This window comes from Gigantopelta aegis, chromosome 8, assembly GCF_016097555.1.
Source record: "Gigantopelta aegis isolate Gae_Host chromosome 8, Gae_host_genome, whole genome shotgun sequence".
Taxonomy (NCBI): Eukaryota; Metazoa; Mollusca; class Gastropoda; order Neomphalida; family Peltospiridae; genus Gigantopelta; species Gigantopelta aegis.
In genome coordinates, this window is record NC_054706.1 from 68,692,572 (window position 1) to 68,836,750 (window position 144,179).

At 37.9% G+C, this 144,179-nt stretch overlaps 6 protein-coding genes and 1 pseudogene across 9 annotated transcripts; 4 read left to right on the top strand and 3 right to left on the bottom strand.

The window, feature by feature from the left end:
* Positions 1-11,942: 11,942 nt before the first annotated feature.
* Positions 11,943-29,175, top strand: LOC121379793. Its single transcript, XM_041508445.1, has 8 exons — positions 11,943-12,146; positions 12,391-12,611; positions 15,527-15,697; positions 23,596-23,790; positions 24,826-24,921; positions 25,595-25,943; positions 27,004-27,329; positions 28,869-29,175. Exons 2-8 carry the CDS (start codon positions 12,500-12,502, stop codon positions 29,090-29,092), a joined length of 1,473 nt encoding a protein of 490 aa, XP_041364379.1. The 5' UTR covers positions 11,943-12,146; positions 12,391-12,499; the 3' UTR covers positions 29,093-29,175.
* An 11-nt stretch (positions 29,176-29,186) lies between these two features.
* Positions 29,187-93,426, top strand: LOC121379794. Its single transcript, XM_041508447.1, has 35 exons — positions 29,187-29,271; positions 30,265-30,693; positions 31,643-31,810; positions 32,782-32,926; positions 33,922-34,076; positions 36,041-36,703; positions 37,505-37,696; positions 38,945-39,166; positions 41,258-41,893; positions 43,314-43,934; positions 44,757-45,413; positions 46,354-46,602; positions 47,216-50,177; positions 52,195-52,373; positions 53,496-53,531; positions 55,919-56,074; positions 57,737-58,038; positions 58,881-59,009; positions 61,083-61,112; positions 62,644-62,775; positions 64,111-64,207; positions 71,073-71,161; positions 72,764-73,015; positions 73,307-74,150; positions 75,321-75,418; positions 77,332-77,562; positions 79,004-79,174; positions 80,624-80,784; positions 81,986-82,802; positions 84,418-84,574; positions 84,980-85,224; positions 85,707-85,881; positions 88,708-89,385; positions 90,019-90,549; positions 92,027-93,426. The coding sequence occupies exons 1-35, from the start codon at positions 29,187-29,189 to the stop codon at positions 92,275-92,277; spliced, it is 12,945 nt and encodes a 4,314-aa protein (XP_041364381.1). The 3' UTR covers positions 92,278-93,426.
* LOC121379795 (zinc finger MYM-type protein 1-like) lies at positions 92,949-100,066 on the bottom strand. The gene is made up of 4 exons (XM_041508448.1): positions 99,825-100,066; positions 99,457-99,620; positions 98,945-99,287; positions 92,949-92,970 (listed from the first exon to the last, which is right to left on the bottom strand). Exons 1-4 carry the CDS (start codon positions 100,064-100,066, stop codon positions 92,949-92,951), a joined length of 771 nt encoding a protein of 256 aa, XP_041364382.1.
* Positions 100,067-101,752: 1,686 nt separating this feature from the next.
* On the top strand, positions 101,753-105,388 carry LOC121379796 (annotated as a pseudogene).
* Positions 105,389-110,957: 5,569 nt separating this feature from the next.
* LOC121378985 (transcription elongation factor, mitochondrial-like) lies at positions 110,958-117,429 on the bottom strand. The gene is made up of 4 exons (XM_041507413.1): positions 117,044-117,429; positions 114,497-114,862; positions 112,453-112,602; positions 110,958-111,471 (listed from the first exon to the last, which is right to left on the bottom strand). The coding sequence occupies exons 1-4, from the start codon at positions 117,092-117,094 to the stop codon at positions 111,025-111,027; spliced, it is 1,014 nt and encodes a 337-aa protein (XP_041363347.1). The 5' UTR covers positions 117,095-117,429; the 3' UTR covers positions 110,958-111,024.
* Positions 117,430-123,110: 5,681 nt separating this feature from the next.
* Positions 123,111-126,824, bottom strand: LOC121378594 (cytochrome c oxidase assembly protein COX19-like). The gene is made up of 3 exons (XM_041506846.1): positions 126,672-126,824; positions 125,231-125,342; positions 123,111-124,641 (listed from the first exon to the last, which is right to left on the bottom strand). Exons 1-3 carry the CDS (start codon positions 126,748-126,750, stop codon positions 124,554-124,556), a joined length of 279 nt encoding a protein of 92 aa, XP_041362780.1. The 5' UTR covers positions 126,751-126,824; the 3' UTR covers positions 123,111-124,553.
* Positions 126,825-126,848: 24 nt separating this feature from the next.
* Positions 126,849-135,776, top strand: LOC121378595. Of its 4 annotated transcripts, none has more exons than XM_041506848.1 (6): positions 126,849-126,958; positions 127,877-128,073; positions 129,076-129,288; positions 129,854-130,497; positions 132,788-132,855; positions 134,504-135,776. In XM_041506848.1, exons 2-6 carry the CDS (start codon positions 127,885-127,887, stop codon positions 134,542-134,544), a joined length of 1,155 nt encoding a protein of 384 aa, XP_041362782.1. In that variant the 5' UTR covers positions 126,849-126,958; positions 127,877-127,884; the 3' UTR covers positions 134,545-135,776. The 4 variants fall into 4 exon arrangements, with proteins under 4 accessions (XP_041362782.1, XP_041362785.1, XP_041362783.1 ...); XM_041506851.1 differs by having other exon boundaries at positions 126,863-126,908; XM_041506849.1 differs by having other exon boundaries at positions 126,868-127,030.
* The last annotated feature ends 8,403 nt before the right edge of the window (positions 135,777-144,179 follow it).

The window sequence follows — 144,179 nt, forward strand, 5'->3', positions numbered from 1 at the left end:
TATTATGTAATTTTAAGCATACAATTATTGTACTTTGAGACATTTTAAAAAGCTACTTTAAGGAGTATTTATTAAACCGACATCATATTGAGTTAATTGTGGACCATATTGTTGTTTGTAGATGATTACTTCCCTTGCTCGCCCACGATGCCTACGTACCCTGGGGAGCCGAACACGTGTTACACTATGGGAGTGAAACGCTTGAAGTGGGACGAAGCACAATACGAGTGTGCTATTCAGGGTGGAGACCTTGCATTGATCAGTGATGGCTATAAACAAAAATTCATCTACAAACAGTTGCTCTTAGGTGGCTAGTAAGTATTTCATACAAGAACTTTTCTTGCCAATGTGTAGGCTATTATTTTATTTTTTTTAATTTCCTTCACTTCAATTCTTCCACAAGATGAATGGCCACAGTATTTGTTGAGTGATGAATGCAACATTAGAAAAGGTTACCTCTGTATTGCAAAGTACAATAAATAACATGCATTATAAAAAATGCAGTCTTCAGAAACACTTAGCCGACCAAAGATACAATGTAGTACACCTCCCCCATTGAAAAGAATGAATTTTTCACAGTCCCTTTTTAAATATCAGTACCGAACATAAACTCTCTAAACCAGATGCCCTTTAAAATCAGCCTTTTTACTTGGACCCACGAGTGTCCAGTTTAGAGAGGTTAAATTATTTGATATTTGAGGCACTTTGGAGTTCAGTGGAGGGTGTGTGTACTCCCAGTACCTTTCACCCTGAATCTATAACTGTTCAAAACAGTGTTTTTATTCTCCATGCAATACATGGATTAACTGATATCTTTTATAATTGTTTTGGGTAGGTTTGTGTTAAATAGTTTTGTGTATACTGACATTGGAAGCTGGGGGCATATGGGGCATTACTCCCCCAACTGAAGATAATACATTCCCTCCATCCACACCTTACTCACATTTGACAACAAATTATTAAAATACTGGCCCCTCAAGTTGATGGCATCTTCTAATGCCTATGGTTTATTAACACCATTGACTTAAATATTATAGCCATTATTTTGTCATTGTGATATGTATGCTTATATTTTAGTCCAGTGAGTATTATTAACACCATCGACTTAAATAAATATAGCCATTATTTGTCATTGTCATTTGTTTGCTTGTATTTCAGTCCATTGAATACCGCAACCCGTGATACGTCTGCCTTCATTGGCTACAAGAGAGAAGATTCAGAAATCTTGGGTGTTGACGACGCTGGATTAAAATGGCAAAACTTCTTCTCATCTATCAGTACAACAGTGAGTGGAGTCATATTAAAAAAATTAAACCCCACCCTTGTAGTTTTAGAATGCACTTTTTGTAGGTTGAGGGGAAAATAATCCCCCAAAAGCCTATAATGTGTCATGATTTGTTTGTGTTCTGCTCTGAGAGTACCTGTACGCAGTATACTTTACGACACAAACACACCCAACAGATCATTCTTAGTAAATGTAATAGCTTTCTTAGTGGATATTTTAGTAAAACAAAAGGTTTTAAAAAATGTAAGTAAAAGGTTGTTTTTTAAAATTAATGTTTCACAACACTCCAGTACCAAAATGTCATATAGATATATTATAGATAAGTTTAAATATTTTATATACTCAGATCCTTTTGGGGGTGTTTAAATATTTTTTTTTCCTTTTAAATGTTTTTTCTTTCTATTTCATTAGTTTTTTTGTTGTTTTTGTTTTTTATTCATGCCATCTTGGTTAACACCAAGTAGATACAAAATATATATATAAAAACCCTAGAGCTCAATATCAGTTTTAAACCTCACTAGCTCTGGCAACTACGTGTAGACACCTTTCTGGCTGCAGTACAATTAATGTGTTGAGTGCGTTGTTAAATAAAACATTCTTTCCTTCTGCAATACAATTAGGTGATGCTTAATTAACTTCCAGGTGTGTATATACATACAGTAAGCACTGCATTTCTGTTTGAAATCTGGGAGAGGGATACACCTTTCCCTCTGATCCATGCCTGAAGTTGTCATAAAGATGTAGCTAGAAAACATTTCTGTTTGAAATCTGGGAGAGGGATACACCTTTCCCTCTGATCCATGCCTGAAGTTGTCATAAAGATGTAGCTAGAAAACATTTCTGTTTGAAATCTGGGAGAGGGATACACCTTTCCCTCTGATCCATGCCTGAAGTTGTCATAAAGATGTAGCTAGAAAACATTTCTGTTTGAAATCTGGGAGAGGGATACACCTTTCCCTCTGATCCATGCCTGAAGTTGTCATAAAGATGTAGCTAGAAAACATTTCTGTTTGAAATCTGGGAGAGGGATACACCTTTCCCTCTGATCCATGCCTGAAGTTGTCATAAAGATGTAGCTAGAAAACATTTCTGTTCCATTTTTTTTAAAGATTTAGTTTCAAGAATACTGCAATTGATTTTGTGACATTTGTAAAAAATATAATGAATGTTGCTGATGCAAATGTTTACTAATGTATATTTTTCAGCTTGGGTCGCAGTCATCTTTTTGTGTGTCAATGTCAAGCACCTTGTACGGAGAGTGGGAGATGGATACCTGTAACACTTACATATCAAGCTACATCTGTGAATTTCATGACAAAAATTTAACAATGACAGGTATTAATTACTCTTGAATGTACCTGCTTCAAAAAGCAGAACAGTCTTAACACTTTGGTTTGTCCAAAAAAAATCAAAACAATAAAACAAAACAAAGATACAAACAAACTCATACAATAGTTGCACAGCAACCGATAAAATCATAATTTTAACTTATCACAATTGGCTATTACATTGTGTATATATACAGTGTATATAGGAGAGAACTTAGGAAGCTGGCAAACTTGTGCCCAAGCAAACCTTTTTTGTTGTTTATGCAATAAAATATGTTTTCAATCAATTAGCTATTTTCGTGGCTATTCATGATTTACCTATATTGTGACGCATCACCTTAACACTAAGACTAAATTTGTTTTTAATTTTTAGCACGTGATGTTAACATGATAAAACATGAAATGATGTACCTGAAATATTATGTGAATGAAGATGGTATTTATTTAAACTTAGCATAAAAGGAATAGGTGTAAACTATAAACTATTAGCTAATGGTTCGACTACTTGAAATCAATCAATAAATTGTTGTTTTTGGGGGTTTTTTTTAATTATTTATTTATTTTGTTTTTGCTAGATGAACATCTACGACTGAAGTTTGAGGGTGGCATTGCAACAGACAATGAGGAAACTGCACCTTTCACTGCAAGTTTCTTGTCGGGTCAGGAATCCTACAACCCCAGTCCTGCTTACTTTTCTCCCAACACCAAGGTTCTCGCTCCAGACTTCGACCTGCACTGCATCAACAACCATCATCTGTGTCCACGCGGCTTCACTCTGTCCTTCTGGATCTTTGTTGACGCGAACGTCACTTCAGACTTGGAAATTCTGTCTCTCGGAGACTGTGCTACATCACAGCTCTACGGTGGTGGGTTCTGTGTAGTCTTCGAACACAGCACCGACACCCTGGTCTTTGTGGACGTCACAAACGGCACGGTCAAGGTCGCACATTGTGATATCACCAGAGCTGAGTGGACCTACACGGCTTTCGTTTTTGATCAGACTGTAGGGGGAAACATTTATATTTATGGAAGCATTGCTGCTGATTTTGTTACCATAGCAACGACATTACAGCCTATGGAGATGATTTATTCAGACGTCCTGATGGGAAATTGGCATTCAGTGATGTTAGAAGGATCCCGCTTTAAACTGAATGATGTCAGGTTTCAGAGTCGAACCCCGATGTGGTACGAGTTGAATCATTTGAGTGGTGAGTTGAATATTTTCTGTGAATATACTTACTTAATCCTCTTCGTGTGTGGTCACACATAAGGCTGACACCAAAGAACACCAATGTTGTCTGTCCGTTGCAAGCTTCGTCACCTGGCCCCAACTCCACACACGAGCCTTCATCTCCCGCTCCACCAATCTTCTCCTGGTCTCCTTGGGTCTCCTCCTTGCTCTTTTGCCACTAGGGGTCCAGCACATGGCCACTCTTGGGATGGATGTCAGTGGCATTCTGCAGACGTGTCCAATCCATTTCCATCTGCGGCGTTTAACCTCGAGAGAGAGATGGGCTGCATGCATGCCTGTCTTTTCTTGGGGTTCCTTGTTGGTGAATATAAGCAACCAAAATATTTCACTTGAAACTTCTTTTTAACATAATAGATTTACAGAACTAAAGCTTATTTAGTCAATTACCTTTATTGTCCAGAAATTAAAATATCAGCAGTGAGACCACAGTGTTCCCAAAGACTGATTAATAAACAAATTGTATGTAAGATCATTCATACAATACCGGCCTCGGTGGTGTTTTGGTTAAGCCATCAGACATAAGGCTGGAAGGTACAGGGTTCGCAGCCCGGTTCTGGCTCCCACCCAGAGTGAGTTTTCATGACACAATGGGTGTAAGGCCACTATACCCTCTTCTCTCTCACTAATCACTAACAACTAACACCACTGTCCTGGACAGACAACCCAGATAGCTGGTGTGTGCCCAGGATAGCGTGCTTGAACCTTAGTTGGTTATAAGTACGAAAATAAGTTGAAATGAAAAATTCATACATTTATTGAGAGAAATAAATAAATTAAAGTTTAGGTGCAAAACACGATATATCCATTTTTCATTTTCAGGAAAAGTGATTTTTTTTAATTGGCGTATATCGCGTTTTGATAAGAAAAAACAGGATTTACCCAATACAATTTCATAAGGTGTCACTAAGCAAACAGTCCTTAGATTGCAAAAATACTGAGGTGTCACTAAGCAAACAGTCCTTAGATTGCAAAAATACTGAGGTGTCGCTAAGCAAACAGTCCTTAGACTGCAAAAATACTAAGGTGTTGCTAAGCAAACAGTCCTTAGACTGCAAAAATACTAAGGTGTTGCTAAGCAAACAGCCCTTAGATTGCAAAAGTACTAAGGTGTCGCTAAGCAAACAGTCCTTAGATTGCAAAAGTACTAAGGTGTCACTAAGCAAACAGTCCTTAGATTTCAAAAGTACTAAGGTGTCACTAAGCAAACAGTCCTTAGATTACAAAAATACTAAGGTGTCACTAAGCAAACAGTCCTTAGATTACAAAAATATTAAGGTGTCACTAAGCAAACAGTCCTTAGATTACAAAAGTATTAAGGTGTCACTAAGCAAACAGTCCTTAGATTACAAAAATACTAAGGTGTCACTAAGCAAACAGGTCTAAGGAGTCTCTAAGTCTTGTTCTTCATGTCTTGTAGATAATGACTATTTTGAACTGGGGAGCTCAACAAACAGTTGGTTGAATGCTGACTTGAGCACAGCCACTCTGTCCGGAGTGACACTAGGACCTGGAGTGGGAGATACGAGCCTACACTTCCATAACCCGGGATCCATTGCAGCTCTGTCGAACACGAGACAGACGTGTGCCACTGACTTAGAGTCTTGTTCTGAGGGATTCACATTCATGCTGTGGCTGAGAGTCATAGAAGTAGTGTCTCCAACCCGGGTTCTTCAGAACGGAGGCTTGATGATTCAGATCGGTGATCACAGCATCTCTGTGGAGTACAACCGAAACAACAACCTCTATTCTATGTCTGCTCTGATGGACAGCAGTGAAACATGGACTCACATCGCCGTTACGTTTGATTCCACGGCTACTCCCATCCTGTCGTTGTACCTAGACGGAACGTTGGTGGCCTCTGCCACTGTTTCTACACAGACAACAGTCAGTCCACTAACACTTACTGGACAAGTCATTTTGGGAAATGGTAATCTTGTTATTGTTTTATTCACAGGTTTTTATTCCAGTTACACCTTTTGTTCTTTATAAACAGATTCAGAATCTAGCTGTTAAATGTGTCTATTAGTGATTCAATAAAATCTGAGGGAAGGATGTAGCCCAGTGTTAAAGTGCTCACTTGATGCACAGTTGGTTTAGGATCAATTCGCATTGGTGGGCCCATTGGGCTATTTCTCAATATAGTCAGTGCACCACGACTGGTATATATACATAAGACCAGGGGTGGGGTAAAGCCCTTTTTTCCCGGTCTGGGACTGATTCTCGATCTCTGAGACCGAAATTATTTTTTTTAAACGTGCATTTGCCAGTCACTTTTGTCATTCTTGTCGGTCCGAAGCACCTGTCCATTTCTATTATTGGAACAAATTTCTATCCGTCACGTGGACCAGCCAGCCTAGACATAGGTATCTCGTGCATGATTTAAAATAATAAATAGATAGTGGTCAATATGGCTGGTGTTTCAGACGTTTGTGATTTTAAAGTCTGCCTAAGTATATCCATAATATCGCCAGTCAATGAAGTCGGACCTACAGTATTCACTGTAGTGTCAATTGACTGCCACTAGGCTAGACATTTGTCAAAGTCGCTGAGCCGGTCAAGAGATTATACAGACGTTAACAATAGCACCATTCTTGGTTTAGAGAGCCATCAAGGTATTACACTCCAATTAAAACAAAGGACCCAGAATTTGCAACTGGTTACAATCAACACCTGTCAACACCTATGTAGCCTACGGAGCTCTGTCGGGTCGAGTGTCCTAGTCCGAAGCAAGAAGTTTTTGTGCAATACAAACTGCTTGAAATACAGCACCCTCAATAGTTTAAGAAGTAGCAGGCTACAACAGTGATGATAGCAGGGGGCAAAGCGGGGGGTCTGGGGGCCCTCCCCTAGAAACATTTGAAAAATCGAAGAAATTAAAGAAGAGAAAGCACTTTTTTTTTACCATCAACGAAAAGTAGGCGGCGGCAAAAGCTGTTTCAGGCGGCGATTTGCCGCCGGAGACCGGGTACTTTTGAGGGCTCTGGAAATAGCATAAAATATACTGAAATAATCTATAAATGTATTTATTGTTGAATGTTTAATGTAGTGTATCCAATAATTATAAAGGATTTTAAAATTAACAAAAGGTTTCCACCTTTTTTGTTAACAAGTGGGAGTAAGCAGAACAGCTACATGTACTGTTATATCTAGAGCCAGCAGAGGTCAAATTTCATCCAATCAGTGATGACGTTATTACTCTCTTTGTCTAAACATGTGCTAGCTCAGGCTGTCAAACGCTTTAACGGTGCCATCTTTTATTAATTTTCAGGACACAGTACTGAATACTCGTACTTTTTATACATATATAGGAATTAAAATTCATAACTTTTATTCATTTTTTATATTATTTATTCCATTATGTAAAATATATACAATTTGTGGGGGTTTTTCCACTGATGTGGTTATTTTTTTTTTTAAATTCAAGTTTTCATGTTTATCGTTTCGCGTTCATGATTCAAAATAAAACTATACAAATGTCACTATGATTTTTTTAAAAACTATTTGGCAAATATCGTATTTTAAAAGTTTATTTTTTTTTTTTTATTCCTCCTCCTCCCTCCCCCCCCCCCCCCCCCCCCGGTAGTGACAACATCAAGTGGGACCGATTGACAATTTTATTTTTCCCCACCCCTGCATAAGACAGTGGTATGTGCTGTCATGTCTGTGAGCTTGTGTGTTTAAAAGATCCCTTGCTACTAATGGGGAAAATGTTTCCTCTCTAAGACTATGTCAAAATTACCAAATGGTTGACATCCAATAGCTGATGATTAATAAATCAATGTGCTCTAGTGCTGTTGTTAAATAAAACAAACTTTTAACAATAAAGTCTGAGCATCAGCAGCCATTTGATTCAGTTCTATCACCACCAAATATGTGACCACATCTGTAAAAAACCCAGTACAGATTCGGCATGACAGCATTCATGGAGAAAAACCAAACAATTCTAGTGCTGAAGAATCTGTTCACTTTCTTCTCCATTGATAATGGTTTTAAATTATAATATTGTCATATATTTGTCTTCTCATCTCTGTCTTTCTCAATCTCTATGTATCTTTCCTGTCTGCCTGTTGCAAGGTTCAAAATAGTGACTTGCTGTTGTGTTGTTGACTCTCTATTTATCTGGGACGGGACGTAACCCAGTGGTAAAGCGCTCGCTTGATGAGCAGTCAGTTTAGGATCGATCCCCGTCAGTGGGGCTATTTCTTGTTCCAGCCAGTGCACCATGACTGGTACATCAAAGGCCGTGGTATGTGCTAACCTGTATGGGATGGTGCATATAAAAGTTCCCTTGCTGCTAATTAACAAGAGTAACCCATGAAGTGGCGACAGCGGGTTTCCTCTCTCTATATCTGTGTGGTCCGTAACCATATATCTGATGCCATAACCATAAATAAAATGTGTTGAGTGCATCGTTAAATAAAACATTTCCTTCCTCTATTTATCTGTCCATCTTCTTTCCATCTGTATGTCCATCAGCTAGAGGTGGGTGGTATTAACACTTCAAGTTTGGTATCGGTATTTTGGGGGTCAGTTACCTCAGTATCAGTGTGGTATTCAGTATTACCTATACCAATATCGAACAGGTTTTGGGTGGAGTTTTTTGTATACTTGCGTCTAAAGACATGCTTGCATTATGTTCACATTATTGCATAATCCAATATCACCACATTGTTCATGTAAAAATTTGATATTCTGGATTTTCTGTGTTTAATTTCCTCCAACTTTTGTTGGGAATATGATGCCCATATGCTTTTCTTGACAGTCAGTGTGGGTTAGAGTGATATCATCGGATATATATTTTTAGTGTTTTACTTAATTTCGAGAAAAATTTTCAATACCGAAATTTCTGTATTTTGAGGTTTGCTCGTTTTGGTAAATCAGTATTGACACTGAACAATATCGGTGGCGTCGTGGTTAGGCCATCGGTCTACAGGCTGGTAGGTACTGGGTTCGGATCCCAGTCGAGGCATGGGATTTTTAATCCAGATACCGACTCCAAACCCTGAGTGAGTGCTCCGCAAGGCTCAATGGGTAGGTGTAAACCACTTGCACGACCAGTGATCCATAACTGGTTCAACAAAGGCCATGGTTTGTGCTATCCTGCCTGTGGGAAGCGCAAATAAAAGATCCCTTGCTGCCTGTCATAAAAGAGTAGCCTATGTGCCAACAGCGGGTTTCCTCTAAAAACAGTGTCAGAATGACCATATGTTTGACGTCCAATAGCCAATGATAAGTTAAAAAATCAATGTGCTCTAGTGGCGTCGTTAAATAAAACAAACTTTACTTTTTTTTCTGAACAATATTTAGGGTATAATGCCCAGCTCTACCATCGGCTGTCTCATCTGTCTATCTCTGTGTGCCCTGTCCTGTGTAGAAGTAACCCAGCAAAGTAAAAGTAAAGATAAGAACCTCCATATTTTAAAAGTTCATTGAATATTTTGTCTGGGCCACAAGACTTTTTATTTTGTAGCTTAGAGCAGATTTTGTTGACAAGAATAAAGTAACGAAACTACTAGAACACAGTGATTTATTAATCATTGGCTATTGGATGTCAAACATTTGGTAACTTTGACATATAGTCTTAGAGAGGAAACAGGGTGCTTGTGTCGCAGGATCGAACCACCTCGCTGGATCCATGCATTCAGCTAATTCGTTTTTTTCTCATTTGAACCAATGCACGACAACTGGTCAAAGGCCGTGGTATGTGCTTTCCTGTCTGTGGCAAAGTGCATATAAAAGATCCCTTTCTGCATTAGGAAAAAATGAAGCAGATCTCCTCTAATGACTACTTGTCCGAATTACCATATTTTGTGACATCCACTAGCCGATGATTAATTAATCAGTGTGCTCTAGTGGTGTCATTAAACAAAACAAATTTTAACTTTAGAGAGGAGACCTGTGTCCTGTGTAAGTGCTAAAATAGTAACTTGTATTTCTCATTCTGTAATGCAGGAGTGTGTCCTCCAGAGTTTATCAAGTCCGGCATCTCATGCTACTACATAGACAATGGTTTTAACACCTACTGGACTCACGTGGACAGGAGCCGAAAAAATCACCATCACCTTGCACACATCAACTCGCTACACGAATTGAAATTGTTTCAGCAATATTTGGGTGTCAGGTTAAACTTTTATGAATAATAATAATTATAATACAGTGAAACCACTAAAAACCGGTCTCTGTGTAAGTTTTGCTGTTGAGTGCGTCATTAAATTTCCTTCTGTGTAAGTTGGACTTATCGCAGAACTACACGTAGACGTATTTCACGGATGCTTTTTAAGTATGGGTACATAGTGTCCAATTTAGAGGGGTAGTAATAATAACAATTATTACTATAATCTGTTAATGATGATGAAGATGTTGATGATGATGGTAACAGTTAGTAACAATGTATTTTAACTAATCTGCAGTCCATCATGATTTTTTGGTTTTAAGTTTCAACCCTGGATTAGCCATATACAGGTAGTCTCTCTTGATAGTACTTGAACGATAAACAATTTGTTTTTATTTTATCCATTTAATTAAGCTGCAAGAGAATTGTTATTAGCAAACCTCATCTATGTCTACCTTGAAACAAAGTAAGTAAGTTGAGAATAGGATTTCTTTTCTTTTTTTTTTCTTCTTTTTTTTCTTCTTTTTTTCTTTTTTTTGTGCACCATCAATCAAACATATACATATATTGCTTACATTAGGTTTAATAGACAATTGTATATACCAGTATCATGGGCATCAATCGGTGGGGGACGGGGGATGTGTCCCCCTCACTTTTCAATGCCAGGGGACAATCTATATAAATGTCCCCCCCCCCCTTTTTCGTTTCGCACACACACTAACACGTCCCCCCCCCCACACACTAACACGTCCCCCCCACACACACACACGCACACTTTTAAAGCCGGATTGACGCCCATGACCAGTATACAGGTCTGATTGCAGACATTTTGGCATTGACTATGTTCCTTGGACCTACTTCTACTTGGTTTCTACTTTTGATTTCAGCAATAACAAGTATTTCCTCGGGATGTATGATGATCCTGGCACTCCCGGTCGTGACTGGTTTTACTCTCCCGGGATGAAGATTGACCAGCCAGTGTTTGACGACAGTAGCTTCATGCCTGGCAGACATTACCTGCAGCTGATCTGTGGCCCATCAAGTTGTCATCTCGACACGGCCGATGAACAGGATTCACGGAACGCCATCTTGGAGCTCGACCTTGCTGATGAGGGTATTTATCTGTTAGAGACAAATCTGTTTGTTTTGGGGGGTGTTAACATATATTTCATGAATTGCCACATATACAGATAAGGCTATATATTCATGGGGTGGGACGTAGCCCAATGGTAAAGCACTTGCTTGATGCGCGGTCTGTTTGGATCGATTCCCGTCAATGGTCGCATTGGGCTATTTCTTGTCCCAGCCAGTGCACCACGATTGGTATATCAAAGGCCATGGCATGTGCTATCTTGTCTGTGGGATGGTACATATAAAAGATCCCTTGCTACTAATTTATAGAAAAATGTAGCAGGTTTTCTCCCAAAGACTATATGTCAAAATTACCCAAGTTGTTTACATCCCGTAGCCGATGATTGATAAATCAATGTGCTCTAGTGGTGTCATTAAACAAAACAAACTTTAATTTATATATTCATGTGGCTTAGGTATACAGTCCAGTAGGTTATTAATTACTTGGAAATATAATTTAAACATGTGGAAACAAAAACATATACATACACATGCATGTATATTTATTTCTACACATTACACACACCAACAATGCTTGGACAGTCTCAAATGTCTCATGGAGGAACGTGGATCCCGTAAAGGGCAAGATATATTATTTTTCCTATGACTGCTGCAGTGGTGTCAACTTTTGTGTTAAAGTTTAACATAAAAGTTCACTTTTAGATCAGTTTCTCACAAACTGTATAAGTCCTAGTTCATTGAAACTTGGTTTATAGTTGCACCTATGGATGTTCACCACAGTGCATTAAAAGAGATTTTGGTAGGTGAGACATTTAATTCCAAGGAATTGTTGTTTTCAGTAGCGTGCCCCATTGAAAAAGACGTTATCTAATTGTTTGTTAATGCTTTAGATTTGCAGGAGACATTTCGCTGCCCTAGGAATTGGTTTTTCTGGAATGAGTCATGTTACTACACAAAACCCGGGAGCTTTGGCTACTTTGCTGCACAAGAAATATGTGCGGACAATCTTGCGAGTCTTGTGGAGGTGAAGTCGTCAGAAGAACATCAGTTTGTCTCCAACATTCTGCGCAAATCAGGGTGAGCAAAAACCCATAATATAACATGATATCAGAGCTCAAAATCATAGGGATACGGGTTCAGGTTTATATGGGGTTGCAAACAAATCACTACGCATTTTTACATGGATTACAATTAATATTGTGGGTAGAATGATGGCAAAACATATACAACTAAATTTCTGTCTTACTATAATAATATGACTCATAGTAATCCAGTAATTCAACCTTCCTTTTTTTTTTAATTTGTGTAATGTTTGTTTCAGAATATCTCAAGCGTTTGTTGGCGTGACGACCGAGACCTTGCCTGATGGTAGTGTACAATCGTCCTACTCCAACTTCAGACCTGTGGAGTATGCACGCTGGCAGCCGGACATGTCTACCAGTACCAACCCCTGTACTGCGATGTCATGCCATGCGAAGGAGTGCACATATATAGATGTCTCGTGTCATTATCCCCAGGGTTATATCTGTGAAAAACCGGCAGGTGGGCAGCATCTCATTGTGCATGGTTTACAACCCATCTTGTTACAATTCTCAGTATTAAGCTTTATCAACTAGTTTGCTAAACGCCTTAGTATAGAGGTTTACCACCTGTCTTGCTAGACTCCTTAATATAGAGGTTTACCACCCATCTTACTTGACTGCCTAGTATTTGGTTTTACCACCAAGCATGCTAGTCTTCTTAATATAGGTTTACCACCCATCTTACTTGACTGCCTAATATTTGGTTTTACCACCCAGCATGCTAGACTCTTTAATATATAGGTTTACCACCCATCTTACTTGACTGCCTAGTATTTGGTTTTACCACCCAGCATGCTACACTCCTTAATATAGAGGTTTACCACCCATCTTACTTGACTGCCTAGTATTTGGTTTTATCACCCAGCATGCTAGACTCTTTAATATCGAGGTTTACTACCCATCTTACTTGATTGCCTAGTATTTGGTTTTACTACCCAGCATGTTAAACTCCATAATATATAGGTTTACCACCCAGCTTACTTGACTGCCTAGTATTTGGTTTTACCACCAAGCATGCTAGTCTTCTTAATATAGGTTTACCACCCATCTTACTTGACTGCCTAATATTTGGTTTTACCACCCAGCATGCTAGACTCTTTAATATATAGGTTTACCACCCATCTTACTTGACTGCCTAGTATTTGGTTTTACCACCCAGCATGCTACACTCCTTAATATAGAGGTTTACCACCCATCTTACTTGACTGCCTAGTATTTGGTTTTATCACCCAGCATGCTAGACTCTTTAATATCGAGGTTTACTACCCATCTTACTTGATTGCCTAGTATTTGGTTTTACTACCCAGCATGTTAAACTCCATAATATATAGGTTTACCACCCATCTTACTTGACTGCCTAGTATTTGGTTTTACCACCCAGCATGCTACACTCCTTAATATAGAGGTTTACCACCCATCTTACTTGACTGCCTAGTATTTGGTTTTATCACCCAGCATGCTAGACTCTTTAATATCGAGGTTTACTACCCATCTTACTTGATTGCCTAGTATTTGGTTTTACTACCCAGCATGTTAAACTCCATAATATATAGGTTTACCACCCAGCTTACTTGACTGCCTAGTATTTGGTTTTATCACTCAGCATGCTAGACTCCTTAATATAGAGGTTTACCACCCATCTTACTTGATTGCCTAGTATTTGGTTTTATTACCCAGCATGTTAAACTCCATAATATATAGGTTTACCACCCAGCTTACTTGACTGCCTAGTATTTGGTTTTATCACTCAGCATGCTAGACTCCTTAATATTGAGGTTTACCACCCATCTTGCTTGACTGCCTAGTATTTGGTTTTACCACCCAGCATGCTAGACTTCTTAATATAGAGGTTTACCACCCATCTTAATTGACTGCCTAGTATTTGGTTTTACCACTCAGCATGCTAGACTCCTTTGTATAGTTTTACCACCCATCATGTTAGACTCCTTTGTATAGAGTTTTACCACCCATCTTACTTGACTGCCTAATATTTGGTTTTACCACCCAGCATGCTAGACTCCTTTATATAGTTTTACCACCCATCTTGTTAGACTCCTTTGTATAGAGTTTTACCACTCATCTTACTTGACTGCCTAATATTTGGTTTTACCACCCAGCATGTTACTTCAGTATTGTGTAATGTGTGAAAGCGTCTTGTATTTCCCCAAAGTATTGTATCTTAGAAGGAAAAAGCAGACGGACGGCATCTCACTGTTGTATATAATGCATCTTGTTAGACTCCTTAATATCTAGTTTTACCACTCATCCAGCAAGAGTCTTTTAATTAGTATAATGTTTTATAATCTTGTTAAGATCCAAAGTTTTACTATCTTTAGAAAAGTCGTTAGTGTAGATTTTTACCATCTTTGATAGTCTCTTTAGTATAAAGTTGTACCATCTTGCTAGCCTCCTTGGTATAAAGTTTTACCATTTTGCAAAAGTCCTCAGTATAAAGTTTTACCATCTTGCAAAAGTCCTCTATAAAGTGTTACCATCTTGCTAGCCTCCTTAATATAAAGTTTTACCATTTTCCAAAAGTCCTCAGTATAAAGTTTTAACATTTTCCAAAAGTCCTCAGTATAAAGTTTTATTATCTTGCTTGCCTCCTTAGTATAACATTTTACCATTTTGCAAAAATCCTCAGTACAAAGTTTTACCACCCATCTTGATAGACTCTTTAGTATAGTTATACCACCCATCATGTTAGACTCCTTATAACAGGGTTTCACCACTGTTATCCTTATTTTATGCTGTGGAATTGAAAGAAAAGTTCAGTATAATTGTATATGAAATCATGAATTTATCTTTTATAAAACCATTTCCATGAATGATAATTTCATTGATGAAACTTGTCTACTGGTAGGGGTGGGATGTAGCCCAGTGATAAAGCGCTCGCTTCGAAGCGCAGTCAGTCTGGGATCGATCCCCGTCGGTGGGCCCATTGGGCTATTTCTCATTCCAGCCAGTGCACCACAACTGGTATATCAAAGGTTGTGGTATGTACTACCCTGTATGTGGGATGGTGCATATAAAAGATATCCCTTGCTGCTAATTGGAAAGAGTAGCCCATGAAGTGGCGACAGCGGGTTTCCTCTCTCAATATCTGTGTGGTCCTTAACCATATGTCTGACGCCATATAACCGTAAATAAAATGTATTGAGTGCGTCGTTAAATAAAACATTTCCTTCCTTCCTTGTATCAGATTTTCACCACCGTTATCCTTATTTTATGCTGTGGAATTGAAAGGAAAGTTCAGTATAATTGTATATGAAACCATGAATTTATCTTTTATAAAATCATTTCCATGAATGATAATTTCATTGATGAAATTGGTCTACTGGCCCGAATTATAATCTAGCATGTCTGTCATTGTAGCTGCTGCCTGTTCGCCGGGTTGGAGGAGAGTTGGTGATGTTTGCTACTACAAGTACGTACAGCCAAGTCTGTCATACATAACGAGCCAGTACTGTCGAGATGCAGGTTTCCAGCCAGTCGTTCTCAGCAGTGACGCACATGCAGCAGAACTTGTCGTCATGCTCGGAATCGGTATTGTAAAGCTTTATTATTATTATTTTAATAATTATTAACGATATTATGTACCGTATTATTATTATTAATTTTCCAGTAAACATTTATTTTAAATCAAATAATAAAACTGTTTCTTACACATCCGTGTAGGAAATCACTGGTGTGTATCAAAATCGTATAAAATGTATGTTGGAGATCGTTTCTGAGAGGTCATGACCCAGTTTAGTGTTATTGTAAGGAGATGTAAAATAACATCATTGGAATACTGACGTCATTCAAATTCAGAATTAGCTGTATTGTTACAATGCTTCGCCACATTAAAATGCTCGCTTTTCATCGATTTCATTTTCCGAGTGGTTGGCAAATGTTTTAAGGAAAACTGATCTGTTAGTACAGTAGTTATTTGTTTATGACGTGGTATGTATGCTTAAAGCCAAGTATCTATACACCATAACCCAGTTAGGCTACGTTCTGTAACAACATAATTTAATTCATTATATTGTTACATTTTCATTGTTTTGAGGTATGTAAGAAATAGAATACTACTTTTGTGTCCATTTGATATTATTTATCTTACAACTCGATGTTTAAAAACGTATCCAATGAGCGAAACTTGTTGTAAGATAAATGTTATCAAACGGAAACTCATGTATTATTCTCTATATACATTGTAAACCAGACCCTGGAAAAACCAGAATCCGTTCAAAACCGGCCAATTAAGTTTCATTGTTCCAAATTTTCTACATTCCAAAAGACCAGATCCTGTCTAAATCGGATAAATATTAGGTCCCTGACTTGATCCGATTTAGACAAGTTTAGATGTATATGTAACTGTTAAAGTGCTAATATTTTAATAATTTATTGAACCTTTTTTTTTAAAAACCTGTGAAATAAGTATACTCAAAGCAATCTGAATGCACTTTTGTTCACAGCAATTTGATGTCAAGAAGTCAAAGATCAAAATGGTGGTCTAACCACAACTTGAGTTTTGTAATTAATAATATGCAAGTCATTAATTCAGTTACTGGCTGTTTACATCCATACAAAAGTAGAGTTTAATGTCATACATGTCATCAACTCAATCTGTGGCTGTTTAATGTCTCCATACAAAAACATCATCTTTGTGTTATATAGAGGATAATGAACTTGATACTAGTTATTATCAAGGTTACGCCCCAAGTGAAGTTATTTTCAGTTGTCACTTGCTAATTGAAATCCTGTGACAAAAGAAAATTATTTCACGCACCCACATGCACTACTGAAGTGTGAAGCAACATTTTTGATGCCTATATTTCTTTCTTCTTTTTTATTGACAATTTTCAATAGTTTGCACCGAGTATTCTTCCAACTTTCATTCAGTGTTTCTCCATTGCAAGTATTCCATTTACTAGAATCAATTTTTGTTTATTTGTTTAAAGGAGCTCAATCACGGATGTAGTGGGCCTTGTTTCTCTAAATATGCATTATAAATGGAAATTACATTCATTTGGAATACCAAACCTAGTTACTGTATGATCCAAAACATTTTAATTGAACTACGATCAAGGGAATTCCACGACACGCTTCATTTTTTAAAATTTGGAAGTCTTCTTGTAAAAAGTCATAAAAATACGGAAAAACAGACTCGTAGTGATGAGGCTATATATACGACAACCGTATAATGTATTTGTGGATTTTATATAAACGATCGCCATGTATAGAGACTTGGCAAATGAGGGCCGGCTATATACATGGCAAATAATTTTTAAAAATATTATTTCATGACAAAAATAACCGCGAATACGCTGAAATAAAATAATAAACAGTCGGAACATGAACTCACCATTTATTATTATTATTAGGCATGTGTGCAAATTATTTTGACTGGTTTGGAAAGTGGTATTTCGGTTTTAATGTATAGCATAAAAAAACAGTGTACTGTTGCATGTTTTGTCGTCCAAAGGTTGGCTAATTATTACTTAACCCAGTTGAATCCAGTTCTACGTGCAGGGACAAGTTCAGCCTGCCGTTTGTGCATGTGTGCACACACGTTAATCTTGCATTTTTATAGCCAAAACTCCAGAAAAAACACCGCCCCTCCACCCCAAAAAGGTAGTAGTAGGCTAATAATAATAGTAGTAGTAGTAGTACAGGGTACCCACGGGACAGGGAAAACAGGGAAAATGGTTTTAAAAAATTCCCTGCAGGGAAAATTCAGGGAATTTGAAATTTTGGTCTGATTCAGGGAAAATACAGGGAATTTTATTTGGGTGTAATGGAATCTGGAAAAATATCAGTGAATTTTGTTGAGTCCTATATTGTATAGATATGGATATGTATACCACATCAGGTACAAATGTAATAAACCTAAGATAGTGGTGTTTTGGATTCCTTTGTCTTTTTCATGATGGTATTGAATGATAGCTACTGGTGATTTCTAGTGTATGTTTCAAAAACTATCATAGATTTATTTTTATTGAGAAATCATCTGGTCACTACGTATAGCACCCAAAACACTAGAAGTCAAAATGGAAATAAGCGACCATTGCTCCAGAGCTTATTCTATGTATATCAGAAATGTTGAGTCATTAAATTTGGTTATGCCATACTAATGTATCATTAACAGTGACATAGTGTAGTCTTAGATCTGCTTTTCTGACATTTCTGCTATACATAATAATCTTCAGTGTGAACACTTATCTTTGTGATAATTAAATCTAAAACAAAAAACCTGGAAGAAAAAAAGATTTTTACCAAAATATTTTTAATGAAAGTTGTGCACATATTTGGAAAAATACATTCTGATCCAAAGCCATTATTATACATTTATAAGGCAAGATAAGTCTCCACAGCTATCAATGACACAGGGACATTTTAATCTTAGTTTAAAATGCCCACGTATGTGTTTGCTTAAGCATGCTATCATTTCAGGTGGAAGTTTCTATCAAGCTCATGTAGACTGCCTGTAGTAATTAGACTTAGTTTTAGTTCATCATGACAACCTTCAATCCTGTATGGCTAACTGACCCTCAATTCATAGACTGGCTTTCAGCTGCTCCTGATAACCCTCATACTTGCTTCTGCAAAAAATGTCACAAGATAATATCTCTGAGTAACATGGGTAGACGGGCTCTGTCTAGTCATGTGACCTCAAAGAAACACCAGCAATGTACAAACAAAACGAATGTTGTGGGCATAGCAGCGTTCTTTAACAAGAACACAGGTTCAAATACAACTACTGGATCTTCTGCTGCCGTACCTCCAGTTAATGTACCAGGGGTGAAGGATAGTGAAGATATCAATAGACAGGAAGATAGTGAAGGTAGAGGTGAAGTTATCCCTGTGCCATCTGCACCAAATGTAGCAAAATACCTTCAGACGAAGGAAACAAGAAAAGCTGAAATTCTGTGGGCCCTGAAGTGTGTAATGAATCATTTCTCATTTTCATCAAATGAAGATATGTCAGAGCTTTTCAGGACAATGTTCTATGATAGCAATATAGCTAAAAACTACAGTTGTAGCCGCACCAAAATGGTATCGCTCCAGCTTTCAAGGACAATCTTTTGAAGACTGTGAGGGAACGTGATGTGTACACCATCATGTTTCATGAGGCCTTTAATACAGTTCTTCAGTTGGACCAAATGGACTTTGTTGTGCGATTTTGGCACACAGATGTGGTTGAAAGCAGGTACCTAGGGAGCCAGTTCATCAACCACACAAGGGCAGAGGACTTAGTGGAAGCCTTTAAGAAAGGGGTGGCAGAGCTCGATATAGCCAAGCTAGTCCAAGTAGGGATGGATGGCCCAAATGTCAATCTAAAAATGGGGCAGCTACTAACTGAGGATAGGAAAGGAATTGACCCAGAGATTCCTGAGTTGCTAGAAGTTGGGGTTTGCAACCTCCATGTTCCTCATGGTGCTTTGAAAACAGGATTCAAGACAACAGGATGGGAGTTAGAGAAGCTGTTAAGATCATTGTACTGGCTGTTTCACGATTCCTTTGGGAGAAGAAGGCAGTACACAGAAATCACAAAGTCAACTGTCTTTCCAATGAACTTTTGCGCAACCCATTGGACAGAGGATGAACCAGTTGCACAAAGGGCTATCGAGATGCTGCCAAACACCAAGAAGTACGTAGAAGAAACCCTGAAGAAAAAGAAATCCGAAATCCCTACTTGTGCATCATTCATGACTGTGAAAGAAGCTGTGTTGAACGACAAGCTTTTAGTTGCAAAGCTAGAGTTCTTCGTATTTGTTGCAAGACTATTAAAGGAGTTCTTGACCAAGTACCAAAAGGAAGAGCCACTGATCGTATATCTTGCAAAGGACATAGCTTTGCTACTGAATGATGTGCTGGGACTGTTCATCAAGCCGACAGTATTAGAGGCAAACAACAGTGGCTACAAGCTAGCAACACTAGACGTTACAAAGGCAGAGAATCATTTACCAGCTAAACAACTGAAACTTGGGAATGGCACCAGAGAAGCCCTGGAATCTGCTAGGGTATCACCGCTGCAGGTACTCGAATTCAGAAATCAATGTCTTGGTGTGCTTCGTGCCTTAGTGACAAAAATCCAGGAAAGGTGCCCTCTAAAGTATTCGTTTGTTCGGTCCTTGGAAGCACTTGACCCCAAGGCAATCATCGCAGAACCGGATTCTGTCCAAAGGAGCTTTTCGACCATTGCCAAGAAGATGTCATCAGCGAAGATCAGGAGTGCTGCACAGTGTGATCGGGCAGAGATTGAATATAGGAGGATGTTGAAGGAGAAGGCAGAAGATATCCGGCAGTTCGAATTCAAACAGCACCACCGTGATCAGTTCTATTACAACCTTCTCAGTGGCAAGGAAGAGTACACGGAGCTTTGGAGCATTGTGAAGAAGGTACTTGTAATCTCCCATGGGCAGGCTAAAGTCGAACGACGTTTCTCAGTCAATGAGGACATGCTACAGCCAAACATAAAACAGGAAACTGTAGTTTCATTGAGATTGATATATGACACCATGAAGTCGCTGGACATCAAAATCCACAACTTCGTCATATCCGATGAGTTGTTGCAGTCCTGCAATCATGGGAGAGCCAAATATGAACTATACCTCATGGACCAACAGAAAGCTAAACTCCAGGAAGAAAAAAAGAGAAAAGCTAGTGAAATTGAAGAGACCTACATTAAAGAATAGAAGAGATTGAAGAGTTTAGAGCAACAAGCTGATAGCTGTGTGACAGAATCAGACAAAAAGGCAAAGGAAGCTTTGAAGAAACAAGACTTCAAACTCCTAGCCCAGTCTGTTGCTCTCAAAGAGAAGGCCGATAAAATGAGAAAGAAAGAGATAGCAGATCAGATGAAATTGGTGGAAGATTTAAAGTCAAAACTTGGATAAAGGTGAAAGTAACACTAACAAACATTTTGAAAGTAAAAGGACACACGAAGACTTATTTTGACTATTTCACTGAAGCTTTGTGTTCTGTTAATATGTCAATGTACATGCACAGACAAGTTGTTTCAAAATATAAAGACAGTTCAGATGTTTGAAATATTATTTGCTGAACTTTGAACAAATAATGTTTGTAAAGTCTATTAATATGTTAACCATCTTTTTGATTGCTGTACTAGTACAAATATAAACACAGATGGGAGTAGAAGGCTATACCAGAATCTATATACAAGTATTGTTATATTTGTAAACCATAATCTTTATATTCAGCATGTAGCTTTTATATGTATTTATAATACAGCATAATGCCTAATGTTTTCCCCAAGAACCACAATGAAACTTAATTTTGTAGTTTGTATGGCTAGACAATATTAACAGTACGTAACTGGAACACTGGAAAAATAAAAAATAAAAATTAATGAGTTGAAATGTACACACACACACACACATACATATATATATATATATATATATATATATATATATATATATTGTCACAATATGTTGATTATGGTATTTGGAGGTGAAGGCACAGCTATTGGGGGTGGCAGGAGGCCGTTGTATACAATAAAGAATCATGGATATCAGACAGGGAAACACCTTTTACAACGGAAAATTCAGGGAAAATACAGGGAATTTTAATTTGAAAATTCTGTGGGTACCCTGTAGTAGTAGTAGTAGTAGTAGTAATAATTGTGTATTATTATTATTATTATTATTATTATTATTATTACATGTATTATAATGTTGGTAAAATCACGTCGCGGTGGGGTGGGGTGGTTGGGGGCGGTTGTTACATAAATTTAGAGGGGGACCCAGGAGTGGTCTAAGCTTTACTAGTAGCCTATAAAAAAATGTATTTTGAGTTTTATTGGCTCTTACAATTTTGAGCATTTGAAATTTGACTAAATACAGCAAAATAACCTTTTAGTCATATTTATTTACGGTAAAATTAACTTTTTTACAAAATTTACGTAAGCAGCCTCAAAATTGCAATCAGTGAAAAATTATTAAGTTCAAGCCCTGTTGTTAGTTTGTGTACTGTCCGTAGTTAGTTTCTCTTTCAATTAATCTACCTCAGCCGCTGATAATTTGTAATTGTTATTTTTATTTATTTATTTATTTATTTATTTATTCATCATCATCATCATCATCATCATCATCATTTTTATTATTATTATTATTATTTATTTATCATTTATTTATGACAATATGACACTATTCATATATCTATGGAAAACATACACAAAAGGGTCCTCTAAATTCATATACTCCCCCACCCCCTCCCCTGTTCAGAAAATGCACTGTTCGTACAGTACTTAGTATGTATACCTCCTGTTCCAGATTGTTCGGTAATATGGATCAATGAATGAATGAATGAATGTTTAACGACATCCCAGCACGAAATATACATCGGCTATTGGGTGTCAAACTATGGTAATGCAAACAAATAAGGTGATGATCAACATCAATAAAAAAAAGTCAAGATTTAAATAAAAACAGTGTAAAGAACTGTGCAAAAATACAAATATCACAGATAGATATTGACTTTTACTCAAATTTCAATTTGTGCTGTATTGGCCATTCTCAAAGAGAATGTTACACCCCTGCACCATGGTGAGGTTACAGCATGCACAGGGTGGATCAATCAAATACATGTACTTATTTACTGCCTATATACATTTTTACTGTGAATATAGCCAGCCCTCATTAGTGGAGGCTCTATAGACACGGCCTTCGTATATATATAGTCACATCATATATAAACACCGTCTAGTTCAGAGTATTTTTTTTAAATGTACCAATTCCTATCCCAAGTCAGCTGTTATGGCATATTTTGCATCATAATGAATTTGACAAGGTGGAAAATGACGGTGTTTGTGATCCAGATGTTTAGACTTTTTCGCGTACGACTAATGATAAATTTACCTATAGATGCAAAGGCCTAACTAGTCGGGATTGTCGACATTTAACATGCTTCTGTTACTAAAATAAATTAATGTATAAGCTTAATATCATTCAGTACATGTTTTTATTAATTTTTAATAACTTATTTTCATTGGGTTTTTTTTTCTATTTACCCTACGTCGCAGAGGACAATCAAGCGTTCTTGTTACACGAGCTTGGTAAATCGTTTTGACACTGCAGCTATTCGGGGAATGCCCGTCATGTGACTCAAAATAATACGTCACACCTCTGCTCTCCAAATAGCCGTTATTTTTCTCAGAATTATGGACCGTACCCATAATTCAGTTATTTTGTATAAAATATCAATAATAAGTGTGATATGGTGGTTATGTAGATGGTTCAATAAAGTACTTTTAGGTACAAATCAAATGTATATATTGTCATATAATACTTTGTTGGGTCAATAATTAGGTCAACCATCCGTGACAGAGCGCGTTTAATATGTTATTAAAGAAATAATTACTTTTGTATGAACGATTTTGTCATGTCAAAGAAACCTTTGGCGTGGAGTTTATAAATATGTTTTTTACTTACCAGGCACTCTTGAATACTGTCTGACTGACGCAATACTTGTTAATGATTCGTACATATGGGAGAGTACTGGAAATGCCACTTACTTTAACAAGACATGGACAGGAAGTCGAAGCAAACAGTGCATATCACTGACCGGTTCTACCAGCATCAACGGACCATATGAGAAGTGTAACACACCCTGCATCATATGTCAGTATGGTGAGAGAACAACATTGTAGTTTAGTGTTTTCAGTTATAAAATACTAAATTAAAGCAACAGATCCAAGCTTTTTATAGTGTCTTCAGTTATAAAATACGAAGTTAAAGCAACAGATCCAAGCTTTTTTTTAGTGTTTTCAGTTATAAAATACTAAATTAAAGCAATAGATCCAAGCATTTTTTTAGTGTTTTCAGTTATAAATTAAAGCAACAGATTCAAGCTTTTTTTAGTGTCTTCAGTTATAAAATACTAAATTAAAGCAACAGATTCAAGCTTTTTTATTGTTTTAAGTTATAAAATACTAAATTAAAGCGACGGACCCTAGTTTTTTAAGACGTACCAAGACATATTTTTCACTATTAGAGCTGGGGTGTTTTTATATTTGAAATTAAACATTACTTACATTTTATTGTTTAGACTATCCATTTCCATACATCCGAAGTGTTTCTGGTCATCCAGGTGTTTAAAATGTCATGAAATGCGTTTTTAAAAATATTTCTAAAAATGCATGTACCTCTGAAAAGTAATGGCTATGGAGACGAGATGTAGTCTATTTTTAAGAGTATTTCTCAGTTTTATCATCACAGAGTTTTGTTTCACTCTGTTGTATCTTTATCCAGATATGTTCCAGTGTTGTAGATTAACCACACTTGGTGTCTATGTTCACGGGTTCAAGCTAGGGTCTATTTACCTAGGACATCCTTTTTTCTATGGAACTATGTACGTTACAGACAGTTCTAAACTGGACTTCTGTATATAGGATATAGTGAGGTTTCTTGTATTTGACAGATAATGCCTGGTGCTTATAAAACTTTTAGAGTCTAGACTCAAGACTCTAATAGAGTCAGAGACACTAACATCATGACAGTGTCATATTAAATACTCAACTTTAGAAAAAAAATTTTAGTTGTAATAATTTATTGCATTCTTTTAAAGATTTGAGCAAGAAAATGGCAAAATGTTATATTCGAAACAAAAATGTTTACGAAACAAAAATATTAAATTATATTTCATTTGAAATTATTTTATTTCAGACGTGAACATGGATTTTTATGTAGATGGAATACAGTTTTACCTCAGTGCTCAAACCCAGACTGAAATACAAAATGACATCACTAACTCACAAGAATGTAAGTCAGTTGTTTAATATGAGTTGTAGGACCATCGCCCGGGGTAAATGGATTTTTATGTACCAACTGTGCTCTGTGTGTGTGTGTGTGTGTGTGTGTGTGTGTGTGTGTGTGTGTGTGTGCACATGTGCGTGCATGCTTGCACACCAACTAACCCACTCACAATTAAGATGGTAGGGTAAAGCTACATGTATATAGTAAATCCAACTGTTTTAATTGTTACTGACATTTTAATAACAAGAAAAGAAAGTGATAAAAACATTTGTCTTCTGTATAGCCCAGTGGTAGCTCAGTGGTACAGTGTTTGCCTGAGGAGTGTTGGGTCATAGGATCAATCACCCATGGTGGACTAAGTTTTTTTCCCATTCCAACCTGAGCTGTATTATTGTTTAATCACATAAATGATTGGTATGTGCTGTCCTTTTCATTGCTGATTTTCAGTAGCAGAAACCTATGTGTTGGCAGCAGGGTTTTTTCACACTTGCACCTCAAATAGCAGTGAGGTGTCATTATACAAAGATTCATTCCTTTTATCTTACCTTGTCAATAAAGTTTCCTTACTCTCATTCTCTATGCCAAGTGTCAAAATAACCATGTTAAAAACCAAATAGCTATAGAGCTTAAAATGTGCTGTATCATTCAACAAACATTCCTTTCTTTCTTTATCATATAGCCCTCTCAGTGAACAAGATGAACTGTAGTTTTTCTGTCTCATCTCTGGTTGGAAACGCTGTTGTGTGTAATCTGACGGACCCGAGATCGAAGCTCACTGAAGTGATGAACTTGTCCGTCAACGGAACGGCCATTGAAGTGAAACATCACCTGGGTAAAACTATCCTAGGAGTGGACGGTGCTTTCTTTATCAAACCCAGTGACATCGACAACTGTCTCATGGATATCACGTTTTGTGCTAATGGCTTCACAGTGGCATTGTGGGTGTTTATACAGCAACAGGCAGAATATGTGTTATTTAGAACCCACGAAATGGCAAATAATGGCATCATAATCAGATATAACAACAGGTTTGTTCAGCTTGTAAATGTATACAAAAGTATAGTGTGAATGCAACCATTCTTACATTATATAATATTTCCGTCTAAGGTTGAAGTTCCATTAATAAGTAGTTGAAAAAATATGTTGTATATTTTCCATTGCATTGGCATGGCATACAAGTTGACACGATAAGAAGATATTTTCATCAGAGACCAGTTTTCCTCAGTAGGACTACTACCTTTGATGGGTAGAGACTATGAGTCTATCTATCTATACAGTTTTTGCTGAAAAATTGTATCCACATTTGTTTTACAATTTTCCTTTTTAATTATTTGTTTCATTCATTCATTCATTTGTTCGTATTTGTTTTGTTCGTTCGTTCTTTCTTTCAATTCATTCATTATTTCATTATTTCATTCATTCTTTTTTTGTTCAACTAATTTTGTTTCAGTTCACTGAACCCCACGTTTATTAATACTATACTATATTTATGTTTTAGTGTATTTTGTCAGTGTGTGTGTAGGAACTACATCAGACTTTTAAATATTTATATTATTATTTATTTAATTTTTAACATTTATTTTTAATTCACATAACCTGTGTTTAAGTTACTACTGCTATACTGTGTTTATGTTTCAGCGTTTTTTCATTGGTCAGAGTGTGTATGAACAACATCATACTTTTAAAGATTATTATTATTATTTATTTCATTATAATTAACCCACTATTATACAATTTACTCTATTCTGATTTGACAACGTCACTTAAAACCGAATGTTATCCTTTGATAAACCTCAGAGGATAACATTATTACGTCAAATGGGACGTCATAACATCATTATATAAAAAAAGTCATGGAAAGCATTTTAGAAACTGATTTTTGTGTATTTTTAACTAAATAGAAGTATTGTTTGTTATTATAATAAAAATTGTTTGGCATTTTTTGTGAATTTATGCGATTATATACAATTTGTGACTGTTATACATCAATAAATTCACAAAAAACGACAAACAATTGTTATTTAAAAATTTATATTTAATTGACATAACTTGTATTTACTAATAATATACTGTGTGTTTATGTTTCAGTGTTTTGTCAGTGACTGTGTATGAACCACTCTACGTGTGGCAGGCGTGGAGCTACCTGGCGACCACCGACTGGCTCTATGTCACCGCGACCTGGCACGAGACGTTAGGCTTGTCTCTGTACATCAACTCTCACCTCGTTTCCACGGACACGAAACCACGACAACACCAGAGAGAAGTCAGCTCTACAGCGCTGATTCTGTTCGGTGTCAGAGAAGAAGGAAACGAGACGTCGACGACTTCTCGCAATGACAGCGGCGTATTCTTGAAAGATTTCTTGTTTCAGGAAAACACGGTCTGGACTGAAAGAGAAATCAAGAAAACTTATGGTAATGTTTGGCAACCATTATGTAGATCTTCTGCTGGAACTAGAACTTTTTTAAGGGGGTGGGGTGGGGGGATGTAGATGGGTTAAGGGAATACTAGCTAAAACTGAGATTTGACAGGTTTAATGTTTAGTATTTTGTTCGAATACACTGATTCTAGTTACTGGGAAGTGTAGAACTTCTGCAGGAACTAGAAGGTTTTTAAGGGGTGGGGGTGCAGAAGGGTTAAGGGGATAGCCAAGCTAAAACTGTAAGATTTGGCAGGTTTAATGTTTAGTCATTTGTTCAAATCCAATTATGAGAGATTATTATTTTTTTCAGCTGTTTTTAACTGTTTTATTATTAAATTGCATATCATAGTTTTTCTCATAGCTCATAACTAAAAAATGCACTTAATGTGGAAAAGGCACATCTATGGGGAAAAGGCACATCTATGGGAAAGGCACATCTATGGGGAAAAGGCACATCTATGGGGAAAAAGTAAAAAGTATGGTCTTAAGGGGTACCCAATTTAGATTAGATACGTTTTTTGTTCTGTATTGATGTTTAACAGGTTTTTGTGAAAAATATCCAGTTTTGAGGAAATTACAGTTCACTGAGGGTCTGAATGGTTCTGAGGTGTTTTACTGCATGGATAATGGTCCATTAAGATCTTTGGTGGACTGTTTGGGGTATTTCCTGTGACTGGTGCATCAAAGGAAATTGTATTTGATGTCCTATCTGTGAGAAAATACGCATGAAAGGTCTTTTGCTGTTAAACGTGATGAGCCTTTATATTCCTCATGTTTCTTTTCTTATATAAATATTAGATTTACCGTAACGTCTTTAACAACTTGCAGAACAGGGCGTCTGTTCCATGAAGAGATCTTAGATCATAAGGTAGTTGTGCACGTAAGGTGATTCTAGCTCAAAGATTGTTTCATGGAAAGGAGCCCTGGTGTATATATAGTGATACCTGCGATAGTGACCACCTTTCCTGTCCTAGACAGAGGAGCTTGTTCTGAATGTGCACATAAAACCCTATGATCTGACCTGATAGTGACCACCTGTGTTAAGAGGCCACATTTTTATTCTCTCAAATCATCAAATATAGTACAAACTGACCTGTATTAAATAAGCAGCCATCTGTATTAAAGGGCCACTTTTTGATACTCCCTTTGGGTTTTTGCTCAACATAGGTTTGACTGTTGCTCACTGGCGTAGCCAGGATTTTATGTTGGGGATGAGGGGAAGACCCACATTATGTATGTTTGTATGTATGTTTGTGTGTGTGTGTTGTGTGTGTGTGTCTGTGTGTGTTGTTTGTGTGTGTGTTGTTTGTGTGTGTGTGTGTGTGTTTGTGTGTGTGTGTTGTTCATGTGTGTTGTTTGTGTGTGTGTGTGTGTGTGTGGTGTGTGTGTGTTGTGTGTTGTGTGTGTGTGTGTGTATGATTTTAGAAAATTTAATACTGTTTTATGGCCATGGCCCCTGTGCCCCCACCTCTGCTTACGTCACTGTTGTTGCTTAATATATAGGTTTGCCTGTATTTTTAATTTTCTCCAGGTGACTGGCATCATTATTACCACCTGTCGTTTGACGAGCAGTACGCCCCGGGCTGGGACAACATGCAGCCCGTTCTGGACGACACACTGACGAGCTACACGTGGAGGAACGCATTCTTCAGGAACGCTCTCTTTGTCAACAACAGTGGTGGAGTCGCCACGGCGGGACGTCTTGATGACCACATGCTAAACTGCTTTACCAAACCAGGTGACGGTTACCTGTGATTTGTTATAGTGCTTTTCATCTCATATAGGTACATCCACTCACCTCCGCCCCTGCCCCCACCTGCTTTACCAAACTAGGCAACGGTTACCTGTGATGTGTTATTTCTTTTCATATATTAATCTGAACTCTCACCTAGGTGCATCCACCCGACCCCACCCCACCCACTTTACTAAAGCAGGTAACAGTTACCAGTGATTTGTTATACTGCCATCTCACCTATGTGCATATTTCTCCAATTCAGTGTTTGTTAATGATTGATCAATTTATACCTCCTTCATGAACCAATATTGAAGGTAACATGCTGGCAATACATGTTAGTTACAAAAATTGTCTTTAAATTAGCAATATGTTCTACAGATTTTCAAATAACAATTTTAATAATGATGAGCACTTCTTTAACACCATTCAGTACTCCAAGGCCATGGTATTGTGCATTCCTTTCAGATGGACCGGCATCGGTGGCGTCGTGGTTAGGCCATCGTTCTACAGGCTGGTAGGTACTGGGTTCGGATCCCAGTCGAGGCATGGGATTTTTAACCCTGAGTGAGTGCTCTGCAAGGCTCAATGGGTAGGTGTAAACCACTTGCACCGACCAGTGATCCATAACTGGTTCAACAAAGGCCATGGTTTGTGCTATCCTGCCTGTGGGAAGCGCAAATAAAAGATCCCTTGCTGCTAATCGGAAAGAGTAGCCCATGTAGTGACGACAGCGGGTTTCCTCTCAAAATCTGTGTGGTCCTTAACCATATGTCTGATGCCATATAACCGTAAATAAAATGTGTTGAGTGCGTCGTTAAATAAAACATTTCTTTCTTTTTTCCTTTCAGATGGACATAGCCCAGTAGTTAGTTAAGTGGTCACTAGATGTATACGTGATCTAGGATCGATCCCAATTGGTGGGCTTATTGGGCTATTTCTCTTTCCATCCATTACTCCACAACATGTCTAACAGACAAACAGAAAGTTTATTTGGAATATTAAAGGCCACAGGCCTATAATACAATCAGAAGTTGGTTAAACATTCAGAGTATACAAAAGTCATGTATTTAACATTTACACCATATATATGAATATTTAAACATTTATATATTTCCGTCAGGGGTTTTCTACATTGTGTCAACATAACCATGTGTTAGACAACTAATAAAGTGTCCTTTCCTTTTTGTAACAGAGTCTTGTTCATCTGAATTTACCTTGTCGTTCTGGCTGAGGCCAATTGAATTCACGTCTGATCAGATCTACCTATCTGCCAGCACCAAGTTTCCACAGTCTCGACATGTGCCTTCCTGGCAGTTTTGGTATGAGGCGAGATTCGACCTGTTCCGCTTTGAGCTCTACTACCAGAAAGTGAACATGACAGTGGGCTTCAGAATGGACTTCCGCAGGTGGACTCACATTGTCGTTAAGGCAACGCCATCCCAGTACAAACTGAAGCTGTTTGTCAATGGACAAGAAGAAACATATTTTGATACCAGACGAAATTCGTCTCGTCTCCATGCACCTTTCCCATTCTCTTATTTGTTACTTGGAGAAAAAGGTGTTTTTGAAATCGATGATGTCAGGTTCTACTTAAAAGATATGGATATCACCAAGCTCTATGGTAAGTACACTTAGTTTTAGGTTATCTATTGTTATTCATCATAATATGCCATTCAGTAAAATCTCAAAATATGCCGAGACAAATAGCAATTAATTAGAAGAGGTTAATATTTTACATTCTATTTATCCTATAACACTTCCAAAATAATATATTAACTTAATATTTAGTAAATGACAGTCCATTGGTAATAAACAAATCACCCATTGAGAGCAAAACATTAACCAAATTAATAATGGTAAATATCAAATTGGGTTTATTATGGGTAAGTTTTGGGATAAAACGTTTTTATTACTGCTTTTGAAATCTACGTATTAAGTGAATGCTCAGCATTTGACAGTTTCTTTGCTTTAAATTACACATTTTATTATTTTTCGTGTTTACTTAATACAATTATTGCTGCTATTAAAATAACTTTTCAGGATTTTCCAGTTGTCATGAATACAGACTTGCAGGTTTCCATGGTAACCAACGTTTACAGATCAAACGAGATAATGGAGAGTCTTTCACTGTGAATTGTGATTTTCAAACAGATATTTTGGGTTTGTAGTCCGTTTTACTAATAAGTCTGTTTACATCTATGGTTTTGTTGAAGTATGTAATAGTAATGAAAAATAAGCTATAGTTAAATTATATTTATAGTCTTCATACATTTGTAGCATTGTTGGGGTTTTGGGGATGTTTTTTGTTTTGTTTTTTAATTTATAGTTTTAAAATACAGCTTCCAAATGTTTTATGTTTTGTTTAATTATTGTCCAACATGATATATAAGTTTCACTGCTTCATTCAGTTAAAATTAATATAGTCATTATTCAGACAAGTTAATTATTTCTTATAAAAGCACCCAATGCTTATAAACAAAATTATGTATAGACTTTTTTTTCTTAATTTATAATTGTATTTTGATCAGTAGTTTTGTGAATTAACTAAAATAAAATCCATCTTATTTCAGAGGGAATGTCTGTAGTTGGTCATAATATGATTGACAGTATAAACCTGACATCACCAGGGCAATGGACCTACAATCTGTCCTACACAATATTAACAGATAACATCAACTATATCAAAACCTATGCTCAGTACTGCTACCAGACTGCCAGTTATAAGTGTCTGAATGCAGGTAATACAATATTTAATAAAAAATTTATATAGAAATCCTGACTGGAGCATTACATAATTGTTGAATGGCCCCCTATGAACCTTGCAAGCTCTCTCACCTAGTTTTGTATTTCACTGTTTTCTAGCTCTCTTTAACAAGCAAAGTGTCACATACAATGTAGTTTTGTATTTGACTGTTTTGAAGCTCTCTTACACAGTTTTGTATTTGACTGTTTTCAAGCTCTCTTACACAGTTTTGTATTGGACTGTTTTCAAGCTCTCTTACACAGTTTTGTATTGGACTGTTTTCAAGCTCTCTTACACAGTTTTGTATTGGACTGTTTTCAAGCTCTCTTACACAGTTTTGTATTGGACTGTTTTCAAGCTCTCTTACACAGTTTTGTATTGGACTGTTTTCAAGCTCACTTACACAGTTTTGTATTGGACTGTTTTCAAGCTCTCTTACACAGTTTTGTATTGGACTGTTTTCAAGCTCTCTTACACAGTTTTGTATTGGACTGTTTTCAAGCTCTCTTACACAGTTTTTTATTTGACTATTTTGAAGCTCTCTTACACAGTTTTGTATTGGACTGTTTTCAAGCTCTCTTACACAGTTTTGTATTGGACTGTTTTCAAGCTCTCTTACACAGTTTTGTATTGGACTGTTTTCAAGCTCACTTACACAGTTTTGTATTGGACTGTTTTCAAGCTCTCTTACACAGTTTTGTATTGGACTGTTTTGAAGCTCTCTTACACAGTTTTTTATTGGACTGTTTTGAAGCTCTCTTACACAGTTTTGTATTGGACTGTTTTGAAGCTGTCTTACACAGTTTTGTATTTGACTGTTTTGAAGCTCTTTTACACAGTTTTGAATTCGACCGTTTTGAAGCTCTCTTACATATTTTTTTATATATGATTTTATATTTGACTGTTTGACTAGCTCTGTTTGGACAAGCAAAGGGTCACACAGTTTTGTATTTGACAATATTTCAGCTCTGTTTGGACAAGCTGGAGATGGTTTTGTGTGGAAAGACATCACCGGTCTGGACCACACTCACTGGGCTGGGGGAAACGATTCGGTGCCAGCGTCGTGTTCCTGCTATGTGACTGGCAGCTGTGCTACTGGAAATAAGTGCAAGTACGTTTTTACTGGCATGTTGTTTTAAGCACATTCTTCATATCAGCGGGATTTAAGTTGGACCTCAGAAATGTGTAGTAATTGGGCGAATTTGGTTAGAAAATTGTTAGCCAAATTAAAATTACAATTAGCCAAACAAAATTATTCTCATGCCTTTATACCAAGTGCTATGTTCAGAAATGGTTAAAATTGGAAAGAAATAATGACATCAACATAATTGTGAAAAATCATTTGATAATGTGGGGTTTTTTTTAGAAGAAATTAGATTTTTTATTTGTTGCTGTTGATCATATACATTGTGCAATAAATACACAGGAACTGTTTTGTCATGAGTATAATATATAATAAAATGAAAGCTCTTTAAAGAAATATTTTTATTTGAGAGACTATGATTCATCCCAACCAGAGTCTCATGACTGGTACATATTAAACATATGTGGTATGTATTGTATTGTTTGTTATATGAGGTGTGGGACGTAGCCCAGTGGTAAACTGCTTGTGCAATACACGGTCGGTCTGATATCGATTTCCATCGGTGGGCTCTTTGGGCAATTTCTCATTCCAACCAGTGCACCATGAATGGTATATCAAAGGTTGTAGTGTGTATAACCCTGTCTGTGTGATGGTGCATATAAAAAGATCCCTTGCTGCTAATCGAAAAGAGTAGCCCATGAAGTGGCAACAGCGGGTTTCTTCTCTCAATATCTGTGTGGTCCTTAATCATATTTTTGATGCCATATATATAACCGTAAATAAAATGTGTTGAGCATGTCGTTAAATAAAACATTTCTTTCCTTCTTGTTTGTCACATGTACTGCCTTGTCTATGAAAAGTGCTGCTTTTCTGTGGGACTAAGCTAAGTGACAGCAGCAGGCTTTATCTATCTATCTCTCAAGCATGTGTTGAGATGACAAAGTGAGATACCAGATAGTCCTAGTTCAACATGTACTGGGGTAATGTTAAACAATCATTCCTTTCTTTTCTGTCCCTCCCAGCTGTGACTCTTCCCAGTCTGATGGTGTTCTGAGGGAGGATTCAGGGGAGTTCACCGACCGCGCTGCTCTTCCAGTGATGGAGCTGACTGGAACACTGAGTACAGCATCGAGTTACGCAGCCATTGACGTGGGACCTCTAGCTTGTACTTCAATAGGTATGAGAAACACTTACAGCTTAATATGGCACTTCTAGCTTGTACTTCAATAGGTACGTAGAAATGTCAGCTTAATATGGGACCTCTAGCTTGTACTTCAATAGGTACATAGAAATGTCAGCTTAATATGGGACCTCTAGCTTGTACTTCAATAGGTACGTAGGAATTTCAGCTTAATATGGGACCTCAAGCTTGTACTTCAATAGGTACGTAGGAATTTCAGCTTAATATGGGACCTCTAGCTTGTACTTCAATAGGTATGAGAAACACTTACAGCTTAATATGGGACAAAAGATTTTTTCATCAAAAGGCAACTTAATATGGACAGGGCTTCTAGATTATGGTAGCCCCACTAGTGGTATTCAGTGTTGGGCTAGTAAATAACTACTACTGCCATGCCCGATGGCTAGTGAATTTTGCTCAGATGTTGCAGTTTTGTCTATTTTGTAAATATAAATATCCTGCTCCCACTCCAACCCCCAATGTTAGTGTTTAAGCTCTATCTCCCTCTGTAGGTGACATATCTGATTATTACTAACATGTATTTAACAAAATTATATTAACTTAAGTAAAATAAAGTTAAGTATTGTAATAAAATTGTATTAATTTAAGTAAAGTAAAGTTAAGTAAAGTAGGGCTAGTGAATGTTTAATCATGGCTAGTAAATGTTTTAAATCACTGATCCCATGGCGAGTGTATTTGATAAACATTTTAGAAGCCCTGTATGGAACATCTAACATATATAAATAGGTTAATTAAAATTACAGGTTAATGTGGGACCTCTGACATGTATCTATAGGCAAGTTAAAAATTACAGCTTAAATTATCAAAACGTAAGTGGAAGTTACAACATAATATGGTATCTTCAACTTGTGTATAAATAGTTCTTAAAATTACAATATGGGTCTTCTGGCTTGTGCATCAATAGGTTAGTCAAAAGTACTATGTAATGTGGGATCTTTGTCAGTGTTGAAGTTAAAACATAACATACATGTATGTCATCCCTAAGTTCTATTTCAATAGGTAAGTTACAACTTTTGCAATCCTCAATAAGGGGTTTTTGAGTTGAGATTATAATATGTGAGGTTAACAGTAAGTTAAGATCACGTATTATAAAATATGAAGCTCTGTACATCTTACGAATAGCTGCACCCACCATTACATTTTACATAAATCAATGCATCTAGATACATGAATGAATTCATACACACATACACACAAGAAACAAGCAAACAAACAAATAATCAAACAAGCAAGCTATTAAAAGCATTCACCTATTCATTCGGGCAGGACATAGCTCAGTGATAAAGCAGTCACTTGACGTGCTGTCAGTCTAGGATCAATCCCCATCGGTGGGTCTATTGGGCTATTTCTCATTCCAGCCAGTGCACCATGACTGGTATATTAAAGGCTGTGGTATGTGCTATCCTGTATGGGATGGTGCATATAAAAGATGCCGTGATACTACTGGAAAAATGTAGTCGGCTTCCTCTAAGACTATATGTCAAAATTACCAAATGTTTGACATCCAATAGCAGATGATTAATAAATCAGTGTGCTCTTGTGGTATCCTTAAATAAAACAAACTTTTCACCCATTTGTTTGTTTGTTTGTTTGTTCGATCGTTTGTTTGTTCATTCATTCATTCATTCATTCATTCATTCATTCATTCGTCTATGTATCCATGGATGGTATCTAACCATCCATCCATCCATCCAGCTAGCCAAGTAACCAAACAACCAACTATATTACTTAAGAGAAACAAAATCATAATTTTACTATGTAAACAGTTCAGGAGCCTAATTCACTAAACTCTCGCAACTTTGCAATCTCGCAGTGCAATGCTGAAAGACTTACAACAAGGATGCTTTGTTGTCTAGCAGAGCCTAAGAGACCTTTGTGAATTAGGCCCCAGGTATGTAGTGTGTATTGTAATACAGTAATAGTCTTCTTCTTTCCTGTAGGTTATGATGGTATCGTTTTCACAATGGAGGAGGGTGACCCCCCATCAGAGCATGACGGTGTGTCTTTTATCATGCAGTCCCTCCAGTTTGCTGCTTACACCAGAGGACTGAATGGCAGGGCTCTGCAGCTGAATGGCACTGGATTTGACATTACCGGTTTGAACTCTCCCTGCCTCTCCAACATAACACTGTGTCAGTTTGGACTCACCATGGCCATGTGGCTGAACATTGACAAACTGTCTTCATCGGGAAATATTGAACTCTTTGATTTTGGTGATGCTGAAGTTAATGGGAATGGCTTGTTTGTGGTTTGTAGCAATATAAACGTTGAGCACGGTGTCGAAAAGGTGGTTTGTCACACCGTCCTGATCACCACGACAGCCAAGTGGGAGTTTGACTTTTCTCTACAGCTGAAACGGTGGATTCACTTGGCTGTCACGTGGAACAGATACAGAGGAATGACGGTGTACGTCAATGGATACAGTATCAGTGACACCAACAAGCCAGTCATGACAGACGAATTGCCGAAAAATCCAGTTGTGATGTATAAGATCAAAGTTGGTTGTAGCAGTAACTGGGTTGGTGGGACTTCCTGGTGGATGGTTGATGACCTCAGACTGGTTGAAAGAGATGCTTCTGTTACCGAGATCCGCAAGTTCTTTGGTATGTATCCATGCTTAAACTCCTTCAATTGCCCACGGCAGTCGGCAATGCCGTTCTCTGTGGCATTTCTTTTTGCCGTTGACTATATTGGATTTTTTTTTTCAAGATGTATTTTTTTCCTTATTGTTACAATTAAAATATACTTTGTCAACTGAAAACAGATTAAAAGTAAATATTAAAACAATAACTGCACCATTATTACTAAGTATCTGAATCTCAGGGTCATCGGGCATGACCATAAATACATGCAAATTGCCAGCATTAAGCGAGTATCAACTAGGTCATTGAACTCCATTGACTGTTCATCGCATGTACATTGCAGGGACCACTAGATTGCAGGGGGATGACGACTTATACATCGTTGAACCATGGCTATGGTGCATTACGGGTGTTTTATTTTCAGTAAAATGTTTAACATACACTCTTACAAGTCATATGAAGTGTTATGGTCAGGCTGATGATGAGATATTTGTAGATATACATATTGAGAGAGATCATTCCTATAGTTTAAGCAAAATTTCTGCATCACTTATATTAGCAAAATAGGCTACCCTTTTCTGGTGCCAAATGGCCTAATCCTTAAAAACAAAACAAACTTTACCGATTTACTTGGGCTTGAAAGGGGGGAATTTGATCATGGTAATAGATTTCCTAACAGAAATATATTTCTAGTTTCTAGAATTACTTTCTAGTGGGACGTAACACTTTGATATGAAGCAAGATATTTTTAACCATATGGGTAATACTTAGTGTTTTATTGTATGTCAGGTTTTATTAGGACTATTTAATATTTTGTGTCAGGTTACCAAGAAGCGTGTGCCAATGGCTGGGTGTACTATAATGACACACAACTGTGCTACCACTTGACGTCGATGTTTTCACTTTTGAGTCATACCAAGGCAGAGGATCACTGTGGGGATCAGGGTGGACGGCTCGTGGTGGAGAAAGATCCAGACCATCATGACTGGCTGATCACCAACATCCTGGAGCCAGGTGAGACATTTCATTGTTAACTAGATGTGTAACCCATGAACACACATTCCCCTAAAACATGACCACCATGTAGATAGTCAGTTTTCATTAGCTGAGGCTATATGAGTCGTTATATGGAAAAACTTACAACTTTTGGGGGGGGGGGGGGGGGGGGGGGGGTAAATAGCAGGCAATAACCTTAAAATATTAAATCTCAGGTATTTGGGCTGTATCTTAATTATAAATGTGTATCAAAGTACAGATGATATCGCTAACGATCACGACCAATGTACTCAGGTTTTTATTTCTAAAAAATACAAAATAGTAATCAAAAAATATTGTACATAAAGATGTATGCTTACTTCAAACCGATCTTTATGTGAAGAAGAAGATGCCATCTTCTCAGATTCTTCAAAACAAACAGCATAAACAGCATGTCACTTTTCCTTCGATGTTTATATGTAATGTCAAACTTTGAGCCGTGATTACTTGGTTTCTGACGTCATGCTAAGTTGTAGGTTTTCTCATGTGATGGCTCATATATACAACACTGCTGTGTATATAAACTTTGTTTTGTTTAACGACACCACTAGAGCACATTGATTTATTAATCATGAGCTATTGGATGTCTAACATTTAGTAATTTAGACATATAGTCTTAGACAGGAAACCCGCTACATTCTTTTTATTAATAGCAAGGGATCTTTTTTATGCACCATCCCACAGACAGGATAGCACATATCATGGCCTTTGATATACCAGTCTTAGTGCACTGGCTGGAATGAGAAATAGTTCAATGGGCCCACCGATGGGGATTGATCCTAGACCGACTGTGCATCAAGTGAATGCTTTACCACTGGGCTTCATCCTGCCCCTGCACAGACCAAGCATTGCTGTTATCATATGTTAATGACACACCTAACAGTCACTGGGGATGTGTCATTCATTTATACTTATATTCGTGCTTATATCTAATTAAGGCACACTGTTCCGGGCACACACCTCAGCTATCTGGGCTGTCTGTCCAGGAGTACAGTGGATTACAGTGGGTAACCGTTGCTAGTGAGAAAGAGGTCAGTGTAATGGTCTTAACCCTATCCATTAAGTCATTAAAACTTGCTTTGGGTGGGAGCCGGCTACTGGTCTGCGATCCCAGTAGCTACTAACCTGATGTCCAATGGCTTAACCACAACACCACCTTCCGTCGCTGATCAAACAGTGTGCTGGGGTGATGTGTTATTAAACAAACCTTCCTTTCCTTTGTTCCAGCTCCTCAAGACTCGTACGTCCATCTTGGACTCGAACAGACAGCCGTCAGAGGTCCATTCCGCTGGTCAGATGGTTCCCTAGCTACCCACCTTCCTGCCAACATTGTGAAGCCACCGTATCCCAGTTACACCCTATGTGTTGTCCTGGAGCAACAAACGTGGAAATATGTTGCAGTGAATTGTGGCTATGCAGTTGGGGCACTGTGTGAGAGACCTCCACTGTGTAAGTAGCTATGTTCTAACTATGTTGGAGTGTCTTCTGGCTATGCAGTTGGAGCACTGTGTGAGAGACCTACACTGTGTAAGTAGCTATGTTCTAATGTTCTAACTATGTTGGAGTGTCTTGTGGCTATGCAGTTTGTGCACTGTGTGAGAGACCTCCACTGTATAAGTAGCTATGTTCTATGTTGGAGTGTCTTGTGGCTATGCAGTTGGTGCACTGTGTGAGAGACCTCCACTGTGTAAGTAGCTATGTTCTATGTTGGAGTGTCTTGTGGCTATGCAGTTGGAGCACTGTGTGAGAGACCTCCACAGTGTAAGTAGCTATGTTCTAATGTTCTAACTATGTTGGAGTGTCTTGTGGCTATGCAGTTGGTACACTGTGTGAGAGACCTAAGTAGCTATGTTATATGTTGAAGTGTCTTGCGGCTTTAAAGTTGGAGCACTGTGTGAGAGACCTCCACTGTGTAAGTAGCTATGTTCTATGTTGGAGTGTCTTGTGGCTATGCAGTTGGTGCACTGTGTGAGAGACCTCCACTGTGTAAGTAGCTATGTTCTATGTTGGAGTGTCTTGTGGCTATGCAGTTGGTACACTGTGTGAGAGACCTCCACTGTGTACGTAGCTATGTTCTAACTATGTTGGAGTGTCTTGTGGCTATGCAGTTGGGACACTGTGTGAGAGACCTACACTGTGTAAGTAGCTATGTTCTGTTGGAGTGTCTTGTGGCTATGCAGTTGGTGCACTGTGTGAGAGACCTACACTGTGTAAGTAGCTATGTTCTATGTTGGAGTGTCTTGTGACTATGCAGTTGGTGCACTGTGTGAGAGACCTCCACTGTGTAAGTAGCTATGTTCTATGTTGGAGTGTCTTGTGGCTATGCAGTTGGTGCACTGTGTGAGAGACCTCCACTGTGTAAGTAGCTATGTTCTATGTTGGAGTGTCTTGTGGCTATGCAGTTGGTACACTGTGTGAGAGACCTCCACTGTGTACGTAGCTATGTTCTAACTATGTTGGAGTGTCTTGTGGCTATGCAGTTGGGACACTGTGTGAGAGACCTACACTGTGTAAGTAGCTATGTTCTGTTGGAGTGTCTTGTGGCTATGCAGTTGGTGCACTGTGTGAGAGACCTACACTGTGTAAGTAGCTATGTTCTATGTTGGAGTGTCTTGTGACTATGCAGTTGGTGCACTGTGTGAGAGACCTCCACTGTGTAAGTAGCTATGTTCTATGTTGGAGTGTCTTGTGGCTATGCAGTTGGTGCACTGTGTGAGAGACCTCCACTGTGTAAGTAGCTGTGTTCTATGTTGGAGTGTCTTGTGGCTATGCAGTTTGTGCACTGTGTGAGAGACCTAAGTAGCTATGTTATATGTTGAAGTGTCTTGCAGCTTTAAAGTTGGAGCACTGTGTGAGAGACCTCCACTGTGTAAGTAGCTATGTTCTAACTATGTTGGAGTGTCTTGTGGCTATGCAATTGGGACACTGTGTGAGAGACCTCCACTGTGTAAGTAGCTATGTTCTAACTATGTTGGAGTGTCTTGTGGCTATGCAGTTGAGCACTGTGTGAGAGACCTCCACTGTGTAAGTAGCTATGTTCTATGTTGGAGTGTCTTGTGGCTATGCAGTTGGTGCACTGTGTGAGAGACCTCCACTGTGTAAGTAGCTATGTTCTAACTATGTTGGAGTGTCTTGTGGCTATGCAGATGCGACACTATGTGAGAGACCTCCACTGTATAAGTAGCTATGTTTAATGTTTTATGTTGGAGTGTCTTGTGACAACAATTTATATTCAATTTTGGTACTTTGGATTATTGGGCATTATCAAAATAAAATATAACCTTGTTTGTGAGCATTTTATTCATAAGTGTGTTTCAAATTTAATTTTTATGATTATCTGTAATTTTTCATTTAAGTTTATCTGAGTATGAATAATAGCAAACGTTTTGTGTGAACATCTTCGCTGATTCAGTTTGCACATGCTTGTTTTGTTGTTTATCCATCAATAAACCTATAAAAAAAGAAAGAAAGACAATCCTTAATTGTCCTTAAATACATACACCTGAAAATAATCTGTATGAATATTTTTTACATTTTCAGTTGTTCCATCCAAAGAACTCAACATAGGCACTGAGGCCCCAGCATACAACTACACAATCCTTAACACCACAAATCAAGACACCGACCCTAATGGCATCATTGGATCCATGGTAAATTTCACGCTTGATTACGCTGCTGCCTGGTTGACGGATGAATGCTTCTCTAACCTTGTCTTCTGTCACAACGGCTGGTCTGTGAACCTGTGGCTGTTGATCCAGACTCCCGTTACCAGTCTGATCCGGGAGATCCTCATCAGCTCTCAGATCGATGATACGCAGTACGGACTGATGATATACGGACAACACACGGCCGGATCCTTCCACTCCCTGAACGTTGTACTGAATAACTGCAGCACAGAGACCAGAATCACGTTCCAGACCACCACCTTCTCCTGGACTCACGTGTACGTAGGTGTGGATGGAAGTCAGCGGGTGGAGGTCTATCTGAATGGGAAGAACAACACGTACCTGACATGGACTGTGGTGAACGCGTCGTGTGCTGAACCAGCTCCTGGCAGCACTCTTCCCATCAGCATCGGGGCACGGGCAGACGGGCAGGAACAGATCTCGGCTTTCATCGATGAATTGGAAATCTTTGAGTTCGCCATTCCAGATCCTGATGAGGACTTTAAAAACAGTAAGTCTACTGGAATCACTTGGTGGTTTAGCTAAAGTTAAATGATGTAGCCATCATTGCTTATGTATTTTTATGATTTAATAATCTAAGCGTTCATTGATAAAGTGAAAATCTTTGAGTTCGCCATTCAAGATCCTGATGATGAATTCAGAAACAGTAAACATAAATTGTCTTGATAATTTAATTAAAACTTAATGTTGTAGCCATCATTGTTTACATATTTTTATGATTTAATAATCTAAGTTTTCACTGATGAATTGGAAATCATCATGTTCACTATTGCAGATCCTGCTGATGACTTAAGAAAAAGTAAGCACCTATGTATTGGAATGTCTTGGTGGTTCCATATCACTAATTTAACAGCTTAATGTTGTAGCCATTTTTGCTTATATATTTTTATAATTTAATAATCTAAGCATTGATGAATTTGAAATCTTTAAGTTCACCATTCTGGATCCTGCTAATGATTTCAAAAACAGTAAGCAGTTTTGAGTCTTTTTAAACCAGTAATTTTTGCATCAAATAATTACACGAAATTAAAGACCAAAAATTACCCCTTCAACCAATGGCATTAATCAGCAGCAAAAAATTCCCTATCAGTAACACTCATGACCTATGTCAATCCATATCACAACTATATTGCAATCTGATTAAAATTAGCTCTACTGGTCTGCCAGTAGATCTAACAGCATTGCGTGGACTCCCATGTCCAGGTGACATTTCATCTATAAATAACAGTTTAAATATCGACCAATTACACTTCACCTTTTATAGTGTTATTCGGGAGCATACAAATTCTAAAAATATCGGGCGACACTATTTATGCAATAGGTGAACTTGTTGGTCTATTTCAACATTTAAAAAACAGGGGTAAAAGTGCAATAATAAACTCAGGATTGTATACTAGTATAAACAGATTTTATGGCTCTACCATCACAGGGTTTTTTTTTTCATCTTGAAACGAATTTTATATAAAATGTTATATTGCCATTAGTTTCTGGCATACTTCGTAATTCACCCGAATCATTTCGTATACCCTCGGCATAATCCTGAATGTTTTCAAATTCTTTTCAAATCACTCACATGATTTTGCAAGTAAGGTTTTGATTGGTCGAATGAAAGGTCAACTGGACATATTAGCTCCAACGGGGTGCTGTTAGATCCACAGGTAATAGTAATTAACCAGTGGAACTATATTGCTGATCAATACTTATTGACTCTGACAGCCATTGATTAGATAATGTTTTGAGACATTGAATAATGTTCCTTTCTTCTGACAGTTGTATAAATTAATTTTTGCATTCTTTTTGCATTAATTACCATACATGTAGTTTGACACCCAATAGCCGATGGATTTTTCGTGCTGGGGTGTCGTTAAACATTCATTCATTCATTCATTCATTCAAATTCATTTTTGCAGAATCCCAGTTATTGTCTAAGGTTGTTGAACAGAACTTTGATTGGACAGAAGACTTGAACATTCAGCAGACCGTGAACCGCCTCCCTGGTCGCTTTGGTTACGCTTTGTACACAGATGGCAGCAGCAGCAGTTTCGCCACTCTTACTGGACAGTTTGCGTTTGACTGTTTCGGCTCTGTTGATTTCTGTGACAGTGGATTCACTATGACGATGTGGCTGCAGCCGAAACTAAACAGATCATCATCGGCAGATTTTGGGGTGTTTTCTGCCTCCAACAGCCACCGCGGCATCCACATTGTGTACATCGCAACGGATGCAGCATACTGGTTAGTCGTCAGAAACAACATCACGGAATACCGCACCAGGTTTAATCTGGTGGACAATTTCTGGTCACAGCTGTTGGTGACTTGGGATAAAAGTGCCGTGCTACTGTATGTGAATGGAGTCCCAGTAACAGTGACTCAGCTGATACCTCTCTCTGGATCATCCTATCCTGTTGTGCAGGTGCATTTTGGGAAGGCATCTGATGGAAGTTTGTCAATGGAAGGGTTTTCTGGAGGAACTGATAACTTGTTCTTCTGGCAGGAGTCTGTGGGAGATTCTGAGGCATTTCAGATGTATTGTAAGTTATGTGATGTTATTTTTAATCTGTGTTTTCTTATATGTAATGAGAAGCAAGTTGATGTAACAGGTGTGTTTGCTAAAATGAGAACTGTGTAGTTTACCTGAGGTGGTGGAAATTTTGACCCCGGACGAGGCTTGCCGAAGATGTACGTTTTCTGTCCCACATGACTGCATAATGATGGAGTCTTTTTCTCCCATCCATTCAAATAAATAAACCATTATTTTACACAAACAATCAAAGATGGTTCAAACTTCTTTATCTGACCATTTTATCATAAATAAACTACTCTATCATATTGATCACGCCTGTTTCATGTGTTAAATGTAATCACTACAAATTAACATGATAGCTTTTATAATGAATGTTTTAATAACAAAATATTGATCTAAAACTAACCAACTTGCATCAATATGATGTCATATATTATCAACGACATAATACACACAATAACGTGATATCCTATACAAGACAGATTTATTCCATATGGGCTGATGTCATGGAATGGGTCTGTTTTGCAAAGCTATGTATAGGAGAAAATAAAATAAAATACTGATGTTAAATTCAGTGTTGGAATGTGCCTCTAATGATCAGTTGTTATAAATGACAAAGGGTGATTATAATATCAGTTATCTTCATCACATTGTTTTGTGTACAACAGTAAACATTTCCATTCATTAAAATATGAACTCAGTTTTTGTTAAACTTTATGTAAGAATACATTTGTACATTAATTTTTATTTTGTATTTTGGTAAAAAAAATTGTATATGGAACTTCAATTTATTTAAATATTTGCTTCATTTTATATTTTTATATTTCAGGGAAGTCTGTTTATGTTGAACATCCCCGACACTGGAAGCTGGACTCTGCTCCGTCTGTCTCACTACAGAGGTTCAATCAAGTTCCTGGTCTTGTCCCTGGAGCTGTAGACAAAGCCTGGAATTTTTTCAGTCACTCGCAGTGTATCAACCTGACTTCAGAACTCAGTGATTCTGACTGCTACCTCTTCAGAGATTCCTGCGTCCACGGGTTTACTGTCAGCCTTATGATCAAGTTGATCAGCCTCAATGATACAGACCAAACAATTCTCACATTTGGGGGAGACAAGGCTGACGGTTATGGTTTGTACATAGAGGTAGCTCCAAACAACCTGACGATGGAATTCCGGCGTTACTTCCACGTGGGCTACAGAACAGTTGACAAGGAGTACTCGGTGTGGTTTAATGTCCAGTACCAGGTGTGGACTCAGATTATCGTGACCTATTACACAAGGTTTGGTCTCAATGTTCTGGTTGATGGGTCACATGCTGGTCACTCTTCCGGATCACCAAGAACTGTTAGTCCTTCCCCCACGTTTAAACCAAGCTTTCTGATTGGCTGCAACATCGATGATGACATCACCTATCCCAACTTTCTGCTGGATGAATTAAATTTGTGGGATAAAGCTTGGGTTGGTACTGATGTGAACTCCACTCACGGTAATTATACTGCAATCGTACATTAAGGTTGACAACAGTCACTTTTCACACCCTTCTTTTGGCTCCGTACACAAAAAATATATCTTACCGTAATTTCACTTGGAATCCATATTTCATAAAAGGTATAATATTTTAATCACAAGATTTTCTTTAAACACATTCAGATGCATTAGTAATGTTCAAACAAAAAGAATTCATTGGCAATTTTGCATTGGAAATTTTCCTGCATTCTTAAAACGGAAATGTCATGTACCCAGTTTATGCAAAGTGACGTCATTGGAATTAGCTGTATTATTACAGTGCTTCGCTACATTAAAATAACAACTGGTCTACTAACCTTTAACCCTGTCAAAATTCTATAACAAGCAGAAAACGCTGTTTACAGGTCGATATTTATTTTTTTCATAATTCTGGACAAAATATTAATTATAAATTTTAAAAGATGAAAGAAATAAAAAGTATCTTTTGTCAAATATATCATATCAAAATATTACCATTGGATATGTTTTATTTATTGTGTATTAAGCCAAAACAAGGGTCCGAAAAGTGACTGTCGTCGACCTTAGTTAATTGTCTCTGATAGGAAGAAAACTAATTGAACAGATTTGTATAACTTCATTCATTTGTAGTGAAAATGGTTCCTTTGTTTATGTGGGGGGGTGCTTATGGGAAAACAATTGGGGGGGGGGGGGAAGGTGTCATGAAATATTAATTTCTTCAGAAATACATTTTTATATTAGTGTCATTTAAACATATTTTTTAAATTGAATTATGAAGATAGTTGATCAAAATGTCGCCATGTACTGCACTATTTTGTGTTACAATTAATCAGTAAACCAGTAATATTGGCCAACTCTGTTAACCACAAGTTGATTATAATACTCATCTCTACTTGAAACAACCCTAATGTTTATAATCCTCTGTATGTGTGTTATTACAGTTGAAGAATGGAAGCATTACATCCACAAGTCCATCAGTTCGCCTGTGTTGGAAACGATCCCAATGGTCTACCTGTCTGACTGCCACGATTCCTGCACCTACAGCAACCAGTCTTGTAAGAGCTACGCCTACTGTTCACATCGAAAACAAGGACAGTGCCACTTGCATCCCCTCGCTGTGAACTCCACCGCTCAACTCACGGACACTACCCTGTGTGACAGCTTCATCAGAATTCCTCTTCAACCACTTGGTGAGTCATTGTCCTATACACAGCAAGATCAGAACTCAAGCCAAGGATGAAGTTTATTGTGCTAACACTTCAACCTTTTGCTGAGTTATGGTTCTGTACACATAAAGGTCACAGATTGAGCAAAGGGTGGACTTCAATGTGTTAACACTTCAACCTCTCGGTGAGTTATTGTCCTCGCCAAGGTCAGAGCTCAAGGGTGTACTTTATTGTCCTAATTGGCCAATAAAAGTCGGCAAAAACTACAACAGTCCAACTATGTATTCTCAAAATGGTTCTTTTTAAATGCAACTATTAATAATAAAATGCAATAAAATAATAATTGTATACCCTGTATAAACTTGTGCATTATTTTATAATCATAACATTTTTCATATACAGTAAAACTCTGCAAAACCAGACCTCGGTAAAGCGGAATCCCAGCAAAACCAGACTCTGTACATAACAGAGCCTCCTAAATGGATACTCCTTAAAAACAGATTTTTTACCCTGGTTTAGAGGGGTTTCCCTGTATGTTCTTATCAGTGTGATAATTGTCATAATTAAAGGTACATATATGAAAAAATTACTATAAAAACTGATTGAAACTACTAACCAATGAATATTCTTCTTTCAGATTATTTTGTGAATTGTTTTGATCATGGATTCAACATGCCGAACATTTCTCTATCTGCCGAGGTGAACAACGCTGAAGAATGTCGAGTGTTGTGCAGTAACATGTCACACCGATACGCTGGAGTGTACAACAGAACATCATGTCTGTGTACAGACGACCCATGGACAGCAACCGTTCCCATGGTGAACTGTGACATCACCTGTGACGGCGTGAGGATGGACTCGTGTGGTGGGAGTGGAGCGGTGTCTGTGTACATCTCCAACAATTTGGTTCCATTTGTTAATCCATATGTTCGTATCACTTCACTCGATGTCACCATTCTTCCTGGAATTGTAATGGACGTGAATGATACTGTTACATTACAAATGCTCGTTTCAAATGGCACCGAGGCTGGTTTTAAAATCTCTACCGGTGTTGAGATATTCTTCACGGCATTCTTAACAAAAAGTTTCTCCTACAGCCAGCCTGGCAGATATCTGCTCAGTGTCCGGGCCCTCAATGAAATCAGTTTCTATGACTACCAGACCTTCATGTACGTGTTCCGTCCACTGGAAGACATATTCGTGTCAAGCCTACAGCCACATAACACAAGCAGCATAGTAAACGTAGCTGTCAATGTTACTGGAGGAACAAACATCACATGCGACATTGATTTTGGAGACGGTAGAACTGACAGTATGTTTAAGTTAAATGACTTGGACTTGTTTAGTTTCACTGAGGTGTATGGCACACCTAACGTGTATGTTATTAGCATCAGCTGCTACAACAACATATCGTCTGTCTCACATGTTACCTCTGTCATCGTTCAAGATCCAATTGTAATTAGCACGTTTGTAGTCGCTTCACTACAGATCTATCCCTTGGATGTCCTCGTGAATTGGCTACTATCCCAGGGAACAAACGTGACGTTTTCAGTGAATTTTGATGGAGCTGCTACTGGTCTTGAAGTTTACACTTTTGGAAGTTACAGTGGATCGGCAGCAATTCCAGTCAGTGTGTACAGCACACCTGAGTTACACAACGTCACCTTGTCATCAGCCAACCTTGTGTCATCAGCCAACTCCTCACAGGTGATTAACATTCAGCAACCTATAAACGCTGTTTTCCTGACGGCCAATGCCACACACCACCCTGTCAGTAGTACAGTAGGCTTTGAGATCACAGTCCCTGAGGGATCCAACATCACCATGACCTTGACTGTGGTGTCTTCATTGATCTTGTCCAGACATGTCCGAGGTCTGACAAGTAATGGACATTTCCTCTTTGATCACTACTACACAGTTCCTGGTGTGTATGTCATCTCGGCCTCGGCCTTCAACGTTCACGGCAGTGTAACTAATACAACTACAATCTTTGTGGAAGTCCCAGTGTCAGCTGTAACCTGCTCTGTGCAAGATTCTCCTAATCCTGATGTCACTGTCAGCCTGGTCTGTTCAGTTCCATCTCAGTCGGAGATTCCTTCCAGTGCCATAGCAACGGTTACATTCGGTGATGGAAACGCAGTCAATAATGTACCTCTAATATTACCGTCTTTACAACAAACCTTTTCTAATAAATACGCAACTCATGGCATTTATAGTGTGTTTGTGCTTTACCAAAATAATGTTAGCAACATCTCATTGACACATTCTGTTCAAGTTGGTGGTCCTGTGACAAATTTCACTGCTAAAGTAAACAGACTCTATATTCCTTTGGGGTGGCCTCTGGTTGTCACTTCTAACATAACGTTTGGTTCACTTGTCACCTATAAGTATGACTTTGGTGATGGAACGCAAGTGACACGACCATTGACCTACTCGTACCCGGCTGGCGTGGATGTCATAGAGCATATGTACACTGAGGCAAAGGACTTCCAGGTCGTGGTCAGTGCCGAAAACAATTTCATCACCTTCCAAAAAGAATCGCAGAATTTTACAATTAAAGTCCAAGAGAAAATGAGTGGACTTACTCTTACAGGCACTTCCCCAGTGCTAACAAACACAAGTATGTATTTTGTGTTAAACATTAATACAGTTGGCACAACTTCGTGTTACTTGTGGAACTTTGGAGACGGTAGCTTTAAAGTGTTTGGTGTGGCATCCTGCCAGCAAAGACCTGAATATGATTCTATGGACTTTGAAGAGAGGACAACATTCCCCATGGTTGTGTACCACACATTCTTCACCGATGGGGAGTTCAATGTGACTGTCAACAGCTCAAACGCAGTATCGTGGGATTTCACTTTCTGGTCAGTCAGTGCTCAGGAGTTCATCTGCATAGAACCAAGAGTTGAGATCCTTGGATTCACAAAGTCTCTGTCGGTCATCGTTCCCGTGAAGCGATCACACAGATTTCTGATGTCGGCCAACATCGAGACGTCCTGCATTCCGCCAATAGACACGGTTTATGAATGGAAAATACACAGACCTGACAACACTGTGGTAAACCTTCCAATGAACGGCTTGCCATCGCTGATTGTTCCTTCGAACTACCTTGACTACGGGACATACACAGTGAGCCTGACAGTGTCCTATGCATACGGATCTACTCTGAACGAAACCGACTCCGTGTATTTGGAGATTCAGCCATCACAGCTCGTGTGTGAGGTATCGGAAGGTTATCTACGTCATGTCTTCTATAAGGATGATCTGGTTGTTGATGGAAGCAGGTCGCATGATCCAGATAAGTTAAATGGAACTTCTCAAGGACTCAATCACAAGTGGTACTGTCAACTGAAAAACGAGATACTCCCAATGGTTGGAAACCTTCCTTCAGATGTGCCTTCGGGTAACAGTGGTGGTTGTTTTGGTAACGGTGTTGGCTTTCTTAGCCAAGGCACAAGCAGTCTGTCCATTTTGAACACTGATCTTCGGCCAAACGAGGAGTACATCTTTACACTTGTGATCACAAAGGATAGTCGCTATGACCTGAAGGAACATCATGTGATCACCACAGTTAGCCAAGTGCCACATGTCCGTATAAGGTAGGTGTTTGTGTACAGCTTATTTAACAGTTTTAGAGTGAATGTGTAACTTTGACTAGTCATGAGATGAATAATTCTGCAATTTGTATATTAGAAGATTTTGCTTTTATTTTTTGTTGTTGTTTCACCTTTATGAAGAAAAAAAAGTTAGTTTATTGTTTAATGACACCACTGGAGCACATTGATTAATTAATCATCGGCTATTGGATGTCAAACATTTGGTAATTCTGACATGCAGTCATAAGAGCAAACCCGCTACATTTTTCCTAATGCAGCAAGGAATCTTTTATATGGACAACCCCAAACACAGGATAGCACATACCACGGCCTTTGATATACCAGTCGTGGTGCACTGGCTGGAACAAGAAATAGCCCAAATGGGCCCACCAACAGGGATTGATTCCAAACCCACTGCGCATCAAATAGCGCTTTACCACTGGGCTACAACCCACCCCATCTATATGAAGTAAAAAGGTGAGATATAGGTATTAAGTAACGATGGCATCAACTTCTTAACATTAAAGTTTGGTGTTTAGGTCAGTGTTTCACAAACTATACGGAAAATTGGTTTATAGTTGCACCTATTATTGGATGTTCATCACAGTGCACCAAAAAACGTTTACGGAAGGCAAGACATTTAATTGTGCAGAATTGATTTTTATATTAAAGGTCAGACCCGAGTTTCATTTCATGAAAATTAACATGACGTTTAGTTAATCTACAAACCTGTAACACATTTGGATAAAGTTACAATTGAGTGAAACATGAGCCTGTGACTTTGTAATGGTGAAATACCCTCTAAAATAGACTAAAACTTGACTCCATAATTGTTACTTCTCAGACACACGTGCGTTTTTAAAAATATGAGACATGCATTTTGTGATATTAAAAACACCAGAATGACCAAAAACACTTCAAATGTATGGAAATTGATTATTTAAACCATAAAATCTTAAGTAATGTATGATTTCAGTTATCAAAAACGGCTATAATAGTCAAAAATAGTTTAAAAACTAGGGTATATCCCTTTAAATGTTTAATGTTTAGAAAAATACTTAATGCCTTAATAATGAATACGTTCCTCCCTTCTGTCAATTTGTTAATTCTGGTTTCTGAAAGTTTCAAGAATGACAGTAAATGATACAGATCTTGCACAAATCTAATTCTACGTAACCCATTTTTCGTCACATAAAATTGAGCCCATCATTTACAAGGTTGTGTAAAAAGAAGTGGGTTACCTGAATTTGTTTTTGTGTAAACCTAAAACAGTTTATACCAGTTTTCAGTTTTGAAAAACCTGTAATTTCACATTACTTTGTGATAATATATATTTTCAACACTTGATACTTAAGGTACATGCATTGCTCTGTATCAGATAATATATTTCATGTTGATATTTTCATTGTGGCTTGTAAATGTTAAACATTCAAAATTGATTGTAAAACAAAATTGATTGAAAACCAGTTTATTGCACCAAGAACAAAACAGTTGAGCATAACTTACAAGATACTCTCCTATATATATATGACTATGCATACAAGCAGTGGCAACAATAATATTACATAAATGGTATATTTAGAACTTCATTTCTGTAGCCAAAGTTGTATTTTAATGATTACTGTGTTGTTGTAGATGCGTTGATAACTGTGGTATGAAGATGTTACACATGTTGTTGTTGTTGTTATTGTAGGTGTGTTGATAACTGTGGTAATAAGATGTTACACATGTTTTTGTTGTTGTAGGTGTGTTGATAACTGTGGTTTGAAGACATCACACATGTTGTTGTTGTTGTTGTAGGTGTGTAGATAACTGTGGCTTTGAAGATGTCACACATGTTGTTGTTGTTGTTGTAGGTGTGTAGATAACTGTGGTTTGAAGACATCACACATGTTGTTGTTGTTGTTGTAGGTGTGTAGATAACTGTGGCTTTGAAGACGTCACACATGTTGTTGTTGTTGTTGTAGGTGTGTAGATAACTGTGGCTTTGAAGATGTCACACATGTTGTTGTTGTTGTAGGTGTGTTGACAATTGTGGTTTGAAGACGTCACACATGCGGCCGGTGCGTTTCCAGAGTGAGTGTGTAAACTGCACCATCAGTCAGCGGAACGCCATCTCGTATCTCTGGAGGTTGTTTGAAGTCGATAAACTCAGAAACTACATTGAAGTGACTGCACTACCATCTTCCAGTGCCACTGGTACATTCTTTTGTTTTGTTAATTGTCACATTCAAATTATATACAAGAAATATTTTGTTCAGTATTTAGCATCGCAATTCACTGTGCACGTTTCAGAGATCGCTACACAATTAAACAGTAGTTGCTAATCAATTTTCAACTGACTACAAATATTGCTAATCAAGATTTTGAAAACAAAATTTTCCTTGATATAAAATATTTAGTGTGCTCTTTATGTCACACATTTTTATTTTGATCAAAAACTTTTAAATTAGTAAAATAAAATTATCATATTTTGTCACAATTGTTTCACTAGTACAATGTATTTATGTTCAATTTGATGAAAATAATATGCGGTAAACAAACTTGCTTGTCACAACTTATAGCATAGAGTCTTGTTCCTTTTTTTATAATTATTTATTAATTATTATTATATAACATTTAGTGAAATATTTTAAAATATCAGTAAAATAAAAGTGTTATCAGTCACTCAGTGACGATAACACAGTTTAGAGTGAACATTTCACTATTTTACTCTAAAATGTGTTATCGTCACTGTAGAAAGTGTTATCAGTCACTCAGTGACGATAACACAGTTTAGAGTGAACATTTCATTATTTTACTCTAAAATGTGTTACCGTCACTGTAGAAAGTGTTATCGTCACTGTTAGAAAGCCGGTACTACTTTGCTGCTGGCATTTTAAAAATAAAGGTAAATTGCCAAAAGTTATATAATAAATAGAAAATTTCATGTTTTTTGTCATATGTGATTTATATCTCATCTCCTGAAGTTTGCAATCATATCACACTCGTTGTGCAAATGTGACTCGTAAGATATGATTGCAAACTTCACTAGATGAGATACAAATAATATTTGACAAAAAGCATGAAATTTCCTCTATTGCTACATGTAAATGCATTTACACAATAAACTGCCTACAATGCTAATTAGCTTGTACAACAAACCAAATACATGTATATATGGTCCTAAATATTTTATTGCAATGTTATTCTTGTGACACAAAACTAAAGATAAAGCGATAGCTTCACGTAATTGCCCATTGATATTTATGTAACCTGTTATTAGTATGTGGATAATACAAATAGGTGTGCTTGTGTATGTATATTCAAAATTTTCAACAGATGACTTACAGAATGTATCACAGAGTTCAGCAGGAGGTAAAGAGTGTTTTGAGTTTGTTACCCCTCATATATTCCTGCATTTTTGTTTTTACTTTATCTGGGCAGATTGATATCCATTTTGCAAGCATGTGTTTATTTTCAAGATTGTTTTCAATCTTATTACGGGTAGGTTGTTAGCCCTCATATCTCTGCATGTGTTTTAGCATATTTTCTTCCATTACTGCATGGTATATACTTAGTGTATATGTTATTACTTTTAAAATGATATTGTAATATCACAAACCTGTTTCTCTTGGGGGTTTTTTAGTGTGAGGATGTTACATTCTTAGTTTTCCTTGTTTGACTGGCCATTGCTCCATCCCCTACCAAATCACACCTCTTTTTTAGTGTGAGGATGTTACATTCTTAGTTTTCCTTCTTTGACTGGCCATTGCCCCATCCCCTACCAAATCACACCTCTTTTTTAGTGTGAGGATGTTACATTCTTAGTTTTCCTTGTTTGACTGGCCATTGCCCCATCCCCTACCAAATCACACCTCTTTTTTAGTGTGAGGATGTTACATTCTTAGTTTTCCTTGTTTGACTGGCCATTGCCCCATCCCCTACCAAATCACACCTCTTTTTTAGTGTGAGGATGTTACATTCTTAGTTTTCCTTGTTTGACTGGCCATTGCTCCATCCCCTACCAAATCACACCTCTTTTTTAGTGTGAGGATGTTACATTCTTAGTTTTCCTTCTTTGACTGGCCATTGCCCCATCCCCTACCAAATCACACCTCTTTTTTAGTGTGAGGATGTTACATTCTTAGTTTTCCTTGTTTGACTGGCCATTGCCCCATCCCCTACCAAATCACACCTCTTTTTTAGTGTGAGGATGTTACATTCTTAGTTTTCCTTCTTTGACTGGCCATTGCCCCATCCCCTACCAAATCACACCTCTTTTTTAGTGTGAGGATGTTACATTCTTAGTTTTCCTTGTTTGACTGGCCATTGCCCCATCCCCTACCAAATCACACCTCTTTTTTAGTGTGAGGATGTTACATTCTTAGTTTTCCTTGTTTGACTGGCCATTACCCCATCCCCTACCAAATCACACCTCTTTTTTAGTGTGAGGATGTTACATTCTTAGTTTTCCTTGTTTGACTGGCCATTGCCCCATCCCCTACCAAATCACACCTCTTTTTTTTCTCACAACCTTTTATATATTTTTATTATCCCATAACACGAATCAAAGACTGTGTGGTTGCTAACCCCTCCCACCACTCCCACCTCCCAATAATACATCCTGGCTACACCAATAATTGGTTTTAAATGCAGTTTTCTTCTATCTTTCTACCATGTTCTTAATTAAACTCCATTTTATTTTAGCATGTACTTTTATAAATAGATAATGAAGTCTTGCATCTGATTAACATAATGATTAGTAATAACTGCCTCACCTTATTTTTCATAAATCTTGAGAAGATAGTTAATCTGCTGTATTGTCATGATAGGAATGATAATGATGATGATTATAACTCTTTTTTCTCTCATCCATTCTGTAAATAAAGTATTATTTTTCATGAACAGACATAGATGGCTGAAAAAGTAACTTCTTTATTTGACGATTTTATCATAAATAAACAGCACTATCATAAACTTTAACACTACAAGTTAAAAAGGTAACTTTTATAATGAAGGTTTTAATAAAATATCAATCTAAAACTGTTGTCTCATGATCTCGCTTCTCGCATTAACATCAGCGAAGATGATCATGATTATGATGATGATGATGCCATTTTAGTTTTGTTATTTTATATGTTGTATCTATATTCATTTTTGTTTACAATGTATACAAAATGTATTTGAATTGTAGTCTGTTATAAAAAGCTTGCATCTTGCTATAGATGATGTTTGATTATTAAAACAGACATGTATCTGTTTGACTTGTAGGTGTAACAAGCCCATATCTTGCTATAGATGATGTTTGATTATAAAAACAGACATGTATCTATTTGACTTGTAGGTGTAACAAGCCCGTATCTTGTTATAGATGATGTTTGATTATAAAAACAGACATGTATCTGTTTGACTTGTAGGTGTAACAAGCCCATATCTCGCTATAGATGATGTTTGATTATAATGACATGTATTTATTTGACCTGTAGGTTTAAATAGCCCATATCTGACTATAGATGATGTTTGATTATAATGACATGTATCTATTTGACTTGTAGGTGTAACAAGCCCATATCTCGCTATAGATGATGTTTGATTATAATGACATGTATTTATTTGACTTGTAGGTTTAAATAGCCCATATCTGACTATAGATGATGTTTGATTATAATAACATGTATTTATTTGACTTGTAGGTTTAAATAGCCCATATCTGACTATAGATGATGTTTGATTATAATGACATGTATCTATTTGACTTGTAGGTGTAACAAGCCCGTATCTCGCTATTGATGAGGATGTAATGGGTCCAGGAAAACACTACCGCCTCCGTCTACTTGCTAACACTGGGATTACAGAAAAGGATATTTTTACCAACTTCCCACCGTATGGTGGTCAGTGCACTGCAGATCAGGAACTAGGTGTGTATATTTATACATGTATATATTAGTACAAGAGGTCAGGACTAGCTATTGATCAGAGCAGAACATTTTGACAAATTATCTATTATAAACTTCAAAAAGATCCATTATTACAGAAAATTATGCCGCCAAATTTGATAAAATTTGCTACTTTTTTTTTATTTGCCATCGGCAGTTTTGGTGAGTGTCAAAGTCAGCCCTGATAGTTCAATGGATGTCTTTGTAATCATTTAAGAATCATTTGTTACTATAAATATTCTACAGGGTTTAAACTGTCGCTCGCCAAATGCAAATGAAAGTTGAATTTGGCAAATATAATTCATTATTAATTCTAAAAAAACTAATTCAAAAACCGTCTGCCATTCATAGATGTACCGCCATTTTTGCTGTTTAGCTAACTGAAACTTGGAATTGGTTACAGATTTTCTGAACAAATTCTCTAAATTGTTCATATTTTATGGACTTCACCCAATACCCTGTTCTATATTGACCATTATTCTGTTTTTCCCCAGGTGTCTTTGTAATAAGAATCAATATTATCTTATTATTAGTCCCCTACCAGTCCAAACCGGAGGAGATTATAGGTTTCATCTTTGTCTGACTGTCTGTCTGTCTGTCTGTCCATTTGTCTGTCCCACATATAGTTTTCCAGATGTTTTTTCCCCCACAATTAATGCCTCAAGATATTGAGCTGACATTTTTGTATAACTTTATCATGTACTATTACAGATCAAGTTTGACTCATGGTGATTTATTCATTTTTGACAGTTATGGCCCTTGAACTTAGGAGATATGAAAATGTGTTTTAGTTTATTTTTCACAGTGCTTCAAGATATTGAGCTGACATTTTTGTATAACTTTATCATGTACTATTACAGATCAAGTTTGACTCATGGTGATTTATTCATTTTTGACAGTTATGGCCCTTGAACTTAGGAGATATGAAAATGTGTTTTAGTTTATTTTTCACAGTGCTTCAAGATATTGAGCTGAAATTTTTTATAAAACTTTATCATGTACTGTTACAGATCAAGTTTAACATTCATATCGATTTACCGATTATTCACAGTTATGGCCCTTGAAGTTAGGAGACATGAAAATGTGTATGTCCCGGTAGGAGATGTGTATTACTTTAGGAGTACTCTCAGAATGCTTGTTATAAATATATATTGACCATTCTTAATTGTTTTTCCCAGGTATTTTTTAATATTAGGAATCAGTATTATGTTATTATTTTCCTCAGATATTTTTGTAATAGGTATTACAATGACTATTCTTATTTTCTCCAAGTATTTATGCAATAGGTATTACAATGACTATTCTTATTTTCTCCAAGTATTTATGCAATAGGTATTACAATGACTATTCTTATTTTCTCCAGGTATTTTTGTAATAGGTATTACAATGACTATTCTTATTTTCTCCAGGTATTTTTGTAATAGGTATTACAATGACTATTATTATTTTCTTCAGGTATTTTGTAATAGATATTACAATAACTATTATTATTTCCTCCAGGTATTTTTGTAATAGGTATTACAATGATTATTCTTAATTTATCCAGGTATTTTTGTAACAGGTATTACAGTGACTATTATTATTTCCTCCAGGTATTTTTGTAATACATGTAGGTATTACAGTGACTATTATTATTTCCTCTAGGTATGGCATTCTCCACCATGTTCCGGTTCTCCTGTGCTGGCTGGCTGGACGAAGGTGATCGACTGACACGTAATGCTACGTATGATACTCAGTTCATCGTCCCGTTAACCTACACCTTCTCGTACCAAGTCCGGGGATCCAACAGCTCACAGCACGTGTTTTACGAGGTCACGGGCGGAAACATCAGCACCCCAGAAGTCATCTTGAGATCGGGCTACGACAGCCACGACAATGCTATTGATATCTTTGTCACCATCAGGGACAAACTCGGGTCATCCACTATAGCCAGCCTCTTTGTCAGGGTATGCTTACGTTACTAATATGTATAAAGAATCAAACTAGCTCAGTGGAAGCTGTTCTCTGATTGGGTTTTTCTCCCATCCCAATCAGTGTTCCATAACTGGTATATCAAAGGTCATGGCATGTCCTGTCCTGTTTATGGGGAAGTGCATGTGAAAGATCTCTTGCTGCTAATGGAAAAACAGCGGGTTTCTTCTTGGACTACGTGTCAAAATTAACAAATGTTTGGCATCCAATAGCCGATAATTAATAAATCATTTAGCTCTAGTGGTAGCACTAAACAAAACAAGCAAATAGTGTACACACCCACACATTTACTGCTGTAACTCTTGGAATGGATGAGGTATGTAACTGTGTGTGTGTAGGGATGTGTGTAAATGAATGTCAGTGTGTGTGTTTGTGTGTGTGTGCACGCGCATGCAGGGGAGTACACTATACATATGTCAGTGTGTGTGTTTCTGAATGTGTGTGTTTGTGTAACTTATTACCCATATTGGCAGTGAGATGCGGATGAATATATTTTCTATCTTTCTCTAGTTTGGTGACGTCATTGGTTTCCTCGACTGTCAAGTCTTGTTGCTTTTCATTCGTGACGTCATCAGTTTCCTCAGATTTTCATGTCTTGTATATTGTATAGTTTGTGTCATGTAAGAAGTTCAAAGTTTAAGTTTCTAAACTATTTACACTATGGGTAATAAATACAATAACCCACTCGATACTCGGAATTACGGATTATCTGTAATTCCTCGTAACTTGTAAGTTATTGTCTATATAATGCACAGTTGTTATGCAATGCCTGTAATGTATTGATATATATGGCTATATATATATTATTGTGTTTTAGGTTGTTTCAGACCCTGAAGGAAATTTCCTCAAAATATACTCACTGGATCAGTATACGAGATTTGAAACGGAGAAAGACATCACAGCCTTGTTAATCATCAACATGGGTCTAGCTGAACAACTGAACGAGGTATGCTGACTCAGCATTCAATACATATAACATTCTATTATCCATATTACCCATATGGGCAGTGAGTTGGAAGTATCAGCTAATTTATCCATAGTTAAAGAGTTGAAGTTAGAAATGAAATTAGGATCATTCGGTTAGATCACGGGTCCAGACCTACTAGGTGAATATCTTTCCCCGCTGACTTCATGATGTTAGTTTGGTGATGTCATCGGTTTCCTCGACTGTCAAGTCTCTCGTTGATGAGATTTTATTTTAATATTCTGATGTCTCTGTTTGGACTCTATTACAACACTGTTACGGTTATGGTACTTTCAAAAACAGCAGTTATGAATACACTTGTTTTGTAAACAGCTCAGTACGTGATATAGACAAAACATTTAGCTCCACCAGTGTTCAGGTTTTGTTGAAATCGTTTAAGCAATTTGTTCTTGTTAACAATTAAACATGCTCTAAACTAATTTCTGTGTAGTCCATTCACTTCACTCTCTTGCTTACATTTGATTTGTGTACCTAAAGAAAGCTTTTGACATCATTTGACTCCTGAACCCCCTGCACCTGTTTTTAAAGATTGGTGAATGCATCAGAAGTCTAAAGCTGGCTTCTAAAAGACAAGTAGCCATTAATGTGGTAATGCAGGTGTTGATAAATTTTTCTAAAAATTTATTCTTTTGGAGGAAGGGTGTCAGTTTGGGGGTTTTCTTTTCTTTTTTTTGTTGTTGTTCCAACTTTACAAAGTTAAAATGTGAGATATACATGTAGGTATTAAATTTGTGATGGTGGCACTGGCTACTGTGTCAACTTTTGCATTAAAGTATAATGTTAAAGTTCCACAAGTAGATCAGAAACTTGGTTTATAGTCAGTGCTTTAGATTGCACCAAAGCTGAGGCAATAAAAGGGTGTGCACAAAATAAGTATGTCCCTTAATTGGATATAACCACGAAAATAAGTTGAAATGAAAGTATGTCCAAAATGAGTAGCACCAAATTAAGTACAGACATGCTAACCTCAAAACGTTTCACCTCAGAATCAGTGTGACACCCAATCTACTTTGTGCTGGGATGTCATTCAACATCCATTAATTCATTCCATTCCTCAAAATCAATGGAATGTTAAGCTGTAATTAGATCAAAATAACTTGAAATGCATTTCTGAATACGTACAACTCTTTATCAGCTATTATTAAACATTACTGCACTAAAAATACCTTGGTGTGCTCAGAATAGTCAAAAAACCTGTTGTGTCCAAATTATTGAGATCTAAAGCCCTGAGCCCAATTTCACAAAACATCGTAAGCCTAGTTTTGTACGTAAACGTAAATTTACGACTAAACCACAATTCCAATTACTATTATAGTTCAACAAATATAGTTTGAAGAACACATATTTCATTTTCTTTTGTCCTTAAAATACTCCAGCTTCCATAATGATATAATTTTCTGCGTGAAATAGATGCCAAACACGTGTAAATGCACAACCGGTATAACAGAGTAGCAGACGTAAAGTTACGATGTTTAGTGAAATGGACACCTGATAGTTACACCTTTGGATGTTCTTCACATGAAGCTAGTGGACCAAAATATTTTATGGTAGACAAGACATTTAATTCCACTAAATTCTTGTTATTAATTTTTTATTTATTTTTTAATTATTTTTATTTTTATATATATATATAATTATAGTATCATTTGTTCTGTTCTGTTTGATGTTTTTCATTATTGCTGGTTCTCTTGTTACAGATAACAAACAAGCCTGTAATAAATACAGTTCAGGTATGTGTATGTTGAATATACACAATGTAGATTCCTTAGTGTTAGTCATGACACATTTCTAAAACGATATTGATATTAATTGCTGATGGGAATAAACTGTTGCAATTGTTTATTATTTTTAGTTTAGTTTAGGTTAGTTTAGTTTAGTTTAGTTTAGTTTAGTTATTTTGTATTTTTTGTTGGGAAGTAATATTATGTTAAGTTTATTATTTATTAATAATATTTTATCTGTGGTTGCATTAACTTTGACAGTAGGGGACAAAAATGTGTTAACAGTGTTAAATGTGTCTATTCTCTATTGCAGGTAACATTATCCACATCTGAAATGGCTGAGGTATGTGTCTCCTAAATATACAGGTCCATTTTAATCAGTGCAGTGGTGTTTATCATTAATCTTTTGTCTTGGATAAAACAAATGTTAATTAAAGGCAGTTAATGAATGTTTTATTTGATTTTTCAACTGGAAGTATCAGCTAATTTATCCATAGTTAAAGAGTTGAAGTTAGAAATCAAATTAGGATCATTCAGTTAGATCACAGGTCCAGACCTACCAACTACGCTTAGTTGATGTTTGTCATACAAACATTCCTATTAGTATTTTTTTTAAATCAGGTACATTAATGGTATGCAAATACCTTCTTTTTGAATACTTGAGTGAGAGAGAGAGATAGGGAGAGAGAAGCATGCTGGAGAAGCAAGTTCAGCCAAAGAAAATATCTGATTGATGTTGTTTGCGCTTCACATTAAATGAACAAACACATTGGGAACCAACCAAATGGTTTGTGTACATTAGCCCAGGATTTGTCTAATTTTCATCTTCCCGTGCAACATATGTTATCCATGATCCAGTATTTTCCTGTTATTGTTACCTTTCCTTGACTATTGATCAATGAGTAGATGTTTGTCAAACGTTTACACTGCCATTTCTGCAAAGTTTGCCACACACCATTAATTCTTAGTTTAAAAAAATACCCTGATGATAGTGGAGATTAAATCGATATAAGATGAAAGTTGGCATAAGGGTACTGAGATTTCTACACTGAAAAGATCCCCTGTATTAAAAAAAGCAGGTGTCTCAATGGTGCAAAATACATTTTATAGTTAACCACGGTTATAAGGTCAGATTTTCATTAACATGATTTTGCAAGCATTTCCGCGTTTATCGATAAAATGCATTAACACAGCACCTTTCCCATACAGGCAATTCCACGCAAAAAAGTTGATTGCATGATGAGCATTTTTTCGACGTGCAAGTTTTTCATTGCAGTGACGTCATAACATGAAGTGTTTACTTTTGGCTTAAAGTACACCTCGACAATGTAAAATTGTAATGGTTTAAATATCACTGAGTTTTCCACATACTTTTTAAAAAATTTACTATTGTAATGGTATAAACATCACTGAGTTTTCCTAATACTTTTAAACATTTTTACTATTGTAATGGTATAAACATCACTGAGTTTTCCTAATACTTTTAAACATTTTTACTATTGTAATGAACCAGATTACATGTTACTGTTGACAGGGGCGGGATGTAGCCCAGTGGTAAAGCATTCGCTTGATGCACGGTCAGTCTAGGATCAATCCTCATCAGTGGACCCATTGGGCTATTTCTCATTCCAGCCGGTGCTCCACAACTGGTGTAACAAAGGCTGTGGTATGTATTATCCTGTCTGTGGGATGGTGCATATAAAAGATCTCTTGCTGCTAATCAAAAAGAGTAGCCCCATGAAGTGGCGACAGTGGGTTTCCTCTCTCAATATCTGTGTGGTCCTTAACCATATGTCAGAGGCCATATAACCGTAAATAAAATGTGTTGAGTGCGTCGTTAAATAAAACATTTCCTTCCTTGTTACTGTTGATAGCTGAGGACGTCGGTGGTGTCACACGTGGCTGAACACAGTGACTGGATAGAAGATCCTGCCCAAGTGGAGCTAACTCTGGATTTCATCCAACACGTTCTGAAAGAACCATCTCAACTTGAGACAAATACAATCGTAAGCTTTATTATAAAAGGTAACAGAAATTATCCCCAAATTGCTAAACTGTTCCTGCAATAAAAAAAAATAATCATTAAAATGCTTATGGTACAGCTTAGTTACTATCATGGTTATCTTTTGAATCAGCAAACATTTTGGAGTGTGTATGACAGTGCAGTTCCAGAGGAATGATATCTGTAGAGGGTGGGGGAACAATCTCTAATGGGGGGGGGGTCACAGCCTCTAGTCAGAGTTATTAATTAACAATGTGGTTCCTATAGGACAAAGTGGCTCAGACTGTGAGTTAAACTATACAGGTTTGAAAATGTGGAGATCCCAACATTTTTAATAAGAATAATCAACAGGATGTAAGCTGTGCAAGGATTTGCTCTACTTCTGGTGTAGAACTTGGAGTTAGATCAAGTTAATTTTAATGTATAAATGCTATTATTATATAACATTTAGTGAAATATCTTAAAATAAAAGTGTTATCAGTCACTCAATGACTCAATAGTGAAAATTTCACTCTAAAATGTGTTATCTTCACTGTAGAAAGTGTTATCGTCACTGTAAGAAAGCCGGAACTATTTTGCTGCTGGCATTTTAAAAATAAAGGTAAATTGCCAAAAGTTATATAATAAATAGAAAATTTCATGTCTTTTGTCAAATATGATTTATATCTCATCTCATGAAGTTTGCAAACATATCATACTCGTCGCAAAAGCACGACTCGTGAGATATGATTGCAAACTTCACTCAATGAGATATAAATCATATTTGACAAAAAACATGAAATATCCTCTATTTAGTGTTCATTTCTTCAAGGTGGCATTCAAATATTAATTATTTCTCTAGATTGACCCAATTTATGCTTATAACGTATTTGGGGCAGTAACAAAATTAATATATTGCTTAAAGACAAAAAAAGACACTTTTAAACAAAAAAGATAAGAGGTTTTTAAAAATATTTTCCATTTCATTGGTTTTGTTAGCCAGGTAATAAAAGATGAATATATCTGTCAGTGATATGTGATCTGTTTTAACTTCTGGTGGCGAGATCTAACTCAATGAGCTAGTAGAGTGCTCACTGAGGTGCTTAGGCCAGAGGATCGTACCACCGCGGTGGAACTGGCCCTTGACTAGTATATCAAAGGCTGTGGTATGTGCTGTCCTGTCTGTGGGTAAACACACATAACAAATCTTTTGCTATTAATGGAAAAATGTAGCAGATTCCCTCAAAAGACTTCAAGTCAGAATACGTTGGACATAAAATAGCGAATGACGAATGAATCAATGTTCTCTAGTGGAGTTGTTAAACAAAGAAACTTTAACTTTCCTTTGTTTTGTTTTCAGAAAGACCTGATGACCATTTACAGAACTTTAATACAGTCCCTCGACAGAATATTTGATGAATCCACTGACTCTCTCCGTATAAATGCTGTTGGCAAAAGTATCTCACAGCTTTATTCTTAATACTTACTTGTATTTATTAAATCAGTTATAGTCTTATTCAACTTACCGTACTAGCACAACAACAATGCTATACGACCCTGAGTTATAACCTCCACTGCAGAATTGTCTCCCCTTGCCGGATGTATAACCTACACCCGCGCATGGGTAGACCGTATATCCTCGTTTTTGATTCTGCAGTACTCCATTACAGTCGTGTTCGAGTTCTGTAGTAAAAAAATTGTCAAATTGTTTATTAATTTGTAATTTTGTTTTACTCTGTCATACGAGGTCTTTTGGGTGATTTACACAGGGGGTTAATGTCTGACACGGCTTCCTCGGGCTCCAACTGGTTGGTTGTGTGTGCCGAGGGGGGTTGTCTTAAACGACTGCCCCAGTTTGATCAGCATTTGTTATGTCGTTCTTGTTGTTTTGAACGCCAGTGTCATATCTGTGTAAATTGGTACCCCTCCACGTGGGGGAAGGCTAAGAAGCTGTCAAAAGACGCCGAGCGTAAGAGGATGATTAGACGTGAACGGGACGGGCGGAGCACAGTGGCAACCTCCGGGGTCGTGCTCCATACCGATTTGCCGGCAGTCGGCAAGTCAGTGTCCAGTTCAAAGAGCTCGCGGACAAGTGGTAGGCGCAAGGGCGCCTCCTCGTCTGTTCGCCATCTTCATGGTGATACCAGTAAACCCGAAGCGTCGCTTGGTACAGAGGGGGCGCTGTTTCGGCTGAAGCAGGAAAGGTTTCTTCCATGTCGGGCTCCGTTCCACCTGGGGATTTGCTTTTGCCTCCGTCAGTGGAGGCGGCGCCGGTTACGGTTGTAACGGGGGCGTCAGTCGGAGGGAGTGCAGTCATGGCAGGAACGACTGTGTCTCTCAGTTCCAACTCCCATCTTGCTGATGGGGGCAGGGTTATCGGTCCTTCTGTGGAGGGGTCGATTAGCTCTAGAATGAAGTCCGCTTTGCGGCGCCGTTTGTCTCACCAGATTTCTGGTGCAGGGTTGGTCGTGGCGTCCGAGGGCGCCATTTCGGCCAACGCGTCTTTCGGTGATCGAGCCACTTGGCGAAATCGCGAAGTCTCACAACGTTGTCTCAGTCACAGAGCCGGGTGGCGTTGTTTCAGGTGCGACGCCAGTTGTTGGGGCGCCTGTACAGCGTCATCAACTTTTAGATCGTTTGCATGTGGCTACGTCAACTGGGTTGGCTAATCCACACGTGGTACGTTGGGTTCAGAATTCGGCACAGGATTCGTACGTGTACGAATTTCCTGACTGGCCAGTTCAACCGACACCACCAGTCCCATTGTCTGCTTCTGCAGTGATCAGGGAAACTGCAGCTTTCTTGGGTGCGCCTGTGTCTACACCGATGGTCAATCCGGACCTGTCAGATAGGGGTAGAGGTTCCAGGCGTTATCCCTCGACTGCGTGGGCGGAACCTTTCATTCAGGTTTCGGGTTTCGGGTCGCCCTCAGGGGCCGACTCGGGGGGGACTATGTTTCTCTTTTTGAGAATTTCATGGCCTGGCTAGGGGAATCGCCTCCACCAATCCCTCCACCGCCAGGGTTTCCAGCGAGACCGGGGTTGGACCAGTTTGCAGATTCGGCTGGTCCGCATTGTCCTGCCCATGGCGCGTTGTTTGAAAAAATTTCTTCTTCGGAAGAGGATTTTCCCTCCGAATCAGTGTGTGGTTCGGGGGAAGGGTCGGCACCAGGTTCGGTGCTTGACGAGATTCCCAATTTGCCGATTATGATTACCAGGCAGTTCTTGGTTTTGTACGGGAACAGGTCCGACTGGTGTGCGCGGATGCAATTCCATCAGAGGAGGCTGTTCAGTCTTACAAGGGTGTTTCGTTTGGAAACTGGCCTTTAGCGACGGACGCTCTGCGGCAGGAGTTCGGCTTGCCGTTAGCGCACGAGGCGCATGAATCTCTTGCGGAGATTGATGCTTTGATTGCGGGTAGCGATCGTATTTTGGGGGCAGTGGTGGAAGAGTTTCTGGCAGCGTTAGCTACCGGGAAACTTGTCTGCGGCGAAGGTTTTGTCCACGTCTTCGTATAAGACATTGGGAGCTTCCTTCCTTTCACATCCAGCGGTCGTTTCCGCTAGGTTGAAGGCAGACTGCCATCCATCTCCTAATGTCAATATGCCACTCACAGATTTAGAGACTTTGGAGAGGTTATCTAAAGTTCTTTTTCAAGTCAATAACCATTTAGGTACGTTCCTATTTGGATTAGATAAAGCAGTCACGGGTCTTCCACCGATGGCTAAGGGTTGTTTGTTGGCGGCTTCTAAAGCCTCTCATCACGTCGCTCAGCTTGCTGGGCGTGTTTTTGCCAACAGTCTACTTCTGTGTCGGGATCACTACCTGGCGGGACTCAGAGCGTCGGGTGTGGTTAAAACCTACTTTCGTAGTCGCTCAGTAAAGGAAACCTTACTTTTTGGGACCAATTTTAACTTGGTCATGGACCAAGAAGCGGCGAAATTCGTCCCTAACTGCTCGTAAGCGCCAGGCGGCGTCTACTTTTAAGCCTCCACCTGTTAAGAAATCGACTTTTCTTGACAGTTATCAGATCCGTGTGGTGTCTGATTCAGGCGTGCAGTCTGGTAATGCCCGTGGTTCATCGAAACAGGGACGTTTTCGGGGGAAGCCGGCACGTTTTCATGGTTCCGCTCGGGGCAAGGCACCCAGGGGTGGGAAGCGGCCGGGATGAGGGTGCGTGGACAATCGACATCTGCTTACGGAGGTTCCATTAGCAGATCTTCCTGTGGGGGACAGATTGCGCCATTTTGTTCAAAGTTGGCGCGAATTGCCAGATCTGGACCCATGGGTTTTGTCAGTTGTCCGCAACGGATACAGAATTCCATTTTCATCACCCCCTCCACTGACGTCCTCCCCCCGGTTACCTGCAGTACCGCCTGTCGACAAACGAGTACTGGTGGAGAAGATGGTTGTCAAGTTTCTCGACAAGAAAGCCATCCAGGAGGTGGATTTGGGCACTCCAGGATTTTATTCCCATCTGTTCTTCGCCTAGAAGAAGAATGGCGAGTGGCAACCAATTCTAAACCTGAAGCCGCTGAATTCTTATGTCGTTATTCCATCTATGAAGATGGAGATGGTTCAATCTGTTTGCGCTTTGCTTCAGGTGGGGGAATGGGCGGCGTCCATCGATTTGAAGGACGCTTACCTGCATGTTCCAATCCATCGGGATTTTTGGAAGTACTTGCGGTTCCTCTACGACGGCAGAGCTTATGAGTTTCAAGTTCTGCCGTTCGAATTGGCCACAAGCCCTCACGTCTTTACTCGGGTAGTAAAGGCAGTTGTGGGGCGTGTACATCTGTTGGGTATACGGATGCACAATTACCTGGACGATTGGTTAATTTACGGCGGCGTCACAGACAGCATGTCTCATGGGCGTGGAGTTCGTGATCGACATGATTCTCCGATTGGGGTTTATTCCCAATTGGGTCAAGTTGGAATTAGTGTCAATGCAGGTTTTCACTTATCTCGGGGTGGTTTTCAACCTTGTGGAGGCATCCGTTCTTCCGACGGATTCGCGACTTCACAATTTCAGGACGTTGGCGCAACGTCTTCTGGTGGAGCAAAGTGCTGGCGGCGCTGAATGTGCGGTTCAGACGGTTCAAGAGACCACTTCAATGGCATTTGTCCCGAGTGTGGGATGGTCTCAGCTGGGATTTGGTGATACCATTGGGGCCTTGGTTCATTCTTCCGATCCAAGAGTGTCTAGTGGACAAGTGTATGTCCCAGGCCATTCCTTTACACCCACTTTCTCCAGAGTTGGTCCTGTTTACCGATGCTTCCCTCGAGGGGTTCGGTGCACACCTTTTGGATCAACATGTCAGGGGTGTGGACTCCTTCAGAGAGGAGTCGTCACATCAACCTGTTGGAGATGGAAGCAGTGCATCGCGCTTGTCTCCATTTCAGGACTGTTATTCGACATCGTCGAATTTTGTTGAGGTCGGACAACATGTCGGTTGTTGCGTACCTCAATCGGTGGGGAGGCACCAAATCCCTGTCATTGAGTCTTGCGGCTTTGGAGATTCTGGAATGGTGCGACGATTGGGGAGTGGTGTTATCGGCCAAACACATTCCTTAGTCCGTGAACGTCTTGGAGGACGCTTTGAGTCGTCATTCCCCAGTTCAGACAGAGTGGATGTTGCACCAAACGGTGGCTTATCGAGTTCTTCTGTTGTGGGGGAGTCCTCAACTCGATATGTTTGCCACTCGCCTGAACAGTCAGTTGGCCAGTGTTTGTATTGCCGGTACCAGACCCACTGGCACTGGAGTACGATGCGTTGAGCATGGACTGGACGGGACTGGATTTTTATGCCTTTCCCCCTCCGGTTCTGCTTGGTAAGGTTCTGGCAAAGATCAGACAGCAGCCTTGTCGTGTCGCGCTCATAGCCCCAAGTTGGGCAGCTCAAGCCTGGTTTCCTCTGCTCCTGTCACTTTTAGTGCAGGAGCCGGTGCGGTTGCCGTCAGAGACTGTGTCGGACAGAGTGGCATCCGAAGCCGGAGGTTTTCCGACTTCACGCATGGCGGTTGTCGGGGTTTCCCTCCGAAACCGAGGCTTTTCTAAACGGGTTGCTGAGCTCGTCTCCTCTTCGAAGCGCCAGTCTACGGAGAGGGTTTACCAGTGTCACTGGCGCGCTTGGGTTCGTTGGGCGACTGAGAGGGACGTGGATCCCTTGTCGCCTACTGTTAATGACTTAGCTGAGTACTTTCTGGCTCTTGTCCAAGAAAGACAGCTGAAGGTTCAAACAGTGAGAAGTCACCGGTCGTCCATTTTCACTACTCTGAGGCAGTGTGGACGTCAAGATTTCTCAACGAATCTCGTGTTGCATGACTTGCTTAAGTCGTTGCAAAACACGGTTGAGAAGCCTTCCATTTTACCTAAAGGCACTCAAAGGCAAGCCCTACGAGCCTTTGAAATTCACCAGTCTTCGTCATTTGACATGGAAAACTTTGTTTCTGGTCTCACTAGCGGCTTGCCGTCGTATTAGTGAGATTCATGCTTTTTTGCATGATTTGGTGGATTACAATACAGACGGGTCAGTTACATTACGTACTGATCCTGTTTTCGTGGCTAAGAACCAGGTGCCAGTGGAAGAGTTTTCTCCGGCCATCATTCAGTGTTTATCTCGTACGCTTTTTGCGGATAATTCTGATAGACTTCTTTGTCCGGTGCGGGCTTTGAAATTCTATTTGGAGCGTACTAGAAATCTCCGGCAAAACACTAAGAGACTGTTTATCTGTTTCACACGCCAACCAGGAGACATTACGAAGAATGCTTTGTCGAAATGGATTGCTGCAACCATCAAACTGGCATATGAGAAGGCGGGTGATCATGTTCTGCAGAATTTCTCCGTTCGACCTCATGAGATTCGGGCGATTTCTGCTTCCCTTAATTTCCATGATTCTTTTGACATTTTCAAGGTCATGAGTGCGGGGTTTTGGAAAGGTCGACACACGTTTGACTGGTTTTATTTCCGTGATATGGCTGTTGGTCCGGACGGAACTCGGCGGATTCAGTCAGTCATTGCAGGGCAGCAAGTCATTTCGGTGTGCAGGGCCACGAGTAAGGGGCGACCCTTATTTTGCCCGGTCGCTAGCGGTAGTCTTTCTGGGAGATAGTTCTCTACCTCCTGTTGGAGAGTGGGGGGGGGGGGGTGGATGGTTGACTATCTGGGACAGTCGAGTGTCATTTACCATTACTTGGTGTGCGGGTTTCCTCACCTTGTTAACTTGGTTTACTTTTAATTGGGGTTGTAGTTCTTCAATTTAAAAGTCACTTTGACATTTTATACCTCGTATGATGTGGGTTGCTTTTTCACTGTATCATTACTTGAGACGAACACTACTGGTTGAATGGGTAAGTCCTCCTTGTTTTCTTACCTCCTCCCTTTAATGTTAAATTCTCGTGCTTTAATGGTGTTATATCACGTCTTTTATAGCATTGTTGTGGTGCTAGTACGGTAAGTTGAATAAGACTATTAGAATTTTTTTTTCTAATTTTCATTATTATTCATACTTACCTAGTACTAGCACAACAACCGTTACCTCCCACCCACCCCGAGGGAGGTCTTTTTTGATTCAGTCATTCCGGACTTTGAATCAATAATGAGGATATATGGTCTACCCATGCGCGGGTGTAGGTTATACATCCGGCAAGGGGAGATAATTCTGCAGTGGAGGTTATAACGCAGGGTCGTATAGCATTGTTGTTGTGCTAGTACTAGGTAAGTATGAATAATAATGAAAATTAGAAACAAATTTTCTAACTATACTTCTTCTGTCTGTCTGTCTGTCTGTCTGTCTGTCTGTCTGTCCCACTTATAGTTTTCCGGATATGTTTTGCACAATGCCTCAAGATATTGAGCTGAAAGTTTGTATACCGGTATAACTTTATCAAGTACTGTTACAGATCAAGTTTGACTTAAATGGCTATTTACCCATTTTTGACAGTTATGGCCCTTAAACTTGGGAGATATGAAAATTAGCAATGCCTCAAGATATTGTTGTATATAGCTTTAGCATGTACTGTTACAGGTCAAGTTTGACTTTCATGTCGATTAACTCATTTTTCACAGAGTTATGGCCTTGAACTTAAGAGATAAGAAAATTTCTTGGCCTGGTATATGATAATGGAAAAGTTATCCATTTTTATTAATTAGCAAAAAGTACATCTTTAATACTACACAAAATAGACCAGCTGTTACATTGATGCTGTGTTTAAATTAATTATTGGTGTTAAATAATAAGTTAAACTGAATTTGAAATGTATAATTGGGTTGTGTACCAAATAAAAATATTATTAACTCTTTTTTTTTTATCTTGTTTTTAGACATCTTAACTGGATTGATTGACCTGATGTTTATTCTGAGTGAACACACAACCGATTGTCAGACTGACTGTACAAGTCAAAGACAGCTTGTTAGTAGACTAAGTTTGTTCAGCATTGTTTTAAGTTATTTTTACCTACATTAGGGCCATGCTTATAATATTTACAGATGGGGATTCAGCTTCATAATTTAAAGCTTCACTTCAGTTTCCTATATAGTCCATTTGTGTCAAAAAGGAACCAATGAATTGCAGTGCAACTCTATCATGAATAAAGTTAAAATTGATATAATAACATATTATTACATTTTAAACCTATACCAACTCGAATATATTTTTTGGAGGAAAACATTTCCATGTAAATAAAAAAGATTTCTTATCAAATTACCATCAAATTATATAGATTAAATTTCATTTCAATACGAGTGAAAACAAAATGTTAGAACAGCCAATATGTATGCTGTTTCAGAGACTGGAATTTAGCTGTAATCATTAATCCTATATTTCTGGTTTTTAGACTGGAGTTTTGCAGTGTTTATCATGGCTATATTGTGTGATGTAGAGTCAGGAGTTACATTATGGTTATATTAATAAGAGTTAAGACACTTGACTCTATCGTGGCTATATTGCATGTTGCAGAGTCAGGAGTTACATTATGGTTATATTAATAAGAGTTAAGACACTTGACTCTATCGTGGCTATATTGCGTGTTGCAGAGTCAGGAGTTACATTATGGTTATATTAATAAGAGTTAAGACACTTGACTCTATCGTGGCTATATTGCGTGTTGCAGAGTCAGGAGTTACATTATGGTTATATTAATAAGAGTTAAGACACTTGACTCTATCGTGGCTATATTGCGTGTTGCAGAGTCAGGAGTTACATTATGGTTATATTAATAAGAGTTAAGACACTTGACTCTATCGTGGCTATATTGCGTGTTGCAGAGTCAGGAGTTACATTATGGTTATATTAATAAGAGTTAAGACACTTGACTCTATCGTGGCTATATTGCGTGTTGCAGAGTCAGGAGTTACATTATGGTTATATTAATAAGAGTTAAGACACTTGACTCTATCGTGGCTATATTGCGTGTTGCAGAGTCAGGAGTTACATTATGGTTATATTAATAAGAGTTAAGACACTTGACTCTATCGTGGCTATATTGCGTGTTGCAGAGTCAGGAGTTACATTATGGTTATATTAATAAGAGTTAAGACACTTGACTCTATCGTGGCTATATTGCGTGTTGCAGAGTCAGGAGTTACATTATGGTTATATTAATAAGAGTTAAGACACTTGACTCTATCGTGGCTATATTGCGTGTTGCAGAGTCAGGAGTTACATTATGGTTATATTAATAAGAGTTAAGACACGACTCTATCGTGGCTATATTGCGTGTTGCAGAGTCAGGAGTTACATTATGGTTATATTAATAAGAGTTAAGACACTTGACTCTATCGTGGCTATATTGCGTGTTGCAGAGTCAGGAGTTACATTATGGTTATATTAATAAGAGTTAAGACACTTGACTTTATCGTGTAGAGTCAGGAGTTACAGTGGTTATATATTAAGTTTTAAAACTTGACTTTATCATGGCTATATAGCTTGTTGTAGAGTCAGGACTTACTTTATGGTTATATTAATAAAAAAATTTAAAACTTGAGTTTACCATGGCTATCTTGCTTGTTGTAGAGACGGGAGCTGGCATCCATGTTTCGGGATCGCTCCACCTTGGTGAAGATGCTGCTGGAAGGTTACGTACCAGGAGAGGCCCCGGTGGAGATCAGTTCATCAGGAAACAGGTTCAACTATCTCGCAATCCGCATGGATGTTTCAAAGTTGGCGGGTACAGTAATCAGCATCAAGGGAAAAGAAATGGCCAAGATCCCAGACCTGGCATACAAACTGAATCTAGGGAAAGATGAAACTGAAGTAGATGTTGAGGTAATCTTAACAACAAAAACTGAGAAGCATAAATGCAAACTCTTTAAACTAAGTGACATCAAATCAGAATGATGTCATATTTAGTACCGACAAAGTCATTGGTTTATAAGCCTCAAATAATCCAATAATATTGTTTGTTACATCAGTGCATGATAATTTCTCACTAAGACATTATGATTTTTATTTCCCCAGTTATGAGTGTCTGCTGTGATAATAATAATTTATATGTGTGTTTACTGGAGACAACATACCAAACTTATTGTTAATTTTCGTATCTCTCTCATGCTTTAGGTTATCGAGTCTGAGAATCTGGAAGTTGATGATAAATCAGAACAGCAGATTGACACACGGACCACAGCATTCACAATGTACAGCAAGGGGAGACAACTGCCTGTGAACGACTTGACGGAGCCACTAAGTGTTTACGTGCACTCCCCAGTACAGGTGACAACCGTTGAAGCCGATTTGTCCCAAAACAGAACGTACGAGTTCTTCTATATCAAAGTGGTCATCGAAGAGTTAACCTCGGTGGTTGTCGTTAAAGTTTCGCCAGAAGCTGGTAGTAGCCCCGTAGTGGATTCCAAGCCGATATTTGTAAAGAGAAGTGCACCCACAGAGAAAAACTGGGTGACGGGAAGAAACACTCGGGTAAAGCGATTTTTATTGTCTGGTGCTGGATCTGTAGACCAGAACTCGAGCCAAAGCCAGAATGACCCTGTAAACCTGGACCCAATCTTGATTCAGAATGACCCAACAAATCTGGATCCAGGCTTGATTCAAAATGAACCTATAAACCTGGACCCAGCCTTGATTCAAAATGAACCTATAAACCTGGACCCAGCCTTGATTCAAAATGAACCTATAATCGAGAACCAACCCTTGATTCAACGTGAACCTGTAAACCAGAGTCCATCAGAAAACACACAAGTATCGTTTACGTACTATATTTCCTACAATGCTCTTCCCACCAATGAGACATATGATGTTATGGGACGGTTGCCGGAGGATACTTCTACGGATACTGATGATGGTTGGACATTTCAACTCTCCCTGACTACACTTCCAAATACCACACGACCTGCTCTTGATAACTCCAAGGAGAATGCTGTGTACATCACTATCGTCCCAGAGTACAGTAAGTCATTGTGGTTAAATTCAGTGTATTTAGAGACATGATTTGGAACACTTTAATAATGTAGTCCGGTGCATGAAGGGGTTGAAGTTTCAAGGATCAAACCCACCCTCTGCTAAAACAGAATATTCTTTTTTCAATATATTTTCTGGGGGAGCATGCCTCGATCTATAGAAACTTTGCTGGCCACAGTCTATGCCTCCCCCCCACCTCCCCCAGCCTGGTAGTGGCAGTGCATGATATCATTCTCAGCAGTTCATTTTGGTAGGACTTCCTTTGTCATGGTTCTAACATTTTACACATACACATACACATACACATACACATACACATACACATACACATACACATACACATACAAATACACACACACACACACATACACAGTTTTATTGTGCTATTTAAAACAACAACTGCTGTAAAGCTTAATTCCTGTTGATTTGCCTTGATCCCTTACTACTAGCCTCGGTGGCACAGTGGCTAAGCCATCGGACTATAGACTGGTAGGTACAGGTTCGCAGCCCAGTACCGGCTCCAAACCAGAGCGAGTTCTTAAGGGCTCAGTGGGTAGGTGTAAGGCCACTACACCCTCTTCTCTCTCACTAACCACTAACCAACTAACAATTAACCCACTGTCATAGACAGATAGCCGAGGTGTGTGCCCAGGACAGCATGCTTGAACCTTAATTGGATATAAGCACGAAAATAAGTTGAAATGAAATTAATGATCCCTTACTGGGGGCAGGATTTAGCTCAGTCGGTTGAGTGCTCGCTTGAGGTGCTTGCGTCACAGGATCGAATCACCTCAGCAGATCCATTCAGCTGATTGTTTTTTTCTCTCATTCCAACCAGTGCACCACAACTGGACAAAGGCTGTGGTATGTGGGAAAGTGCATATAAAAGATTTTCTCTGATGACTACAAGTCAGAATTACCTAATGTTTGATATCCAATAACCGATGATTAATAAATCAATGTACTGTAGTGGTGCCATTAAACAAAACGTTTAACGTTTGTTTTTCTATTATGTGATAAAAGTACGTTTTTTTTCTTAGCACTAAACAATATGTGAACATTGCCATGTATTTCCCTCATGTACGATTCTAGTTATATCCCTCGTCAAGCAGCTATAACATCTATATATGCTATAGTGAGTTTTTTTGTTTTTTCATAGATATATCTGTGCTGTCGCCTTTGATAAACGTGACAATGTTCTCAGCAGCCTGCTACTACTGGGATGAGAAAAATCTGTGGTCCTCAACTGGTGTCGTGGTGAGTGCAATGTATATGGCAGTTTCATGGCTTCTGCTACAATTTTTTTTTTTTTTTTTTTATTTTTTTTATAATGAAGAGTGAAAGACAGTCATTAATAGAATGTTTAATTATGGAATGGTTTGGCATGCTGTCAGGATGTCAATAACATTTCTACATCTCTATTGCATTATAGATGATTTTGCCAATAGGGGCAGGATTAGGAATCGATTAACTATATGAATGGAGTGAGAGACAACAGGGGCATTGTCAGTAGGGTGCAATACACTGCCAGAAAGAGGTGGTGGGTGCCAGGTCAAGTCCTGTAACGAGTCTCAGAAATCGGGGTATGCCAGTAGGGTGCAATACACTACCAGAAAGAGGTGGTGGGTGTCAGGTCAAGTCCTGTAACGAGTCGGAAATCGGGGTATGCCAGTAGGGTGCAATACACTACCAGAAAGAGGTGGTGGGTGCCAGGTCAAGTCCTGTAACGAGTCGGAAATCGGGGTATGCCAGTAGGGTGCAATACACTACCAAAAAGAGGTGGTGGGTGCCAGGTCAAGTCCTGTAACGAGTCGGAAATCGGGGTATGCCAGTAGGGTGCAATGCACTACCAGAAAGAGGTGGTGGGTGCCAGGTCAAGTCCTGTAACCAGTTTCAGAAATCGGGGTATGCCAGTAGGGTGCAATGCACTACCAGAAAGAGGTGGTGGGTGCCAGGTCAAGTCCTGTAACCAGTCTCAGAAATCGGGGTATGCCAGTAGGGTGCAATGCACTATCAGAAAGATGTGGTGGGTGCCAGGTCAAGTCCTGTAACCAGTCTCAGAAATCGGGGTATGTCAGTAGGGTGCAATACACTACCAGAAAGATGTGGTGGGTGCCAGGTCAAGTCCTGTAACGAGTCGGAAATCGGGGTATGCCAGTAGGGTGCAATACACTACAGATGTGGTGGGTGCCAGGTCAAGTCCTGTAACGAGTCTCAGAAATCGAGGTATGCCAGTAGGGTGCAATGCACTACCAGAAAGAGGTGGTGGGTGCCAGGTCAAGTCCTGTAACAAGTCTCAGAAATCGGGGTATGCCAGTAGGGTGCAATGCACTACCAGAAAGAGGTGGTGGGTGCCAGGTCAAGTCCTGTAACAAGTCTCAGAAATCGGGGTATGCCAGTAGGGTGCAATGCACTACCAGAAAGAGGTGGTGGGTGCCAGGTCAAGTCCTGTAACAAGTCTCAGAAATCGGGGTATGCCAGTAGGGTGCAATACACTACCAGAAAGAGGTGGTGGGTGCCAGGTCAAGTCCTGTAACGAGTCTCAGAAATCAAGGTATGCCAGTAGGGTGCAATGCACTACCAGAAAGAGGTGGTGGGTGCCAGGTCAAGTCCTGTAACGAGTCTCAGAAATCGGGGTATGCCAGTAGGGTGCAATGCACTACCAGAAAGAGGTGGTGGGTGCCAGGTCAAGTCCTGTAACAAGTCTCAGAAATCGGGGTATGCCAGTAGGGTGCAATACACTACCAGAAAGAGGTGGTGGGTGCCAGGTCAAGTCCTGTAACGAGTCTCAGAAATCGAGGTATGCCAGTAGGGTGCAATACACTACCAGAAAGAGGTGGTGGGTGCCAGGTCAAGTCCTGTAACAAGTCTCAGAAATCGGGGTATATCAGTAGGCTGCAATACACTGCCAGAAAGAGGTGGTGGGTGCCAGGTCAAGTCCTGTAACAAGTCTCAGAATATATTATTTCTATTTTGAATACTATGTTTATCATTTTTAACTGGTGTGTCTTTTTCCTCAGTTTGGACCACAAACAAAAACAAATTCTGCTGTGGACTATATTCAATTTTGTTTTCCATGGCTTACTTCTTGCTGTAGACATTTTCTTAATTGCATCAGTTATCAATGTACATGTAAGTTTATGTATCTTTTGTATCTTTTCACTGTGCAGTTTGGACCAAAAACAACATTTGATAAAGTGGAATGCCGGGCCAGTCACGCAACTAACTTTGGAGCGAGTTTCTTCGTGCCCCCCAACACGATTAATTTCAACACGGTGTTTGACAAGTTTGCCAACCTCGCTGACAACGCAGCTGTCTTCTCGACTGTCATCGTGGTCCTCGCTCTTTACTTCATCTTAGTCTTCTTTATGAGGAGACTCGACAAGAAAGACATTGTCAAAGTAAGTGCTGATGAAATTATGTTTAAATTCACAAGAATGAGTCTTCAGTTTTTGGTGCCTCAATTGTGATTGTGATCGGTTTCGAATCTAAACTGATCTTTAGCGAGTGACAAATGAAAATGATGTTAATCACTTTACATACTGTTCTGAGTATTGCTATAACTTTGTATTTTAATCAAGTTCAAAGATAATTTTCAACAACCAAAGTTCTATTTATTCTGTTTAAAACAAAGAATCTATAATGAATTGCATTACAGCAACATTTTAATACAAATTTAACAATGTGAACAGAAAGCCATAAACATGAACTTTTAACTACATGTATTTGACATCAAATTGTGATTATGTCATCTTTAGTACTGATAAGGTCATTGGTGTGTCAGCATCAAATCATCAAATGATATTGTATGTTACATGAAAGCATAATATTTCTCTCGTAGAAATTACTTAAAATATGTTCCCCATTATGAGTGACTGCCGGGGTAGTAAAAGATGATATGTAATGGGGAAAAAAAGGAGTTTGTTTTGTTTAACGACACCACTGGAGCACATTGATTAATTGATCATCAGCTATTGGATGTCAAACATTTGGTAAATCTGGCACGTAGTCATCAGAGGAAACCCGCTACATTTTTCCTAATGCAGCAAGGGATCTTTTATATGCACTTTCCCACAGACAGGAAAGCACATGCCACAGCCTTTGTCCAGTTGTGGTGCACTGGTGGTAACAAGAAAAAACAACAGTCAGCTGAATGGATCCACCGAGGTGATTCGATCCTGTGACATAATCACCTCAAGCAAGCACTCAACCAACTGAGCTAAATCCCGCCCCAATATGTAATGAATGGCTCACGAGAATAAGTCTTCAGTTTGGTGCTTCGTTTTCAAAGTGTTCAGACGTTGAACGAAATTTAAAAAAAATAGTAACTCATGATTGATTGATTCTCTTTTAACACGAGATACATTTCTTCAAAACTGGGAGATTGTTTCAGTCATACATGTAGATATCCTGTGGGACATCTTGGGAGTTGGGATGTGGTGCCTTGTCTATCCACAAAATAGATTTGTGTATAAATATTTTTTAAAAGATGTATGTTATAGGCTTTTCTGGGTTTATCAAACAAAGAAAAGAAAAAGAAAGATGTCTTACTTGTACACATGAACCTCTGTATATAAAGGCCATGCAAGAGATGTGCCTGTTTGAGCAATCCACATATGCAGATTATGCACCTCAATGAATTAACAACGAGACTGACAAGTGGGTACATACACTACAGGCAAGCCATCTTGATCTACCACCAAAACATTGAATTAAAAACTGACTGGAAGTATTTATGACTGAAATATTGAAAAAAGGTTTCAAAATATTTTTTTTTTTTAAACTTGTTGCAAGTAATTAGGACAAATATTGGAGGTGTGGTTTTGGTGTGGCGTTTTTCAGTGGTGTGTGACCCCACTTCTCGACAACCTACCATCAGATGTGTATCACTACCAAGTGACAGTGTTCACGGGAATGGCTCGTAACTGTGGAACCAAGTCTCGGGTCTACGTCGTGCTGGGAGGGGAAGACGAGGATTCTGAAATCAGGTGTTTACTTGATGAAAAGAACCGAGTGAGTCATGTACAGATGTCTATCATCAAGTAATGTATTCTAAAATAGAGATTATGTGTTGAAATTCTATCTTTTCTGTTGTCTATCTTCTCTATTGTCTATCTTCTCTATTGTCTTATTCTCTATTGTCTATCTTCTCTATTGTCTATCTTCTCTGATGTCTATCTTTTAGAGTTTTGATTGCATAGTTCTAAAATTTGGTATTATGATTCTCTGGGGCATTCTTCACAAACTAATGGAGATATATTTTGGAAATATTGTCTATCTGTTTGTCTTCTCTATTGTCTATCTTCTCTGATGTCTATCTTCTCGAATGACTATCTTCTCTATTGTCTATCTTTTAGAGTTTTTACTGCATAGTTCTAAAACTTGGTATTATGATTCTCTGGGTCATTCTTCACAAACTAATGGAGATATATTTTGGAAATATTGTCTATCTTCCCTATTGTCAATCTTCTCTAATGTTGATCTTCTCTATTGTCTATCGTCTCTAATGTCTATCTTCTCTATTGTTTATTTTCTCTATTGTCTATCTTCTCTATTGTCAATCTTCACTATTGTCTATCTTCTCTGATGTCTATCTTCTCTGATGTCTATCTTTTCTATTGTCTGTCTTCTCTATTGTCTGTTTTCTCTAATGTCTATCTTCTCTATTGTCCATCTTCTCTAATGTCTATCTTCTCTATTGTATATCTTTTATAGTTTTTATTGCATAGTTCTAAAACTTGGTATTATGATTCTCTGGGGCATTCTTCACAAACTAATGGAGATATATTTTGGAAATATTGTCAGTCTTCTCTAATGTCGATCTTCTCTATTGTCTATCGTCTCTAATGTCTATCTTCTCTATTGTCTATCTTCTCTATTGTCTATCTTCTCTATTGCCTATCTTCTCTAATGTCTATCTTCTCTGATGTCTATCTTCTATGATGTCTATCTTCTCTATTGTCTGTCTTCTCTAATGTCTATCTTCTCTAATGTCCATCTTCTCTAATGTCCATCTTCTCTATTGTCTATCTTTTAGAGCTTTGATTGCATAGTTCTGAATCTTGGTATTATGATTCTCTGGGGCATTTTTCACACTAATGGAGATATATTTTGGAAAGTTTGAAGTATAAGTATTCTCAGGAGTAATCTTCACAAATTAATAGATAGATATTGTTGAATTTTTTTTTAATTTTAAAAAAATTAATAAAAATTTAACATTAGGTGGTCTTTATAAATTAATAAATTATCTACTAATGACAAAATTGAAAATTAAAGAGCAGAGCTCTATAGGCTAATAGGCTTCTTTTTTCATATAAATTAATGGTTTATTTTATTTGAAATCTACTTCGTTTCAATCATAATTTGTGTTACTACATGTATTAATATTCAATATATTCAATGTGCTCTAGTGGTGTCGATAAACAAAACAAACTTTAACTTTACTATTAATATTCTGAACAGGATTTCACAAGAGGCAGTGTCAACAGTTACATACTCAGTGTTCCGGCATTGCTCGGTCCTTTGATCTTTCTCAGAATATGGCATGATAACTCGGGGAACGGAGTTGATGCCGACTGGTATCTCAACATGGTGGTTGTCAAGGATATTCAGAGAGATGAAAGGTAGCTGTGTGTTCTAGTGTGCGAAATCAAAGAAAATAATTTCATACCAGGAGATCTGGCTTTGATTTTTTTTTTAGGGGAATTATTAATTGCTCCCTTAACATACCATGTAAGATTTGGCAGGACCATTTAAAATGTTAACATTAAATGTATTTAAATATAGCTTTGATACTTAATCATTTTGTAGCACTTTAAAAAAACATTCTTGCTCTTCTTGAATTAGTCTCAGGGTAGTCATACTGTGCTGACAAATGTAAGTACAATTAGAAATTTCCTCTTGGATTGTAGGTGGCATATATCCATATACAGGGTTCTTAATGGTCTTTAAATTCCTTGAAAATCTTTGAATTTGAAAAAATAATTTTTAGGTCTTTGAAAGTCTTTGAATTGTAATAAAAGTCTGTAAAAGTCTTTAAATTCTAATATTGTGTTCATTCTTTTATTTCATTGTTCATTTTTCTTCAATTAACGTTAATATTCTGACCTTCCTTGTGTTGGCATAGCTACATCATAACACAATACTTTTATTTACAAGCTTTAACCTGTCATGATGCATGTAAAAAAACTCATGATGCATGTAAAAAAACAATAATTGCTTGCCATGGGCAGCAACGTAAACGAACTGATTTGGTATTTTTATTGCATTCTATTGTCTTTGACTACTGTGTAAAAATCTTTGAAAATGGTAGGTAAAAGTTTGTTTGGTATTTAAGGCTATGAACCCTGATATAGTAATGGTTAATATCAAAGTTACAGTCCCTATACCTTTTTATGCAAATCCATATTCAGCAAGGTTATCATTTTGTGGGGACACCCGATATAATTAAATAATAATATCCATTGAATGCCCTCAAATGTATACCTATAGTCCATCACATCCTCCTACAAAAATGTTTTTTGTAAATAATTTGAGTTTGGTCTGACGTAAAAAAAAGGAAAAGTGTTTTGGAAATAACAAAAACAAATTTTTGTGTGCAATTTAGAAAACAATCGGCTGAGAAATAAATAACTTGTAGTAAATTTTATAGTATAAAAAAAGGTGTTCCTTGTGGGGACTACAGTCCACCTATCTTATAACATATAAAAACAGAGACTAAAAGCAAAACAGGCTACTTTTACATTGCAAAAGTAAATAAAAATAAAAGGTAATTTTGGTCCATGTAAATGAACCGGGAATGTCACCAACATAATTATATTTCAGGTACGTCTTCCTCTGTGATCGTTGGCTTGCACTGGACAAGGATGATGGTCAGATAGAACGCTTTCTGGGAGTTGCAACCCGTGACGAGCTGGAGGCGTTCTCCCACCTGGTGATGTTCAAGAGCAAACAGGACCTCACCGATGGCCACATCTGGTTCTCCATCCTGTCCCGGCCGACCAAGAGCACATTCACCCGTGTGCAGCGCCTCTCCTGCTGCCTGTCTCTGCTGTTCACCACGATGATCGGCAACGCCATGTGGTACAAGACCACCGAGGGTCTGCAGAACACACAGGAGGTTCACCTGGGGCCCTTCACATTCTCCCCTCAAGAGCTGACCACCAGCATCCTGATGAGTCTTCTCGTCGTGCCCGTTAACCTGGTCATCGTGACGCTCTTCAGAAAGGCAGCACCAAAGAGGCAGACAAAGAAAGACAAAATGGCCATCAAGCCTTATAATGGTGATGGAACTGCAGACAGTACGATGACAGCTGAAGCTGCTGCAGAGATAGAAGAAAGAGCTGTAAGTCCAAGCGCTATTTTCACTGTTGAAAAGAGGAGTCTGTCCACGGAACCAGACGCCAGGTTTGATCGCGAGGACGGGGTTATTAGTGCTGGTAAGACGACGAAGAAGAATGGCTGCATGTTTCCTCACTGGGTTGTTTACATTGCCTGGTTCCTGGTGGCCGTGTCGGTCTTAGTGCCGGCATTCTTCACCATCCTCTACAGCATGGAGTGGGGCTTTGACAAGTCTTCAAAATGGATGACGTCCTTCTTTCTCGGGTTTCTAGAGTCCGTACTGCTCATTCAACCTCTGAAGGTAAACTTTGCTGATTACAGGGATAAGAACCATTAAATCCTTAAAAAAAAATATCAGTTAAAAAAAGATTTAGTTTTTGTCTTAAATATATTGATTTATAAATAATGCAATAATGTAAAGAGTGCACAGGGGTGGATGAAGGATTCTTCTATGGAGGGGTTCAATGTTTGAAAGGGGAATCTACAATATTCAGGGAGGAGATGAAATGCATATCAAAAGGGCACATCATCCTGTCATATGTAGAATTCAGAATTGAAGTATTATGCATTTTTTATATAGCCATCTTCCCTCAGAAATACCAGTCTGAACATCTCCCCCACTAAAAAGGAAAAACATATCATCGCAATTATAAATATAATGCTGGTCATCATTTTTACATTGATATTGTTTTGTTTTTAGATATTGGCTGTGGCCATCGTGTTGACATTGATATTGTTTTGTTTTTAGATATTGGCTGTGGCCATCGTGTTGACATTGATATTGTTTTGTTTTTAGATATTGGCTGTGGCCATCGTGTTGACGTTGATATTGGTTTGTTTTTAGATATTGGCTGTGGCCATCGTGTTGACGTTGATATTGGTTTGTTTTTAGATATTGGCTGTGGCCATCACATTGATATTGTTTGGTTTTTAGATATTGGCTGTGGCCATCATGTTGACATTGATATTGTTTTGTTTTTAGATATTGGCTGTGGCCATCGTGTTGACGTTGATATTGGTTTGTTTTTAGATATTGGCTGTGGCCATCGTGTTGACGTTGATATTGGTTTGTTTTTAGATATTGGCTGTGGCCATCACATTGATATTGTTTGGTTTTTAGATATTGGCTGTGGCCATCATGTTGACATTGATATTGTTTGGTTTTTAGATATTGGCTGTGGCCATCGTGTTGACATTGATATTGTTTGGTTTTTAGATATTGGCTGTGGCCATCGTGTTGACATTGATATTGTTTGGTTTTTAGATATTGGCTGTGGCCATCACATTGATTGATATTGTTTGGTTTTTAGATATTGGCTGTGGCCATCGTGTTGACATTGATATTGTTTGGTTTTTAGATATTGGCTGTGGCCATCATGTTGACATTGATATTGTTTGGTTTTTAGATATTGGCTGTGGCCATCGTGTTGACGTTGATATTGGTTTGTTTTTAGATATTGGCTGTGGCCATCGTGTTGACGTTGATATTGGTTTGTTTTTAGATATTGGCTGTGGCCATCACATTGATATTGTTTGGTTTTTAGATATTGGCTGTGGCCATCGTGTTGACATTGATATTGTTTGGTTTTTAGATATTGGCTGTGGCCATCGTGTTGACGTTGATATTGGTTTGTTTTTAGATATTGGCTGTGGCCATCGTGTTGACGTTGATATTGGTTTGTTTTTAGATATTGGCTGTGGCCATCACATTGATATTGTTTGGTTTTTAGATATTGGCTGTGGCCATCATGTTGACATTGATATTGTTTGGTTTTTAGATATTGGCTCTGGCCATCGTGTTGACGTTGATATTGGTTTGTTTTTAGATATTGGCTGTGGCCATCACATTGATATTGTTTGGTTTTTAGATATTGGCTGTGGCCATCGTGTTGACATTGATATTGTTTTGTTTTTAGATATTGGCTGTGGCCATCATATTGACATTGATATTTCGCAAAGCTGAACATGGTGAGGAGGAGACTACTGGATTTACAAAGACTGATATCATCGCAGGCATGCAGAGAACTGTCAAACCAAGACCTCACTCGGGGTACATTCATTCAGTCAAAGCAGGTATTTGTAACAAATTAATCACTTTCTACTCAACAGATTTGAACAAGGAACTTTCTTTCGGCACTTTTCAAATTTGAAGATTTACTATTAAAAGATGGCTTCGGTAACTGTTATCAGTAGTTAAAGAAAGTAGGCAAGAAATTGCTTTAATTGCTATGAGTAAATCTGTTGGTTTTTTCTTCTCGAACACAACTTGACCTATTAATCATTCCAATCATGCTCCTGTTTAGTGTACTGATCCAAACATCCCAACATGATCTGTGCTTTGTAGTTCAATATGTTTGGATCATTCCAATCATGCTCCTGTTTAGTGTACTGATCCAAACATCCCAACATGATCTGTGCTTTGTAGTTAAATATGTTTTCTTTTCTTCTTCCATTATTTTACACATTTTATTTCCACAGTTCATAGGAGACCATATGTTGAAAATCCCCCTGATATTAAAAGTGTGAACCAAGCTCGAGATTACAGAAAGAAACAGAATCGACTGGTCGCCATCTTTAAGGAGATTGGTGCATATGTCTTCTACTTGACAGTCATAGCCATCCTCTGTTTTGAAAGCCGAGACACAAAGTCATTTCAGATGGTTGAGACAATGAACAACATGTTTGTGAGAAAAACAAAAACCATGAGTGCTGGTTTTAATGAGGTAAGTTTTTGTTCATTCAGTAGCATTATTAAAATGTTTGTGACCGTTATTAATAGAGGTTTAATAGGGTTAGGCTTTAAATCTTTCTAATTTTGGCAGTGTGAGGGAATGAGTTGTTTCTTGTTTTTGGTTTTTTAAGTACACCATTGTAATTAACAGATGGGTGCCAACCAAGCCTTCATCTGCTGAAGGGTTGTAGATATTTAGAAATGTGTTTCAAGTTAGTTTGTAAGGTTCTAAAGATTCAATGTTTTAGTGGTTTTGTTGTCTATTGATTTAGTAGTCCACATGTTTAATTGATTGAAACATATTTTATTGCATATAAAAACAAATGGATTGGGCACACATCATTTGCTTTGATACTCTTGCATATTTTGGAGGCATGCTTATTTTGGGTAAAGTTCTGATGCATATCTTTCATGAAGTGAATATTATTTAGTTGTTGCTACTTTAATGCTGATATTTTTTTCATATCTCTGCAGATCAAGTCATTTGAATCTTTCTGGAACTGGACATTTGACAGGCTGCTTCCTAACCTGTATGCTCAGACGTTTTACAACAATAACAGCCTGCCTGGAAGTGACGTGATGTTTTTATCCGATCTTGTCCACTACCGGATCGGCCAGCCAAGACTCCGACAGCACAGAGTTCTACAAGGTATGATGTCAGATATCTTTAAACCTTTATTCAAAGTTCACAGTTATAAATTTCATTTTGCTTTTAGTGATGTATAAGTTACACATATTATTATGTTACTGTGTGTTACATTTTACTAAAACTATTCTATTCAAACATTTATTCAAAGTTTTCCATTAACCTCGGTTTGCTTTTAACAATATACGAGTTAAGCCCAATGTTACTGAGAAGCAGTATGTTATTGCTGATAACTTCCTACTAAAGCCATTTCAAACATATATTTTAACACTGCATGAGAAAATACTGATATCCTTAGGAGAAGAAATCCAAACAGAAAGACATGCAGTGATGTTCCCGGATGATTTGGTAATAAACAGACAGAAGCCCCATACCAGTTGTTTTGCCATGTTATTTATTGCACAAGTTTATAGTGAGCAATAATATTATACCACAAGACCACATAGCGGTCAGTTTGTATAAATCTTGCACACTATAAATAAGTGCAATAAATAACATGGCAAAACAACTAGTATGTGGTTTTGAAAAATTATTGCTTGGCCAGAATGTCTTTATTACTGTAGTAAAATTAAATGGGTATGTAATAAAAAGGAATAGTTTTTAAAAAGCAGGTGGTACTGTATATCGCTGTGTATTAACCGACTTTTTATGCCTCTAAATACTACCAAGAGAAGAGGGGTTGGCCAATACACAACAAAAAATGTCTTCAGAAAATACAATAAAATATCAGTGTGTACGGAAATACGATACCAACGAAAACTTGTTAGTCAATCTAGGCTTCAAAACCTTCACGTTGTTATTTAAAACTACATTCCCTGGAATATTTTTATTATTTAAGCATATAGAACAGAAAATCCAATTACTTTCAGTGCATATATGACACCGCACTGGTTTCACTACGCTGGCTTATCCAGGTCAAAAACAAAGCCAGTATTTTGAAAGTGGGACACTTTTGACGGGCTCATACTGATCTCGGTTTTCATTGGCTTATCACAAGGATAGAAGTCGCCAACAAGAGATCACTTGAGATTTCGCAGTTTTTGAACAAATTTAACTGTCTTGATTGAGGGGTTGTCTCATATCTCCAAAACATATTTATATCCATAGAGGTATGGTACAATGCTTTTCCAGGGGTCGGTGGGTGGGGGATTTGCCTTTAAATTTTCACAGTGGCCAGCTGTTGGCATACGTGTTACATGTAAGGGGGTGTTACTAATTACGTAACACTCTAGGGGTAGAGGAAGAGGTACTGTGTTCGATTTACGTAACATTTTTCAAGACTATATGTTATTTTTATTCATTACTTAGACCTAAAAAGGTGTTTTTTGGGAATGCGTGGTCAGTCTAGGATCGATCCCCATCGGCGGGTATACAAAAAGACCATGGTATGTGATATCCTGCCTGTGGGATGGTACCGTGCTAAAAACAAATGTAGCGGGTTTCCAAGGTACGTGTGCAGGGATTTCAGCGGGGTTGGGGTTATAGACTGTGTTGAGCAAAGTTTATATGGGGCCATGCTCCCCCAAAAAATACATTTCAATTTTTTTTAAGCTTGGGCAAGTAAGGGTTTCGACCTCCAATACCCTCCCCCTGCACATGCACCCGATTCCTCTAAGATTATATGTCAAAATTACCAAATGTTAGACATCCAATAGCAGATGGAAGGAAGGATAGGATATGTTTTATTTAACGACGCACTCCACATTTTATTTACAGTTGTATGGGGTCGGATGATTATTAAATCAGTATGCTTTAGGCCTATATTTGATGTCGTTAAACAACACCCCACCCCTACCCCCCCCAGCTTTACCCTTTCTAAACAAAATAATATTTATTTGAATTTGTTGATTTTAACATAAAATTAAGAAGTGAAAACGTTCATTGTCTACTTTAGTATATTTTATTTTAAAAATATATACATGATTAATGTGTTACTAGTATACAAACTAAACTTTGAAAGTTCTAGTAACACTTTATAAAGTATCAATTCTGAAATAGGAAGGTACGACTGTCAATAATACGTTGTCAAGATCAAACCAGTTTTAACTAAAGACTAGTACCGTATCCTCAACCGAACGTTCTTCGTACACGCAAGATTTCTATTTTAATTTTTTGAGACAAACCCTACAATTTGAAATTGGCAAACGCACGTGTTAACTGAAACTGACAACAGGCTTTTGTGCTTTGCCGAGCTATGGTGGCACAGGCAACGAATCAAGCATATACGTTTGACGATATCCGTTCACAGCGAACACACACGACTTTAAAGTGCATTTGAGCTTGTATTTCACATTTGTACATGATGTTATAATATGGTAACCAGAGAATGTAACTTCAACCAGTATTTTTACCTATCGTGCGTGTTAAATGATATTTACACTGCTGTATAAAAGTGAAACTACATTTATCAGCAGCTAGCGATGCCCATGTGATTCAATTGAGAAATAAAAAAACACAACAACGTTGTCCCACATTTGGAGATTTTTTTCATAAATAGTGTTTGTACATTATACTGTTCACCAAAACATTCCAGCGATTGACCGACATTATCTCGATTAAATATATCTATATTTTTGCCTGTTTCAATTACGTCAAAGCTGAGTCGGCCTATACGTCATACCAGCCTTTTTGTACCAGATACTGAGGGACAATCTAAGGGGTCGGCTTATCCACAGTCGGCTAATACACGGTGATATACGATATACGGTAGTTGTTAAACATTTTGTCAAAACTAATATTGGCGAACTATACCAGTGAGGTATATATTAAAATGAAATTGATGAATCATACATCGCAAAATCTTCAATATTTTTCTGTGAATATTTTCAGACACCTGCACCGTTCCTCCACCATTTTCCTCTGTGATCAGGAAATGTTTTGGTGATTATGGACTCTCCACCTACGACAGCACCGACTATGATGTAGGATGGCTGCCCTTGAACACCTCATCCTCCACAGCAGCATCAGAACCATGGATCTACAAATCTGTGCTGGAACTGTCGGGGGCACCCAGTGTTGGCATATTTGCCACGTACAGTGGAGGTGGATACGTGGCTGCGCTTGGCAATGACCTCAGCACAGCACAGAGTGTCATACAGGACCTCAAGGACAACCAGTGGCTAGATCGGCAGACGAAAGCCTTGTTCCTGGAGGTTAATGTCTACAACCCATTTGTGAATCTGTTCTGCTCCATATCCCTGTTGCTGGAGGTTCCTCCGTCAGGGAGTTCCATTCCATTCCAGCAGATCTCTCCCCTAAGGCTGTACCGGTATATCGGACCCAGCGCTCTGTTCATCATCATCGTGGATCTGATCTTTGTGGCGTTCACCGTCTACTTCATGGTGATGATCTACCGGGATCTGAAGACTCAAGGCCGGGCATACTTCAGACAGTTCTGGAACTGTATCGAGATCCTCAACATCACCACGGCGATCATCATGTGCGCCTTCTATGGAGTCCATCACATCTTGACCAGTCTGGCACTTGGCACCTTGAAGAAAAACCCTGGTAAGGAAGATGATTCGTTGGTGTATCATGTTTGAAAAACTCATTTGACAGCTATAATGACTTGTTTAATTGAGCAACACCTTAGTAATACTTCATTTTAAACATAATAAATTAAATAAATAAAATTTTAACAAAATAAATGTGAACATAAAATTGTGATGGACTTTACCAAGGCCAAAATTACCTTTTTATTTTTGTTTACTTTAACAATGTAAAATCAGCCTTTTTTTGCTGTTGTCTCTGCTTTGAGCCTTGTCTGATTTCTGATAATCCAGGAGTTCAAACTGACTGGCAACTGAGATGGAATCGAGTGGTTTTTTTTTTTTTTATGAGTCATGAGTTTCATGGCTTGAGCCATTCTTGTTTCAGAAATCTTTATCAGTTTCCACCAACTCTTCTAACAGTGAAATACTTTATATTAGGAACATTTACAATTTCCACCAACTCATCTAACATTAAAATACTTCATTTCAGGAACATTCATCAATTTCCACCAGCTCATCTAACATTGAAATACTTTGTTTCAGGAACATTCATCAATTTCCACCAACTCATCTAACATTGAAATACTTTGTTTCAGGAATGTTTGTCAATTTCTACCAACTCATTTAACATTTAAATATTTTGTTTCAGGAACGTTTATCAACTTCCAGCGGATTGTCCTGTGGGACGATGTGTTCACCTTCACTCAAGGCTTCCTGCTCTTCTTCTCCATGCTGAAACTTCTCCGCCTGATCCGCTTCAACGCCAAGATCGCCCAGCTGTCGACGACGCTCAAGCGAGCCGTAGGGCCACTCTTCAACTTCTTCATTGTGTTCAGCATCGTGTTCTTCGCCTTCGTGCAGTTCGGCTTCCTGGTGTTCGGCACGCTGAACTACGAGTACGCAACGTTCATCACGGCCACCGAGACGGTGTTCTCCATGCTGCTCATGAAGGTGAACATCGACTCCCTGATGCAGGTGGACGCCGTCCTGGCTCCCCTCTTCCTATTCCTCTTCATCCTCATCACCGTCTTCATCCTGCTCAACATGCTGCTCAGCATACTCAACGACATCTTCAGCACCGTGCGTGCCGACAAGAACTGTCGACCGGATGATCCAGCGATGGTCGACTTCATGATGAGCGAGTTCAAGAGGCTGATTGGAGTTACACAGAAATATAAAGGTAAATAGAATGTAATATTACTCACAAATTTATAAGTATTCTAATACAACTGGCATATAAGCCTTTTTTTTCACTGGTTAATTCTCGTGATAAATCGGACAATATATGTACGTGAGAGTGGGTAAAGCGTTCGCGATGGCGTGTTCGGTTTGGGATCAATCCCCGTCGGTGGGCCCATTGGTGTATCAAAGGCCATGGTATGTGCTATCCTGTCTGGGATGGTGCATATAAAAGATCCCTTGCTACTAATGGAAAAATGTAGCGGTTTTCCTCTCTATGACTGTCAAAATGACCATATGTTTGACATCCAATAGCTGACGATTCATAAATCAATGTGCTCTAGGTATGTCGTTAAACACATACATATATATGTATGCTGTTGTGGGCAACCAGAATTTACCGCGACAAAATTCCAAGAATGTGTCCGATATGCTATAATTTAGCCTCATGTGTGGTGTTTTCGTTAATATATTAATTTTTGCGTTTTCCATATATTTAATTCAAAGTTTGTAATAAATCCTTATAGTTAACAACAAAACACATTGATATTATCCCCTAAATATATAAATAAAGTTAAAATTTGTTTTATTTAACGACACCACTAGAGCACATTGATTTATTAATCATTGGCTGTAGGATATGTCAAACATTTGGTAAGTTTGACTAGATATAGTCTTAGAGAGGACACTCGCTTCATTTTGACTAGATACAGTCTTAGAGAGGACACTCGCTTAATTTTTCCATTAGTAGTAGGGATTTTTTTTATATATATATATATATATACTGTTGTCTGCACTATCCCACAGACAGGATAGCACATATACCACATCCTGACATTCCAGTCGTGGTGCACTGGCTGGAATGAAAAATAGCCCAATGGGTCCACCAACGGGGATTGATCCTAGACCGATCACGCAACAAGCGAGAGCTTTACCACTGGGCTACCTCCCACCTCCATATTAGGTTTAAAAGACAAGTTATATAGGATTAAAAGACCAATGTAAATGGGTGTGATCTGTATTACTTTCAGTGCATTACATGTATATGCACAGCATGTTACCACAAATAATTTGAAAACTGACTCTTACCATATATTTCCAGCCAGTGCTCCACAACTGGTGTAACAAAGGCCGTGGTATGTACTATCCTGTTTGTGGGATGGTGCATATAAAAGATCCCTTGCTGCTAATCGAAAAAGAGCCATTGAAGTGGCGACAGGTCTCCTCCCTCAATATCTGTGTGGTCCTTAACCATATGTCCGACACCATATAATACTTAAATAAAATGTGTTGAGTGCATCATGAAATAAAACATGTTCAAGATATTTTGGTTTTGTACCAAAGTGTTTTTGGAAACAAATTGTCTTTAAAGATGTCTTTGTCATTTGAATTCATTACAAGAAGAAGATGATCCAATATTATTGAATTTAATTTTTTTAATTTTTTTATTTAATCTAACAAAAATTAAATTGTTTCAGGAAAACGCAGACAAAGACAAAAAACTCGACCTGTCCCGGCCATTTTAACCCCTTTAGAACGATGGCTTGAAGCAGAGAAGAACCCCAAGAAGGAAATCTCATGGTTGAATCCTGAAACTGAACTGTCGTCACCGTTCAATAAGAAGTCACACAATGCTTACATTTTCTTAAGGTCTTTACGCACAAAGATAGATCCAAAGGACACAGGTAAAACTGAAGACAAAGCAGAAACTGAGGACAAACTGTCTTAGTATAATCACAGACAGCAGCACAGTATAACACACAGAAAATAGAAAACACTTAAAATAGTGGCCATGTGTTAAGTTAGTAACCATTTAAAACAGTCGCCATGTGTTAAGTTAGTGACCACGTGTTAAATTAATCAGCTAAAAGACATATAGTTGAATCCTGTTGGCTCTAACCCTATCTGTGCTCGAGAAAGTGTTCGACCCATCGGGTTTGACCTAACCATTCGGTTAGTGTAACTTGGGACTTTGTTTTTGGTTCAAGCATTGCGATATGTATATATATTTATGGTTAATCAAGTAAAATGTGTCATTTTGTTGTTAGATACCAACTCACAAAGTGTGCTTATTATAAATGTGAAAAGCATGACAACTCCATGTATATATTAAAACAAAACTGGAGGCTTTTATCTTATGGTTTTTGTCTCGCCACTACGAAGTTAAAAGGCAAGATGTATATGTAGGTATTACTTTTCTGACGTCAGTGGTGACAACGATGGTGTCAACTCGCGTCAAAGTTTCACATTAAAGTTCTGTGTTTAGATCAGTTTCTAACAAACTAAATCCAAGGTCAATGAAACTTGGTTTATAGTTGCACCAAAAACATTTCTGGTAGGCTAGACACATAGTTCTGCAGAAGTCTTGTTTTAATATATTCTGTCTTGTGAAATAGAATACTATTCTCTTGGGTGTGGAATCCTGAATATAAACAGCTGCTAACACAAGAAAAATATTAGACATTAAATAATTTGTTATTAAAATTGTATTATGTTTTATTTTATTTTGTGCAACAAAACCAATGTTAATGTTTCTTCTGTTATTAATTGTGGCTTAATACTGAAGTCCAGTTAACAGATCCTATAACTATATGTACCATGTTAAATTAAGTAGTAAAAATTAATAAACAGTACGGTAGTTGTGTCTTACTTTAACTTTTCTAAACACCATGTTTAACAGATCCTATCAATTATTCATGTTAAAACATTTAAGTTAAAAGTAAACGTAGGATGAGTGCAATAAGTAGCCAGCGAAAACATATGTGAAGTTCTGTATTTATTACATACCTTCTTTTATGTTTTACAAAAACGGTTTTTAATTTAACGTGGTAACAACACTTTCTTAAATCTATAATCAAAACACCTTTCATGGATTTGCTTAACGTTAAGAATCTTACTCTACAGCAGCCTTGTGTAATGTTTCAAATATGATGTGACATAATTTGTAAATCATATATGACGGCAGTAAATAAAAGGCGCTAACTGCAGTAAAAATAAAAAGGGAATTCCCCATTTAAAAGTTACGGTCCAGATCGCACATATGTGCAACACAGTAAATTTATCATAGTTTCAAAATGTCTTTACTACTATAGTAAGATTGAATAGGTATGTAATAAAAATAGATATCTAAATACTTACAGATTAAAAGAATCTACATGGTACTACACATAATATACCTTTTGTTTGTATATCAAAAGAATTTATCCATTTCTATGTAACTTGATGTAACTATATACAACTATATACTGTTTGTGATAAAGACAATAATCCTCAACTTGGTGCATATATGTAGTTATTATCCATTTAAAATTATTTTGCCACCTTAAATTTTGCAATTATGAGACAAAATAATGGATTTGTTAGAACTTTTTGATTATGAGATGACAAATTTACCTCCTGTGATTTTTTTATTATGAAATGACAAATTTACCTCCTGTGATTCTGTGTTTTGCTGTATGCAGTTAAAACCTGTTCACTGATCTGTATTTTACAAATACTTGTTGCTGTTACAGTGTAATAAATTATATGCAAATGGATTTTTGTTTTTATTTTACAAATTGTGATCAACTGTACTAGTAAAACCATAATTTTCATCAGCATCTGCCTACTTGTACATTATATATGGTATGTCGTAAAATGTCCCCATTAATACAAGTATTTGAACACCACATGACTTCTGATTTTTGTAAGAACTGGAATCTTTTTCTCTTTTTTTTTGTGCTCCTGGAAGATACAGCTCAAATATGTCCTGCTATTTCACCGTTTGATAATCATTCAGAAAGATGAATCAATAAATGTTTATCATATATGAAACATTTTAACATTTCTTAATTGTAATTGCAAATCATCTTAACACTGTAACCATTTGCCGAGCAGCTATTCCGCTTGGGCAGGATAAAGCCAATATTGTGATACCAGTTGTTGTTGTACATGTATGTAGTAGTATGTCCCAGACAAGTATTATTTTTAATGCGTGAAAAGCAGGTCGTAGTGACCCAGTTTTGGTATATGACACATCCCAATCCCAAAATGTCAATGCATGCAAGTTTTAATGATCACACAGGAATTGATAAGGAAGATATGGTCGAAAACTAAAACTTTACAGATGGACAGACTGACTGACGGACATAATACAACCTGTCAACGATGGGCATTTTAAAATAAAACAACACAGAATAAAATACACAGTAGGGAAATGGAGGATAATAAACAATTTACCAGTTATCGAATATATGTCCCAAGTGAAAATTATTTCACGAAGAACATAAATTTTATAATAATTGGTACCAAGTTTTTAATTCTATTTATTACCCCCAGCTATTTTTTTTTTCTAAAAGCCTTTATTTTTTATATACATGGCCTACACATACATATATACTGATGGAAAGAAATAAGGGAACACATCAAATTGTAGACCAAATTTAATTCACAACTAGCATAATATTTTAGTATTTTATACCAAGTTGTAATGTGGGATTGAATGTCTGTAGTGTTGAATGTGCTGCCTATATGTTCCCAGTCAATTTCTGACAATATAAATTGATTTTTAATGCAGTCATTATTTCTTGTTACTATCCGTGTGATCCTTTATTTCTTTCTATCAGTATATGTAGTTCGATGTAAACCACTTTAAACAATGTTTCTGAGTATTGCTATAACTTTGTATTGTAATCACGTTCACAAATAAGTTTTCAAAAAGCAAAGTTCTATAATAATATATTGTTAAAATATTTTACATGAATTGCATTAAACTGACATTTTATTACAAATTTAACACTGAAAACAGAAAGCCATAAAGGCAAACTCTTCAAACTACATGACGTGATTTTGTGTGTTTGCCAAATCGTGATGACATTATATTTAGTATCGACAAAGTCAGTGGTTTGTAAGCGTCAAATTATCTAATAGTATTGTACGTTACACCAATGCAGAATATTTCTCACCGATAAAATATCAAAAATATTTTCCCTGTTATCAGTAGCCTAACCCTGAGGTAATAAGGATATAAAACTACATCTCTTACAACTGTATAATTATTTTCTAAATTTGGACTAGATGATGATCTTCAAAATGGTACACTCTTGACATGACAACATATATACTCTTCAAAAGAAGAAACGCAAAACCACATTGTCGTAACATTTGGAGAATTGATTTAATTATTGAATGGCGAGTCCGATAATTACCAAATGTTGCAGGATTGTTCACAATTCACTCTAGTCCATTGTGAGTAAGTGATAGGACACACCACCAAGGTCAAGGTAATCTGGAGTCAATACTGGGTGTGGTCTCCGCGTGTGTTGACAACTGCCTGGCACCGCCTGCCCATTGAAGCAACCAGAGTACGGATGACGTCCCGGGGGATGGTGGCCCACTCGGCCTGCAAGGCTGCTGCCAGCTCGGGCAGGGTCTGGGGCTGTGGTTGTCGCTGTCGGAGGCGTCGGTCCAACTCGTCCCATAGATGCTCAATTGGGTTCAAATCCGGTGATATCGATGGCCAAGGAAGGACATTAATGTTGTTCTGTAGGAAAGCCGTTGTGAGACCTGCTGTGTGAGGCCTGGCGTTGTCATGTTGGAACACTGCGTTGGCGTTGGCCATAACTGGAACGATGTGTGGCCGGAGGATCTGGTCAATGTAGCCCTGTGCATTCAGGTTGCCCTGCACGTGGACCAGGTCAGTTCTGCCAGTGTGTGAGATGGCTGCCCACACCATGACACAACCCCCGCCGAATCTGTCCACTTCCTGCACGCAGTTTGCCGCATAACGTTCACCACGACGCCTATACACGCGACATCTTCCATCATGACGTCGGAGCAGAAATCGGGACTCGTCACTGAACCACACCTGTCTCCATCGCAGTTGAGGCCATTGTCGATGAATCTGGCACCACTGCAGTCGGAGTCGACGGTGTTGTGGTGTTAAGATGACACCTCGAACTGGACGTCTGGCACGAATTCCTACCTCACGTAGGCGGTTCCGTACGGTCTGGTCGGATATCCTGCGCAAACCTGGTATTGCTGCGGCTGTGGAGGTGGCAGTAGTCAATCGTTCCCGAAGGTGGCGTACCCGGATGTAGCGGTCCTGCCCGGGGGTAGTGACCCGTGGTCGACCGGATCTAGGGAGGTCACGTGTTGATCCATGTTGCTGGTAACGGTCCCACAGTCTGGAGATGGTGCTTGGGGACACATGGAATGCCCTGGCAACGGCCGTTCTGGATTCGCCTGCGTCTAGTCGGCCGATGGCATTGTTTCTCTGCGGTTCACTGATACGTGGCATGTCCTGGATTGTCAACTGTCGGCCAGATACAGAGGCCAGGCAAGCGAACACCCTGCACTTTTATACTGTCGGTGTTCATGTTGCACGTGCAGACAACGCACGTGCAGTGGTGACATGGTTTGCACGTGGCTGCGTTTTTGCGAATATTCACATTTTGGAACTTTATTGTACAGTAGCTGCGTTTTATCGAATGTAACCGTGGGAATGTGTTTGGGACATGCAATGACCTTATATTCACAAAGCATGAACCGGTAGGAAACATAAAATCGGAGTTATAACCCATTTGTACCCTTCAAACACTACAATAGGAAATAATAATGTAGGTTACACCCCTGACATTTGAGGGTCATTGATATCATTGGTGCATCAAACATGCAGAAATGTATAAACAAACATTGTTAACACATACATGTAGGGCAAATACAATTTTTGGCTTTTGACAAAAACATCGCTGAGTAACAACAAAATTTGTTGCGGTTTTTTTTTACCTGTTTTCAAAAGAAGCAGAGATATTTTAGGACCCGTTTCTCGATCTTCAGAATGCAATATATCCATTTGGGTTTTTTTAATGAGTGAAGAGTTTTCACAACACTGAAGAAAAGTGAAAACTTAAATTAGTTTATTAGTCGTGTATGTATGTAGATATTTCAAAGTGAAAATAACATACTGACAGCTTGTCAGTACAGTACATTAGCATGCAGGTAGTGACTTGCACGTGCTAAGCGACATACAATGTATGTTACATAAAACGTGCATTTTTATTCATTTATTCTTATTTGTAGTTTGTTTTATTTTCCTGTGTCTTGTAAAAAGATTAAACATTTGCCTTTCGTGTCAACCTTACGAACGTCTCAAAAGGGGGGGGGGGGGGGGGGGGGACTATCACACGTATTGAAAATTAAAATGCATTAAGATGGGCACTAATCTAAAAAATATTCTATATTGGTCTGATGGTAATGTTGTTTTAGCATTCTGTGATAAGATAAAATATATACCCGTACTTGTGAAACCCAATGGCCAGGCGGCGGGATAAAGCTCAGTGGTAAAAGCTCTCGCCTAGGTGATGAGGTCGCAGGATCTATCCAGCTCAGTAGATGTCTATCACTGGGCTTTTTTCCGTTCCAACCAGTGTCCTACAATTGGTTTATCAAAGGCGGTGGAATGTACTATCCTGTCTGTGGGAAAGTGTTTCGTGTTTCGTTCAATAAAACACTCCGTTTTTATATAAACATGTAATGAACGATTCCGTGCAGATGGTGGTATTGTTCTATTTCACGTGATAACAGTACTATCACTATTTACACGTTTTGTGTGCGACTCAGGTTTAGGATATGAATTGCACATGCTTTATTATGTTTGTCACTTTGATTTGCGATTTGCTCTGGTGCGGATGAGCCACAGAAAACGATGCCGACATGAAGCACATTTTAATGAAGATGATTTGTTTCTTACACAAATTTGTGAAATTGTTGAGAATGATAACGAGTGTGCCTTTGATGACATGGACGACGATATTTTGACACAAATTTGTGTTCAAATGGAAAAAAATTAAAGTCGATGTTGGACAGTTTGAAATCAGTTTACAATCGCAGCATGGCGAAGTTTTTAGTGAGACAGCTGAAACTTCAAATTTTTAACGCTTTGGCCTACCGGTTAATGATGAAGAAATTGGAATTCTTATTCAGTCATGGGAATGTAAAAACAAAGAAAAATACTAAATGGTCTTATGGCGTGTTTGAGGCCTGGAGATGTCATCGAAACGAAAAGGGTGTTGAATATATTTTTTAAAAACTGACCGAAATGACAAATGTTCAGTTGAATTCTATTTTGGGAAAGTTCGTTGTAGAATGCCGAAAGCAAGATGGCACCCCATAGCCTCCTCGTTCGTTGTACTTGATAATATGTGGGTTGTTAAGACATTTAAGAAATGAACAAGTTTATGACAAGAACATTTTGGACATGAATAACACCACATTTGCCGAGTTCAGAAGCATTAATGATGCTATGTTGAAATGACCATAGGCGTCGATCCAGTTTTAAAAGTGGGGGGGACTGATACATATACATATATTTTTATTTTTTTGCAGGGGGGGGGGGTCGAGGTGCATCGCGAAGGAACGGTGCACTCTCGATGGCCTTCGCACAGATGAGGTGCGTGATGTGTGCACCGCAATGCGTGTAGTTTGCCAGTGGTTGTACTTTCTTGATCAGTGCTTGGCAGCCTTGGTATTTGCCCGACATATTGCTGGCTCCGTCATACGTTTGCGCTCTCAGATGCGTGATTGGGAGGTTGAGTCTGAGCAACGCGTCTTGCAGCATATTGCTGAGGCTGGCACCAGTCGTCTCAGATACGCTGTACAGACCGATAAAGTCCTCGTGAACGTCGTAAGCGTCGTCTATATATCGCACGCATATTGCCTCCTGTTCAACGCCTTGGATGTCTTGGGTTCCGTCGACAATGACTGCAAAAAGGCCCACGTTCTTGCAAATATTTTCGCAGCACCATGTGTGCCATGATTTTTAACAGTTCGTTTTGCACGGCAACGCTTGTGTATGAAGTTGTGCGTGTCAACCACCTCTGTAACACGACGTCATCGTTGCTCCGCAGCTCTAACAACTTCATGAAGTTACCGTCGCTTGACTCTTTGCCGCGTATTGCCAGTCCCTGCTGCGCTAGATACTGGACGGTCGTCACAATCTTCAGCAGAGCGTTGCGCGCCTTCGTTTGTTCTTCAAGATGGTGCGTACTTAACTGTGCGTCAACGTCGTTGTTGGAAGACCGGAATTTCAGGTTGCTATGAGAAATATGTGCAGATGTCTTTTCGTGGATTTTGAATTTCTAAATTGCCTTCTTCCAGTTGCAAAATCCCTTGGAAATAAATGTGTCCTCTGAACACCGCGCCATGCCGGCCAAGTCCATGCATACTGCTTCAGCACAAGTAAAGCAGAGTACTCCGCTAACGTTAGCGTCAAAGTGGAGCCATGGAAAGCTATCGAACCACGCGCGCTGAAAACATAGCGTTCGTTTAGCGAGCCGTTGCACCGTCATGCAGTTGACGTCCCGTGGCTGGTACGGCACTGGCGGTAAGATGGGCAACCGTGTCTGAGAAGTGACTCTTTTCTCTGTTTTTTCTTTAACATCTTCACCAACAACTCCGACATTTGAATCCGGTGTCGTCCCTACTCGCAAAAGAGTCTGGGCATGGCATGGTATGGCAGTGAAGAACTTTTTAATGTCCATGGTAGTTTTTCTACGGTATACTATCTCCGTTAGCGTTTCGTCCTGGACGATGCAGTTTGCCAAATAACCTGCGTGTAATTCATCAAATTCGAATTGTTGTATCAAATAGCATGTCAAAATAACCGGATATAAGCCTATGGGTACAATGATAATTGACGAATACATTGTATGCAAAATATTCGTTATTAGATTCCTGGAGACTGGAGTAGTTATTTTTCCGACGATATAACCACGGCCGGTCTATAACAACTAAACTAGTGACCATCATCTACCTAGCGCGCATGCGCTATTGGTAGTTTGATCCGATGTCCTTGTTTCAAAATAAAATAAACGCATTTTTTTCAGAATAAAAAAAAAATAATAATAATTAAACAATATTATTTACTTGACAAATTAACAAATATCGCTAGTAACCATTATTTATATAACTTTCGTTCCATCTTTCCTTTACGTGTTTTATTTTATTATTAATTTCAAATGTCTTTCATTGGGTTTTTCAAATTATAAAAAAGTAGACGCCAGTACTGAACATTTCTGGTGTTACATTTGTATAGACTTTCTGCCCCAACACTTGGGTATAATTATTTCAAATTACACATCACTACCTAAGTTTATAGATTGATATTTCTATTGATGATGAAAGAGAGAGAGAGAGAGAGAGAGAGAGAGAGAGAGAGAGAGAGAGAGAGAGAGAGAGAGAGAGAGAGAGAGAGAGAGAGCATATATATTATTATTCAAAATAGCATATACACTTGGTGACATAATGCTAAGAGTAAATCAGCAATACCTGTTATTTATATGAAGTTCGAAACCAATTAGTCAATTTCAGTATAAAAGAAAGAACCATTAAGTTTTAATAGTTATTTTTACTTAACCAATAACGCATATTTAGATACCGTATAACCGGAAACATTTCGAGGTTTTTCATTTTCGAGGTTTGGTCAATTTGAAATGGGCGTGTTTTTATTTTCATGTTTTAGCAAATCTGGTTTGCGAAAATTTAGTTATTGTTGTTAATTAAAAGTTCAACATCGGCTTCGAGTTGCTTAAAATCGCCGGAGCATAACGTGAAACAACAGAACACTCAATTGCAAGTGGTTAAGGCGGTATCCTATTGGCGAGACAACTGATGACAAGACGTTTATTTAAAGCCAATTACGATTGGTGTGAGAAGTGTTCTAAGTCAGACAGTGTGGTGTTTGATGTTTAATCTGAGCTCGACATGTTCATTCATACTCGTATACAGTAAGCTGGCTCAGTTTATTCTCTTGTAGTTTCCTGTGGTCTGCGGTGCTCTGCGCATGGCAGGAAATATCAGGAAATAAAGTATTTCGGTAAATAGTTATTTTAATAATTTTATTTGTGATTTATTTGGGGATATCTTCAACTATTTTCAAGGTTTAAAATAAAAACTACTACAAATAGATTGTAAAATAATTAGTATATTTACTACCAGTCTAGTGTGGGAACATAAGAGCCGGCACTCCAAAGCGAAATGCCAAATGGTGATCAGTTACGCTATATATACTAGAACATATTTGTTTCGTCTGAAAAAAGTGGGGGGGGGGGGGGACATTTCCTATGCTGTCCCCCCCAAGCTGAAAAGTGAGGGGGACGTGTCCCCCCTGTCCCCCACCGATTGACGCCCATGGAAATGACTGTTGTCTTGGATTTGGCACCACCATCATGCAGGCGGAACCACTGACACCCGAAGACGAATCGGTTCTGTGGGAAAAGGGCTTGTTCGGGGACTCTAGTGCCGAGTCATTGCAGTGGACAGTGTTCTTCTATGCGTGCAAACTGTTTGGTTTGAGGAGCCATGATGAACACCATTCACTTCAAAGTGAACAGTTCGATTTTTAATCGAGATACCGACTCCAAACCCTGAGTGAGTGCACCGCAAGGCTCAGTGGGTAGGTGTAAACCACTTGCACCGACCAGTGATCCATAACTGGTTCAACAAAGGCCATGGTTTGTGCTATCCTGCCTGTGGGAAGCGCAAATAAAAGATCCCTTGCTGCCTGTCGTAAAAAAGAGTAGCCTATGTGGCGACAGCGGGTTTCCTCTAAAAACAGTGTCAGAATGACCATATGTTTGACGTCCAATAGCCGATGATAAGATAAAAAATCGATGTGCTCTAGCGGCGTCGTTAAATAAAACAAACTTTACTTTAGTTCGAAGAGGGCACAGATGACAAAGGCGGGAAATTCTTGGAGTTTCATGGTAGACACAGTAAAACTTACTCAGGCGGCCTAAAGCAAAAATAGCTTATCAACAAGAATATTCGCCACTACTGCAAAAGAAGGTATGTGTTATTAAATGTAAAAATAATTGTTTCTGACCGTTCAATATACTTTTGAATTTATTTTAGCAACATCCTTTTTATTTTTTATTTTTACATCTGCAACTGTATGTCGATTTATTGTAAATATATCAATAATGTATAATACGCGCATACCTGTGACAAAGCTCTTTAAAATGTACCATAAAAGTAAAGAATGCAACCAAAATGTAGAGCGTTCACCTGAGGTGCTGAGATCCCAGGGTCGAACTCCTCATATAATAATAATAGATTTTTATTTCAGATCAGAGATCCATAGAACATATATAAACATCACAAACAAAACTGATTACATAATATACAGCAGCTTGTGCCAGTGATTTACACATACAGATTTGACGTACAGTTGTACACCGCAGGTGGGCAAGTAGGCCGTTTGAAGTTGTTTCGATTCTGCTCTTCAGCGAATATGCTTTTGAGCGAAGTAAAGTGCAAAAAGCTTTTTACTCGATGACTGACAAACATCTTGCTGGCACTGTATGGTCGTCGTTGTCCGATCATCCATCGGTATGCATTATTATAACATATGTTAAGATCCTTCATGGTATCCTGTGTAAATTTCACCCATAATGCACCCGCGTACAAATTACTACAATAACTCACAAATAATTGTGTTTTAACAGATTCTGAACATTTTGCAAATCGCCGCAACAACATGTTTGCACGTACACAAAGGGCTCTATACTGTCGTTTAATGTCTTTATCGTCTTTCATGTTTTTGCATATAATATGACCTAGATATTTATAGTTGTCAACAAATTTCAGTACATCACCACACAAATATATCGAAGGCACATTGATCAACTTCAGAGTTTCTGGCTCAATACACATACAAACAGTTTTCATTGTATTATATATAATATCATAATCTTCTGCAAATTTCTCGCAAATCGTTAACATTTTTCTTAATGCAGAAATAGATGGGCAAAGAAGTTCCATATCATCAGCAAAACTGAAGTTATTTAGAAACACCCCACCAACATTACACCCAACTGCACATTTTGACAACTGTAGGTTAAGGTCATCAATATATATATTAAATAATAAGGGTGGCATTACCCCCACCTTGACAGACGCCATTTGTTACATTAAACTTACAGGAAATATATGCACCCCATTTTACACTAAACAATTGGGTTAAATACCATGCTTTGAGAAAGCGAACTACAAAAGTAGGCACGCCGTTTTTTCAAAAGTGTCATATATAATGTCCAGTGATTTACTCGGTCAAAGGCTTTTTTCGCATCCAAAAAGCAAACATACACAGGACTACCTTGTGAAATGTAAAAGTTAATAACTTCCTTAAAAGCAAATAAACACATCGGTGGATGTCCCACTTTTAAAACCAAACTGATAGTCCGATGTACTCAGGTCTGTTCGTGATAACAGTACATGTTCCATAACTTTTGATATCACAGTTGCTAATGCAATTGGACGATAATTGCCTTTATCTGTTATGTCTTCGGTTTTGTTTTTCACAATAGGAACAAGAATAACATCTGTCATACTACTAGATACATGCCCGTGTACAAGCATGGCACTGAAACAAACTGACATGGAAAGCAGAAGAAATTATACAAATAATGCTGACCAGTATAGTACGTCAGGTGCAGCGATTCGGGGGCGGAAACTCCTTTCCCTGCTCAAGCACATTTTCTTTTCTTTTTCAATACATTTTCCATCTCGATCGCCAATCTCTAACAGATGTAGTAATGTTGGTATGATCTTTATCATTGGGTTTTTACCGTTCCAACCACTGCCCGATGACAGGTATACCACAGGATGTGGTATATACTGTCCTGTCTTTAGTTAAGTGTATAATATCAAATATCCATTGCTGCTTTGGAGGAGTAGCCCATCGTGTGGCGCCAGCAGGTTTCCGATCTCTTTATCTTTGAAACATGTTAAACAAGATTATTTGTATAATTTCTTCTGCTGTTCATGTTGACTACATGTATCGTTTTAACTGTAAAATGCAAGGAAAGGTTCTTGTAGTCTATGCCTGTTGACCAATAATCACCTGTTCTAATAGAATAAATATTTTTAAATAAAAATATAACTGTAACTTAAAATGTGTGGAGTGCGTCGTTAAACAATACTTTTTTTTTTTTCTTTCAATTCAAATGTTAATCAAATGTTTTAAGTGAATTTTTAATATTCATGTATATATTTGTATTGACTTTTAACCGCGTTGGTTGTATTTTGTCTTACATTTTACTTCATTTCTTTTCCAGGAGAACGGAACATCGCAAATTATTTTTAAAAGTATATTGACGCTCTCGGAAATCGTGAACCATTTTACAGGCGACCTTTGCAAGGGGTCCGCTATGGGGAACAAAAGGTTGGTGTCAATAAATTGAAGGGGATGATGAAACTCATTTGTCAGCGTGGGGGACTGAAAGTTAACTTCACGGACCATAGCGGGAAGAGAATGTGCGCGACTCATCTGTACAACGCCGGCATTGACGAACAGGAAATAATGGGTAGGACCGGTCATCGTTCTGAAAAGGGGGTTAGAAAATACAAGCAAGCCAGTGTTGTTCAGCATAAACAGACTGCGTCGGTACTTGATCCACCGATTCCTCGTAAAGAAAACGCGGAATATCGCCAGAATGACAGTGATGTTAATACGGATATTCCATGTAAGGTGCAACGACCAGATGAAGGAACAGCCTCGTCTTTTGTGCAGTCTTCAACATTCAGCAACTGCAATATTTCTTTTAACTTTAACCTAGAGCACATTGATTTTTTAATGATCGATATATATTTTTACACGCACATTACCATGTACAGAAGAGCAGATTGCTACCACGGCCTTTATACTTCTGGTTGAAACGGAAAACAACACAAGATTTCAGAGAATGGGTCAACTGAGGTGGTTTGATCCTACGATACGAGCACCTCAAGTAAATATACTCGCCCCGTGAATGGTGACCAGTATAGTACGATTCGGGTGCGGAAACTCCTCCCTGCTCAAGCACATTTTCTTTTCTTTTTCAATACATTTTCCATCTCGATCCCCAATCTCTAACAGATGTAGTAGTGTTGGTATAGTGCTCCTACTGGCAGTAGCTAGTGGGAATTTCCCTATTAGCTTAGTTGGTAGAGCGCTGTACTCTGCACCGAGAGTCCGTGGTTCGAATCCCATCAGTGGAGGTTGATTTTTCTGAGAGAGAGAGAGAGAGAGAGAGAGAGAGAGAGAGAGAGAGAGAGAGAGAGACGGGGCGGGGGAGGGAGGGCGGCTTTATTAAGATAATAAGATATAAATTATCATACAATTAACACAAAACCGCTAGACATTGTGTTACCTCAACCATATTTATCACAAATATGTGTTCCCGAGTACACTCCTAGACCAAAGGTCTTGTGGAATATTTTCACACACTGCAGTGAAACGTTTGCTGGCTGAACTTGGGGCAGTTGTAAGACTATGACGTGTGAAGTATTCCTCATACCAAAATTAAGCAACAACAGATGAAGTATGGAAATAATCTTTAAATTAAACCTTCACCTCCAGCATTAGTAAACACACCCAAACAGGACATTGGCCATGCTATGAGTTGTGCGAGTTATTTACTCTTGAATAAAACACCCATAGACATACATGTGCAAAAAACATAATGCTCGTAAATAGGGCCTCCACGAGTTCAAAATATTGGACTCGGTACTCGAGAGTCAAACTTGACCCAGACTCAAGTACCCGACACTTACACTGGACGATACTGAAACTTAAGAAATGAAGTAAAATGACATTATGAATCTCAATTCCAGCGATGAACATGGGTACCAAATCATGCCATTGTAAATGTATTCCACACATTCGACTTTTGTTTTCCCTCCATGTCTCATACTCGTAGCCCTATAACCAGCGACAAGCATATGGCAAAATGACGTAAAAAATATAATTAAATGAGTCTTCTTCCATGCACAGGTACTAGAGTCCTGTTAACGGACTCGAATCTTGGTAGACTTGACCCGTACCCAGAGTATTCCTGAAGACCCTACTCGTAAATGCCTAGTTCATCAAAACAAACCGACCACCAATAAATGCCAAGCATGTTTTTGCATACATCACTGTTTAATTTAATGGTTTATTATTTAGACGTCTCCAGCAATGTTTGGGCATCACAGACTGCAGTTTGTAACCACTACATTGTTCACTGCTGCGTAATTTCTAGGGTTTTAGGTTTTCTAAGCTAGTCTTGGGAGTGGCAGTCCTCCTACAGGTTGTACAGGAGCGATGAAACACCGTTACGGATCTCCCAAGGATGAACACCTGATAGTGGATCGTGGAAGCAGCCGCGACTTTGCCTAATATCCTCTCGACTCAACCTGATGCAGATATACGATTTTGATATGGGAATATGGTTTTGTTGTTCAGATTTAACAGACTGACCTATTTATAGAGCGATCTCGTTCTGGTCAGCTAAGGGTAACAACCATTCATGAAGAGGTTTGTTTTGTTTAACGACAACACTGAAGCACATTGATTAATTAATCATCGGCTATTGGGTGTCAAACATTTGGTAATTCTGACTCGTAGTCATTAGAGGAAACCTGCTACATTTTTCCTAATGTAGCAAGGGATCTTTTATATGCACTTTCCCAGACACGGGAAATCACATACCACGGCCTTTGTCCAGTTGTGGTGCACTGGTTGGAAAACCAATATCTGGTATCATTAGCTAGAATAACAGATTTTCGACTGCATGTTCTCTTCAAAATAGTTTTGCAGGAGTACAAAAATAAACCAAATATCCACTCAGACGGCTGAGAACAGACTTCATGCTAGTGGCCTGCATCCCACAAGACCTGGCGCCGGGACGTAGCCCAGTGGTAAAACGTTCGCTTGATGCGCGGTCGGTCCAGTATCGATCCCCGTCGATGGACCCATTGGGCTATTTTTCATTCCAGCCAGTGCTCCATAACTGGTGTAACAAAGGCCATGGTATGTACTATCCTGTCTGTGGGATGGTGCATATAAAAGATCCCTTACTGTTAATCGAAAAAGAGTAGCCCATGAAATGGCGACAGCGGGTTTCCTCTCTCAATATATGTGTGATTCTTAACCATGTCTGACGCCATATATTCGTAAATAAAATGTGTTGAGTGCGTCGTTAAATAAAAACATTTCCTTCCTTCCCAGAAGACCACTACAGTGCATTCAACTCCCACCTCATCAACCAGATGAGGACGAGTCAAGATTCTGTGTGGACGTAAAGGATGGATGACGAAGAGTGTGGAGCGAAGGTAGAAAACGCTTCGCACATTGTACAGCTGTCCCACACGATCGTCATAGTGGGGGCAGCCTTATGGTTTTGGCTGAGAATCCGGTTGGACACCAGGAGGAGTTATATAACTAAGTGTGAGTGTGACGGTACATGCTCTTAATTTCTTTTCGCCTGTGGCGATATTAATTGTTTTAGAAGGCCGTGTGCAGTTCCAAATGCACTTAGCCCAGGTGGGCAACTTGTTACGTGATACCTTTGCGCGACGGTCATCGAGCTGTACTTCTAATACACACCCAGCCCAGGTGCGGAGCCATGTGGCCAGTAGTTACGTAATACCTCCGCGAGTGCGGTTTTTACAACCGTGAATTGGCGACTTGGCGTCATTGAGTCTGGCGATCTAAGAGAAAGATATGCTGTCTTGGTCGCTGTGGAATTCAGATGATACGTGAGGTACCGCCTTGTGCCCCCAGGCGATATTCGCTGTCTCTGAGAGTTTTGAATAAATAGCTAGGGTTTTAGAGATATCGGGGAGAAACATATTGGAAGGCGTCCAGGGGGAACGTTAGACGTTAGGACTTGGTAAATATAATTTCTGCTCTGTTGTATAACCTTGATGTGATTGATGTGACTTTAAATATTTTAATACTGTATTATACCAATATTATTTAGACGGTGCTGCCGGTCATCTGACGCAGTAATCTGTAGGCTCACTGTCCTAAATAATTATAAAAAGCTTAACCAGTCATCCTAGAGGACCTAGGTAAACTGTAGGTTATTGTCTTTATTGTGATAGGTGCCAGTATTAATTCTGTGTTACAAGGTTATTGAATGAGCAGTTAGGGTTAATTAAAAATTAACCAGTTAGGAATAGAGTTGTAATTCCTTTATTAATTAAGTTCTCCTGGAAGCGTTTCTCCATTATCACACGTGTGTGTGTGTTAGCGTTTCTCAATTATCACACGTTATTGAACGAGTAGTAAGGGTTAATTAAAAATTAACCAGTTAGGAATAGAGTGTAATTCCTTTATTAATTAAGTTCTCCTGGAAGCGTTTCTCAATTATCACACGTGTGGGTGTTGTGATACGGTGAAGTGATTAGCATATTGTGTAAACTAGACACCTAGAGATTAACTAATTAAGTGATCAGTTCTGGGTTGTTATTATTTGTTGTTGTTAATTAACTACTGCAGCAGTACATTTGTCAGCGTAGGTTAATACAGATTCCAAAGTGTATTGTGTTTTTGTTGTGTTTTCTAGTGAACTAAACGTGCTATAATAATATATACTTTATATAAGATCTTATCTCTGATCATACCTAGACGAGCCACTCGGGTAAATACTGCTCTATTACAGAGAGATCTAATAGATATACAGTTAGGAGAGATATTTGGACAATCGTGTTTCATTCAGTTACGGGTATTATAGAATCCCCGTGACAGTGAGATACAGTCACACAGGGATGAAATCATTATACATGTCATTCAATAGCAAGGAGCCGATTTCAATTTCTTGGACACTAACGCCTTACCACACTGCTCACAAAATGTCATTGCTGCACTACAGGCAAACAATATCATTTACAGGGACTGGTCTGTATGTTCCCTAACTTAAATCCTGAAGAACACGCCTGTATCCATCCACAATCGGTAGATGAGTTGGAAATAGTTCTGGTTGATGAATGGCATAATATTCTGCAACAAATGGGCATGTCCAAGACGTGTACAAGCTTGATGCTCACTTGGGTCGCAATGATAGCCCAAACTACATTGTAATATTTTGCAACAAAAAACAAAAAAAAAACCTCAATACAATTTGTATTGCAATATATATGTAGTTGATATTATTTAATATGTATGTTTCTTTTTTTTGTTTTTTCAAATGAAAGCAGAAGGAACAAATATTTTAGTCAATGCATGTTTTTCTTCACTCAAAGTAGTGCTGGGAATCGGATGCAATTACATCATCGATTATTGGTTACAACTGGTTTGCACCAACCGACCAACTTTCGATTACACAATCGGTTAGAATTATATGAACCAAAAAGATTTTAATTATTGTTCTGTTCCATGGGATAGATGCGTCAAATTGCGAATTTTACCCTTTAACAACTATTTAATATAAACTCCAGCTTCAACATATTTACATCAATTCCATCATCTAAACTGGAAAAACAATTACTGTTAACATTTTCCCACACAATCAATTATGGATTTGGTTTTTTGTTTGTTTTGTTTTGTTTTTTCATCCCATTGTCCTCTTTCCTTTCTCTCCTTTAAATTCCATCTCATTTCTCCCCAATCTGCCAATCCTCCTATCTTGCAACTTCTTTCGCTGTCCACCTTTACATCACAGTCCTTGTCTCTCCAACCGCGACAGATGCTCGTCTCTTATGGCTATCTATGCCATACACCTGCCATTCCCCATTAGCTTTTAGCTGTAGGCTTAGTCTGACCACTTCGGGGAGTGTTCAGTAGTTACTTGTGGCATTGTTAAGAGGCACTGGTAACCACCTACTATGCACCCCTATTACCGGCGGTTAGTCGTTAGTGCCGTAGGTCAGACCAGCTTTTATTAGCAACAGAGGACAAAGATGCCAGGTGGGTGCAGGGAAGTACCCAGTGATTGCACCTGTGGAGGGAGTTGAGACAGGTAGGTGATGGTGTGGACAGCTCAGAAGACAAGAGTCTGAGGAAACTGACAGAAAGGGTGGAAACCGATTGAAATCGTGGGAGAAATTGGAAAGGTTTTTTTTATATTAAGATAATGAAAATGATAGGCAGATGGTGATAGATGAGAAAGACGAATGAATGTGTGAGCAGCTTATCCACTAGACCACGGAGCTCACTGATTATGGATTTTTATAATCGATCATCACATCGCACAACCAAACCTATCAATTTTCGATTATAATCGATTATTGAAACATCACTAACTGAAAGGGAAATACTGAGTTCACCATCTGTATGCGTTTGTGATATCCAAACAGAAACAATTACTTTGTTTTTTCTGTGTTAAATATCTGTGGAATATTTTTTTTAAAAACCCATATATTTATTTATTTTAAAAATTTCAAGAGGAAAAATTACTCTTTTCTTTTTTACCATTACAATCTCCCAGTCTCCACCCACCATTTCTTGAAAAACATATAGAGATGTTTTTAATGAACATCAACATTTAAAACTGTGTCCCAGCATTAAATTAATTCACCCTGCATGCGTACTCGTGAACACTGGCATTACCAGGATTTTATATTGGTGGTGGGGTGGGTAGAGTAGAGACACCAATGCTCATGAAAATGTTGATAAATGTGAACACAGCCTTAAGATAACTATATATTATAATTTAAAGCACAACTATATATATTATAATTTAAAGCACAACTGGACTCATTCTACACATTTTTCTCCCGTCTCGTAATGTGTCCGTAAAATGAGAAGTTTATAAAAAGCGATTCCCAACAGCAGACTGTTGGCGTAGTTCTCCTGATCCACAGCCTTCAGCTGCCGGTATGTATCCCAGCATGTCTGTGGCAGCTGGACGTCTTTGACGATCTCGGAACTGTTGTTGACGATATCTCTTACGATGTGCTGCCCACTGACTCTCTCTCCACCCATAGACAGGCCAAAGAACCTGCTCACAGTTCTAGACGGCGTCGTGTAGACTTTGTGTGTCTGTGTGGTCACGAAGTCTTTGTTGAGTAGGACACAAAGAATGGCTTCCGTCAGTTTTAGACTCATGATGAATGGAGCCACACGGAGATTTGGTAAATGAAGAATTTTGCTTTCCATCACGTAGATATCTGCTTCTGGGAGAGTGTTCATTGTCTCATGTATCTTTTTTTTTTTCAAAAGAGAGAGAGAGAGAGAACAATTTTAACAACACGTTTTCCCTAGAAATTTGGCAAGGCATGGTAGACTAACCACTTTTGAGGCATTTTTACCATTTTCAAAGCACTTTTTTCATTTAAATTTTTTTTATTGAAATAAAAATAAATGTAACTAATGTGCTTGCTTTAATAAATAAATGGCAAAATATATACCGTAACAGGCATATTTTATTAATTAATCATACATTTCCTGAGTGTTACATAAAGGCAGTTTTAGAATTACTTATTGAAAAAGGCTTGTTTAATCCGGGGTAGCATGCCCCTAATTAAGGCAAGATAGCGCTAGACTATTGAGGCATGGAGCCGCTCCATGCTAAAACAAGCTAGAGAAAACACTAAGTTTTATACCTGAATGCAAGCTTTGATGATCCTATATAAAATGATAACAAAAATATGGCCCGGACAAGTAGGTCACAGTGACCTAGTTATGGTATGCAACACACTGTCATCCCATGGATGGATGTACGTATGAACAGACAATGATATACCATAATACAAGCCATCAAAGACAGGCGTATAAAAAAGAAAAGTGTGAAACAGTACATTTTAAACTATGCCATCCTATTTGGCGCCTAACATACATGGAGTTATTTTGACACTTGGTATAGAAAGACGAAATTTGTTGCCAGCACACGTTACTCCTACTTTAAAGGTTTCTAAACAGAAAGGGATCTTTTATGTGCTATTTTCCACACAGAATAGTACATACCACAGCCTTTGATAAACAGATGTCATTATTTTTAGTGAGGGTTTTAATATGTGACAGTATTATTGGTTACTAGTAGTAGTTTGTGGTTGATAATTTCTATGACCTTTTATGTAAAATATTACCTAAAAAGGGCAATGAATTCATGCAAATGGATTTCGTAATTTTATAATATAAAATGTAGATATCCATATACATGAATTAGTATATATAAGAAAATACCTTTTCCAGATAGGTGACATGATCATATTTTTGAAAATGTTTATCAAAAACTGAGGAATGGCTCCAGTCAAGAACGTGGAGATCTCTGTCCATCCATGTCCAGCAGACACGATCACACTGTACATCCATGGCAACCAGACTCTTCATGTTCTGCAAACAAAGCAGCATTGTGAATACATGTCCTAATCCTCCATCAAAATCCTCCAAAACACCCAGCAAGCAAGAAGATAATCCTTGGGAGATCTGTTTGTTACACAGTGTAATACTGTCAAATACCGGTTGTTAACAAAGTTATGTCCTCAAGACTTAACCTGTCTCACTATTTTGGTAATCACAGTTACACAAGATTAACCTCTCACTATTTTGTTAATCACAATTACACATGACTAACCTCTCTCACTATTTTGGTAATCACAATTACACAAGATTAACCTCTCACTATTTTGGTAATCACAATAAAATAAGATTAACCTCTCTCACTATTTTGGTAATCAGCTGCACAAGACTAACCTCTCATTATTTTAGTAATCAGTTACACAAGACTAACCTCTCACTATTTTGGTAATCACAATTACACGAGACTAACCTTTCACATTATTTTGGTAATCATAATTATATGAGACTAACCTCTCTCACTATTCTCGTAATCATAATTACATAAGACTAACCTCTCTTACTATTCTGGTAATCATAATTACACGACTAACCTCTCTTATTATTCTGGTAATCATAATTACACAAGACTAACCTCTCTCACTATTCTGGTAATCATAATTACACAAGACTAACCTCTCTCGCTATTCTGGTATTCATAATCACACAAGACTAACCTCTCTCACTATTCTGGTAATCATAATCACACAAGACTAACCTCTCTCGCTATTCTGGTAATCATAATTACACAAGACTAACCTCTCTCACTATTCTTGTAATCATAATTACACAAGACTAACCTCTCTTACTATTCTGGTAATCATAATTACACAAGACTAACCTCTCTCTCTCTTCTGGTAATCATAATTACATGACTAACCTCTCTCACTATTCTGGAAATCATAATTACACAAGACTAACCTCTCTCACTATTCTGGTAATCATAATTACACGACTAACCTCTCTTACTATTCTGGTAATCATAATTACACAAGACTAACCTCTCTCACTATTCTGGTAATCATAATTACACAAAACTAACCTCTCTCACTATTCTGGTAATCATAATTACACGACTAACCTCTCTTACTATTCTGGTAATCATAATTACACAAGACTAACCTCTCACTATTCTGGTAATCATAATTACACAAGACTAACCTCTCTCACTATTCTGGTAATCATAATCACACAAGACTAACCTCTCTCACTATTTTGGTAATCATAATCACACAAGACTAACCTCTCACTATTCTGGTAATTATAATCACACAAAACTAACCTCTCTCACAATTCTGGTTATCATAATTACATGACTAACCTCTCTTACTATTCTGGTAATCATAATTACACAAGACTAACCTCTCTCACTATTCTGGTAATCATAATTACACAAGACTAACCTCTCTCGCTATTCTGGTATTCATAATCACACAAGACTAACCTCTCTCACTATTCTGGTAATCATAATCACACAAGACTAACCTCTCTCACTATTTTGGTAATCATAATCACACAAGACTAACCTCTCTCACTATTCTGGTAATCATAATCACACAAGACTAACCTCTCACTATTCTGGTAATCATAATCACACAAGACTAACCTCTCTCACTATTCTGGTAATCATAATTACACAAGACTAACCTCTCTCGCTATTCTGGTAATCATAATTACATGACTAACCTCTCTCACTATTCTGGTAATCATAATCACACAAGACTAACCTCTCTCACTATTTTGGTAATCATAATCACACAAGACTAACCTCTCTCACTATTCTGGTAATCATAATCACACAAGACTAACCTCTCTCACTATTCTGGTAATCATAATCACACAAGACTAACCTCTCTCACTATTCTGGTAATCATAATTACAGAAAACTAACCTCTCTCACTATTTTCGTAATTGGTGGATTCGACTTCACTGAACCATGATCAGTACTTAGGTTTAACTTGTGCACGGTCTCGTAACTGAAGTTTTTGAAGAAGTCACACACTTTCTGCAGTCCCAGCACCCCAAGCCCTGGTACTTTAACAATAGCAGACAAAGACTCAAAGTCTCCGTGCTCTTCGCGATATTTCACAATGGATGAGGCTTTTGCCAGGTTGAGCTGCTTGCTCACACGAAGTTCCTGCACAGAGCATCTATTGAAACAGTCTATGATCCGGTCTTTCTCTTCTGGACTGTACAGGGTGTCCAGAATGTCCGTCTGTCTTGCTGATGACAGCCTGGATGCTAATCGGACAGACTTCTGAAAAATGAAAAAAATTAATTAAATACACATGCATGTACAGGGCTCGAACTTAAGAATTTGTCTGCTATGGCAATTTTTCAAAACATTGCCGTGAGTGAAATGGCCCACTATGGCAATTTTTTTAAAAGAGACATTTGCATCAAATAAACATATAACATGACTGAAAGGTTATTTCGTTGTATGTAGACATATTTCAAATGTGCAAATTATGTTACATATTGGCAGATAATGTACACCAGGCTCCATATTCATAAACATACTTAAGTCAATGTATGATACTTATCTATGTATGTATTTAGGTATCATACATTGACTTAAGTACGTTTATGAATACGGAGCCTGAAGTATACATTTGCAAGTATTGAGGAGCTTTACCAATGGCACAAAAGTGCCGTCGGTGATGCTCTCTACCTATGGCAATTTATATCTCAACGATGGCAACTAACATCAGTGCATTTGAGCCCTGCATATATAACAGTGATAAAAAGAAGCACAAGTTTTCACTAGTTCACCCAACAAGTACATGCAGAAATCTACTTACCAATATTTTCACTTGTCTAAATATTTATTTTTATTGTGTCAACAATTTCCAGTAAAAGCCACTAACAATTGAATTCTTTATTTATAAATAATACAAAGAACCTGGCACATTCTAAAACATAAGTAAGAATATTTAAATAAATATATATATACAGTCATCTATGGATTTTAAGTGAATAATGGCACACAATGTACTAGTATATAAATTATCATTTAGATGGTTCAACAATAATTAAAGGGACATTCCTGATTTTTGCTCAATTTTTAAGATGTTATCAATCAACAGAGACTTTTTAACAATTGTAATTACATATCAAATATATTTTTCTGCATAAAATATTACTGGCTGTATATTAAACTTGTTTAATTTATTTTATTTCTTCGTTAAACAAAAACAAACTTTAACTTTGTCAGGGGTGGAGATCGATGGTGTAGTTTTTCAATGTCAAAATAATGAAATAATGATGGCGATATCCGACGGTAAAATGGTGGATCATGGGATACCATCGACGTCCTAAATTGCATTCACCTAACAACAAAAACAGGAATATGATATTTACAGAAATACTATTCTACATTTTTCAGCTATGATACATGAAACAAAATAGACTGCAATCAATTAACGTAAAAAATCAACAATGTGGATGTAAAACAAATCCATTGTAGTAATAAAATTAAAACACCCTCCGGTAAACAGGAAAGAGTGTAACGTTTCTAACTGCGTTCAGGCACATGCATTTGCAAAAAGTATTGTACCGCACACCTGCGATTCGTCATTTTCCATTTTTAAGGCCACTACAGGAAAAAAAAAAAATTCTTAACTATGCACAGTTGACGAACACTTTGTTTATTTTTTTTAAGAAAAAAAATCAATTTGTCAAGCCTTCTGGTCCGGTCCAATGCTAACAACCTATGTCATTACTGATAGGCATTACATTCATACCAGTGAATAGTTTGTAAAATAGAATTTGTTTAATGAATTGATTCTTAATTAACACAATTTATACACTCAAAATTATTTACAATTGTTATGAATGGATTATGAATACTATTCACTACAGTAGAGGCACAAAAATGTAGCATACCGTTTGCAGATCAAATATAATAACTGAAAACAATCAGGGGACTTAAAAATCATACAAATTAAATTATTTGGCCTTGTTGATCTGGCACGTGTGGGTTATGTCACATGCACCGAATGTTAATTTATCTTCCTCCATTTTAAGTCATGTGGACCCGATATCTGTAATTTTAAGGAATAAACAAAAAACGACTTACTACTTAGTAAAATAATTGGTTTTGGAGGTTTGTAATGTTTTGTATTTAGATACTTACTAAGTTACTTGTTTGAACTTTATTGTTAATGAAAATGTTCTAGAACTGTGAAGAAAAACCTCACAAATGAATGACAAGCAGACAACATCAAATCGGATGTTAATTGCGTGAACAGTGCATAAAAAACAAAGTGAACGGAGTTGGAAGCATAACGTAGTTAGGGACGTCGACGATACGACTTTCGATTTCCGCACATGACTCAACATGTTCAAGGACATATATTTTCTTCTTCTTTCAGTTCCAATTTCTGGCATTATTTCATTTTCTTATTCAACTCACCTGCAGACATTTTATTCAACTCACCTGCAGACATTTCATTAAACCACTCCGCCATAATGATTTTAAATTTTCCATTGCGTTCGTTACATTCAAATAGTTATTCTAACATTTCATTTCTCTGCTTGCAAAAACGAAAGTTCGAATTAGAGGGGTGTTTTGTTTTTTCCCTGTTAAAGAGTTCATACGTATTGTCTCCCTTGGTGTTACAGTTTCAAGCCAGATTCATTCATTCATTCATTTTATTTATTCACATGCTTCCATACCACGAAGGTTTCAAGCATGTCTGTCCCGGGGTCGAGTTCTGGATAGCCAGAGGTCTACTCCGGGACAGAAAATTTAACGGGATAATTTTGAATTTTACTCAAAAATTAAAAATATATATAGGGGGACAAATTTAACTATATTTAAAAAAAAAAGAAAAAAAGGTGTAGTCCAAAAATTTATTTAAAAATTATTATTATATCCAAAATTTTCCTAGACTAATAAATTTGTCACCATTTTAAATGGGCGTTCTAAATTAAAATAATACAACAAACTCTAAGCCCTGTCTAAATCAAAATTGGAAGTTGTTGATTGAAGGTTGTCACATGAGGTTGATATTAAAATATAATACTAACAGTAATTTACCTTTATGGGGAGGTACCGGGTCCATTTGTAGCTTCAGCGTGGCCGAAGGGGGGGGGGGGGGAATCAGGGAGAGCGAGGGACGGGGGAAGGCCCCAGACAATCCTATCTCTCCCTAAATCCAAAACGCCTACGCCTAAGCGTCTAACCCCTAATTTCTGGTGGCATCCCCCCTCCCCCCACCCACCCCGAACCACCACCCCCATCCGCCCAACCGTCGCGCCAGCCGGAACCCAGCACCACTCCCCTAACAAATAATATACTAAACCAGCGATGGGGTCTCCAAGTGATGGAAGACACTGTAATTAACCCAGCCCTGGCTACAGAAAAATAACTTTAGTAGATTAAATACTTAGGACAAAATTAAAATTTAACAAATCATGGTAGAGGAAATGCACCCGGTCGACGCGAAGACCCATTGCGCCTCTCAGTTACCCCCCCCCCCAAAAAAAAAATAAATAAATATATATATATACATATTTAAAAAAAAATTTTTTTAAACAAAGTAAATTTTAAAAAATTGGATAAAACAAAACACATTAAAAAGAGCACGCCAGTAAACAATTAAAGTTAAAAAACGCCAAACACATTATAAATGTTTAAATAACAAAACCTAAAATTGTTAAGGACAAGCCGGCGAAGGATGGAGTGCATTATTGCCAGATAATGGACCCCAGCCTATACAAACCCGAAGCTGACCAAACTAAACTAAATAAACATACATTCATACAAACTAACATTTAAAAATAATTAAATAAAATTTAAAACTGTTAAAGCAAGCCGAGAGAAAATTCTTTAAAAGCGGATAGAGCGCGAAGCGTTATAATCCGCGGACGGCGAAAGACAGCCCTCAGAGGTGAGAAAGCGTGCTAGAACAAAAGCAACTAACGCCAAAGATGACGCAAACAGTCAATACAGGCAAAAATAACCAACCAACAAGCGTAATTTGAGCTACAACAATAATGCCAGCAGCCCCAATAAAAATGGGGCCAACTGTAAAAAAAAGTATAGGATCCAATATATGGGTCCGGACACGACTGAGGAGGAGACAAACCATAAACAACAGCCGCGCCCGGCCCGAACATACGTCTTAACCTTACGTAGAAGATCCAAAAATTAATTAGCAACAAAAACACTGGTTAGTTGGAACAGCAATACAAAGCAGAAAAATAGTAAATTTTAATCACAACATACCTGTTAGATATGTGCCCTAGATTGATAAACCTAGATTGATAAACGAAGGCCACCAGAAGTCTATCAATTACTGCTTTATAACTGTCTAAAGGATTTAAAATATTATAGGAATTAAAGATAATATTTTTTGATTTGAAAAAGTCTTCCAGTTTCTGTCTAATTAATTTATACTTGGTACACTCAATCAAAAAATGATTAACATTATCAATTTTATTGCATACCAAGCAGTTGGGTGTATTGGATTTCCTGACTTTAAATTTAGTATCATTTAAACCATAAGATACACCCATTCTTAATCTTGCAATAATTTTAGTAGCTTTTACATTAAATGAAACTGGACCAGGAGTAGTGACCTTCGGTTTAATATAGGAGTGCCACACTCTAGTATGGTGATCCCATTCTAACTGCCACAACTTACCAAAGTGTGGCTCTGCCAGGGAACATATCTCAGCGTAGTTGTAACTAGTCGTCACCCCGACCTTGACCTCCTGGAGAGACTTTTTGGCATTTTCATCAGCCAGCTCATTACCGGCTATCCCCACATGGGCTGGGACCCATTCGAAGGTGACCTTTACTCCAATGGCTAATAACTTATTTGAAAATTTATAAATTTGTTTAACTATTTCCGGTCTGACGCCATTAGAGCCTGATATTGCCTGTAAGGAGCTACGACTGTCCGAGAAAATCACGTATCTATCAGGGCTATGATTTCGATGGTAATTTTCAATCCACATCAACGCACAGAGGATGGCCATAAATTCTGAAGTATAGACAGAGATGTTATCCGTGAGTCTAGACCTAACAGCCACGAGTCTGTCCTGAATGTCTTTATTATAAATAACAAAGGCCACCCCTGTCCTGCCTGTAGCTGGATCCTTGGACCCATCTGTATACACATGTATAGCATCCGGGTACAAGTCCCCAACCACAGCGGAAAAAAGAATTTTTTTAATATTATCATTTTTAACTTGTATAATTTCTTTGCGGATGTGGTAGCCGACCTCGGGGGTACCGATCTGCCAAGGGAACTCAAAGTTCAGATTGGCACGACTGATTGGCAGACCCGCAATCCCGAAATCAACTGCAAACTTATACAAATATGAAATAATAGATACGTGTTTATCTCTAACAGAAGCTATTTGAATAGGTTTAATTTTATTTATGGGAGAATCAGGGACCAGATTTTTGACTTTACTCATATATCTGATCCCCTGCTTGATTCTCCTAAGAGCTAACGGGACCACACCCAATTCAGCCAAGACACTCTCATATGGGGTACATACGGTCCCTCCTACTATAATTTTGAGGGCCCTACAGTAGATCCCATCAAGTTTCTTAAGCTGATTATCAGTGGCACACCCAAAGGCAAGGGCCCCATATTGGAGTCTGGATACTATGAAGGCTTCAAAGATCATAAGAAGTGTTTGCCTGTCTGATCCCCATGGTGTGCCTGACAAGACCCGGATTAAATTAATGTAATAAATACACCTGTCAGTCACCTCCGCAATGTGTTCACCGAATGCAATGGCATGGTCGAAAATAACTTCCAGAAATTTGACCAATTGCACCTGGCTAATCAGTACACCATTATATTTTAACTTTAGTTCAAAAAGACTTTTAAAATTACGAGCTTTTTGAAATATAATACATTTAGTTTTTGCCTTGGAAATGGTAACACCAATCGACTCCGCCCACTTATATAAATTATTTATATCGTTCTGGAGATCTCTTTGAATATCTAAATAATTATTACCTACTCTCCAGAGCGCAGTATCATCGGCAAAAAGGCCGACACTTAAATTAGTCCCCTGATTTGAGTCCCGAAATAGCACCTTAGCTAATGAATTAATAAAGACAGAAAAAAAAAGAGTTGGTGCTATCACCGAGCCCTGAGGTATACCATTCTCCAAGACATTTATAGGGGATAGGGTACCATTAAGGTTTACAGCAAATGTTCTATTGGTTAAAAACTGATTAATAAAATTAAACATTGCTCCTCTTATCCACATCTGAAATATTTTTATTAACAGCCCGCGTCTCCAAACCATGTCATACGCCTTTTCAATATCCACAAAGACACCAGCCACCTTCTGTCCCTTTCTGAAAGCATCTTTAATCTCAGACTGAAGTCGAACAAGGTGGTCAGTGGTTGAGCGGTGTTTCCTAAAACCACTCTGGTAGATAGACAACTTATTGTTCAACTCCAGAAAGTGGCTAAGGCGATGGTTAACCATGTATTCCATGGTTTTGCAGACGCTAGATGTTAGTGATATTGGCCTCTAATTGGTCGGGTCGGTTGGGTCCCTACCCGCCTTGTGGAGAGCAAATACTTCTGCATGCTTCCAACTTGGGGGGAGGATTCCTTCCGACCAGATCAAATTAAAAAGTTCCAGGAACAACTCAAGTGTTTCTGGAGGTAAATATTTAAAAAAGATATAACTAAAATTATCTGTGCCCTTACGTTTACAGAAAGCATCGAGTAGTTCCTGGATTTTAAAAGGGTGCATTATACGGCTGGTCATCTTTCTGGTTAGCGGATACATGCAGAATAAGGCTACTTGTTTCAACTTGTATTTTTCTAATTTGAATTTTTTTTGAATAATTAGAAGTATCCGAATTATTTTTAAAAGTTGCTCCTAATACTTTAACTTTTTCACTATCAGTTTTATATAATTTACTATTTTTTAACACATTATTTTTTGTAAGTGATTTGTGCCAGACGTTTTATCAACCAAATACCGGCCTCGATGGTGTCGTGGTTAAGCCATCGAACATAAGGCTGGTAGGTACTGGGTTCGCAGCCCGGTACCGGCTCCCACCCAAAGCGAGTTTTAACGATTCAATGGGTAACAATTAACCCACTGTCCTGGACAGACAGCCCAGATAGCTGACGTACGTGTGTGCCCAGGACTGAACTGAACTTTATTTACACTCTGACCGTAATTCAAAGGTACATTGTAAAAATATAATTAAATAAATAAATGACAAGAATGGCAACACTTTCGCAGAAGTCTTGTTCTTTCATCTTTATAAAAAGGCCAACACATTATATAATGAAATTCATCACCAATTTCGTTATTTGTACACAGAAAGCATGTTCTATTTGTTAAAGTTATTTTTTTCCATCTGCCTTTTTCAATGGGAAGATAATGATTTGAGAGTCGAAAATGTAATAGTGGTAACCAATATTTTTTCTCTAATGAAATATGTCTCGAACACAATATTGGATTTAAACAGTCTGTAACATGATGCTTTACACGAGTTAACAATTTCACTGTTCCATGTTTGTAACAACTGATCCTGTAATCTTAAAACAATTCTTTGTTTTAATAGATTTACATCTGGTAGCTTGTTACACTGTGCAGTGCATACATTGCTATATCCAACGTCATCCAAAACAGATTTGATAAACTTTAACCATTTATGATCACATATTCCATTTTTATAATCATTCAGCAATAATTCATATATCAAGAATGATAACTTTGTGTTTTCCAGTTATTAGTTTAAACCAAAAAGTGATCATTCTTAATTTGACGTGCTTAAAACTTAATTGGATATAAGAACGAAAATACTTTCTGTTCTTTTTTTCATTAAAAAGGATTTTATTTTTTTTAACCACGCACTCAACAAATTTTAATTACGGTTATATGGCGTCGGATATATGGTTAAACCACACAAATATTGAAGGAGGAAACCCGCTGTCGCCACTTCATGGGCTACTCTTTTCGATTAGCAGCAAGAGATCTTTTATATACACCATCCCATAAACAGGATAGCACATACCACGGCCTTTGATATACCAGTCGTGGTACACTGGTTGGAGTTTTATTTTAATGCATATGGTGGCACTAATTAAATGCTTAAATGCGATCAAATTTTATTTTAATTACGCATACGTTTTCCAACATAAAACAAAGTTGTTTACCGTTTGCTTTGTGCAAATGACCCCACACCACACCCACCTCCCACCTCCCCTTCCTACATCAGTGTTTTATAATAATTAATAATCAAAGGAAAATAGAACACAAAAACTAGATATACATATTGTTTATTAAAGACATTTGTCATTAATAACAGAAACTTTATTTATCCACCACCATTATGCATTACATGAATACTCCCTTCCAAAAAAAAAAATTTAAATAATAAATAATAATAAAAAAAATTTATAAAATAAAAAATCCTTTGAAAAAAGGAAATAAGCAAACACAAAAATCCACAGACCAAATACTTCTGTTTCTGTTAAAAAAATTAAATAATTTTTTTTTAAAAATCTAGATATTTTCTTTTATTTTGCTATAATAATAATTTTTATTTGTTTTAAAATAAAAATGTGTCTTTACAGAGTCAGATATATTTATATTGATAAAACTAAAGATGTTAGTGTGTTAACAAAACATAAAAATACTACCAATTTCCAAATACAGAAAAACATTTTAGTCAAATACATACTCATTAAAAATGCTACATGTAGTTGATATTCAATAACAATGATCAAGGAAGAACCAAATATTATACATGACAGCTAAGTGTCCAAGGTATAACTCTATAGCGAAAATGCAGAATTGCTGCTTACCACACGGTAGGCAAAGATTCTCACTAATACAACAATAATCCTATGATGCTAAATACCTTTACTACACTGTCATTGATCATTTTCGAGTTCCCCAATAACAAATACGTCATAGTAAAAATAATAATACACACACTACAGGAAGAAACCTGTCAGCAGCTACGTATTTAACTGGAACATTATTCAAAGGGGATACAGTCGGGGGAAAATTATCAATGTAAAGGTATTTAGTGTCAAACATAGGATTATTGTTGTATTAAAGAGTGGGAATCTTTGCCTACCACTAGTACCACTGTAACCAGGTGGTAGGCAGCAATTCCTTGGTTATGCTATATAGTGGCATAAATGAGAAAAGCATTAATTTTCATTTAATGTCACTGGTTAGTAAGGGAGATTACTGTGGTGGCTTTTACACCTCCTCACTACAAGCCTCGGGGATGCAAAGCCAGTAGTTTAATGTCAATGGCTTAACCACTACACTACCGAGGCTGGTGCATAGTCGGCATAGAACGTATTAAATGCATGTCCATTTATAAACATAAAGTATGTTAATACTTCAGACATGATTGTGCACCCTACCAATAAAAACCCACTATTTTACTCGACCATAGCGATGTTAATGCGGACTGAGAGATGGCTTTCCAGTTTGGGGGGTTCTGTAACAACACGGGACTCCATTTTTTCAAAAGGCAAACTGTTTGCCAAGTTGTTACCCAGTGAACTAGTAAAATTGGTCTATTGGAAACTGTAGGCCAATGACAATACTGGACAGTCATGAAGATCACATTGTAATATTAGGCTATTTTTGGTACATCCCGGCAAATTTCGTTTTTTCTGGCATCATAAATTAAAGCGAAGTGTTCTGAATGAGAACTCGTTAAAAATTATAACAAAAGAAAACTAAAAATTGGTAATGGAATATTGAAAAAGCAGAAATCTGTTTTATAACGGTAAACAATCATGTCTTTTAATGGTATTCTGCCAATTCTGCTGATGAGAGGATACATGGTTCTCTTGATGAGATGACGCCAATTCTGCTGATGAAAGAATATTACCTGTACAATCTGATTTTCACATTTACATCAATTAGTACGATTTAAAATCACTATATTGGCAATTCACACACAAAGCAGTTTGCAGTCACGTAGCATCATTAACTTTCTGGCTATCCTCCTGAATAATATCTCGAAATCCAAGTTTATCATAGTCTTCTTTCTGCATCAAGTTTCTAAAATAAAAAGTTTAAAAACTCACAGATTAAAAAAGGTGAAAGGTTACCAGTATCAAAAGCAAGAACAGTGAGACCCACAAAACTATAGTGAAACTACTCTAAACGTCTTGGTTTCAAGAGGTGTCCAGTTTAGAGAGGTTCTCTTCCATACAGATATTCAAAATGTCTGGTATTGAGGGAATTCTGGTTTACAGAGGGTCCGGTTTTGAGAGGTTTCACTGTTCTAATAATTGTATAACTCAATTATACTAAAACAGGTGGGTTTTTAAAATATACTTTGAACTGGTATCATAATACTTTTAAATTCATGCACATACATATAATATTATGTTGATCATCTTGAGTCTTTTTATTTATTGTCCCTAAATAAATAAATGCAATTTTGCAACAAAATATGAGGAACGACACAAATTTCAAGCAGTATGTACAGGTATCAATATTATTAGTTACGTAACGAATTTATTACCTTGTAGATCTGTTTTTATAAATTGTAAAAAAAAATTACACTGACTAAAACCACCTTAAAATTAATGTTATCTCTTATCTGTAATGTTTAAGTCATATTGAACATTACAAACACGCTTACTTTTCCATTCTGCACTTCAGGTACTCGAGGGACGTTTCTCTGCATTTGGTGTTTTCTAGTTCATTACGCCGAAGACACCGCATGTACTTAAACATGACCTCTTTACATTCACCTGGGTAAAACAATCATAAATGATTACCAAATAGAGATGTTCATGTACCAAAACTGAATTTGGAAAGAAAACATGTTAACAGGTAAGAAATGAATACACCATGTGGCTAATTATACTAAGTAAAGTACCGGTGAGGTACATGTACATGATATGCCCGTCAGGAGTTTGATGGAAAATCATAGATATCAATGAATATGTTACATCATAGTGACCTAGTAATAATATGTGATACACCACCATCCCAAGTTGTTCCTACGTGTGAGGTTTAATGGTCCTATATGCATCTGTATGCAAGATATGATCCGGACAAAGATTTATTGTTATGTGCCGTAGACTGAAAAGTAGGTCACAGTGACCTACTAATAGTACGTGACACACCACCATCCCAAGTTGTTCCTACATGTGAGATTTGATGGTCCTGTATGCATCTGTATGCAAGATATGGATGGAAAGATTTCCACCTATCACCCCCATTATATTGATGTGTATAAAGAGGGAACCTCACCCTAACCCCAAACCTAACCCTAAATCTACCTGTACATAATGTAACTCTAACCCTAACAATAGGGTAACGATTGGATATTTTACCAAACAGTATGGCATGAGTTAACCATCTACTAGGGTGAGTTGATAGGAGGTTGAGTTGACCAGCAATTGGTTACTGGTACACTGCTTATAAATTTCAAAAAGTTTGTTTTGTTTAACGACACTGCTAGAGCACATTGATTTATTAATCATCAGCTATTGGATATCAAACATTTGGTAATCCTGACTCGTAGTCAGTATTGGGAACCAGCTACATTTTCTTAATGCAGCATGGGATTTTTTATATTATGCACTTTTCCAGACAGGAAAGCACCTACCATGGCCATTGACCAGTTGTGGTGCACTGGCTGGAACGAGAAAAAAACCCAATCAGTTGAACGGATCCACTGAGGTGGTCCGATCCTCAGATGCAAGCATCTCAAGCAAGCACCTGACGGTTGACCTCTTATATATGTTATAAATTTCAATGCGTGCAACTACAAGCTGGGCTACATGTACATGATCGAAATCTTTTATCCGACTTTTATCTTAATTATGATAGGCCTATTATGTGGGATGTATTCATTTGTATAATGATCTTAATGTTGGAATTTTTATATTGGTGTTGATCATTAATTTATTCATTTATTTACCATTGTTTGACACCCAATAGCTAATATATTTTCGTACTGGGGTATCTTTAAACGTTCATTCGCAACTTTGATAATGCACCTTTAACTTTAAGGCTTTAAAATGGCAGCTAGGCCTCTCAAACTTCAGAATAGTATTTTAGTGTACGCATACCCTTGTGATCTAATGGGAAGCTGCCCTTCTCCGGCGGTTTTACAAAAGACTTATTCGCAAAAGTCATTTGTGTCGACATACTTGGTAACTGTTTTGTTTCAGACTTGGCCTTGTTAAATTTCCACCAACTTTCACACAAATCACATTCGCACGTTCTAAGAATTAGAGTTATCGCCCTTACTATTGACTGCGTTTATTTGCCATTTGGTTTAGTGTTTATTTTATTTTATTTCTAAAGTAAACTGACAGGCTGTTTCTATTTTACCTTATTCTTTTTGCCATCACATGTACTGAGTTTGGACTCTTTGTCAACGCACTTTAGGTCGAATATGGGACAACATTTATTGTCATAACAATCAGTATGTGTGTGTGTGTGTGTGTGTGTGTGTGTCTCTCGCTCTCTCTATTTCATTCTACCCCAGAAGGTGGGATCTATGGTCCGTTCTGTGATACAAAAATGTTTTGTAAATAAATTCGGTTTGGTTTGACTTAAGAAGAAAAGTAGGCCTACAAGACAGTAACAAGTGTTTTGGAAATGACAAAAAAACAACAACCCCAAAACACACTATTTTTTATTGTAATTTAGAAAACAGTTGACAGAAATAAATAACTTGTGGTAAATTCCATAGTATGATAAACATGTTCTCAATGGGGAAAGACTATATAGTTCAGTTGGGAAAGACAATATTGTTTTCATAACTTGGTTATTAACTATTGACAGAAAAGAATGAGATTTTTTTTTTACCACCAGTTTATTGAACTTGTTTTAAAGCCACTAACTTGAAAACAAAATAGCAGAGAACTGGATTAATGCAGTTTTACTGCAGTATGTTGTGTCTAATAAAAATAAAACGGTCAGATTGCGATTCATTCCAGTTTGAGTTGTCGAAACGTTTGATTTCAATCAGCTAAAAACTTAGGAATTAAAAAACAAAAAGGAAAACAGAGAGGGCCAGACAAATAAAAAAATTATTTACCTTTTTAATAATATTTATTTTACATAGTTTGAAAGGAAAATCAATAAGATATTCAAGGATTTTCAAGAATATGAGAAAGACATGCAGTCTGAAATTTAAAATGATCCTATGTATATAATATAATACTCAAAGGTGCCATTTAAAAAGTAAAACAGAGATGCTTGTTTACTGAGCTGCACGAAGGAAATAATATTAATTAATAATGTTTGCCTTTGTTTGTAATTTTAGATGATATTATGAATTCTGATTATTGGGAAGATGACTTCTCTGACCATTCTTCAGATATTGGAAGTGTAAGGAGTGAGGTTCGATCCACCATGCCCCAGCTTGTCAGCAGTCAATGCTATGGCCGAGGCAAATCTCTGTCTGACATCATTTTTCCTAGAATACCCAGACATTTGAGGAATATACCACAGAAAACCCAGGTAATGTATGTGAAATGCATAGATGTCTGTAAATAATTGGAAAGTACACAGTTTATAACAAACATGCTTAGAACAAACTATTGCATAGAATGAAGTGATCTTAAAGTCTCGTTATATCTCCATATACATTAATATCCAACTTGTGCAAATGTGTACACCGAACTACTGCTATAATGAACTTACTATCAGAAAGTTCCGGTTTGTTATAAGAGAACTTTACTGGATTTGTGAATTTTTACGTATTTGTGTGTACGATGGGACCTCAGGCCTTTGACAGTAATATTATTGCTTGCATAAGTATAATAAATTTTGCATAACCCAGAACATTAGGACATCATTTGCATCACCTCGGGTGAGCACTGTACCAACTAATCTAGATCCCACTCCTGTAGCAATACAAAGGAGACAACAAATTCCTTAGTTGAAAAATATATATATACATACATGTGTAATTATGTAAAATGCTCTACAACTAGGGTGGAAATGTGATGTTGTTTTTTTTTTCTATGAGATAGTACCCATTGTCTCCAACATATGTTGAATTTCGCTTCTGAGGTTTGTGATTGGTTGTTCTGATTGACAGTAAACACATGACGTCGTTTTATTACATTTCTGTGTCATCATTAACTTACACACATTCAACGTAATGTTCAGGCTTTTTGTTTAGTGTGTCCATTTAACTGTGTGTGTGTGTGTGTGTGTGTGTGTGCATGTGTGTTTGTGTGTGTATGTGTGTGTGTTTGTGTCTATCACATGTGTGTGTGTGTGTATTACTTTTTCAGGGTGTATCTAACTGGCGAGTTATATAAGTTACATGTAGATACTTTTGGCAACCATTTGTAAGATAAATCATTCCATCAAGTGCTCATGCATTATTCGCTAGTGTCTAGAACTATTCAAAGCAGTAGGAAACAAATTATAATGCATATTCTTCATATTTCTTTTACCAAAATGACAAGAATATGAAAATTGTTTTACAAAAATTTTAATATCTGCTTTTAGCCAACAGAATTTCAAAGTCGAGGTCGCGGGAGAGCCCATGTTTTAAAAGAGCGGATCGAGAATTTGGAGTCATCCAGCAGGTCCAGCAGCCAGGAGTCGTTGTCATCTCTCTTACAGGCAATGGATGCCACATCGAGGCCCGGGAATTCTGCTAAACCAGAATCATCAGTTGAGAAAACCTCGAAAAACATCTATGATACACTGTTTTTGGATGTATGTTAGTGAATATATGTGTTTTTAATCATGTATCTTAGTTGCACTGGATAAAATTTTAACCGTTTGTGATTTCTGGATCTCAACAGTTCATATATATTTTGATCTTGGAAGGTTAAGTTGCCAAATTAACCCATTGCTAATTTTTATACAAAGTGGCTACAACATTTACATGTACTAATTGGCTAATAAAATGTTGTTTACATTAGCCACTTTTTAATTGTTTTCAAATATCCTACATATCTAAGAAATGTCTAAAACAAATTTATTTCCAGTGTGTCTCCTACTCACCTCCTACCAAGTCGCTCCTATTAGATTTTACTACATGTATATTGAAATGTAATTAACACCTGTTGACTTTGTTATTAATATTTTCAAGTCGAGAGGTGAAATAAATATTGTTTAAACAAATATTTTCAAGTCAATGTCCACCATTTGTTTCAATAATTTACTTTTAATAATATCTTAATATACATCACCCAAAGACTGTCACAGTGATATATTAGATAAATTAACATAAACTAGATTGGCTTTCAGAATTATTTACTACTTTCCATATTTACAGTTGACCGATTCAGCTACAGAAGATGCAGAGGATGGAGACACAGATTTTGTTGTGCCCCCTCTTCCTTCCAAGAGAAACTTTTCATTCCGCCCTTGTGTTCCTCCTGCCCTGAGAAAACCTGTTCCCAATTTGAAGTGTATGGACGACTTCCCTAGTCTTAGTGGTGATGCAGAAAGTACTGCTACACATGAATCGGACCCTATGACTGAATCATCATCTAGAACTTCATGTTTTGAGGACACAGAGTTGCCAAAAACCTTAGATGATGTTGTGCCTGTGTCTTTTGTTGAAGAGGCAGATTTATTAGCAGAATTACCAAGTAACTGGACAGTGAAAAAATCGAAAAATAAATCAAAAACAAAACAAAAGTTGAAGAAAGGATGCAAGAAAGTTGAAAAAAGTAATGATAAAAAAGACTGTTTCAGTGTTCCTTCAGGACTTAGAAAGGTGTCACTCCAGGGTTCAGACTCCACGACACATGTGGCAACTGAAGGCTGGGTGGTGAAGGGAGATAACGTGATTCAAATAGAGGGACTTCCGTCAATTGGGGACACTAGCAATCTGGAGGATCTGATTTCATCATTCGGCACAGTTCTTAATATGCAACACAGATTGCTGAGTGACAAGCGTGTGATACGAATTAGGTAACCAATTAATAGAGATTATTATACGAGCTTGTGTGTCGTACTGATTTTACAAAATGAGTCGGGATTTTCGTAAAATCATTACAACTTACACGCGAGTGTAATAATTTCTTTATTATCCATATTATTATTGTTGTTTTCTTTATGGATAACAAGACCCAACTCAAAATGTTTCCGCCACAACTAGAAGAAGATAACGAAATGACATCATATTTCAAATGCACAGTGTGAGCTAGGACTGAAGAAGCAACGTCATGTTATGACATCACTTCCCAAAATTACGTCATTACACTTGTCATTACACGTGTGCTTTGTATGATTATCATTAACTGTTATGTTGAATCATATGGATAATAATGTACCATATTAATATATTATTTCAAATCATGTATATATAGAGTCTACTTCCTGAGTTACTGTTAAAAGTTTGTTTTGTTTAGTGACACCACTAGAGCACATTGATTTATTAATCATCAGCTGTTGGATGTCAAACACTTGGTAATTTTAACATATAGTCTTAGAGAGGAAGCCTGCTACATTTTTCCATTAGTAGCAAGGGATCTTTTATATGCACCATCCCATAGACAGAATAGCACATACCATGGCCTTTTATATACCAGTCATGGGGTACTGGCTGGAATGAGAAATAACTCAATGGGCCCATCCTTGGGGATTGATCCTAGATTGACCGAGTATCAAGTGAGTACTTTACCACTGGCCTATGTCCTGCTCAGCATGGTACGGTAAATGGGATCTAGCATACTCAAATGTAATTTACTGTTTTTCTTACATAGTTTCATATCTCCAGGTTTAAGTGGGAGGGGCGTAACCTATTAATGGGATCTAGCATACTCAAATGTAGTTTACTGTTTTTCTTACATAGTATCATATCTCCAGGTTTAAGTGGGAGGAACGTAACCTATTAATGGGATCTAGCATACTCAAATGTAGTTTACTGTTTTTCTTGCATAGTTTCGTATCTCCAGGTTTAAGTGGGAGGGACGTAACCTATTAATGGGATCTAGCATACTCAAATGTAGTTTACTGTTTTTCTTACATAGTTTCATATCTCCAGGTTTAAGTGGGAGGGGCGTAACCTATTAATGGGATCTAGCATACTCAAATGTAGTTTACTGTTTTTCTTACATAGTTTCATATCTCCAGGTTTAAGTGGGAGGGGCGTAACCTATTAATGGGATCTAGCATACTCAAATGTAGTTTACTGTTTTTCTTACATAGTTTCATATCTCCAGGTTTAAGTGGGAGGGGCGTAACCTATTAATGGGATCTAGCATACTCAAATGTAATTTACTGTTTTTCTTACATAGTTTCGTATCTCCAGGTTTAAGTGGGAGGGGCGTAACCTATTGGTAAAGTGTTTGACTGATGTGTGGTCGGTCTGGATGCGATCCACATCAGTGGGCCCCATTAGGCTATTCTCATTTAAGCCAGTGCTCCACAACTGGTGTTACTGTGGTATGAAAATGAAATGAAACAAATAAAAATGGAACACCAGGGCCTCGTTCCACAAAACAATCTTAGCACTACTTATCATCTTAAATACCTACTACCGTGACTTATCCCTAAGATCGCCAGCCTGTCCTCGACACAGTGTAGTTTTCTATCATCATAATTTACAGTAGGTCTGAGGCTGTTGTAAGCCACTAAAGTTTTGTTTTGTTCAAATAAACGAAGTGGGTCAGTAAACATGCAGTAGGGTTATATAAAAGCTTCTTTACTAACATGGATGGTCAAAAGAATACCGGCTCACTCTATCCAATCCCAAAAGGATCCAGCAAGGAGCTACCTTTCGATCAACTAAGTCAAATCAACCAATTAGCTCCATTTTCAATTTTGACGAACCATTCTAAATTATGCGTCAAAATTACCTTCAAGAAATTACACAACATTTTATGTTTGGCTTCAATCCTACAGAGCATGTGCAAATTCAAGAGCATCAAAACCAACCCTTGCCTTTACTGACCCTAGCCGGGCTGTTTGTGGTCCCATGCACATGCCTGCGCAGGCAACACCCTCTCCCATCACCCCAAAACTTTTTCTGTCCTGGACGGAGGAGCCGGTGAAAGTTGACAGCTGTGTCCATGACATGCGTGTGCTACAACAGCTTGTTCGGAATGTGCACGTTAAAACCTATGACCTGACCTGAACGTAACATGGATGGTTATATGTACATGTATGTCCAAGATGGACTTCGCCTCACAGAGAGTCTAGCTGGAAATGTGGATGTTAAAATGCTTTCTAAGATTTAAATAATTTGTTCTCATTCTAGGTACAACACTGCCGAGGCGTGTGAATGGGCCATGGCTTGTCTTCATGACTCAGACTGTATTTTTTCAGGTAAGCTTGGCAGGTTCAATCACTCCTGAGACACTTCTCTCAGTATGGGTTATCTCCCTTTCTAACCAGAGTTAAACTCTACACTAATACAACAGACCATCAGGCTGGTAGGTACAGGGTTAGCAGCCCGGGAACCGGCTCCCATCCAGAGCAAGTTTTAAGGACTCAGTGGGTAGGTATAAGACCACTACACCTTCTTCTCTCACACTAACAACTAACCCTCTATTTTGACAGACAGCCCAGATGGCCGAGGTGTGTGCACAGGACAGCGTGCTTGAATCTTAATTGGATATAAGCACGAAAAATAAGTTGAAATGTACTGATACTGTACCAAATAAATCCCATAGGCAACAATGTTAATGTATCTAGATAAAAACACTTTATGCAATATATCAAATTATGACCCATAAATATCAGTACCACAACCTCCCTCAAAGTATTAACTGAAGAAAGTGGAATCTTTCATAGCTCATTTTCAATATTACTGGATGTTTTTACATCACTCCTAGTTTCGCACAAAATTTTATTACTTAGTTTTACACGTATTCAATAAAATAAAAGTGCATACATTTATTCTCAGATAGGCATCTCAGGGCTAAATCAACAAGGTTCCAGCAACGGGCAGCTCATTAGATCTAATAATTCGAAAATAAATTAGCTCAATATTTCCTTTTTGGGAATGGCTCCAAATTATGTCAAAATCACCGTAACAAATTCATGCTTAATATTTCAAATTGGCTCCTTAAATTCCTGTGGGAACACATTACAAATTCCATAACACCAAAACACACCCTCGCTCGCTATACAGGTGCTTAGGTTGGATGATCAGACCTCCTCAGTGGAACCATTAGAACTGTGTTCATGTTTCTTCCCATCCCAACCAGTGCTCTACGACTGGTATATCACATTGTGGTATGTGCTATCCTGTCTGTGGAATGGCACATATAACAGATACCTTACTACTAATGAAAAAATGTTTTGACATCCAATAGCCAATGATTATAAATCAATGTGCTTTAGTGGTGTTGTTAAACAAAACAAACTAACTTTTTTATTGTCGCATGTGTGAGATTGCTAGTATATGTGTATAACACACAATAACCCTAATGTTTGCATACAATTTTGTGATTATTTAGTACCTACCAGAATACATCCACAGGACTCGAACTTAACGTCAGCAATTGCCACAGTTGAGATATAAATTGCCGTAGGTGGAGACCATCATCGATGACACTTTTCTGCCATCGGTAAAGCTCCTCAACAATGGCAAAATATATACACCTGGTGTACATTGTCTGCCAATATTTAACATTTGCACACTATTGCCATAGGCAGGCTTACAATAGCCATCGGTGGGACGTTTCACCCATGGCATTTGTTTTTAAGGTTGTCGTGGGAGACCAATTCTTAAGTTTGAGTCCTGCATCCAGTTATACAAAATCAGTTAAATGCATTATTTGTTCTTGTCATATACTTACTACGACTACAAATCTCACTGGTGCATTTTCTGTGGAGTTCAGTATACTATATATTTGATAATTTGGGAGAATAAAAATGTGGCCTCTTAATACAGATGGACATTTTAGTATAATTTATTAATTGGTAGCTTATTAATTGTAATAACAAGATAATGTGTGTTAAATTTCAGATTCCAACTGTGTCCTTGTGTGTTCGGTGGTACAAGATTGAACTAAAGTCCAAGAAGCTAGAAGCATGTGTTGATTTTTAATATACTCTCAGTCGTTAATTGAACACCACCAAATTTTGACCATGTGTCTTGTACTTTGCAAGTAATTGAGATCATTTTGTGAAGGATAAACACTGAAAGTAATGATCTGTGTATATACTGAGGATATCGAAAATGACGGACAGCGAGTGAAAATGACATTGTATTAATATTAAATGTATTTTAGGGAAAAAGACAGAAACCATGAATATGCATGAAAATGTATGGTAATTAAGTATGGAGATGACCTCACATTTATGTGGTTTCCATAAGTAATTTATTCATGCCATCTCGGTAAATACACAGTAGATACACGATATGTAAAAATGGTCAGTACGTCAGCACGAACAACTACTTCTAGGCACCGTTTTTACAGGGGCCTAGCTTCCATATTCGCAGGTACGCAGCTGCGTACCACCTGAGATTACAAATATTTTTTTTAAATTAAAATATATGATATAAATGAGTGTATGCTCAGCCAATAGAGTTTTATTCCATCGCCGAAAAAGTCTGCGTACCACGTGAAAATCCCAAGCTAGGTCTCTGTTTTATTTGCATTACAATTTAGGTGGTGCCTAATTTATTTCCAGATGTATATAACAGTTGTATAACATTTAATTCTATATAATTTTAAAACAAAATTGTAAACCGACACCTCTGATGTTGTTATATATTTTTAATTTGTATTTCATTGCATGCCAAGTAGTAAAATAAATACATGGATATCATTTAAAATTTTATTATTCAATGCATATTTTTAATGTACATTCTACATTCTAAGTGGCTCTCAGCAATGCAATGTTTAATCCTTTTCATTAATCGTATCAGTTGTGATTCTTAGAAATTCTAAATAAATGTTTACTGTTATGCATGCATGTTTGTTTGCTCCTACATTTTGTTTATGCATGCAATCATGAACACATACATACACACACAGATACACACACACACACACACACACACACAATGACACACAGACATACACAACTCACACACAGAAACACACACACAGACATACACATAAACTCTCACACAGAAACACACACACAAACAGACCTACACATAAACACACACAGATGCACACAAACAGACATACACAGAAACACACACACACACACGTGCGCGCGCACACACACAAAAGAACAACCAGAACGTGTTTGTTGTAATGTTAAATAATAAAGAATTAAAATTAAAATCTAGCCACTTTTTTGCTTTTCTGTACGAGTTCTACATACGTGTAAATATCATAGACAGACTGAGCAATCAGGCTTGTCCTAGAAGCCCTACACCCAAGTCAGTATTAATAAATTAGTATTTTATAGAAGAACTATGTTGACTAAAGAATGACCCTCTATCTTTATAACGGTAAAACTTCATGGTAAACCTTCATGATACACCTATGCTTCGTGGGGCAAGGGGGCAGTTGATCCTCCAGAAAAAAATCCGGAAAAATTATAAAAACTTAAGAAAATTATCTTCTTAACAGTTTAAGGAGTTTTAGACTGTTAACTATTCAGTTGCCTCCTCTCTCTCTCTCTCCCCCCCCCCCCCCCCCCAAACAGCCCTGAAATCATTTCTGAATGTTGTGAGTACATGTATATCTTGACAAATTGCTTTATTGCTTGCTGATTTGAGTTCTGGATTTTTATATCTTTTTATTATTTGTGGGGTTTTTTTGTTGGGGTGGGGGAGGAGGTGGGAGATCATAAAATACTTTTTATAAAGTAGACTAGGTTTGATTTGAGATGCTGAAAAATAGCTTTATTTATAAGTATCATACTGTATGGTGTAGTTTTCAACTTTTGTTTCACGATCGTTTCAGCCTTTAACAGTACAACCAGACGGTACTGTTCGTCTGTCTGTCCCACATATACTACAGTTTTCTGAACTTTTTTGTAATATTCAAGATACTGAGCAGAAGAAATTTTCTGTATAAATTCATCATATAGAGATAAAGATCAAGTTTGACTATCTTGAGGATTGACTCTATTTATATGGAGTTGTGGCTCTTAAGAGATATGAAAATGTGTAGTGCCTAGTATGGGACATTTATTGCTTTAGCAGTAGTATCAGAATGTTTGCTTTTAAGCAGGGCTTCTAGATTATGATAGCCCCACTCCCTTGTTTAGTGATATTCTATGTTGAGCTAGTAAATAACTACTATTGCCATGCCCGACGGCTAGTGATTTAAAAAAACCCATTTTGGTCCAATGTCTTATTTTGTATATTTGAATATGCTGCCCCCACACCAACCCCCAATGTTAGTGTTTCTAAGCTCTATCTCCCTCTATAGGTGACATATCCAATTATTATTTAATAAAATTGTATTTACTTAAAGGGACATTCCTGAGTTTGCTGCATTGTAAGATGTTTCCGACTAATAAAATATTTCTACGATTAAACTTACATATTAAATATATTTTCTTGTTTAGAATATCAGTGTCTGTATATCTAACATTTTTCTGGTCGTCTTAATATTTATAAGAAGCCCAAACTGGATTTCGTCTTCAAATAATTTCGTACGTACAGAAAAAAACAAAATATTTTCGAAAATAAAACAAAATTTTACCCAGTACAACGATTAGAACGATCAGAAACATGTTTAATATACAGCCACTAACATTTTATGCAGAAAAATATATTTTATATTTAATTACAATCGATAAAAAGTCTCTTTTAGTCGATAACATCTTAAACATTGCAGCAAACTCAGGAATGTCCCTTTAAAGTAATGAAGGCTAGTAAATTTTTAATCATGGCTAGTTTATTTTAAAAATCACTAATCCCATGGCTAATGGATTTTATAGAAATTCTAGAAGCCCTGTTTTAGGTGGGAATCACGTTTCTGATCCCTGGCATAAATGTGTTTAGTAGACCTCAGGTAGCACTGGCCGACCATTCACAATCGTATGTAATGATTGATAGAGTACAGCCTCTTTAGATCGGAATGAAAATGTTAGGACGCATTATAGCATCATAGTATTTGATCGCCTAACCAAATGAAACAGGCAAGACAACTTTCCTTTTCACACAGACTGTCATCATTTTAGTTTCAGTCGATCAGTTCTTGCAAGTCATATACTATACTTCTCCACGTAAACACAGTACTTTGAGTCCAAGGAGCACCGAGTACGTTACAGACAGCAGAAAGAACTTTGCTTCTAACTCTGTGACCACAGTCTATAACAGGCTTCAGGATTCAAATTATATGGGGAACACTTGTTTGGTTCCATGCTCTATGAACATCAGAACCCATCGGTAATAGGTTTTTAGAACTTTAGGTTATATGTTTTTTGCGGATTGCGAACAACACATTACCAGAAAGGTTTCAGCGAAATGCAGAGACCTGCTATAAATGGTATAACCTTGTTGCAAATAAAGTAATCGTTTTGGCAGTTACCTTTGTTGTTTTGTTTGGGGGGGGGGGGGGGGGGGGGGGGGGGGGGGGGGGGGGGGTCCCTGTCCAACAGTCCTTGACTTGGCTGGCTGCACATGGATCTGGATAGTCATACAGCCTCATTAATCTCATTCAAGTCCTGATGTCATTGTCTGGCAAACGTTCTTATAGTATGGCTCATGCCTGACCTGTATCAATAGGTGTACGTGATGTGTAGCTTGTCTGTGATTGTGAGATTAGCACGAAAAAAGGGGATTAAACCCAAAATGTCCAAGCCTGGACAAAAGATTCATGGTTTCTACCTTGGATTTACCCTCCCATTCAGTGGCGACATCTTTTGTTCTTTTTTTTCTTCTTTTTTGTTGTATTATTCCACCTGTGTTGTAAACGTTCACACGTTCGGCAGTTGCATTTGCTTTGCTTTTGTCGTCCAACAGACCTTGACTTAGTCGACTGCATGATGGTATGTGCAGCCATCTCAATTGCTTGCTCATAAATCTTGTCAAAGTCGTACTACACGCTATACTGTATTCTTCACCTCATTTACCATAAAATAAAAAAGTGCTCGAACTAGTATTACAAAGGTGTTATTTACAACGTGGCCGTGATGCTGGCGAGATCTGACAGTTGAATATGAGTAAATTTAAAAATGGTAAACCCAAAGTTGTTTAGCCTGAACACAAAAGATATTTTGCTTCTGCTTTTTATTTGTCTTCCATCCAGTGTTGTTGTCTATGGAGACCAGTCACTTCTAGTGTCTAATGTTACTTCATTTCAATGTATTGTTTCCAGAAAAAATAACCCCACAGTTTATTAATTAGGTGCCGATTTAGACCTCCCTTCAATTAAATGAATCAATGCGATCTATGATGTACAGTTAACTTAATTGTATATATCTTAATTTATAAAAAGGAATTAAATATACAACAGATTCATCTGAAAAGTACTTTGTTTTCTTCTTCTTTTTTTTGGTTCTTTTTGGGTGGTATTTTTTTTTAAAAACTAATAACAGATGTGTGCAGTGGTAGGGTCTCCACGAGTACTCAAGTACTCGGACACGCACCGAGTCTAGCAAGACTAGAGTCCCTTCACAGGACTGGAGTACTCGTGCAAGGAAGATGACTCATATAATTACATGTTTACGTTATTTTGCCATACGCTTGTCGCCGGTTACATTATAGGGTTATGAGATATGGAGGAAAAACAAAAGTCGAATGTATGGAATGCAATACAGTGATATGCGTTGGCATCCATGTTCAGCGCTGTAATTAAGATGCATAGGCTAAATTAATGCTATTTTACTTTATTCCTCAGTCTCAATATCATCCAAGACTCGGGTCCGGGTCGAGTTTGACCCTCGAGTACTCGAGTCCAATATTTTGGACTCGTGGGGGCCCTAATGTGTAGCCATCTAACTTCAGGGACTAGCTCTGTTTAAATATTAAAAGCTAGATAGTGTTCCATGTTCATATTGTTATAACTGGACACCATGTATTAATTAATGTTCATCACTTCGTATGGTAATAACAAGAACGACACAAACTACAATCAGTATGTGCAAGCATTGAGAGACAAAAAAAATCTGTAAACTATTTCGTCTCTTATCGGTATATGATTTTTTGTTTTAATCTAGTACGACCTCATAGTTATATACTGATGAGGTATGACTTTTCTTGTGTACGTTGTGTTCTGTATGGAGGTCATTGCTAATGGCATAAGAAATGAGGTTCATTCGTTTTGGGGACAATTAAGGCATTTGGCCTGGTATGCATATTCAACGATATATAATGCACATTATTGCTTAATATCAACACGTATAATCGTATAGTTAATTAATAAAACGGTTAAATGTGACGGCTATTATATATAACGGGCGCAGCCATTTTGTACCATCTCAGTGAGTACGCCCTCTGGCGAGCTGGTGGTTACGTAATACTAAACGCGTAACGTCAGGAATGAGCCTTAGAACTAGAGAAACACAATCTACCTGGTTTTTGCGGGATGATAAATAGTCATACATTGCAATGTTCTGTAATAATACACATCCCAGTAAGCCAGCAATAAGTATATCCAGCACTATATATATATATATATATATATATATATATATATATATATATATATATATATATATATATATATATATATATTATTTTTTAATACAAAATAAAATACCATTGTCAAAGTGGCTACACAACAAGTCGAAACAATTAACAATGTTTTGCCCATGCATTAACCAACGTACTGAAATGATATACAGAGTGTTTTCTTAGTTAATTGGTCTATGCTGTTAGTTGCTTCTACCTGTGATTCCTGATTGGCAGGTAACCAGACGAGCCAATTAACTGACGCTGTCTAGACACAAAAATACATACCGGTATTGTGGAATATTACCTGTCGCCCCTAAAATTGTACTGGACATGGTTTATTACTGTAAATAGTTCTGTAAAACTATTGATTAAGTAGACTTTTCCATCTAAAACTACAGAACTGACCAATTACGTAGTCCCAAAGAAACGAAAATTATCACTTGGGTATCGTGGGTTGTCGTTTTTGCTCCAACTTAGCATATCAATAAGCCTAATAGTGTACATTTTTCCTTTGGATTATTTAACAGAGAAGAACACTCTAACCCCATTTTGTACCGTTAATGCAACTTAAAATATATTTAGTTAAATAGTGTATTATATTATTACGTCATTTATGCTGTTTTACAAGTCAGGTTGATCAAAGAGAAGCGCCTTGTCGAAAATTACTGCTTTTGTTTACACTGTACATACAGGAGATGGTCAGGAGCTGACGTCTCTTCGCCCCAAGCTATCCCACTGGACGTCACAAAAACGAAACAAAATGGCTGCCCCCAGTTATCAGGAATAATCATGTTTTTTTATTAACTCTAAAATTACGCGTTTTTCATTTGCTAAAGTATCAGTATGTGTTGGTGGTCCGGGTATGCATCTTTCCAACACATAAGGCTCTTGTTTGAGTTGACCCTACCTTTAAGACACAATGGGAGTTTTATGTTGAGCACCTGAATCAAAGTCACGGACCGAACAATACACGCAAAGATAAAAGCAATAGTGCTTGCAAGGCCACAGTGGCAATGCGGATAATTTTGGGTTCAAAGCAGACATTTCTTATGCTAATGGAGCAGCTTGAGAGAGCAATGTATTTTACTGTTAACCGTCACCACACCTATTTTATAGATAGCAGATAGATTAACAAGGATATGGTAAAAATTATATATTATAAAATGGAATCATGAAATATACGAAGTTTGTACATGTATATTACTTATAAAGTTTGTTGTTTAAGGACACCACATATAAGCACTTTCCAACAGATAGGACAGTGCATACCATGGTCTTTGGTATATCAGTCACTGGTTGGAACTGGAAAGCGCTTTATCAATGGGCTACGTCCCGCCACGCGAGCTATTTCTTGTGAGTGATTATTCTCTTCAATCCATTCAAACCAAAATTGCAGGGTTATAATTTTAAAGGGGTTTTTTCAGCTTTCTTTTCTTTTTTTTCTTTTTTCTTTTTCTTTTTATTATTCTTTCTCTTCATTTTTCTTTCTTTCTTTCTTTTTGTTGTATAAAATTAGTTTTTAAAAAGAAGATTGCTTAACAACTATTTTCATTTGTTTATGGTTTAGCGTTTTAAGCTAATTTCAGCGTTTATTTTTAAATGATTGTAGCACAGCCCCGACTTTCAATTTATTTCGGAAATTGTAGTGAATTAAAGTCTGACTTTGCCGCTCTGCAGCCAGTTTGATTTGTTTTTATTGCTGCCCAGTAAGGCAAATATAGTACAACTCGGTCATCTATGTCCAAGCCTTTAGTCCTTGAAAGTATTGACAAGAAAATATAAGGTGGGCGAACAGAAGAGGTGTGTGGTAAAGTACCTGTACGTTCTGTGTTTGTATCAGATAGTCTTTGTTAACAATGTGGGTGGTGCTGACATGGCTGGACAATATGTACCTACTGGCGATCGGTCAGACTTCACTACTCTCCCACCAGCTAGATGAATCGACAGTTTATAGTGTTGACCTGCCCCCACACCACATGCCTGAAAAGTAAAGAAACTGTGGATATTGCATGGGTCTTTCTAATTAATGTAGATAAACTTTATTTTATTTCATATTTTGTTTTATTAATATATATATATATATATATTTCCTTTCATTATTTACAGTATTATAAACAATGCTCAAAGCGATTATTAATATTATTTTTTAAAGTATATTTCCGGGAGGCATCACCGAACCCTCAAATAAAATTCGCTCGCCATAGTCTAGAATTGTTTTTGCACTTGCACCATGTACTACCAAATACAAGATTTATTATAGCAACATAAGGTGAGTCACTTAGGGTTCCAGAAGAAGAAGCAGATAGGAATCCAGACAGCCGGATAAATAACAAGTAAGATTAACCTGTTAGATATTATAATTCATCTTACCTATAAGTGCAAACTTAGATACGATTTTTGAGGGGGTGGGAAATGAAATTTAACTTCTTACGCATGTATACAGTTATTGACATGTTCTTTCTACCGACAGTTGACGACCGACTTAATAAACGCATTATTTTTGGTAGCCAAATAAAATATGCTAAGCACTAGGCTTTTTAACCAATACTTACACTATAAGGGGAAAAACCCTTCAAATTAGATAGCTAGGCTAGTATAACTCTCCCCCCCCCCCCCATTGTATTTCATTATAATCCAAAGACGGGGGGGGGGGGGTCTTGGATAATCGTTGAGTACACTAGAATAGGGACTTAGGACAATAGGAACAACCTCAACACCAAACTAGGGTTTACAAACAGACAGCATGCACAGTACATAGGGTGCATTGATTAATGATAACAATGCACCCGACCCCATTTAATGGCCCAGCACGTACTCTAATAATAAGGAGCCGGACAAAAGAATACCGGCTCCGAGTACACAATTGCACTGCACCCAGGGGAAGCCGGACAAAAGAATACCGGCCTACCGTATCCCACCCCCAAATACTTGCTGCTGGTGGTCTACTTGGTATTTGGTGACACTGAAGAGGGGGACGTTGTTGACTGCAACAACAACAAGATCGGGGAAAACCCCGGAACAACAGCGCCTTGCCTACCGGTGTACACAAGTGCATGAGCCTCCCCTGGGTTGTCATGCCACGATCAGAAGCGGTCAGGCCCTTTTAAGGGCCATATGGGCAACTAGGGAGACACCAGAGCATCATAGAGGTCTAATTAACGAGCTACTCGCGATTCACTAATGTCAAAACCTATATTACCTCTGGAACTTTCTTTTTGACCGACCGTTCAAAATTGCGCCCAATTTCCTCAACCCAAATTGCGCACCTTTTCTCTTTGGCATAATACTTTGCTCCATTTCAAATTCAATAGCACCATCATGGTCAGTACCTTCTGCTCAAGCAACTTATCTTCTTTCTTTTTTCATTATAATTAGTGTCCGGGGGAGCACGACTCGACCGCCGATAAACTTCACTCGCCACAGGCTATGCCCTCCCCCGCTAAAATTACTGCACACGCACTTGCACCCCCCCCCCCCCCCCGCATTATTTCCTGCATTCGTCCACTGCCAAAAAAGTGGGGTTTTTTGTGTAATGACACTACTAGAGCACATTGATCAATTAATCATCGGCTATTGGATGTCAAACATTTCGTTATTCTGACTCTTAGTCATCAGAGGAACCCGCTACATTTTCCATAGCCCGAGTACTCTGACTGTAAGAGAGCTAGACGGACATTTGGACATAAATACGCTCTAATCCGCCCAGCTCTCTTACAGTCAAAGTACTCGGGATACATTTTTCCCATTTAGCAGCAAGGGATCTTTTATATGCACTTGATCAGAGACAGGAAAGCACATACCACGGCCTTTGACCAGTTGTGGTGCACTGGTTGGAACAAGAAAACCCCCAATCAGTTGAATGGATGCACCGAAGAGGTTCGATCCTGCGACGCAAGCACCTCGAGTGAGCGCTCGACCGACTGAGCAAAACCCCGCCTCCTCCACTGTCAAATAATAGCTAATTCACTCGATCGATCGTGTCGTCTTGAACGGAATCTCAGGTGATGTCAGAGTTTTTTCAAGTTCAAGTTAAGTTAGTTTTGTCGACAACACGTGTGCTTTAAGGAAGGAAATGTTTTATTTAACGACGCACTCAACACATTTTATTTAC

Excerpts from the sequence above, each read along its gene's own strand:
- LOC121378594 (XM_041506846.1), bottom strand. The coding sequence starts at position 126,750 with ATGTCGACACAAATGACTTTTGCGAATAAGTCTTTTGTAAAACCGCCG. Across the intron at positions 125,343-126,671 it reads CTTCCCATTAGATCACAAGG|GTGAATGTAAAGAGGTCATG; the intron begins GTATGCGTACAC and ends TGTTTTACCCAG. Across the intron at positions 124,642-125,230 it reads CTGAAGTGCAGAATGGAAAA|AAACTTGATGCAGAAAGAAG; the intron begins GTAAGCGTGTTT and ends TTTTTATTTTAG.
- LOC121378985 (XM_041507413.1), bottom strand. The coding sequence starts at position 117,094 with ATGGAAAATTTAAAATCATTATGGCGGAGTGGTTTAATGAAATGTCTG. Across the intron at positions 114,863-117,043 it reads GTTTAATGAAATGTCTGCAG|AAGTCTGTCCGATTAGCATC; the intron begins GTGAGTTGAATA and ends TTCATTTTTCAG. Across the intron at positions 111,472-112,452 it reads ATGTCACCTATCTGGAAAAG|ATACATGAGACAATGAACAC; the intron begins GTATTTTCTTAT and ends AAAAAAAAAAAG.
- LOC121379794 (XM_041508447.1), top strand. The coding sequence starts at position 29,187 with ATGTGTTATTTCTTTTCATATATTAATCTGAACTCTCACCTAGGTGCA. Across the intron at positions 74,151-75,320 it reads CACTATCGTCCCAGAGTACA|ATATATCTGTGCTGTCGCCT; the intron begins GTAAGTCATTGT and ends GTTTTTTCATAG. Across the intron at positions 89,386-90,018 it reads CACCTTGAAGAAAAACCCTG|GAACGTTTATCAACTTCCAG; the intron begins GTAAGGAAGATG and ends ATTTTGTTTCAG.
- LOC121379795 (XM_041508448.1), bottom strand. The coding sequence starts at position 100,066 with ATGGACATTAAAAAGTTCTTCACTGCCATACCATGCCATGCCCAGACT. Across the intron at positions 99,621-99,824 it reads CTATGTTTTCAGCGCGCGTG|CAACCTGAAATTCCGGTCTT; the intron begins GTTCGATAGCTT and ends TATTTCTCATAG. Across the intron at positions 92,971-98,944 it reads AAGGCCATCGAGAGTGCACC|GATTCCACACCCAAGAGAAT; the intron begins GTTCCTTCGCGA and ends GTTTATATTCAG.
- LOC121379793 (XM_041508445.1), top strand. The coding sequence starts at position 12,500 with ATGTCTACCAGTACCAACCCCTGTACTGCGATGTCATGCCATGCGAAG. Across the intron at positions 15,698-23,595 it reads TGTCGTCATGCTCGGAATCG|GCACTCTTGAATACTGTCTG; the intron begins GTATTGTAAAGC and ends TTTACTTACCAG. Across the intron at positions 24,922-25,594 it reads CATCACTAACTCACAAGAAT|CCCTCTCAGTGAACAAGATG; the intron begins GTAAGTCAGTTG and ends TTTATCATATAG.
- LOC121378595 (XM_041506848.1), top strand. The coding sequence starts at position 127,885 with ATGAATTCTGATTATTGGGAAGATGACTTCTCTGACCATTCTTCAGAT. Across the intron at positions 128,074-129,075 it reads ATATACCACAGAAAACCCAG|CCAACAGAATTTCAAAGTCG; the intron begins GTAATGTATGTG and ends ATCTGCTTTTAG. Across the intron at positions 132,856-134,503 it reads CTCAGACTGTATTTTTTCAG|ATTCCAACTGTGTCCTTGTG; the intron begins GTAAGCTTGGCA and ends GTTAAATTTCAG.